The following is a 144,179-nucleotide window of genomic DNA, read 5'->3' as shown; positions in this document are numbered from 1 at the left end:
AATCCGCACCATCAGCTCGGAAGGGATTCCTAGAGAGAGACTATTAGATGTTAGCGAGGTAAATGACAAAACTGGGCAGGGTATGGCAGAAAGTAAAATAGGAACACTGACAAGGAGAGGAATTCCGCTGGATAAACTATCTTTTCAGTCGTATGCCTATGCAAGTGCAATGTCTGGTCAGTTTAATAGAGCCCAGCAGAAAGTATCGGAACTTCTCAGTCGCCGTGTGCCTTATATACCCTGCCAGGCCCACAGAATAAACACCGTGATAAAGCACAGTTGCAATTCATCTCTCTTGATAGCCGAGCTTTTCAATATCCTCGAAGAAATGTATGTGTTCTTCTCTTCATCTACAAAGCGTTTTGCCGCCCTTAAAGAAAAACTCTCTTCAATTGAAAACAGCCTTAATCTCCGAGACTTATCATGGACCCTGTGGACTGCAAGGGCTGAAACCATACAAGCAGTGGTTACTTCGTTTGAATCAATAGTCTCAGCCCTTGACGAAATAAAACGGATGAAGAACGCCGATACGAAGACGAAAGCACAAGCCAGCGGCCTGCTGAAAAGGATTCTCAACTTCGATTTTATTGCCTGCCTCATGTTCATGAAAAATATAATGTACAAGGCCAGGATTGCAATAGAAAAGCTCGAAGAAGAGGAGATGAACATCATTGACGCAATTGAGATGCTAGACGCTACGAAGAAACGTTTTGAAAGAATATCTTGTGAGGAAATGAACAGTTTAATTGACAGTGCACCATATTTTGCCAAAAGGATGGAAGTGGAGCCAGAGGCTGATTTCATCAGACACCATCGTCGGAGACTTGGACCATCTCGTTATGACAGCCGAGCTCAAAGTCAAGCCGATATCTCAATGCATCAGTTTTATAGACAACATTTCAGAATCTTGCTTGACAAGCTGACTACAATGATGGGAGATAATCTCAGAGCTTGCCTTGCCGATTTTCTGCCATTTTGTACCTTACTCTAGCCTCCTTTGAACAAAAGTATCTCAGTTGCAGATATTGAGCAAGCAACAAAGTTTTTCCAAAACCAGGAAAGAGCTCCAGACGCTACTGCTTTTCAAGTAGAGCTTGAAGTTTTGTTCCAGTTTTGCCAAGGCGCTGCTTGCTTCAGAGAAGTCCTTTGTGAAGGACATCGCCGGAACCGTCAGCTTAAGCAAGCCAGTCGTCTTTGCAAATTGGCAGCGACTGCACCTGTTTCAGTTGCAGCTGCCGAAAGAACATTCAGCAAACTCAAGTTTGTGAAGAATTGGCTGAGAACAGCCATGCTTGATTCTCGACTGGATTCCCTCATGTTGTTGGTGAGTGAGAAAGACCTCACCGAAGGTGTAGACTTAAACAAGATTGTTCCGCGTTGGTCCATTTTGAAGAAGAGGCGAATCCAGATTCAAGCTTTTCTTAGCTGTGTATTTGCGCATGTAGTATTCCATTTTTGTCCTTCTTTGTTCCCGTAGATAAGTATAAATGATAAAACACTATTGTCTATGAAGTTTGTAGGTAATGACGAGTCGTAGAATATGATCTACAAGTCGTTTAAATAAAGGTTCTCACCCCCCCCCCTGGCCCGAGTGCTTCGAGCCACCCCTGATCCCAACCGTCTACCATTTTACTAGGCTTAGGCTATAATTGAGAGAGTGAAATTTCTTTTAATTAATAATAGTACGCATCTTTCAAAAGCAGTGGATATAAATTGTGAGTTGATAAAATTAGTAATTTTGATAAATAAAATATAAATAATAAATACATACCAGTGCCATTATTTTCCCATGAATTACGTTCAACTTAATTGTTACATTTGCAGTATTCATGTTGCGGCAGGGGGCGATGAAATCTAAATTTTGGCCCCCCCTCCCTGAGAGCAAACCTAGATCTGGCTCTGCATGATTAGCCAGTAATGTCTCAAAGTTTATTTACTGCAACTTGTCCAGAGAAATCCAACTTGTTTGTTTCCCAACAAAATGAAAATTCAACAGTGGTAGAGGAAGTCCAACTCAAGTGTATAAACCTTCAAGCTGTTGAATCTTCAGTCATTTTAATTTGTTAAAATTCCAATTTTTGTTTTCAATTTTTCATTTACGAAGTGGATATTTGTCTCTTAAAAAGCTTCTGATAAGTTTCTGCTATCGGGTAAGTGCAACTGACTGATTAAAATTCAAGGGTGGTGTGCTTAAACTTGAAATCATTGATTTGAGTCGTGGGAAATGTAAGGGCCTTGTGCGTCAAATTGAAATCATTTATAGGAGTCGTCCCGGCTGACTGGTTAGCGCGCTTGACTTGGGACCCTTTGTCCGAGAGGACAGTTGTTCGAGTCCTCGTTATTTGGTTTGAACGGGGGTCAGTGGCGTGACTCTGTAAGCTCAGCCAGATTCGACTCAACTCTTAAAGGGTATCTGGAGAAAACTAGGGAAGGTAGACAGGAAGGGTATGCGAAAGCACAGGATGGCTGACCCCAACCCCCTATTGTACTTCTTGGCTGTAGGGCCATGGAACGGAGATCAGCACCACCCGGCACCACCCGGTTTGAAAAATCCAATCCCGTATTCTCTACCATTATTCATGAACTCAAATGTACCGTGCCTTTTTGTTCGAACACTGTATGGAAGAAAGTATTTTGAAAAAAGGAAAGTTGCTCAATGAAGTTTTGTTCCTCGATAGTTTTAGGTTATTTAAGATATAGCCCAACACAAATGCAACACTTTGGAAGGTCTTATTTTTGTTTATCCGAAGAACAGTTTACCGGTGGTGGTACATAACTCTAAAATGTCCGACTGTGTTGACGATATTAAGAATCAGATATTAAGTATGACCTTGCTCAGATGTTTTTGCAGGAATATGAGTAGTAGCATTGATATAATGATAGGTACGAGGGTGGTACCCATATAGCTATACCGGTTACAAGCGGGGTGTCTCCCATATAGCTATAACAGTTTCAAGCGGACAGTACTCCCGCCATACAAGCAGACAGTGTAATGACCTGAATCCAACTACCGTGAAAATTCGTGCTCTCTTCAAAGTGCGTGATGATTCCTTTATACTATACTAACTTCCTATCTGTCTGCTACCTTTTAATTGTTAGATGTGATTGACTTATGTTTGACCTTGAATACGGATATAAAAACTCTGACAATTTGTTATCTTCTCAGTTCAGAATTGGCATTTGAAATATAATGATGCATTCAAATAAAAGGAATATTGTCGAATGCTACATGCAAGAAGTAAGTTATTCTTTTATATTCATAGTTGGTAAAGAAATTAATTCTACTAAAATTTATACATACCTTATTTTAGTTAATAGATTGTTATATTTTTTTGAGCCTGGATCTCCAGAAGTCGGTAAAGAACAATATCATAACAAGAAAAAAAAGTATGTAAACACTGTATTTAAATGGCTTGCGAGCTTAGCACTTGAGTTAAATCATACCTATTTTTTATTCCGGACCAAAGATCCCAACATTCGTTCCCCACCGGCCCCACATTCATTCCCCACTGGCCCCACATTCGTTCCCCACCGGCCCAAAGTGCCACAATCGTCCACCCCAATCCCTCCAAGCCCCACCCTCCAACCCCCTCCCTCCAAACCCCTCCCTCCAAACCCCCCCATGCCCCCCCTCAAACCTCCCCCCCTTTTTTTTAACTTTTTTTTTAACTTTTTTTTAAACTTTTTTTTTAACTTTTTTTTTTACTTTTTTTAACTTTTTATTAACTTTTTTTTTTAACTTCTTTTTAACTTTTTTTAAAAAATTTTTTTAACTTTTTTTAAACTTTTTTTCTAACTTTTTTTAACTTTTTTTTAAACTTTTTTTAACTTTTTTTTTACATCTCTTAGTGTCATGAAACACACTTAAAACATTAGAAATTCACATTTAATATTTTCCAACTTCAAAATGGGAATGATATAGATATGTATGTTGTGACTTACTATTAGAAAAATAATGTTTGTAGTGACCAATTTTTTTTTTCTGACAGTTTTTTTTTTTAACTTTTTTTTTACATCTCTAAATCATATCGGAAAAATAGAATAACACTTTTAATTTAAATTTTAAAAACTTATTCTTGTGCATACTATTGATGAGGACTGATGGTTCTTTTTCAAGATTTGTTTCATGAAAAACAAACTTTTTTTTAGGGATTTTCCAGAGCTCCCCCAACCCATAAAGAAGATAAGAAGGGGTGAAGCGACGCCAGTGGTCAGCAGACCGACGGTTATACAACATGGTCGTAGGTCAAATCCATTAATACAATCAACATTAACCGTAAACCACCCAATAGCCAACTAAACAGCTATAACAGCCAGCATCCACAGCAATATGTCACAACCATCCGGACCCATCATACACCAGCCAACTGTCAACTGGTCAATTCCCACATCGAACACTCACAAAAAGATGACACAACCATCCGGACCCATCATAAACCAGCCATATGTCAACTGGTCAACTGCCACACTCAACATGCATGTACCAAGTACATCTACAGGGGGTATGGCTCAACCAGCAAACCTCGAATGGACTGATCATCTCAGTCCTGATACACTCGAGGGTTTGTTGAGTGAGTTCGCACGCAACACCCCCATCATTGAGCAATTTGGTGGAGGAAATGAAATCCCAGTAACTCCCCCTGTCATGCCCAATTTTAATTTAGTTGACTCTGCCTTGCACAATGTATTTGTTTATAGGGCTGAGTTTGAGGATCCATTTAATTCACTAACATCAGGTAGCATCATAACGGTTCCGGTAGACATAGTACACTCCTATGTGGGCAAGATTCGAGCCCTTCTTGAAAGAGTAATTCGGAAGGGTAGTGGGAGGGATGGGATTAAGGCTGCCAATCGCACAAAAAATAAATTATTTCAATGAAAAGGCGGATGAGGTGTATGAGCGTTATTTACGTACTGAAATGCTACCACTTCATCCGGACCTAAATAATTTTGAGGGTGTTTTTATGGAATGGGTTGACAATATAGTAACAAAATTGGAAAATTATACTGAGTTGGGTAGTGGGTCGGTGGTTTTATTTATTGGGAGTTTGGATATTAATGTGGGTAAATTTAAAAAGAATTTTATTTTAAGAGGGGGGAGGGCGGCGGTGGGGGCAAAATATAATGAAGATTTAAAGGGGTGTAATGGTATACAACGATTTTGTTTCGATTCAGGGCTTCAATGCCCCAAATATGCATTTCTTGTGGCAGCTCACAAGCCTCTGCAAGAAGATGCTACTAAGACACTGTTGGACAATTATGCTGTTAATGGGGGTCCAAATTTCCTTAAAGTAGATTTTAATTCTTTAAATGATCAATATCCAGTAACACTTAATGGGATAACTATTTTTGAGCAGGCTAATGCACATTCAAAAATTGGTGTTACTGTGCTACAATATGAAACAGAATTTGAGGGGGGTGACCGTAAAAAGGGAGTTATACTTCCGGTAAGGGCTACGTCCGTTGAATCAGTGGAACATTGGGTTTGGGTTCTTTACAAGCCAGCCAGTGATCCCGATTCAATTGGACATTTTTTTCCAATACCAAAAATAAGTCTGGTTCTGGGGGAGGGTAAAAGGGGACGTAATGGGACATGTTTCTATTTTTCAACATACCTTTCTATTTTCCGATCAGAAGCAAATTTAAACAATCATGAGAAGCCTTGCAAGCGTCACGGATGTCAATCTTTGCAAACAGTTAGCGGTGACAGGGCCATCTTGCGATTTATAAACTTTCAAAATCAAGGAGGCACACTTGTGCCTCTATAAAGAGGCGACCCACCACAATGTTAAGCGATTTCAGGTCCTAGAGGTCGCAGAGAGACGGCGGTAATTGCATTTTGTAGCCCAAGCTCAAACTAAGAAACTTGCAAAATTTCATCCTCCTCCGACTTTATCTTCATGGGGTAAACTGGGCCGGAAGTTTTGACCCTCCCACCACAGCCCCCTTTTAACGTTGTCTGATTGGGCTGAAATTTAGAGGTTAAGTTTTCCTAAGGCCCGGGAGCTTATCCTCGAAATTTCAGCTCAATCCGATCACTCCTTCCCTGTTTTCAAAAAACCAAATATAGCCACTTAAAATTCATTTCTTTTTTTTTTTCTTAGCCACGCCTACAGGCCACAGTTGGCACCGGATCCGGTTGAATGAGGACTCATTCGAAGCAGAATTCGACCTGTTAGGGCCTTTTGATATTTTCAGACCGAAAAAATTATCCCCCGAATTTACATTTACGAAAAACCTCGTTTTCCTATATTAGCCCATGTTAATTTTTCCCTCCACAACCCCCCCTTTAACGTTGTCTGATCGGGCTGAAATTTAGAGGATAAGCTTTCCTGGGGCCTGGAAGCTTATCGTCGAAATTTCAGCTCAATCTGATCACTCCTTCCCTGTTTTCCAAAAACCACATATCAAGATTTTTGGGAATTTGCTTGCGTCGAATATACCTTCTATTTGCTAAACAACAATTACTATTGTGTTTGTATAGTCCAGCGGCTGAGACTTCAGACTTTCATGCGGAAAACTCGGGTTCGATTCATCATCAGAGCAACTTTTTTATATATTTTGAAAAGAAACTCAGTTTCTTTTTTAAATTATTTGAAAAAAATTACGTTTTCTAAAGAGTTAAAGAGGCTGAGTTACAAGGTCGACCCTTAAAACGTACAGGGATTAGGAGGCACAGTTGGGGGGCTGTTAAAGAGGCTGAGTCACAAGTTCGAACCTTAAAACGTACAGGGATTAGGAGGCACCCTGTACGACGTGATTTGAGTATTCAGGAATTAAAAGCCTTAACACAAGAATGTTCAAGAGCGGGGGGTTTGGGGGGCGGCAGCCCCCAACTTTAACTCCTGACACGATCAGCTAACAGTTAGTCAAGCAATAATAAGTAATAAACTGTACAAAAACGTGCAGAAATTATTTGAAAAAAACTACGTTTTCTAAAGAGTTAAAGAGGCTGAGTTACAAGGTCGAACCTTAAAACGTACAGGGATTAGGAGGCACAGTTGGGGGGCTGCCGCCCCCAAACCCCGCTTTCGCAGCCTTTAAATATAAAAAAAATTTCTTTAAACTGAAAGTAAGGAGCGACATTAAAACTTAAAAAGAACAGAAATTATTCCGTATATGAAAGAGGCTGTGCCCTCCTCAACGCCTCGCTCTTTACGATAAAGTTTGACTTTCTCAAAACTATTTTTTTAACCAATAAAAACTTTAGCGTAAAGAGCGTGGCGTTGTGGTGGGCACAGCCTCTGTCCTATACGGAATAATTTCTGTTCTTTTTAAGTTTTAATGTCGCTCCTTACTTTCAGTTTAAAGAAATTTTTTTTTATATTTAAAGGCTGCGAAAGCGGGGTTTGGGGCGGCAGCCCCCAACTGTGCCTCCTAATCCCTGTACGTTTTAAGGTTCGACCTTGTAACTCAGCCTCTTTAACTCTTTTAGAAAACGTAGTTTTTCAAATAATTCACTCCAAAAGAGTAACATGGTAGGCTTAGACTGCGATGCCGCTCTCATAGATGTGTATGATCCATTGAATTCAAATCTTGTTAAAAAACATGAAGTCATTGCAGTCTCTTATGCTCATGCCCAAAGAGACTCGTGTAATTCCATGCAATTGGTAGAGGTAGTTGAGAGATTGGGTTTTGAGGATTTTACGCTCTCGGCCGTGACAGCACTCATTAAAACAGCTAATACATTGATATCACGATTCCAAAATACGCCCTATCCAATGAATCGATCACCAGAGGAAGAGTTGGACATTAAAACTTAAAAAAGATATTGAGTTTGTGAAGGGGATTTCGTTAAGGGTAATGGGAAAGCGGCTCATGGGAAAAGGGATCAGGAAATAAAGGGAGGGTCGGAGACCACGATAATTTGGGCAACCCGATTGTATCGGGATTGTGCAATTTTCTGGGAGTGGCCCATTAATCATGTAATTTAAACGTTAGTCAACAATTGTTTCTACCTGTTTATATACACAATTCCAGCTATGACAAGAAATTTATTTTACCAGCATTGGCACGATTGCAAAGAGTTGGAGTTGTAGATGGCGCATGGGTAGATGGTTCTTTTTCTTATAATATCATACCCAAATTGTCTGAAAAGCTGCTGCTCTTAGAATTCAAATGGCAAATAGTAGATAACGATAAATTGTGCATGAATAAAATCCGTTTTTTAGACTCCTTTAGCTTCTTACCCAAATCCCTAAGACAACTCGTTGAAGTACAGAAAAGTGACGATTTTAATAGTTTCCCCTTCCTTAAGCAACACCTCCTTAAACAGCAGCAGCAACAGGACTTTTCAGACGGTGAAATGTATGATTTATTAACGTATTATTTGAAAAAAACTACGTTTTCTAAAGAGTTAAAGAGGCTGAGTTACAAGGTCGAACCTTAAAACGTACAGGGATTAGGAGGCACAGTTGGGGGGCTGCCGCCCCCAAACCCCCGCTTTCGCAGCCTTTAAATATAAAAAAATTTCTTTAAACTGAAAGTAAGGAGCGACATTAAAACTTAAAACGAACAGAAATTATTCCGTATATGAAAGAGGCTGTGCCCTCCTCAACGCCTCGCTCTTTACGCTAAAGTTTTATTGTTTAAAAAAGAGTTGTGAGAAAGTCAAACTTTAGCGTAAAGAGCGAGGCGTTGAGGAGGGCACAGCCTCTTTCATATACGGAATAATTTCTGTTCGTTTTAAGTTTTAATGTCGCTCCTTACTTTCAGTTTAAAGAAATTTTTTTTTATATTTAAAGGCTGCTAAAGCGGGGGGTTTGGGGGGCGACTGCCCCCCAACTGTGCCTCCTAATCCCTGTACGTTTTAAGGTTCGACCTTGTAACTCAGCCTCTTTAACTCTTTAGAAAACGTAGTTTTTTTCAAATAATTTCTGCACGTTTTTGTACAGTTTATTACTTATTATTGCTTGACTAACTGTTAGCTGATCGTGTCAGGAGTTAAAGTTGGGGGGCGGCCGCCCCCCAAACCACCCGCTCTTGAACATTCTTGTGTTAAGGCTTTTAATTCCTGAATACTCAAATCACGTCGTACAGGGTGCCTCCTAATCCCTGTACGTTTTAAGGTTCGAACTTGTGACTCAGCCTCTTTAACAGCCCCCCAACTGTGCCTCCTAATCCCTGTACGTTTTAAGGGTCGACCTTGTAACTCAGCCTCTTTAACTCTTTAGAAAACGTAATTTTTTTCAAATAATTTAAAAAAGAAACTGAGTTTCTTTTCAAAGTATATTAAAAAGTTGCTTTGATGGTGAATCGAACCCGAGTTTTCCGCATGAAAGTCTGAAGTCTCAGCCGCTGGACTATACAAACACAATAGTAATTGTTGTTTAGCAAATAGAAGGTATTTTCGACGCAAGCAAATTCCCAAAAATCTTGATATGTGGTTTTTGGAAAACAGGGAAGGAGTGATCAGATTGAGCTGAAATTTCGACGATAAGCTCCCAGGCCCCAGGAAAGCTTATCCTCTAAATTTCAGCCCGATCAGACAACGTTAAAGGGGGGTTGTGGAGGGAAAAATTAACATGGGCTAATATAGGAAAACGAGGTTTTTCGTAAATGTAAATTCGGGGGATAATTTTTTCGGTCTGAAAATATCAAAAGGCCCTAACAGGTCGAATTCTGCTTCGAATGAGTCCTCATTCAACCGGATCCGGTGCCAACTGTGGCCTGTAGGCGTGGCTAACAAAAAAAAAAGAGATGAATTTTAAGTGGCTATATTTGGTTTTTTGAAAACAGGGAAGGAGTGATCGGATTGAGCTGAAATTTCGAGGATAAGCTCCCGGGCCCTAGGAAAGCTTAACCTCTAAATTTCAGCCCAATCGGACAACGTTAAAGGGGGGCTGTGGTGGGACGGTCCAAACATCTGGCCCAGTTTACCCCATGAAGATAAAGTCGGAGGAGGATGAAATTTTGCAAGTTTCTTAGTTTGAGCTTGGGCTACAAAATGCAATTACCGCCGTCTCTCTGCGACCTCTAGGACCTGAAATCGCTTAACATTGTGGTGGGTCGCCTCTTTATAGAGGCACAAGTGTGCCTCCTTGATAAGGGCATATATCCGTATGACTACTACAAATCCACCGCGAGGCTTTCTGAGGAAAAATTGCCGTCCATCACCTCATTCTACGATTCACTTTACGAGCGTCAATGCACCACTGCCGACTATGAATTTGCCAAGAGGGTTTGGGCTAAGGGAGGGTGTAAAAATGGGTGGGATTATTGTAGATTATACCTGGCAAGTGATGTATTGACGTTGCTGGATATTGTGTGTAAGAACATGGATAAAATCTATGGGGAATTCGGGTTGGATTTAGGTTATTATTTCTCCACTCCTCATTTGGTGATGGATTTAATTCTTAAAATCAGTAAAGAGGAAATAGGCTTGATCACCAACGTGAATCAGCATCTATTTGTAGAGATATCAATGAGGGGAGGGTATGTTTTTCATGGAGATCGTATCCTTGAAACTGATCCGACTGGACATGACACCGGTGTAAAGTCGGATGCAGTTTTCCTGGATATGAACTCCCTCTATCCGTCGGCAATGTCTCACTACTCTTTGCCGTGTGGAAATTATAAATGGCTTAACGATCCTCGTGCTTCAGATTTCCCCAACATTACCAATGTTGAGGTGAATTGACCGCGGGGATGGTTTTTTGAAATCGATGGTGAAATACCGGTGGAGCATCATGACCCGGTGAAGGATTTTGTTTTCCCGTGCATAAACAGAGCGGTGACTAGGGACTCTTTGAGTCCATACAATATTTCTAAGGTAGATGATGATGGTGTGCACTGGACACCTTCAAAACAAAAAATTATCGCCGACCTTCATCCGAAAGAGAATATCGTTATACATCACGTTCTTTTGCGGTGGATGTTAGCCAACGGTTTCAACGTCACAAGGATACATAGAGCCCTCCAATTTGACCAGAAACCCTATTTGAAAACGTTTATTAACATTTTTGTCAATAAACGTTCCGAAGCGAAAACGAAGGTTGAAAAGGAAATTTTTAAACTCATTTTGAACTCAGCCTTCGGTAAAATGTGTGAGAGTGTACGCAATTGAAGTCGTTGTGACGTTGTGACTGACCCAAAAGAATGTGCTCGAATCGTTGCCGATCCAAACTTTACATCATTCACCATCATAGACTCCAATATGGTCCTCTTAAATAGAAAAAAAAGAAATGTAATTCTAAATAAAAATATTGCAGCTGGCAGCGCAATAACCGAAATATCAAAAAAACTCATGTTGTCATTCTATTACGACGTGTGTAGGCGCCAATGGCCGGGGGAGGGAGAAGTTCAAGTATATTACGGGGATACCGATTCACTTTTGCTAAAAGTTAGAACCCCGAATTTATTGGAAGATTTGGAAAAAGGCGTGCGCATTATCTCTCGAAAAGACTTTACCCAATCCGGACGATTCCATTTACCCGGAGCTAGTGAAGCGACAGGCCCCAAATCAGTTATTAATGTTAAAATCAGAGAGGGGAAGTTACTTGATTGCCAGTGGTGTGCTTGCAGGTCCGAAGGTGTACTGTGTGCAAACACACAACGAGGTAATCAAAAAAGTCTGCAAAGGCGTGCCTAGACACTACGTGAATAAGAATTTCGACATGAATGTATACAGAAACTGTGTGGAAAATAGTATAGTTCCAAGGGTGAAGGTCATGTCGATTCGCTCTTTAAAATTTACAAACCACACAGTTCGAGTTGACAAAATAGCCATGTGTCCCCTGTCGGATAAAGTCTATGTGTGTGCGGATGGTGTGAGGGTGCTACCCCATGGACATTATTTAACTTCTGACCGAGGAGTGTGTCGAGATTATAGACATTGCCTCTGTCGGGAAAAAATCAAATATTAATTGGTTGGGTGGTGCGATTCTTTTTTTTTTTAATAGATTTTTTTTCAACTCAGCAGTGGTTTTTTTTTCATAATTAGGCAGTAGTTTTTTTCCCAACAAAGCATTTTTTTTTATATCAAGGTAGATCCGTAGTTTTTTTCTTCTTTTTTTTTTAAAATAAAAAAATTTTTCAAGTTTTTTTAAAAATTTGTTCTTAATTTTATTTTTGTAAAAATAGTGTGAATTATTGCTTTTCGTACTGTATTTTAACTTGTACAAAATGTGATGTCAACAAGTGAAAAATGTTGTTCTTCATGCTATTGTTGTACAAATAGTGTGTGATATTGCTATTCGTGCTGTATTTTAAGTTGTATAAAATGTGATGATAATAAATGAAATTTATTACTATTGCTATTTATGATGTATTTTAAGTTGTTTTTGTCAATAAATGAAAAAATATGTTTTTGTTGTTCTTGTTATTGAATAACGTACTAGGTAGATCTAAGGGAAAATTATTATTATTATTTATTCATTAGAAAAGTATGGTTAACAGTTAGTTGTAGACCGACTATTCTCAATAGCAGCAGTATATATCAATTTAAAACACCATTCAGATCGCTTCTGTGTGGATCGTCAATGTCAGGTAAAACGTTTAGAATGTTTATTAAAAAGTCAGAGATGAACGAAAAAGGAATTTTCAAAGAAATCGATACTACTAGCAGACTCATAAGACCAATAATTATTGACTGAGTGTTAAAATTAATAGGAAAAAAGTACATTGCATAGAACAAATTTAACTACACAGATATTTCATAGCATCAAAATGATCTTACAACGTTTCACAGAATCGAGAGACTACTATTGCCATCTACCAACCTATAGCTTTAGATGGCAGCACAGTCCCTCAGACACACGGCTATTGTGTGAGAGACATGCAAAAAAATAGATATTGATGACAATACTAAACTAACATAGCCACAAAATTCCATATTATTGCACAGAAATACCAAAACCATAGTTGTAGACCGACTATTCTCAATAGCAGTAGTAAGTATCAATTTAAAACACCATTCAGATCGCTTAGGTGTGGATCGTCAATGTCAGGTAAAACATTTAGAATGTTTGTTAAAAAGTAAGAGATGTATGAAAAAGGAACTTTCAAAGAAATTGATACTACTAGCAGACTCCTAAAAGCATTGATTATTCACTGAGTGTCAAAATTAATAGGAAAAAAGTACCTTTGCATAGAACAAATTCAACTACACAGATATTTCATAGCATTAAAAGGACCTTACAACATTCCACAGAATCAAGAGAGACTACTTTTGCCATATTCCAATCTACAGCTTTAGATGACAGTATAGTCACTCCGACTAACGACTATAGAGAGAGAGAAATGCAAAAAAAACAAAAAAACAATAGACGTTGATGACAATACTAAAATAACTTAACCACAAAATTCCACATTATTGCACAAAAATAGCAAAACCATAGGTTGGGTTAGGTTAGGCTAGCCTACGTACGCATGCGAACGTAGGCTAGCCTAACCTAACCCAACCTATGGTTTTGGTATTTCTGTGCAATAATGTGGGATTTTGTGGTTAAGTTACTTTAGTATTGTCATCAATATCTATTGTCTTTTTTGTTTTGTTTTTTGCATGTCTCTCACACTATAGCCGTGTGTCTGAGGGACTGTGCTGCCATCTAAAGCTATAAAAAAAACTTCTTAGTTGGGAAAAAAACTACTGCTGAGTTGTGAAAAAAAAAACACTGCTGAGTTGAAAAAAAAATCTATTAAAAAAAAGAATCCCACCACCTAACCATTTACTATTTAATTTTTTCACGACCGAGGTGATGTCGATAATCTCGACACACTCCTCGGTCAGAAGTTAAATAATATCCATGGGGTAGCACTTTCACACCATCCGCACACACATAGACTTTACCCGACAGGGGACACATGGCTATTTTGTCAACTCGAACTCTGTGGTTTTTAAATTTTAAAGAGCGAATCGCCATGACCTTCGCCCTTGGAACTATACTATTTTCCACACAGTTTCTGTATACATTCATGTCGAAATTCTTATTCACGTAGTGTCTAGGCACCCCTTGCAGACTTTTTTGATTACCTCGTTGTGTGTTTGCACACAGTACACCTTCGGCCCTGCAAGCACACCACTGGAAATCAAGGCGCTCCCCCTCTCAAATTTTAACACTAATACTTGATTTGGGGCCGGGCGCTTTACTAGCTCTGGATAAATGGAATGGTTCCAATTGGGAAAGTCTTTTCGAGAGATAATGTGCATGCCTTTTTCCAAATCTTCCAATAAATTCGCAGTTCTAACTTTTAGCAACAGTGAATCGGTATCCCCGTAATATACTTGAACTTCTCCCTCCCCAGGCCATTGGCGCCTACACACGTCGTAATAGAATGACAACATGAGTTTTTTGATATTTCGGTTATTGCACTGCCAGCTGCAATATTTGAATTTAGAATTACATTTCTTTTTTTCTATTTAAGAGGACCATATTGGAGTCTATGATGGTGAATGATGTGAAGTTTGGATCGGCAACGATTCGAGCACATTCTTTTGAGTCAGTCACAACGTCACAACGACTTCGATTGAGTACACTCTCACGTATTTTACCGAAGGCTGAGTTCAAAATGAGTTTAAAAATTTCCTTTTCAACCTTCGTTTTCGCTTCGGAACGTTTATTGACAAAAGTGTACAATAAACGTTCTCAAATAGGGTTTCTGGTCAAATTGGAGGGCTCTATGTATCCTTGTGACGTTGAAACCGTTCGCTACCATCCACCGCAAAAGAACGTGATGTACAACGATTTTCTCTTATGGATGAAGGTCGGCGATAAGTTTGTGTTTTGTAGATGTCCAGTGCACACCACCATCCTCTACTTTAGAAATATTGTATGGACTCAAAGAGTCCCTAGTCACCGCTCTGTTTATGCACGGGAAAACAAAATCCTTCACAGGGTCATGATACTCCACGGGTATTTCACCATCGATTTCATAAACCATCCCCGCGGTCCATTCTCCTCAACATTGGCAATGTTGGGGAAATCTGAAGCACGAGGATCGTTAAGCCATTTATAATTTCCACACGGCAAAGAGTAGTGAGACATTGCCGACGGGTAGAGGGAGTTCATACCTGAGAAAACTAAATCAGACTTTACATCGTGCTCTGGTTAAGTCAGATTAGTTTGATACATACTATCTCCAATGAAAGCATACCCTCCCCTTATTGACACTTTTATAACTAGCCATTAATCCACTTTGGGGGTCAAGCTTATTTTTTATTTATTTATTGCAAGAAATAAATCCATCACAAAATGAGGAGTGGAAAAATAATAACCGAAATCCAACCCGAATTCCCCATAGATTTTGTCCGTGTTGTTACAGACAATATCCAACAACTTCAATACATCCCTAGTCAGGAACAATTTAGAATAATCCAGCCCATTTTTAAACCCTCCCTCAGCCCAAACCCACTCAGCAAATTTAACGTTAGCCGTAGTGCTTTGAAGCTCATGGATTGAATCATAGACTTAGAGTATGAACAGTCATTGATCATCAAAAGCCCATGTGTGGGAGTTGTATTAGTCATACTGATGTATGACCTTATACGTTAATAAATCATACATTTCACTGTCTGAAAAGTCCTGCTGTTTAAGGAGGTGTTGCTTAAGGAGGGGGAAACTATTAAAATCGTCACTTTTTTGTACTTCAACGAGTTGTCTTAGGGATTTGGGGAAGAAGCTAAAGGAGTCTAGAAAACGGATCTTATTCACGCACAATTTATCGTTATCTATTATTTGCATTTGAATTCTAAGAGCAGCAGCTTCTCATACGATTTGGGTATGATATTATAAGAAAAAATCCATCTACCCATGCGCCATCTACAACTGCACCTCTCTGTAAACTTGCCAACGCTGGTAATATAAGTTTCATGTCATAGCTGGAATTGTGTATATAAACAGGTAGAAACAATTGTTGACTAACGTTTAAATTACACGATTGATGGGCCACTCCACGAAAATTGCTCAATCCCGATACAATCGGGTTTCCCAAATGATCATTGTCGCAGACCATCCCTTTACCCCCTTTCCCCTTACCCCTTTTCCCCTTTCCCTCTTTCCTATTACCCTCAACAAATTCCCCCTTACAAACCCAACATATTTTTCAGTTTTAATGGTCAACTCGTCATCTGGTGATAGAGTCATTGCACAAGATGTATTTTGCAGCCGTGATATCGATTTATTTGCTGTTTTAATGAGTGCTGTCACGGCTGAGAGCATACAATCCTCACCACCCAATCTCTCAACTACCTCTACCATGTGGATGGAATTACACGAGTCTCTCTGGGCGTGAGCATAAGAGACTAAAATGACCTCATTTTTTTTTATCAAGATTTCAAATCAATGGATCATACACATCTATGAGGGTGGCTTCGCAGTCTAAGGCCACCTTGTCACTCTGTTGGAGTGAGTTTTGAAAGTTCTTAAATCGCAAGATGGCCCTGTCACCGCTAACCGTTTGCACAGATTGACATCCGTGACGCTTGCAATGCTTCATATGATTGTTTAACTTAATTTCTGACCGGAATCTAGAAAGGCATGTTGGACAATAGTAACATGTCCCATTACGTCCCCTTTTACCCTCCCCCAGAATCAGACTTATTTTTGGTATTGGAAAAAAATGTCCAATCGGGATCACTAGCTGGCTTGTAAAGAAGCCAAACCCAATGTTCCACTGATTCAACGGACGGAGCCCTTACTGGAAATATAACCCCCTTTTTACGGTCACCCCCCTCAAATTCTGTTTCATATTATAGCACAGTAACACCAATTTTAAAATGTGCATTAGCCCGCTCAAAAATAGTTGTCCCACGAAGTGTTACTGGATATTGATCATTTAATCAATTAAAATCTACTTTAGGGAAATTTGGGCTCCTGTTAACTATATAGTTGTCAAACAGTGTCTTACTAGGTTCTTTTTGCAGAGGCTTGTGAGCTGCAACAAGAAATGCAGAGTTGAGGCATTGAAGCCCTGAATCAAAACAAAATTGTTGTACACCATTACGCCCCTTTAAATCTTCAATATATTTTGCCCCCACCACCGCCCTCCCACCTCTTAAAATAAAATTCTTTTTAAATTTACCCACATTAGTATCCATAATCCCAATAAATAAAACCACCGACCCACTACCCAACTCAGTATAGCTATCCAATTTTGTTACTATATTGTCAACGCATTCCATAGAAACACCCTCAAAATTATTTAGGTCCGGATGAAGTGGTAGCATTTCAGTACGTAAATAACGCTCATACACCTCATCCGCCTTTTCATTGAAATAATTTATTTTTTGTGCGATGGCAGCCTTAAACCCATCCCTCCCACTACTCTCCCGAATCACTCTTTCAAGAAGGGCTTGAATCTTGCCCACATTGGAGTTCACTATGTCCACCGGATCCAGTAAGATGCTACCTGATGTAATTGAATTAAATGGGTCCTCAAACTCAGCCCTATAAACATACACATTTTGCAAGGCAGAATCAACTAAATTCAAATCGGGCATGACAGTGGGAGTTACGAGGATTTCATTTCCTCCATTAATTTGCTCAATGATGGGGATGTTACGTGCTGTCGAATCCCCCAACTCACTCAACAAACCCTCGAGTGTATCAGGACTGAGATGATCAGTCCATTCGAGGTTTGCTGGTTGAGCCATACCCCCTGTAGATGTACTTGGTACATGCATGTTGAGTGTGGCAGTTGACCAGTTGACATATGGCTGGTTTATGATGGGTCCGGATGGTTGTGTCATCTTGTTGTGAGTGTTAGATGTTGGAATTGACCAGTTGACATTTGGCTGGTGTATGATGGGTCCGGATGGTTGTGTCATATTACTGTGGATGCTGGATGTGATAGCCTGATAGTTGGCTATTGGGCGGTTCACGGTTAATGTTGATGGTATCAATGGATTCGACCTACGACCATGTTGTATAACCGTCGGTCTCCTGACCACTGGCGTCGCTTCCCCTTCTTATATTCTTAACGGGTAGGGGGAGCTCTGGAAAATCCTAAAAAAAAGTTTGTTTTTCATGAAAAAAATCTTGAAAGAGAACCATCAGTCCTCATCAATAGTATGCACAAGAATAAGTTTTTTAAAATTTAAATTAAAAGCATCATTCTATTTTTCTGATATGATTTAGAGATGTAAAAAAAAGTTAAAAAAAAACTGTCAGAAAAAAAAAATTGGTCACTACAAACATTATTTTTCTAATAGTAAAAGTCGCAACACACATATCTATATCATTCCCATTTTGAAGTTGGAAAATATTAAATGTGAATTTCTAATGTTTTAAGTGTGTTTCATGACACTCTAAGAGATGTAAAAAAAAGTTAAAAAATTTTTAAAAAAAAGTTAAAAAAGTTATAAAAAAAAGTTTAAAAAAAGTTTAAAAAAAGTTAAAAAAAAGTTAAAAAAAAGTTTAAAAAAAGCTAAAAAAAAGTTACAAAAAAAGTTAAAAAAAAAGTAAAAAAAAAGTTTAAAAAAAAGTTTTAAAAAAAAGTTTAAAAAAGGTAAAAAAAATAAAGGGTTGGGGGGTTGAGGGGGGGCGTGGGGGGTTTTTTGGAGGTAGGGGGTTGGAGGGAGGCGGTCGGAGGGGGGGTAGGAGGGATGGGGGTGGATTGTTGTGACACTTTGGGCCGGTGGGGCCGGTGGCCCCACGAATGTGGGGCCGGTGGGGAATGAATGTGGGGCCGGTGGGGAACGAATTTGGGGAACTTTGGTCCGGAATAAAAAATAGGTATGATTTAACTCATGTGCTAAGCTCGCAAGCCATTTAAATACAGTGTTTACATACTTTTTTTTCTTGTTTTGATATTGTTCTTTACCGACCTCTGGAGATCCAGGTTCAAAAAATATTTAAAAATCTGTTAACTATAATAAGGTCTGTATAAATTTTAATAGAATTAATTTCTTTACCGACTATGGACATAAAAGAATAACTTACTTCTTGCGTGTAGCTTTCGACAATATTCCTTTTATTTGAATGCATCATTATATTTCAAATGCCATTTCTGAACTGAGAAGATTACAAATTGTCAGAGTTTTTATATCCGTATTCAAGGTCAAACATAAGTCAATCACATCTAACAATTAAAAGGTAGCAGACAGATAGGAAGTTACTATAGTATAAAGGAATCATCACGCACTTTGAACAGAGCACGAATTTTCACGGTAGTTGAATTCCGGTCATTACACTGTCTGCTTGTATGGTGGGAGTACTGTCCGCTTGAAACTGTTATAGCTGTATGGGAGACACCCCGCTTGTAATCGTTATAGCTATATGGGTACCACCCTCGTACCTATCATTATATCAATATTACTAATATGTTAGCCAGTTTCCCTGAACAACTTCAAGGAAAATACAAAAACTAGGTAAATTACGCAGAGAATATAAGAAATCCTTGGGGGGATTATTGGGGGATTATGTCTCCTGCCGGGCGCTGCTCGGCGTAGAGAGTGACGTCTGCCTCCTCCATCCACTTCGGTCCATGGCAAGCGTTTGCACATCGCTCAACCTGATATTTGCCATCGCCAGGAACTCGGACAGGCTGTCAGACCATCGTTTCTTCGGTTGGCCGCGAGGTCACTCCCAATCGGCTTTGACAGGGTCGAAGTCATGGATTGTTTTCGCAGGTATGTGTGGAGGCATTCGAAGTAGGTGTCCGAACCATCGTAGTGTTCGCTCGGCTGCTTGGGTTGAAAACCGAGACTGCTTGGTGAGCTGCAGCAGCTTCTCATTGCTGACAAAGTCGAACCATCGTAGACCTTCGATCCTCCTCAGGCTCTTCGACTGAAAGACATCAATTGCCTTGAGGGTTGCGGCTGAAGCTTGCCACGTCTCAGCTCCATAGAGAATCACAGAGCCAACGAGGGCGTTGAAAATCCGCAGCTTCGTTGTGCGACTGATGTTCGGTTTTCGCCAGAGGTGACAGTTCAGTCTGCCCATGGCAGAAGACGCTTTGGATATTCTCGCTTGTAGTTCAGAAAGAAGTGAGCCATCTGAAGAAATTATGGAGCCCAGGTAGGTGAACCTTTGGACAACTTCGATGCTAGTGGTGCTATCCAGGCTAACTGAAGGATTGGCGGCAGGAGAGGATGGGTCAATGGCCATAATTTTCGTTTTAGTCCAGTTTATCTGCAGTCCTACTTTTGCAGCCTCTTCTTGTAGTATTCGAAGCGCTTCCAGCAACTGCTCCATGGAGTCCGCCAGAATGGCCAAGTCATCGGCAAAATCAGCATCTGTAATGACACGATCTCCAAACTTGAGTCCAAAGCTGAGACGTGAAGTAGTCCTTGTCATAACGTAGTCTATGATGACATTGAAGATATCTGGGGCAACTGCACATCCTTGGCGCACTCCTGTCGTGATTTGGAAGAACGGGCTGCGGCGGCCGTTCACTTGAACACAGCTCTCCGTCCCATGGTGTAGAGCTTTGAAGAGTCTGCTGTATTTCTTAGTGAGGCCTGTCGATTCTAGAATCCGCCAAAGAGCTTCTCGGTCCACTGAGTCGAACGCAGAAATCCTTTAGAAATCCTTGGGAAAATAATAAAATCTCTAGATTTACGGAGGGAAGCCAAAGCTGGTTCCCCCCTACTTATGAGCCTGGATATACTATTGTTAGGTATAAGGTGAGTATCCTGCAAATATTCCAGTGCTTAATATTCCAGAAGGCATCAATTTGAAGTAGGTTATTTGGCATATGCCCTGCCTATCAAGCTTCCATTTTTATATTTTGAATGTTTGTTTAAATGAAAATATTCTATTCTAATAGTATACACAAAACGATTGAGACCAATCGGGCTGAATTTTACCATTATAAATAATATTTTTTCAAAAGCTCTTTCATTCCAGTTATGAGTCATGCCCTTTCCTCCAGAAAAGATTGATACTCTGAACACCTTTGTTTACAGTTTATAGGCGTATGTTAATTCGATACAATTTTTTTGTGCAGAAATATATACGGGCAAATATTTCGCCCGTATATAACAAGGTGTCTTCAGCGTAAAACAAAAAGAAAAAAAAACGAAAAAAAAAACAGAAACTAAAACTAAAATAGACTAACATAAAATATATAATATACAATTATAATGTACAATTATAATATACAATTATAATATATAATATACAATTAGTTACATTTACAATTGAAAGCTACCTTCATCAAACCACGAAAGTAACTGGACGAAAGTCAATAGAAACCCCCGCAAGGTCTTAAGCTCTGAAAGTTCCAGCTCAACCACTTCTGAATTATTGCGTATATGCCTTTTTGACGACAAAGATAAATATAGGATCTGTTTATTTATTTCAACATCATCCTCAACACGCCATGAAATTTTCGACTTACCGTAATGCCTTAGTTGTTCCTGATTTATTGCATATATATCCTATTGACAACCTGCATGCAGATAGTGTCTTTGAGTTAAATTTTACATCACCCTTAACATGCCCGGGAATATTATCAGCAATACTGATGATGAATTCAACGTCCTGGTTAACAAGTATTTATGTGAGGGTATATTCCCTAGTGGCTTGAAAAAAGCCCAAGTCGGCCAAACTTTTAAATGGTGGTCGCTCTGAATCAAGGAAGTATAGACCAGTTTCTTGAGTGCCGAATATCGATTAAAAACGCAAATTGTGTGAAAAAAAAACTATCCAAATTAATCGGGTTTAGAAGAACTCTTATCTCTGTTTTGCTATCCCCATATCGGACAAAGATTTCAAGTTTTAATTCCTTATTATTTTAGAGCCGAAGACTTGGTCGGCTCTTTCGAATTGGATTACCACCTCCACAATTTCCAAATAAATTGGCTTGGCCTGTTACAAAACATCAGAGTGTATTGACTTCTTCCTGTCAATTCCGTAAGATCTAGGTTTTCAACTAGATATCAAATACCGTCAATCTCAGATAAATATATCCTACGTGTAGACTGAGAGACAAGATCCCAACCGAGTTATTTGGACGTAACTAGTATAATTTGAAAAAGAAAATGTTAATTATTATTGACATAAGATTTGATGATCGAGTTTGAGCCCGTTATGTTGTCTTTTTATTGTTGTTTTTGTTCATTTGTCCATGTTGGGGTCCTCTTATTGTCCACTGCTTACCGGGCATTACTTTTTTTTCTTTTTTTCTTCTTCTGGCTTTACATGTTTCACAAGTTGTTTTCTCTCAACTTACTAACATTTTGGGTTCAGGCGAGATTAGTCAACTGAACACATGCTTCACTACCTTACCACTACTGTTACTGAAGACCCTGATCGTAATTTTGAAATTGCCTCAATTTTATTTGGTATTTCTCCAACATTTGAGTTTTATTCGGTCTTTTTATACGATAGAACGGTAGGAGTGAATTTTAAGGTCTCATTTTAGAAAATTTTTTAGGGGTTCCACAGGATTAAGGTCCCATTTTCGGTACAAGTCAGCTATAGAACATAAGCTAGAATAAACTTCACGCCAATCAAAGAAAATCATTTTTTGGGTATGTCACAACGAAACTCTCATGTTTCGCATCATATATATTCTGGCAAAGTCATAGATGTTCAAAATCATCATTACGAAAGAGATAACTCCTATTTATCCTAATCCGATACTATATCAGTCTCCTTCAACCAGGCCCCTAATCCCTAACCTGCATCCATTCAGTAGACTACCGACCTAATGACAGCCACAATTGTCTTTTTTTTCACCCTATAGCTCTGACTGAGCCTTGTAGTGGGTTGCTGCAGCTGATTCCGAATCCTGAGTGCCATAATATCAAGCAGAGATCAATGGCACTGCGGCAATACAGGACAAGCTGATAATTTACTTCCTTGAAATAGTATGGAGTAGTGTTGGGCGATATTAAACAATATTGTTTGGCAATATTAAACAATATATGTATTGTTTAATCTTAATTAAACAACACATCGATATTTTTACTTTCGATTTTTCTGATCGATTTTTTGTCCAGAGGAATTTTAGGGTTTGGTCTTTAGGAACAAAATTCAATGACAAAATTTTCAAATAAAGGGTATTTTGCACATTTTAGTTTAAATTTTAATTGCACATCATCTCAATTTTTAATGAAATCAATAAACTTCCATTAGATGAAACAACATTACAAACTCCTGATTTGGAACTGCTCGGGCTCAGAAAAAAAAAGAAAAATAAACTACTGGCTATTCAAATTAGAAACATGTAAATATTTTCCCCTGAGAATTTGTTCAGCCTTTCAGTGATTAAGTAAAAAAAATCTTTTTTTTTTCAACTGAAAGTAAGGAGCAACATTAAAACTTAAAAGAACAGAAATCTTCCTGTATATAAGGGGGACAACCCCTCATCAATACCTCGCTATTTACGCCAAAGTTTCTTTTTGTTTTTAAAAAATCTCATGACTAATAAAACGACTCTGTGTTTCAAGAGTTCGTCTTAAATAATTGGGTCAAAAAGTTAAAATTAGCGTAAAGAGCGAGGTATTGAGCAGGGGGATCCACCCTCAAACACGGGGTGATTTTTGTTCATTTTAATGTTGCTCCTTACTTTTAGTTGAAAAAATAAGTTTTTTCAATTTAATTTCTGATCGTTTTTCAAATAATACCAGAAGATCCACCTTTTCTCTCCATGGAAAATCTACAAAAGAAAATTTTTGCTTGGAAAAATACTCCTGCGTAAGATCCATCTTCCCCCAGACAATTCCATCCCTGCTGATAATTCCCCATAAAAAACTTCTTGCGTCAACTCCACCTGGAAAATTGTTTTTAACCTTCTTTCGTTTGAAAAAAAAAGACTTGTTTTTCTTTTACTTTTTAATGGTTTTTCAAATTATGCCAGAAATCCTCCCTCTGTGGAAACTTTTTCCTTGAAATTCTCTCCACCCAATGTCTCAATGGAAAGTTTCTACCACGTAAAAGTCCCCCATTGATAATCTCTCCTGCGGAAAATTAACACCCCCACGACAATATCCCCAGACAACTTAACTCCTTTGAAAATTTTACCTGGGCTGTTTCCCCGTATTATCTTCAAATATAAAACTGAAATGGCAAAGAGAAAGTAGGTCAAATAAAATGAATTTCGTATAAGAATTCTGGTAAATTCCCCATGTATAGTTTCCCTTTGAAAGTTCATCCCTTGAAACTTCCATCCTCACGGAAAATTCCCCCCCCCATAGAAAAATAACCCGCCTCAAAAAATGTCTGTTTACTTCCGAATAACAAATACTATATGTAAACACTAGACACCTTTCATAACTTAAAACCCTTTCCCGAGGGATTTGTAGCGCCGTGTCATACGCAGAGGCATGATTACTTGACCTTTCAACTATACTGATCAAAATGGCTATCTCAAAATTCTGATCGGATGACTTTGGGGAAAAGGAGCGTGGGGAGGGGAAATCTAGTTGCCCTCCGATCGTTTTGCTCACAAAATGGGGAGCTAGAACTGTAATTTCGGTTTTATTAAGCCCTCTCCCGATCATATATGACCACTGGGTCGATGCGATCACCCTGGCAAAAAACAGCAAAAAACAATAGAACCAATAAACACGCATTCCCTTATCTTTCTTTTGACAAAATTACAAAATTTCACATTTTTGGACATGGAAGCTAGAAACCCTTGCAGTTTGATTTTCTGATATGCCGAATCTGATGTTGCAATTTTTATTGAGATGCTTTGATATTTAGAGACTCTTAGAGGCGTTCCCACTCTGTCTAAAAACAATTTCTATATATATTTTGACACAAATTGTCTGAGGCTCGTAGCTTTTCATGTGTATATGGAACTTGACGAATTTTATATATCTGAAGTCGGCAGAAAGAGCCAATTCATTTAAAGTATGTATTGTTATCAAAATTCCGTGTTTTAGAGTTTCGGTTGTTATTGGGTCGATTTGCTCCTTACTTACAGATTGTTACCACAAACTATTTGATTAACTGAGCAGGCTTGGAATCCACTTTCAGAAAGTACATGGACAATAATTGTATGTCAAGTTCGTATAGGTATTTCTGAGACCAATATTACAAGACTTCCACTACTTGAGTGGTTCAGTTTTTCTTGAAACTAAGGACTCCCTACTAAAAATCTGTAGAGCCGTGATAGATGCAACTGCTGACGAAACTTGCTTTGCATTGACTAATCAAACTGTCATATGCTCCAGAAAAACTGACTTGATTCTGTAGTGGCTGAATCACAGGGACTTTGACGGCACTTGCATCTGTTGATACAGATTCCAGTAAGGCCCAATCCACGCCTCTTGCTATTTTACTTTCAACTTGGAGATGATTGTCATAGTTAATACAGAATTTCTAGAAACGTGAACTGAAGTATGTCGCAATCGTGACCTGACCTGGAGTTTGATCTGAGCAAGGCCAATAAGCTTGGAACATATTTTATGTAGCCAAGATTTTGGAGTTTCTCAGCAACATTTTAGAGCCCACCCATACTAAACGTAGTATAAGAACAGGCCTTTGTCAACTTATGGATACACCTGTGCATGCTGTGTATCAGCATTTGCAAAACAAATTTCAATGTTGGATATTTTCTGCTGGACGTTCACCGGTAGTTACCGGAAAAAGCCAAAATAATATCGCTTTCGATATCGATATTTATGTTTCGATATTCGATATCGGTATTAGGTGCAATATATCGATACCTAATATCACCCAACACTAGTGCGGAGACCTTTTCACATACCTCATCGGAGATCAATACCACAGCAACATTATAGGACTGTATATTACTTCTTCTACATTTTTGAATTAATGTTGAGACGCTTCTGCATAATCTCATAACGGGAATCAAATTCTGAGCCCTGCAGTATGATGCTACAACTGGGTCCCGTATTACCAAGCTGAGATCAAACCCAGTGGGTCATTATAGGAATAAGCTTAATTTAGACTAGGTTACGTGCGCGCACGTAACCTAGTCTAAATTAACCTTAAAAATGAAATAAAGCTATGTCGACTTTGAATGTCTCTCTCACTATGTATGCTTGCGGCTGTACCAAATGTACTCTATGCTTGCTCTTACATCGGAAGCGGCTTTCCCAGTGTTACTCCGTGGTAGGTTATCGAGGCTACCTAGTTCATTACATGTATTAAATCAGTTATTTTGACCCATTGGAGGGATAAACACGGACATCATATTTAAAAACAAAGTGAAAATGAATTATTCGAGGAAAGTGTGTACATATGATAAAGTCATCGTTGCCTTGAATGCTGACAAAGAGATATATTTTAACTATGAAACATGTAGTAGTGGAGATCTTATTGGGAATATATACCTACGATGTAATGACAGTGTGGAGTTAAATTCCTTTGAAGAACCCGAGAATTTCCATCATGCAAATGGTGGATATGTGAAAGTATCATTTTCAGGGAAGTTAGTACTCAAAAATGCCAACATGAAAATAATAGTTGATGAAGAGGGGCGACTTCTAGCAAATGGTTCTGGTAACTTGTTACCCGTTGATAGATCTTATCGTCATCTTTCCGGTGTTAGCATTCGAATGAAAGCGAAGGGAAATAGAAGACATGCATACTGCTGCACCAATATCATAAATAAAATCTTGTCTATGAGCAAGAACTATCACCTCTGTAAAAATAATGTGATAATAGATAATAAAATCGTTGTCAAAATAAAAAAGGTAATGGGAGACAAAATCACTAATGAATATACAGATAAATTAATGGAGAATAAAGCACAAGTGAACATTATTACAACCAATGATCATATGGTCAATGAATCAAATAATACCAAGGATGAAACGTGTAGTGAACCTGTATGTGACATCCCAGTAAAAATTGTATATGACTCAAAATGGAATAATGATTATTCTACTGGTTATGAACTAAGAGAAGCGAGTAACTCTAGTATCAAGAGAGAACATGATTATTTACTTTATGGAACAGATTCAAAATGTCCAAAGTTGCTTAATAATATTAATAATGTATGATAATGTATGCAACATATTTTTATGTTAATATTCTACATGTTGTTACTTCAATAAAAATATTTTATGCATTACTTTGTTGTACTTCCATTTTTTTAGGATGCGCTAGCATGTCAAACGCTTAGAAGGATTATTAGAAAAGTCAGAGATTTTTTATTTTCTTTGGAAAAAATTAGAGTGGGAATATGACTTTTTTCTTTTCTTTAAAAAAATTCAGAAGAGACATTGAACTTTTTCTTCACTTCGTTGTGAAAAATCAGAATTAAAGTGGAACCTTTTCTCTTCTCCGAAAAAACATTCAGAAGAGAACGAACTTTCTCGTCACTTCTTTGAGAAAATATAGGATTAAAACAGAAATTCTTCTCTTCTTGGAGGAAAAATTCAGAATCGAAGTATAACTTTTTTCTAACTTCTATGAAAAAATTTAGAATTGAACTATAACTTTTTTATTTGAGAAAATTTAGAAGAGAACTTTAACTTTTCTTCATTTCTTCGAGAAAACTCAGAATCAAAAATAGAACCATTTATCTTCAGAAGAGAGAACTTGTACTTTTCTTCACCCCTCTGAGAAAACTCAGAATTAAAGTAGAGCTTTTTCTATCTTCATTGAGAATATACAGAATTCAACTTTAACTTTTTTTCTATCTTCTACGGAAAAATTTAGAACAGAAATTTGAAATTTCTTTCGTATCAGAGAAAATTCAGAATTGAAGTGGAAATTTTTTCTCTTCTTCGGTAAAATTCGGAATTGAGCTAACGTTTTTCTCTTCTTTAAGAATATTCAGAAGAGAACTTGAATATTTTTTGCACTTCTTTGAGAAAACTTAGAATTAAAGTTGAACTCTTTATCTTCATGGTGAATATTCACAATCATAGTATAACTTTTTTCTATCTTTTAGGAGAAATTCAGAACAGAACTTTAAATTGTTTCACCTCTTTGAGAAAAATCAGAACTTAAGTGGAACCTTTTTATTTTCTCTAAAAAAATTAGAATTGATGTTTAACTTATTTTTTTTTTTGAGAAAATTCAGAAGAGAACTTGAACTTTTATTCACTTTATCCACAAAACTCATAATTAAAGTTGAACTTTTTATCTTAAGAAGAGAACTTGAACTTTTCTTCACTTCTTTACGAAAACTCAGAATTAAAGTGGAACTCTTTATCTTCATGGTGAATATTTACAATCATAGTATAACTTTTTCTATCTTTAATAAGAAATTTATAACAGAACTTTAATTTTTTTTTTTACCTCTTTGAAAAAAATCAGAACTGAAGTGGGATCTTTTTATTTTCTTTGAAAAAAATTAGAATTGATCTGTAACTTATTTCCTTTTCATTGAGAAATTCAGAAGAGAACTTAAACTTTTCTTCACTTCGTTAAGAAAATTTATAAATAAAGTGGAACTTTTTATCTTCCAGGAGAATATTCAAATTCGAAGTATAACTTTTTTCTATCTTCTATGGATAAATATAGAATAAAACTTAAATTTTTTCAATTTCTTTGAGAAAATTAAGAACTGAAGTCGAACCTTTTTTATTTTCTTTGGAGAAAATTAAAATTGAAGTGTAACTTTTTTTCTTTGAGAAAATCTTAGAAATAAAGTGGGACTCTTTATCTTCATGGCGAATATTCGCAATCAAAATATAACTTTTTTATACCTTTTACGAGAAATTTAGAACAGAACTTTAAATTTTTTCACCTCTTTGTGAAAAATCAGACAAAAACATTTTATTGTCTATGGAAAAATTAGAATTGATCAGTAACTTTTTTTTGAGTAGTTTCATAAATAAAAAGAGGAAACCTTTTATTTATGAACAAATTAAAATTGATCGTTAACCTTTTTCATTTAGAAATTTTTCAGAAGAGAACTTCAACTTTTCTCTCCTTCATTGAGAAAACTCAGGTTTATGGTGGAACTTTTCATCTTGATGGAGAATATTCACAATCAAAGTATGACTTTTTTCTATCTTCAACAGAAAAATTTTGAACAGAACTTTAAATTTTTTCACCTCTGAGAAAAATCAAAACTGAAGTGGAAGCTTTTTTTATTTTCTTTGGAGAAAATTAGAATTGAACTGTAACTTTTTTCTTTTCATTGAGAAATTTTTAGAAGAGAACTTGAACTTATCGTCCCTTCTTTGAGAAAACTCTGAATTAAAGTGGAACTCTTTATCTTCATGGTGAATATTCGCAATCAAAGTATAATTTTTTTCTATCTTTTACGAGAAATTTAGAACAGAACTTAAGATTTTTTTTAACCTCTTTGAGAAAAATCAGAACTGAAGTGGAATCTTTCTATTTTCTTTGAAAAAAAATTTTCTTCACTTTTCTTCACTTCGTTGAGAAATCTTAGAATTAAAGTGGAACTTTTTATCTTCATGGTAAGCATTTTCAATCAAAGTATAGCTTTTTTCTATCTTCTATGGAAAAATTTAGAACAGAACTTTAAATTTTTTATGTCTTTGAGAAAATTAAGAATTGATCTGTAACTTATTTCTTTTCGTTGAGAAAATTCAGAGAGATAAATAAACTCACATGTATTTTAAACGTTGTTGTTCATATTTCTGAAAACTAAAACCCAACTTTATTTAAAAAAAAATCAAACCCAACTTTATTTTAAAAAAAATCAAATATTATTAATAAAATCGGACGTATTTTAAACGGTGATGTTCGTATTTCTAGTAATTAAAATCCAACTTTTTTTTAAAAAGAATCAAGTATTATTAATAAAATCTGATGTATTTCAAACATGGTTGTTCTTATTTCTGAAAACCAAAATCCTACTTTATTAGAAATTCAAATATTAGTAATAATACCAGATGTATTTTAAACGTGGACGTTTTCATTTCTGAAAAACTAAAACCCAACTTCATTACAAAAAAAAGTCGTAACGTAATGTTGGGAGTGAAAAAAGATAAGCACTTTAACTTGTAAAACAGGTCTAGGAGGAAAAATAAGAAAAGAACTTGATCTGAAATAATATAATAAAGCCTTTTGAAAAGAATTTCTTCGTGTTGGGGTATGCAAAAAAGTCGTAAGGTAATGTTGGGGGTGAAAAAGGATGAGTACTTCAACTTGTAAAACAGGTTTAGGAGGAGAATATTAATAAAGAACTTGTTCTGAAATAATATAAAAAAGCCTTTTGAAAAGTATTGCTTGGTGTTGGTGTATGCAAAAAGTCATACAGTAATGTTGGGAGTGAAAAAAGATGAGTACTTCGACTTGTAAAACAGGTTTAGGAGGAATATTACGGAAAGAACTTGTTCTGAAATAATATAGCAAAGTCTTTTGAAAAGTATTTCTTGGTGTTGGGGGATGCAAAAAGTCGTAAAGTAATGTTGGGAGTGAAAAAAGATTACCAAAACCCTTGAAAATACTAAAAATATAGGTTAAAATGTTGTTATTGTAGCTAGTTTAGAAGGAAGGCTACCAAAACCCTTGAAAATACTAATAATATAGGGTAAAATGTTGCTATTTTGGCTAGTTTAGAATGAGAATGTTCCATCAAGGCTACCAAAACCCTTGAAAATACTAATAATATAGGGTAAAATGTTGCTTTTGTAGTTAGTTTAGTAGGAAGGAGGAAATTTAATGTCCTTGGTAAAAGCCTGGAAGAAATTTAATGACCTTGGTAAAAGCCTGGACGATATTTAATGTCCTTGGTAAAAGCCTGGACGCAATTTAATGTCCTTAGTAAAAGCCTGGACGAGATTTAATGTCCTGGGTAAAAGCCTGGACGAGGTTTAATGTCCTTGGTAAAAGCCTGGACGAGATTTAATGTCCTTGGTAAAAGTCTGAGAAGGAGATTTAATATCCTTGGTAAAGCTCCAGATTTAATATATATATATATATATATATATATATATATATATATATATATATATATATATATATATATATATACTGATATGCAAGTGGGAAACCGGGCGTTTGCTCAATTTAAATATTACAAGATGTGGCCTTGCAAAATTATGCGGGTGATATCTGTCAAAGATGATGGAAGTGATTATGAAGTTTGCCGTTACGGAACTGACGAAATTAAGATAGTAACATCAGAGAATATATGGGCCTACGTAGAGAAATATGAAGAAGCGCTGAGAGATGGCAAAAAAAATGATCAGCGAGCGATAAGGCTGTGTACGGAGGACTCGGAAGGTTTAGCCGGGGATTTATCTGAGTCGGTTAACTTGATGCAGTCAGAAATTTTTAACCTTCGTGACGGCATACAGGATGAAATTCGTAGGAGAGTGGAAGGCCAGTGCAGTAGATTATGGAGTTCTTCGGTGACACAGATTAAGTCAGATTTTCTTGATACTTTTACGCAAGCTGTCTATGAGGCGATTGATCTGCAATTCAAGGGTAAATTTGAACTGATTGAGAAATCACTTGGCGATTTGCGGGCAAGAAATGTTCAAAATTGCGCAAAGCTCCAAAAGCTTGAAACTAAGCTGGATGATATAAAACAGTCTTCTCTTTTGACTAGGTTCATTGTATCTGGGATAGACTCTCCCGTGAGTGATTTGCCTCACCTTGGTGAGAAAGTATTAGCTCGACTTAACAGTGAAATGTGACTAAATCTTGATAATTCCGTTGTCAAGGGTGCAAGGCGTTTGGGAGGTGCCTCGGAAATAAAAATTCTGATTGAACTTACATTTTTTACTGAGGCATCTGCAGTTGAGATCCTGCGCAATCGGAAGAATTTGAAAGGTTCCCGAATCTATGTAAATGAGGCTCTAACCAGGGAAAGGCAAGAAATCTACAAGTTTGCGCGCTATAAGTTTGAATTGAAAAATATACGAACTATACGAGGTGTGGTTTATGTCATGTGGGGTTCGAAAATCATTCCATGTAAAACAATTTCTGAAGTAATTCAGATTCGCACTGTGTCGTATGAGCCTGTCGCTTTAACTAAGATGCGGTGAATTTTTCTTTTCTTTTTTTTGGCTTATGGATCGTTTTCAGTGTTTTCTTGATTCTTGTTTGAAATTAGATCTTATTCTAAATTCAGCTACCGGAAGTGATAAAGATATGCCTTATGCAAATAATCTACCTGAATGTGATTATTCTTCAGGTGACTTTCTATAGGATAAAACAAAAAATTGTGATTTTCCGATCCGATCGTTACATGTAAATGCCCAGGAGTTACAAAGTGCATTCAATCAACTGAAGCTCTTGCTTGCATCTAGTCCTATAGACATTGTTGGAGTTTGCGAAACTTTTTTGTCTGCTAATACACCCCTTACAATGTTAGATCTGCCCGGGATGAATTGTATTTCGCGTACAAGGTGTCAGAATGCGAGAGGAGGTCAGATACTGTATATTCGTCACAGTTCATGTATTATCCAGTATGATCATTCTCTATCTCACCCATTATAAAAACCCGGACAAAGGGTTTTTATGCAGAAACAGGCTAAACAAGCTAAGGCAGAAAGAAGTGGGAGGAGCTTTTTGTTCACGATGACCAGAAATGATCTGCGATAAGCTTACTGCTAATGCAGAAACAGGCTAAACAAGCTAAGGCAGAAAGAAGTGGGAGGAGCTTTTTGTTCACGATGACCAAAAATGATCTGCGATAAGCTTACTGTTATATTCTGTCTACTGTGATATTCGTGATGACTGGTCTTTTAGTATTCTCAGTGATTTGTCTGTATTTGATGAAGGGTTATGTGAGACTATTTTTGTTGAAGTTGTACCTTTGGGCTGTAATCCATTTATTTTCGTGTCTGTTTACCGATCTCCGTCGGGTAACCCAAAAAGATTTTTTGAAGCTTTTGAACCGCTGTTGAAAAATCTGGAAGCGTTGAAAAAACCGGTTATTATTTAGGGTGATTTTAATTTTGATCTTTTGAATCTCGATGTTGGAAATAATAAGGAGTTTTTAACTATGATGTTGTGTTCTAATTTTCTTCCTCTGCCGTATTTCTCTGCCGACAAGAATTACAGCTAATACAGCTACATTATTAGATAATATATTTTTCTCTCCTGTTTTATTTGATGCTGAAAAATCATCAGTAATTATGTCTTATGTGTCGGATCTTTTTCTCATGAGTGTTCTTTTAAAATTTAAATAATAGTAATAAACAACATCGAGATTCAACAATGGATAATTCAAAAAAGCAATATAAATGGATTGATTGTAAAGTTCTACGTCAGTTAATTGTTGGCCACGATTCGAGTTCGGTTTATGGCTCAGATGACGCAAATGCTGCGTTTTCAGATTTTATTGATCAAATGATGCGACTGCGGGATCGGGCTTCTTCAACACGAGTTTCGTATGGAAAGTTTGCGCTGAAATTTGACCCATGGATTACTGAAGGTATTTTGACATCGCTAAAACATAAAAATAGAAAATTTAAGAATTATTTAAAATTACAGACACCTGAGTCGTTTGAAGAATTCAGAGTTTATAGGAATAAGCTAAATTCAATTATCAGACATGAGAAGAGAAAATATTATAAAGAGAAATTTTTGGATTATAAATCGGATATGAGAAAAACCTGGCAATTGATAAATGAAAAGATACGTCCTCACAGTGGTAAAAGTACTAGTGTTAATTGCCTTGTTTTAAATAGAGAACATATTACAGAGCCGAATTAAATTTTAGATACTTTTGGAGAAAGTTTCAGTTGTGTTGGTTCTAGACTTGCATCGACTATGAATATGCGACTTAATTCCTCCTCTGTTTCAGTTTCCGTGCACCATGTAAAATATTCGTTTTCTTTTTCTGAGATTGAGCCTCATGAGATTGAAAAAGTTATTCTGAAGCTTAAACGGATTTTTTCTAAGGACGAATTTGGATTTTCGGCTCAAACCGCAAAGCAAATAGCGTCAAGCAGTTCACCTTTGTTGGCACATATTTTTAATCTATCACTTATGCATGGGGTTTTTCCTGAGCTTTAAAAAAAAGCAAATGTTATAGCATTACCTAAAGCTGGGAGTTCAACTGACCCTTTAGATTATAGAGGCATTTCTCTACTTTCGGTTTTCTGCAAAATTTTGGAAAAACTTGCAAATAGTCAATTACAAAAAGATTTATTTGATAGCAAGATTTTACACACGTCTCAATATGGTTTATAAAAGGAAAGTCAACTGAACTGGCAATTCATGAGCTTTTACTAAATATTAATGATTCACTAGATGATGGTCAACACGTGTTGGTGATTTTTCTTGATGTCGCCAAGGCGTTTGACACCGTAAATCATCCGTTGCTTCTTTTTAATCTCAAGTCTTATGGGTTTTCAACACAAGCTGTTAAATTTTTTGCATCTTACCTTTCTGGGAGACGACTAGGTGTGTTGATAAGTCTCGTGATCTCTGTTCTGAAACTTTTTTGATTAATTGCAGAGTGCTTCAGGGCTCTGTCCTTCGGCCTATCCTACTCCTTCCTTTTACAAAACACTTGCCTGAAGTTTTGCCTTTTTATAAAATTATAATGTTTGCTGATGTTGTAGAAATTTTTACTCCTCACCAGGACTTATCAGTTCTTTTCCAGAACCTTGAAAGTACGTTACTAACTGTATCTGATTTGTATTCAAGGAATTTACTAGCTCTTAATGAAAAAAATGCCAATACATGTTATTTTCGTGAACTGGATCAGTAGTGTCAGATACCTTCTCTCTTTTCTTGAATGGTCTTGAATTAAAAAGGGTAGATTAATTCAAATATCTTGGGATCATTTTAGATGAAAATTTGTCGTTTCATAAATATGCAAAAAACACTGTCGTTAAAGATTGCCCGAAATATTGGCATGCTAACTCGTCTTCGTCATTTCTTTCCTAAAGCCATTCTAAAATCTATTTATTATTCTTTCGTCCACCCATATTTTCTCTCTTGCATTTTGGTTTGGGCATCTACCTTTTTGTCTGTTTTCAAATCTCTCCAAATACTTCAGAATACTTCAGTAGAAATACTTCAGTTCAAATACTTCAGTAGAAGTGATAGTTACTAGGGGTGGATTGTCACTAGTGATAAATCACTAGGGATGGCAACCCTGAACGAAAGGGGATTTTTGGGGAACCATTTTTTTTCTAGAAGACAGGTTTTGGGAAAATCCCCAAAAAATCAGGGGAAGTGGAAGCACTGGTAATTTCAGACAAGATTTGCCAACAAATTTTACTAGGCCATGAAAACTGCCAAGTAGCATTGCTACTTTGCTACCCCACTTTTTGCACGGCGGATCTCGAGAAACGATATCCACCTTCTTATAAAAACTTCAAAAGACTTCATAAAGACTTTAAAAGGGTTTACAGTGTTATAAAGAGGGTTTACGATGTTCGAAAGAGCATCACATATAATATAGAGCTCCAAAAACCCCCTGAAAAGAAAAAGATTACTTCATGGAAAACTAAAAAAATTCTGAAACAACAGACTAACATTTAAATGCATCGTTGTACTTGAAGTATTTTGATACTTTTTAACAGGCATGAGCTCATGGTTTTTTCAAATGAGGATTCTTTTTAATGTTGATTGCAGATCTTCAGTTAGACACCTATATGGAATTTTCTCTTCAGGAATTTTCTCTTTGGACCAACTTCATTTAATTCCTATCTCTAGTATTTGTCACGATTATCAATATAGTAATTTACCTGGAAATTTCTCCGGAATTTTTCCAACTAATTCTCAATTTCATAATTATCCTACTACGCATCGTTCAGACTTTTCGTGCGAAATCCATCCGACATCGAGAGCGGGATTCAGCATCCGTCACACTGGCCCAAAAATCTGGAACTCAATTCCAGCATCAGTTCGAGAATGCAGCAACAAGCGACATTTTCCAAGACTGGTGAAGACATATCTTATGACATACTAAGCATTTTGTTCATTCGGGTTTTCTTTTTCGTTGTTGTAGAATTTAGTTAGAAAATGGCTGTTTATTTTCGTTGGCAATATTTTCAGCGCTAAAGGATGCCACCAGGCATGTGCGCTGTTTTGTGACATTTATTTATGTATGTGTTATAAATAAAAATATTCTACTCTACTCAATGCACATTCATTTGTATTATTTCAGTAAAGTACCAAATATATTTCGGTCTTTGTATTGTAAAGGGGTTTTGAGCGAAAATCACGTTAACTTCTGTTTGTTTTGAGTTTAAATCAGTTATTCATTAGCACTTATTTTCGTTTTGAGTTTCGCTTATTTATCAATGGTGACTTATGGCAGTTTCACGATTGGTAGATTATTTGACTTGATCTTTCCTCATTTTTGGTTTACTGGAGTTCTTTACTTCTCTTTGAAAAACTTATTTTGTGGAAAGTTTTTTTAATTAATTTCTGTTCGTTTTATATTGATATAGTCTTTTCAGGGAAAAAGAAAATAATTCTCTAAATCTTTCTTTTTTCTTTTAAGACTTTATAGCTTGGCATAATATTTGTATGCTGGAGAAAAATTTTCAGCAATTTTTAACAAAATACACCCTTTTAAAAAATTAGACACAAATAGTAGTGTTTAATTTAGTTTCATAACTCCTCTAGCGGACCTGAAATGGAAAACTTGATACCATTCGCAAAAAAATCTGTTTACATTCTTTGATAGCTTGGATACACTTACGCTATTTTAATTTGGTTAAATTTTAAGAGCAGAAATAGCCCCGAAAGTTTGAACATAATACCCTCTGTCGTTCTTGGGATACCGCTGATATGCTTTGTTGGAAATTAGCATTAACACGGTGCATTTTGATTTAATCTTAAGGCAACATTTAGTTTTTAAACATAATAGTCAAATAGGAGGGTGGGCTTGGGAGGAGGACTAGTTGCCTTCCAATCACTTTCGACTATTAGCCCCTTCTATTTTCAATCGAATGAGCCCTTTTCGAAGTTCCTAAGACCACTCCTTCGATACGAAGTGCCCTGTTCTAAACAAAAAAAAAAGAAAATAATAATAAAACATTGTACCCACATCAATGTTTACTATAAAAATGTCAAGCCGTCCAATAACTTTCGACTATTAAAAAGGGCACTAGTCCTTTCAATTTCCAATCGACTGAGCCCTTTTTGAGTTTCTACGACAACCCTTTCTATAAGCACCTTATATGCCCCAAGGATATAAATTACAACCCTTGCCCTGAGGTCTGTGACGGGGTTGTCATCCTCAATGACCTAATTTCCAGAACTTTCAACAATGTTGAACAAAATGGCTATCTTAAAATTTTCATTTGATGGGTTTGGGGAGATGGTGGGCATGAGAAGGGCGTTAGTTACTCTGAAATCACTTTCAACTATTAAAAAAGGCACTAGCCCTTTTATTTTCCAATCGAAAGAGCCCATTTGAAGTTTCTATGACAACGCTTTCAATAAAAACCTTATATGCCCCCAGGACATAACTTACAACCCTTGCCCTGAGGGCTGGGGGGGCTGTCATCCTCAGACCTAATTTCCAAAACTTTTTACTACGTTGAACAAAATGGCTATCTCAAAATTTTCATTGGATGTGTTTGGGGAAATGGTGGGCGTGAGAGGAGGGTTAGTTGCCTTCCTATCACTTCCGACTATTAAAAAGGGCACTAGCCCTTTCAATTTCCAATCGAATGAGCCCTTTTTGAAGTTTTTACGACAACGCTTTCTATAATGACCTTATATGCCCCAGTGCATAATTTACAACCTTTGACCTGAGGGCTGTGAGGGGGCTTTCATCCTCAAGGACCTAATTTCTAGAACTTTTAAATACGTTGAACAAAATGGCTATCTAAAAATTTCAATTGGATGTTTTTGAATAAAAGGTGGGCGTAGAGGGGGGTTAACTGCCCTTAATTTACATTCGACTATTAATAAGGGTACTAGCCCTTTGAACTTCCAATTGAATGAGCACTTTTTCAAGTTTCTACGACAAAACTTTCAATAAAACCTTATATGCCTCCAGGGTATAACTTACAACCCTTATCCTAAGTGCTGGGGGGGGGGAGAAGTTTCATCCTCAAAGATATAATTTCCGGGCCTTTCAACTACTTTGACCAAAATGGCCATCTCAAAATTTTGACTGGATGTATTTGGATAAATGGCGGGCGTGGAAGGGGTGTTAGTTGCCTTCAAATCACTTTCAATTATTAAAAAGGGCACTAGCCATTTCAATTTATAATCAAATTAGAGCTTTTTGAGGTTTCAATTACATCACTTTCTCTAAAAAAAACCTTGTATGCCCCCTGGGCATAACTGACAGCCCTTGCCTTGAGGGCTGTTGTCATCCTCAAGGACCTAATTTCCAGAACTTTGAACTACGTTGAAAAGAATGGCTGAGCGAAATTTCTAAGAGGGGGTTTAGTAGCCCTCCAATCACTTTCGACTATTAAAAAGGGCACTGCCCCTTGGAATTTCCAATCGAAGGAGCTTTTTTGAATTTTCTATGACAACCATTTCTATAAAAACCTTATATGCCCCCAGGGCATAACTTACAACCCTTGCCCTGAGGGCTGTAGGGGAGTGTCCTCCTCAAAACTATAATTTCTATATGGAAATCAACTACGCTCATCAAAATGGCTATCTCAGAATTTTGATTGGACTTGCTTGGGGAAATGGTGGGCGTAAAAGAGGTGTTAGTTGCCTTCCAAACACTTTTGACTATTCAAAAAGGCACAAGCCACTCCAATTTCCAATCCAATGAGCCTTTTTTAAAGTTTCTACTACAACTCCTTCGATACGAAGTGCCAAGAACCAAGAACCAAAAAAAAAACATTGTGCCAACATCGTTCTTTACTTAGGCAGCGCTATTGCGCTGCCTATGACTATCGGTAGCTGAATTGGAAAAGGAACTTCAGTATATTATTGAATCCATGGAATAAAATATATACAACGATCAATTAAGCCAGTCGGAAGCAAAATAAGACTATTTTTAGTTTTAAAATTAAAACATATATGACTTTTTGCGTTCAGAGATACAAATTCACGAAAATAAAGGGGGAGGGACAATTCCGTTGTTTAAAAATAATAGCTAAAAATACCAAAATTAGACATTTCCTCATCAGCTAGCGGCAGTTGCCACACACAGGTTTCTAGTGATCGTTATTGGGTTTTCACCGCCACGGTTTTCTGAGTGTTTATTATTATTATTATTATTTTAAATTAATATCAGCTATTGATAAATTATCGGCGGTTATGAAAAATTAAGAAAAAAAACGGGTTTTAATTTTAATAAAGCAGTGAATAAATAACAACAAAATAAACACTTAAGTAAAAAAAAAAACACTCCGAATATTTCGGCGTGTTTTTAAAATGTTCTTTTAAAAAAAAATAACTTGCATCGAAATACAACAAACTAAACACACGAAGAGAGAGAAAAACAAAAGAAAAGAAATATAAATAAATAAGTCCGAATCAAACTCACATATTAAATAACACTTCCATGCACTGGCGTATTTAACGGAATAAACAAAAGCGAATGTCTATAATGGTACCATTCATCTCCTCACAATCAATGTATAAATGGAAATCTATAAAAAAAAATGAATAATATATTTATACTTGAGCAAAACATTAAAGGTCACCTAACCCCTGGCCTATAACCCCTAATTAAATTTCCGTATATACATTGATTGCGAGGAGACGCAAAACCAATTATTTATATTTATTTTGTTTTTCTCTCTCTTCGTGTGTTTAGTTTGTTGTATTTCGATGTATGTTATTTTCTTAAAAAGAACATTTTTTCTTCTTTTTTTCCGTTCAGAAAGGCTCCCGGACGTGGGGCCGAAATATTCGGAGTGTTTTTTTTTTTTTAATTAAGTGTTTATTCTGTTCTTATTTATTCACTGCTTTATTAAAATTAAAACCCGTTTTTATTGCTTAATTTTTCGTAAATGGAAAAGCAGTGTGGTCTAAGAAATTATTTATCGTCGGTTATCAGCTAGCGGTGGTTGCCATCTACAGGTATGTAGTAGTTGCTGGCGAATTTTCACTGGCACTATCTTTTGAGCACTTTTTTTAACGGTAAATTATTGTTGGTTATCATCTAGCGGTGTGCCACACGCAGGTTTTTAGCTGTCGCTGGTGGGTTTTCACATACACTGTTTTCTGAGCGTTTATTATTATTATCATTATTTTAAATTAATATCAGCTATCGATATTTTGTCGTTGGTTATGAGCTTGCGGTGGATACCATCTACAGGGCTGTAGCGGTCGCTGCTGTGTTTTCACTGGCACTATCTTCTGAGTTTTCTTTTTTTAACTGTGGCCACTATGACTGCTACTACTTGAGACTGCGACTGTGATTACTTGCGACTGCAACGGCTACGACTTTTGACTATGACCGCAACTACTTGCGACTGTGATTGCAACTACTTACGATTGCGACTGTGACTGCTTGCGACTAAGGCTACTTGCAACTGTAGCTGAAACTGCTTACGACTGCAACTACTTGTGACTACGACTGTGGCTTCTTTTGACTGCGACTTTGACCACTTCTGACTGTGACTGTGAATATTATTACTACTGCTATTGCGACTATATGTGACTGCAACGGCGACTAAAACCGATTACTTGCGAATGTAACAACATGCGACTGTGACTACTGGCGACTGCTAACTTTTACAGAATTGAACTAAATCCAACTGCAGTATGTGCATTCACGTTGTCAAAAGAGCGTATCTACAACATTTCAGCAACGGATGAGGGTTTCAAATTGAAACTTGCAGGGAATGTTGACCTAAAGCAAAAGACACTGCGCAACCAGGTTTCAAAAGAGCGCATCTACAATATCTCAGCAACTTCTATGGGTATTAAGTTGAAACTTTCAGAGAATTTGAAGAGGGATCTCGAACTAAATCAAAAGGCACTGTGTGTCATAGAAATTACAATACTAACCAAGTTAATGCACTTTTTGCCTTCTAAAGACTAGTATGTCATTTGCGCCTTACTTATGAATTTTTGGTTAAATTTTGGCCATAAGTCAAGGAGGCACACTTGTGCCTCTATAAAGAGGCGACCCACCACAATGTTAAGCGATTTCAGGTCCTAGAGGTCGCAGAGAGACGGCGGTAATTGCATTTTGTAGCCCAAGCTCAAACTAAGAAACTTGCAAAATTTCATCCTCCTCCGACTTTATCTTCATGGGGTAAACTGGGCCGGAAGTTTGGACCCTCCCACCACAGCCCCCCTTAACGTTGTCCGATTGGGCTGAAATTTAGAGGTTAAGCTTTCCTAGGGCCCGGGAGCTTATCCTCGAAATTTCAGCTCAATCCGATCACTCCTTCCCTGTTTTCAAAAACCAAATATAGCCACTTAAAATTCATCTCTTTTTTTTTTTTGTTAGCCACGCCTACAGGCCACAGTTGGCAACGGATCCGGTTGAATGAGGACTCATTCGAAGCAGAATTCGACCTGTTAGGGCCTTTTGATATTTTCAGACCGAAAAAATTATCCCCCGAATTTACATTTACGAAAAACCTCGTTTTCCTATATTAGCCCATGTTAATTTTTCCCTCCACAACCCCCCTTTAACGTTGTCTGATCGGGCTGAAATTTAGAGGATAAGCTTTCCTGGGGCCTGGGAGCTTATCGTCGAAATTTCAGCTCAATCTGATCACTCCTTCCCTGTTTTCCAAAAACCACATATCAAGATTTTTGGGAATTTGCTTGCGTCGAAAATACCTTCTATTTGCTAAACAACAATTACTATTGTGTTTGTATAGTCCAGCGGCTGAGACTTCAGACTTTCAAGCGGAAAACTCGGGTTCGATTCACCATCAGAGCAACTTTTTTATATACTTTGAAAAGAAACTCAGTTTCTTTTTTAAATTATTTGAAAAAAATTACGTTTTCTAAAGAGTTAAAGAGGCTGAGTTACAAGGTCGACCCTTAAAACGTACAGGGATTAGGAGGCACAGTTGGGGGGCTGTTAAAGAGGCTGAGTCACAAGTTCGAACCTTAAAACGTACAGGGATTAGGAGGCACCCTGTACGACGTGATTTGAGTATTCAGGAATTAAAAGCCTTAACATAAGAATGTTCAAGAGCGGGGGGTTTGGGGGCGGCAGCCCCCCAACTTTAACTCCTGACACGATCAGCTAACAGTTAGTCAAGCAATAATAAGTAATAAACTGTACAAAAACGTGCAGAAATTATTTGAAAAAACTACGTTTTCTAAAGAGTTAAAGAGGCTGAGTTACAAGGTCGAACCTAAAACGTACAGGGATTAGAGGCACAGTTGAGCTGCCGCCCCCAAACTTCCGCTTTCGCAGCCTTTAAATATAAAAAAATTTCTTTAAACTGAAAGTAAGGAGCGACATTAAAACTTAAAACGAACAGAAATTATTCCGTATATGAAAGAGGCTGTGCCCTCCTCAACGCCTCGCTCTTTACGCTAAAGTTTGACTTTCTCACAACTCTTTTTGAAACAATAAAAACTTTAGCGTAAAGAGCGAGGCGTTGAGGAGGGCACAGCCTCTTTCATATACGGAATAATTTCTGTTCGTTTTAAGTTTTAATGTCGCTCCTTACTTTCAGTTTAAAGAAATTTTTTTTTTATATTTAAAGGCTGCGAAAGCGGGGGTTTGGGGGCGGCAGCCCCCCAACTGTGCCTCCTAATCCCTGTACGTTTTAAGGTTCTACCTTGTAACTCAGCCTCTTTAACTCTTTAAAAAACGTAGTTTTTTTCAAATAATCAGTATAAAGAATAAGAAATTTTGAGTCACGATATCTTTCTATGAAGATTCCAGCTGTTTTTTTTTTTGTTTTTTTTTTTTTTTTTTATTTTTTTTTTTGTGACCAAAATTTTATGCACACGTAAACCTTGAAGAAATATATATATATATATATATATATATAATATATATATATATATATATATATATATATATATATATATATATATATATATATATATATATATATATATATATATATATATATATATATATATATATATATATATATATATATATATATATATATATATATATATATATATATATACATATATATATATATATATATATATATATATATATATATATATATATATATATATATATATATATATATATATATATATATATATATATATAAAATATGAATATAATATAAAATATAATATAATATATAATACCAAAATTTACTAACGAGTTGAATCCAAGTCTATTTGCAATAAGGGTTTAGCTAGAGTCCAGAACTAGATCCCTTAAAATGCGTTTGATTTTTTCTTAGTTAAGCTACCGAATAAAAAATTATGATCGACGTATCATTAACCAAAAAGAATATCATTTTTATCTTCGAAATTACGACAGCAAATTACGCCGTTAACTTGGTGGCATTATTTAAATCAGATTTAGAGCAGGTATGAATTAGTTATTATCATTGATCCCAATATTCTTATTCAGTTTTTTCATGACCCACTTTCTGATAAATGAGTTGAATAAAATAAGTTGTTATTTTATTTATTTTATTTATTTATTTATTACCCGTCAAAAAAAGGTACAAAAGACGGAGTATCACTAAAAGAGAAAAAAACACACACAAAAATAAATTACAACACATTACACATAATCGAACAAATTACAAAGACGAGAAACAAAAACTCAATTATACACTGCACTGCAGGTATGTAAGAAATTTTACTTTTTAAACTCCCAAGTACTGAAGAAACATAAGCAATATGATTGATATCTTTAATTAAACTAACCTAACTTACAGCAAAATACTTGATAATTTCAAGTCATATTCAATAGACTCAATCAACTAGTCTAAATATGATACGAGACGGTAAAAAGACTAAATATGATAAGAGATGTGCAAATAAAATTAAATGGACAGGGATTTACTGCCTTAGCAAACGGTACCAAGGGTGGGAAGAGACTTTCTCGTTGTACCGTTTAATTCGCTCAATTATAGCTAACGTCGGGTCCGCAATTTTAAAATTTTTAAAAAGGCGCGAATCTCTTGTCCACGGCGGGAGCCACAACAAGAACTTCGCATACTTAAAAAACGTGGATCTGAGCTTTCTTTTCTCTGGCTCGGGAAAAATTCTCCAAAACGGGCTTATATACAGGAAATGGGGAAGGGATACTGCGTTATAAAGTCGATCCAAAATTAAATGGTTGAACTCGATTTTAAATGCGACTACTCTACTGTACGCAAATGTCAGGCGTCTAATAAGATGATCAATGAGAAGAGAGCGGGTAGTTTTTAAATCCTTTCCAATTGGTAAGCCCAGGTCAATAATTTTCAAGACAGGGGCTACAGACAGTTCTCCAAAACTCAGAGACGAGACCTCTTCTTGGCGCCAGTTGAACAGACGAATATCCGACTTCTGTGGGTTAAATCCAAGACCAATGCGACTGTAATTTGATTGTAGTGTGGAGAAGGTGGTCTCTGTACCTGCGACTGTGCGGCTGGTGTTCAGAATGTCATCGGCGTAAGCTATCATTGTAACGTCTATGCCACGAGCTATGCATGTTGTCTCGATAGTAGGCTGTGGTTCAATAATATAATTATTAAAGGCACAAGAAGATGTGACTGATCCTTGTCGAGCACCCTTTTTACTAGGACCACAGGATTCCCTTGATGGTATAATAGCTCGTTTAGTGCATGTTAAGTGAAGGCTTAACTATGTCCAGGAAATAGGAGCTCAGTCAACAGCTGGTCGCACTTGTATTTAATGGGTAGTGCAATGCCCTGCTGTAAATTTCTTTTTTTTATACCCAGAATGAGTTGGTCATGGAGAAGTGAGTCGTAGGTACGGCAGACGTCATGTAGACCTATAACAATGGACTCTTTTGATTCATTAGCGTCAATCAAGACTGAAACTAAAGCAGAAAAGTCGTGATCACAACCAAAAACCTTCTGGTACCCAAATTGGGAAGGGGGAGCTTAGCATTTTTCCTTGAATTTATTAATGAATGAAAGTTCGAAGACTTTGCCAAACGTTTGTGCCACTGTGATTGGTCTAAACGAAGCGCATTCCGAAGTACTTTTTCCTTTCTTCAGGACTGGCCTAATTGACCCAGTACAGAATGCCGCTGGTACGAGTTCAGTGGTGAAGATCATCTGAAAGAGAAGAGTTAGGTGTCCCGTGAAAGTTAGGATGCACTGACTAAGGTAAATGGCGGATACACGGTCAATACCAGCCGATTTCTTCTTTTTTAACCTTCGGACCGCAGACACAACCTGTGATTGGGTAACTATAAAATCTCTATCTGGAATTGATGAGAGGAGGGATGAAAGCTTCTCTTGAACATAAATTTTAATATTATGTTTTGTGGTTGAAAACTCACCGAGGAAATAGTTTATCAATGCTAAAGATGGAATATCTAACTCGAGATCCGGTGACTCTTTCTTATGAAACTTTTTCTATAACAAATTAGGATTTTTAATGACTTTTTCAGAAAGCTCTGATTTCAACTGCACACGGTGACGAGCAAGTTCCTTCCCAAACCTACGCTTAGATGCAACTCTAATTTCTTTAACTACTCCTGAGTGTGGTCTACCATATTCTTTCCATGTCCCGTACCAGAAGGTAGCTCGGTCCCAGGCTAATTGTAGCAAAGGTTTAGAAGACCATCCCTTTTCTTGAGTTTTTGTCTGGCACGAGACCTGGATACTCCCTGAGTTTCTGCAAACAGAAGAGCATGGGTCAGTTCGGCGTAATAAATATTAAGACGTAGCCGCACATCTCTTTCATCACGATGAGATAATTTCATAAGTAGGTCAAACGGTACGCGAATTTTTGACAGAACAAGATCACAAGAATCTTGAAACTTTTCTTTATCAATTTTACGACAAACCGGAACGTTATGCCACCTCTGAGGGAATATTGACGAATTATTCAAAGCAGGATACGAGGCAGGCCTACTGATAATGCACTGAATTGGGAAATGATCCGAAGTAAAACTATTTGGAAGGACAAACGCATTAAGTACTGGCAAAGAACTAATACTAACACTATGGTCTAGATTGGACGTAGAACAAGATTGGTGGATACGCGAAACGTTCTGGTTCTTCCGGTGAATAGTAAAACGGTTATCAAGTATCCCTAATAGAATGCAACAACGACTATTTTGGGCCCTAATATCAACTTCTAAATTACAGTTAAAGTCACCCACTATTATGCACTCAAGGGACTCGCGTTCAGCTTTTTTAAGGCAGCGGGCTAGTTTGGCAGCACTTATAGCAAAAGCACTATCAGATTCGTCGTCACGGTAATCAGTTGGAAGGTACACGTTTATAACTAGCAGGTTATTTAGTCTAATTGCAAGACAGTTGGCAGTGTTATCGCTTGCCTTGCACGTGAGACGATTTCTAACCAACGTGACAATTCCGCGAGATGGATGGCCCCGTGGAGATGAACGGGATGTAGGGATGGAATACGCAAAGTAGGACGACCAGAGATATAGCAGGCTTAGGCCAGCATCTGTGGTGAAAAGTTCCTGCAGGCACATCACATTATATTTATTCACAAACTGCTCAACCACAAGTGACTGATCGGAAAAATTTCCGTTTATATTCCTAGAAATTAGTGAAATGTTAGAGATTTCGTTATTCCTCATGTTAATGAGTTGCCTTTTGCTGGTTTTTTGGACACTTTACGCTATAGCTGGTAGGACCCGCTTTCTTGCAGGAAACTCAATACATAGCACGAGTATACTTTTCTGTATCGTTCTTTATGGAGACGTGGTCCGACGAGCCACATCTGGTGCAGACAGGACTATTGGAACACTCGGCAGCTAAGTGACCCTGATTGCGGCATGAGTAGCAATGCCGGGGTAAGAAAAGAAACTCTTCAATGGGCAGTTTTTCCTAATAGATCTTCACAGAGTCCTTAAGAAATTTATCCAAATCCGATCGACAGCTAAAAAATACATTGAACATAAGGGAAATGCGAAGCAGTTAAGACTGCCTAGTTCTGGGAATCAGCACAGTTAGCTCATCCGCCGATACGTCAGAGGGGACTCATTTCACTACACCAATATAGTTAGGGCTCTTTAATGCAGCAGAGATCTGCGGCTGGTTGGTCTTGATTGACTCAACAATGGTTTCAGCTGTGTTTTTCGAGCGAACCACTAGTTTCCAATCCGATTTGACTCTCCGTAATTCAGATATATCACTAGTATCTGCACATGCTGAATCTATGAATCTCTTTCTAGCACGTGGGATATCAAGCAAATCGGGCATATTTTTCAGAACGATTAAATAAAGAGGTTTATCAGGCTGGTTTGAAGCGCTTGGCCATTCAATGGGTATGTTGGCATTAATAGCAAAATGGTTCTTAATAATTCGAGACAATTCATTCACCTTAATAGCAACGGTTGCTGCAGTAGCTTCACTAGTAGTTGGGACTGAGCAGAGAGAATCAATAACAAAGGTCAGCAATTTGGTCTTCTTGGCGTGAGCTTGGTGAATCCATCAGCAAATTTCTGTAAAATTCTCTTCATCTTTTGCGTGAATTTTACAGCTTGTTGTAAACTGCATTAGTTTATGGAGCGATTCTTTGGCTTTCAGAATTTCTTCTGGTGTGAAAAATCCGACGCCTGTATCAATTATTCCCTCCAGTTTTTCTCCTCTTTCCATACTACGGCAAACAAACAAAAAATTAATAAGAAGATATAAAAATACAATTTCCTCGCGACACGCGGGATTGAACTTGCCACCCCTCGATCAGGACGCACAGCTTTATCAACTGCGTCATCGCAAGGTATTATGGACAATAATTCTTTTATAACTTTATTAATTTACTTTAATCAGTAAAATGTTAATGGCTTATGTACATAGTTTAACTAGGATGAAAGTGAATACGTAACATGATACCCTTTTTTTGTCCTTTTTGTAATTTAATAATTTTTTCTGGAGAAAATTAAATTTTGAGTCCCAAACAGTTCGCAGCAACCAAAAGTTTAAAAACATATTCCTAGCAAAAAATGTTTAGTGAGAAAAAATAGCAATTTATAGCCGATTAGAAATGGCAATGAGTACTCTCAATATTGCAATGCAATTATGGAAACAAATTTGCAGAAATTTTAGGGCGCCAGAACCCCATCAATAATGACGTCAGGTTGACTGTGACGTCAGTTTTGTTTTTTTCGATTTTGTTTAATGAAAATCCGAAAATGCTACTGAGTTTTTTGTTTTTCTTTTAATGAAGATATGAAGTACATTTTGAAGTTTAGGAAAGATCATTTTATTTTTTATTGTGCTCAATGGAAACATGAAAAAAAAATATTTTATTAGCTTTTCTGGGGAAACGATTGTTTACTAGCATCTCTGCCTGTCGTTCGAGTCAAATTTTATCTTCTATTCAATCGCATACCTCTGATCGAAGACGTGATTAATTTTTTTGCGTCAGAATTCTAGACTTTCACTATTTAAAAATTTAGGCTCAAATCGCTTCAACAGTCGATCGGTTTTGATGACTATTAAAAAAAATGAAGCATAGTATGTTCACCACCAGTATTTCCCAGTAATTTAACGTGTTAAGAAATTTGCTGAGCAGACGTGGACATCAAAAGATTTTAACTCATTTTCCTAGATGGCGGCAAAACCTGTGATTTCTTACCAAGTTGTGTCGTCCAGTTGGCTGGGTATAAAAAAGAAAGGGGCTTGTAAGTCTTCCAATTAAAAATAGTATGTTTTTATATTGGCCAAATTCTGGAAGAATTTGTTTTAAAATTGACCAATGGTTATAACCTGAGCTAAACATTTTTTTTTTACCTCTTGTTCAGCAACACTTGCTGTATAGGGAAAAAAGAAATGAGGTGTAGGCAGTATTCAGGGCAGTGGATTTGATCATATCCACTTGCGGGAGCAGCTTAGCGCAGCGGAAGATGCGTTGGGCGTATACCCGGAGATGGATGGATCGAAACCTCATCGAACCTCACTAAGCTGGAGGCAGAGTGCTTTTTGGTTAGGTTTCGATTCATCGATCACTGAAGCTGCTCTTGATAACATTTATATATACAATTATCAAAAAGGAAAGTCGCTTTCTTTTCCTTGGTGCATCAGTGTCTCTGGACTAGAGCTTGATTTTTACTGTAAGACTTTGTTACAACTTAGTTCGTTCTTTACTGTGAGCCAAGGGACAGGAAGTTTCATATATGGGGCTTTCGGACAAGGTGGTTCTAATGGTGTACTTTTTGTTTTGATCGGACTCAGTTTTTAGGAGTTATGGGTTTTTACATTTCTTAACATTGGACGTCATCGTCTCTTACTAAGTTGCTAGCTACCGCTGCAACCCGGATTAATCGGATTAATCACGGATTTTATAACGTTCCAAGTCTTGCCAGGGTTACCTTCTGCTTTTCTAAAACGATCGCTCAGAAAATCTACTTTAGCTTTACGGAGCAGGCTTTTCAACTTATTACGATATGCTTTATAAATATTCATATTACAACAACATTACTTAACACTGATTTCTTATATAAAATTTAAAGAATCCCAATTTGTACTGAGCTATATTGGTCCTTTATGTAATGTTCGTGGAAAACTAGAAAGGGGTCCCTCAGTCACAAGTTTGAACTCATATTTTCCTTATTAAGGGTTAAAATCTACTGGCAGGCAGCCAACAATGGGGCAAAACACATTTTGTCCATGGTTTTTCCCTATTTTGCTCTCTTTCCTTTGTTTTCCTTAATATTACTTTATACATGGGCGTAGGCAGCATCTTGTGTAGAGGGGGCAGCCGCTTCTGTGATGGAGGGGGGAGGGATCTTACTAATACTTCCCGAGGTCCTTTGAATATAGGTCCTTAGAAAGTACTCATTCTATATTTCACTAAAACTCGGCCTTTAAATTTTTCCATGTTCTAATTTTCCTGCAACAGTATAACATAAGAGACCCACTATCCTACTTCCAATTTCCAGAAAACATAAACACCACAAAAGCGATTTGACACAAATCACATTATGGTTAGATAACAGCTGCTTCTAAGAATTCAACTCAAAAGTTTACAGTTGGGCAAAATTAAATATCAAAATTGGTATAGGGGAGACCGGCCCACGTTTAGCCAAAGCAAACAGTTTCAATACAAAAACCTATGGGGCTTCTGGTGGATTATAAAAGTTCTGACAGATTGCAGTGTATGTTTTTAAAAAGTCTGACCTTAATTAATACTTCTACCAAAAATATCAGATTAGATCAGGTTTTATGGTGATTAACTCTGGAATTTTATTCAATTTTGTCTGAAGGCCTATGCTTAATTACGAATACTAGAAAACTCGCATTGTAAACTCACATTGCATTCTCTTATTATTTGCCTGTTTTTGGCAGCTTCCGAGACGGGCCATCTTCACCAGTTTGCTGTTAGTATTTTTTCATCCTGTGGGATAGTGAACTCCCATGTTCGGCCACAATACCCAGGGTAAAGTCGGCATGCCGTACCAAGGTGTCCAAAAGTGGGTTGTGCTTGTAAAAGCTTCGTAAACAGCATATTTAAAGGTTGAAGGCAAGCTTAAAACCCCAAACTGTGTTATTTCTGGCGTTGTTTAATCCTATCAGAACAGTAGGTGAACTTAAGTTCTATTTTTTCCTGTTAAGTTTCATTCCAGATAAAATGATTAAAAGTAAAACAGAAGAGAAAAGAAAGAAAGGTGGCTGTGATCCGGAAGAAAATAAAATAGCAGTTTCTTCTGTCTTATTCTACAAGAAGTTAGTTGAACTCTCTGGAAGTATCATGGGTGTCCCTAGAGGAACGCTGCAAGACTACATAAAAAAAAAAGTTGAGAAGCTGAATATCCCTCTAAAAAGTCTGGACCTAAGTTTCCTTACACCCTGTTAAAACACATGATAAATATTTACAGAGGAACAAAAAAAGACTAAAAACTTACTTGAAAACGATAGCTGATATGCTTTCGACTATATTCCCCTAGAAGCGTGTAAATTTGCATACACTTATGCCATTATTAAGAGCATAAAAGTGCCGGATAACGGAACTGCAAATGCAGTGGAGACAGTGGAGGAATTACAGGTAAAGATTGGTACCGTGGTTTTATGGATTGCCTTAAAACTCTATCAGTTAGAACGCCAATAAGTACAAGCCTATGACGGACAACTGCTTTCAACTGTCACAGTGTAGGATCTTTCTTTAACAACCTGGATTGAGGCCTATATAAACGCATGTTCAGACCACAAGACATTTGAAGTTTTGACGAATCAGGTCTGAAAAAATCCACAAGCCTGGTAAAATCATTGCACAGCGAGGTCCGAAGTAAGTAGGGAAGGTCACGTCAGCAGAAAGAGGTCAGTTGACCACGATTTGTGCTGGTGTTAATGTGTTGGGAACACACTCCCTCCTCTAATTTCCCCACAAAAACATTGTGCGGAAATTTTACTCAGGGGAGCTGTACCAGGAACCATTACGATCAGCCCAGAAAATACTTCTGGCTGGATAACTGCCTCTCATTCTTTGCTTAACTTGCAGCATTTTATCAATCAAGTCAAACCCAAAAAATCAACAGGAAAGAAAAATGACGAAGTCAGAAGTGATCATTGACACCTCTATGAAAGAATGAATTAATGCTAGGATAAAAGTTGTATTTGACAAAAAACCTTAGTCCTGAAACTGAAGAAAGTCAAAAAAGTGAAACGACTAAAAAGCAAAAGGCGTGTCTCTGGCAACAAGAGTTACAGTTAGAGTGACGATTCTGACGTAGATGACCCTGTATGCAACAACTCTTCAGGCCCCAGCATAGACATTGAAGACAAGCCCCCTACCAGTAACTTCTAATTTGACACTGAGAAAGTCAAGGCTGGTGATTACATTCTGATTGAGCAGAAGAGCAAGAAAGGGAATTCTGTTCACAACACTATCATTATCAAAAAGTAGCAACGGAAGAACTTAAGGTCTACTTTTGGAAAGAGACTGGAGCAAGACGCTTTGCGCTAACTGACGAGATGGAGAGTGTCTTAAAAACAGAAGTTGAAATCAAACTGCTACCACTGGAAGGTAGAACACCAAGATTAGCGGAGCGACTTACTTTTGGTGTTGATCAGTCAATGTATAGTTTGAAATTCATAGTCGTTAGTTTTTTTTTAGTCTTAATGAAATTCATTTTGTATTTTTTTTTATATACTGATCATATTCTTTCTTAATCTTATAGCGGAAAACAAGCTTTAATGTTCCCCTGGTCACTTTTCTGTTTTTCTTTTGTCTGGTGGCCAAACGTAAGCCACAGACGACCGAACCGGTGCCGGGGTGGCCCAGGTTTGGCACTCTTGACCACTTGAATAGAGAGGCATCCAAGTGGAAAAATGGCGGAGTATTTCTAATTGTCTTTTTCAAGGATGGTATTGAATGAGTTACTTTTGCTTTGGCATGCTCAGCAACTTCTTATCGCTTGAATCAATTCATGGAGAATTAAACAAGTCAAAATCAGCCGATCGTGGGCCAGTCTCCTATCTATATATCAGACCGAAAATCAATATTGAAGATCGAAACGTAAATGTTGATATCGCAAACGATATTTGGAAATTTCTGTTTATTTCCAGCTTTTTTAACCATCTACCAGCCAACAAAAAATTCCAACACACGAAAAGTTCTCGCTAATATCTATCGTAAATTTGAAGTTCTAGGGGGAGCAGTTGCCCCCCCCCTCTGCCCCACTTCCCTACTCCCATGACTTTATAGTCTCAAATTTCCAGGGGGGCCATGCCCACCCCCTGTCCCCCTTACCGGCGCCTATGTCTCCATATGCAAAATTGAATTAACAAAGAAAAAGTAAGACATATTAAAATAATTTCGTAAAGGAATTTTGCACTCAGAAATTTTGCAAGCAGAAAATTCCTCCCTCACGCCAAAACAACTCTGTAAACTACCCAATAACAAATAATATGCGTAACCAATGAGAAAATTTTATAATATAATGGTCTTTCCCCGTGGGCTTTGGGGGGTCATGTTATTTCCAAAGCATAGTTTTGGGACTTTTTAACTATGCTAAACAAAATGGCTATCTCGAAATTTCGATCAGATGATTATGGAAAAAGGGCCTGGGAGGAGGGCTAATTGCCCTAGAATCTTTTTGGTCACTTAAAAACTCGGACTTTTAATTTCAGTTCAATTGAGCTCACTCCGGATGTTTTAGAACCATTCTTGTAAACTATGCAAAATTCCACATTTTTGCAGATAGGAGCTTCAAACCTCTACAATAGGGTTCTCTGATACGCTGATATTGTTATTTGTATTAAGATTCTATGACTTTTTGGGGTTGTTTTCCCCTTATTTCGAAAATCCGAAAAATTTTCTAAGCCTTTACTGAGTAATACGACAGAATAAGGTGAGTGCCTTTTTTCAGTAGTAAAAAAGACTGTGTCACAGCAAAGTGACGAGAAAGCTGTCGAGTGAAAATTCTGAGACTGTCAATTGATTTTAAATTAAAAGAAAGACCTATGGTCAAATTCCCCTTGTGTGGAAAACATTTCCCATAAATTGCCCCTAACAGGAGTTCCCCCACAGAAAATTTTTCCCAGTGACAATTTTTCCCGAGGGAAATCCCACCACACAAAAATTTCCCAGAGAATTCCAACCCTGCTGAGAATTCCCCCGGGAAAATTCCCATAGCGCATTTCCACATGTAAAATGGGTTCACCAACATGAAAGTAAGACAAATAAAACGAATTTTTGTTTGTGAGTTCTGTGAAATTCCCTCCATGTAAAATTTCCCGTAGAAAGTTTAACCCCAGAAACTTGTATCCTAATGGAAAATTTTCTTTGTAGAAAACCTATCCACAGAAAATCCCCCCCCCCCCTGAAGAATTTCGGTACACTTCCCAATAACAAATACTGCATGTAAACACAGTAAAAATTTCATAACTTGTGGCCCTTCCTCCGGGGGCTCTGGGTCAGGGGTGGATCATTCCATCCATTAAAACAGAGTCATTGGACCTTTCAACTACACTGAACAAAATGGCTACCTCAAAATTTTGATCAAACGACTTTAGGGAAAAAAAGGGTGTGGGAGGGTGCCTAGTTGGCCTCCAATTTCTTCGGTTACATAAAAAGGGCACTAGAACTTTTCATCTCAGTTGAAATGAGCCTTTTCCCCAATTTTCTAGGACTATTGGTTCAATAAAATCACCTCTGGGAGGAATAAAGGGGGGGGGAAAGGTTTGACACGCATCCGCAATCTTTCCCCTGGCCCAAAAGAAACAAAATTCCAAATTTTAAAAAATTCCACATTTTTAAAGATGGGAGCATGAAAACTCTACATTTGGGCTCTCCATTTTGCTGAATCTGATGTTGCAATTTTCAATAAGATTCGTTGACTGTTTGGGGTTGTTTTCCCCCATTTTCGAAAATAAAGCAAAATTTATAAGGATTGTAAATTTTGGTTGGTGACATTGAACTTAATAAATGTTATATGTGTGGAAACAGCATAAAAAGCCAATATCTATTGTTACAAAAAATTAGACCGAAATAGGTTAACACTTTTTTTTCAATTTGCTGTTATGCTTCAATGGTTTTCCCCTGTTCTGCTGTCTTTTCTTTGTTTTCCTCAAAATTAGTATTAAGTCCCTGATTTTCCAGAGGCCTAGCCCCCTTGCCACGCCCTTTTTGTGGGCACCCTTGTGGCGACTAATGACTTTAAACAAGTATTTGCTATTAAAACTTGAAACTTTAAAAATACTAAGCACCAGGAATTCCTACTGCCCCATTCTAGGCCGGGAGGGGAAACGGGTCAAACCCTCTTCCCTGAATACTGCCTTGACCTCATTTCTTTGTTCCCTAAACTCCAAGTGTTGCTGAACAAGAGGTCGAAAAAAAAAAAAATGTCGAGCTCAGGTTATAACCAGAGGTCAATTTTAAAACAAATTCTTCCAAAATTTGGCAAATATAAAAACATACTATTTTTGATTGGAAGACTTACAAACCCCTTTCTTTTTTTATACCCAGCCAACTGAACGACACAACTTGGTAACAAATCACAGGTTTTGCCGCCATCTAAGAAAATGAGTGAAAATCTTTTGATTTTGAAAACGTCTGCTCAACAAATTCCTTAACACGTTAAATTACTGGGAAATACTGGTGGTGAACATAGTACGCTTCATTTTTTTTTTTAAACAATGCACCAGGACACACCTGAGAAAATGGTTTCCGCGATGGTTTTTCCGCGGGGAATATAGGGGGTTAGAGACCCTTAAAAAATATCGGATTCGATAATACGTTTCAATATTCGATATCGATATTTGGTTCGATATATCGATATCAAATGTCACCCAACACTAGCTCAGACGCTTTTTGCAGAAATATGTTAGCCATTTTCCCTGAACAACTTCAAGGAAAATACAAAAACTAGGTAAATTATACAGAGAATATAAGAAATCCTTGGGAAAATAATAAAATCTCTAGATTTACGGAGGGAAGCCAAAGCTGGGTCCCCCCTACTTATAAGCCTGGATGCAATATTGTTAGGTATAAGGTGAATGTGCAAATATTCCAGTGCTTAATATTCCAGAAGGCATCAATTTGAAGTAGGATATTTGGCATATGCCCTGCCTATCAAGCTTCCATATTTTATATTTTGAATGTTTGTTTAAATGAAAATATTCTATTCTAATAGTATACACAACACGACTGAGACCAATCAGGCTGAATCAAAAGCTCATTCATTCCAGTTATGAGTCATGCCCTTTCCTCCAGAAAAGATTGATACTTTTGTTTACACTTTATTGGCGTATGTTAATTCGATACAAAATTTTTTTGCAAAATATATTTTTTGCGTTATATACGGGCGAATATTTCGTCCGTATATAACAAGGTGTCTTCAGCGTAAAAAAAAAACAAACTAGAAACTAAAAGTAAAAAAATATATAAACTAAAATAGATTAACATAGAATATATAATATACAGTTGCTTACATTTATAATTTGCAGCTACCTTCATCAAACCACGAAAGTAACTGGATGAAAGTCAGTAGAAAATCCACGTAGGGTTTTATGCTCTGTAAGTTCCAGCTTAACCATTCCTGCAATATTGCGTATATGCCTTCTTGACAACAAAGATAAATATAAGGTCTGTTTATTTATTTCAACATCATCCTCAACATGCCCTGAAAGTTTCGACTTAATGCCTTAGCTGTTCCTGATTTATTGCATATATATCCTATTGACAACCTGCATGCATATGGTGTCTTTGTGTTAAATTTTAAATCGCCCTTAACATGCCCAGGAATATTATCAACATTATCGATGATGAATCCAATGTCTTTAATAAGTATTTATGTGAGGGTATATTCCCTAGTGGCTTGAAAAAAGCCCAAGTCGGCAAAATTTTTAAATGGTGGTCGCTCTGAATCAAGCAAGTATAGACCAGTTTCTTGAGTGCCAATTTTTATTGGAAGTATTTAAAAGTTGTTTTCTCTCAACTTACTAACATTTTGGGTTCAGGCGAGATCAGTCAACTGAACACATGCTTCACTGCCTTACCACTACTGTTACTGATGATCCTGATCGTAATTTTGAAATTGCCTCAATTTTAATTGATATTTCTACAACATTTGAGTTTTATTCGGTCTTTTTTATACGGTAGAACGGTAGGAGTGAATTTTAAGGTCTCACTTTCTAAATTTTGTAGGGTTTCCACAGGATTCAGGTCCCATTTTCGGCATAAGTCAGTTATAGAACATAAACTATGATAAGCTTCACGCCAATCAAAGAAAATCATTTTTTGGGTATGTCACAACGAAATTCCCATGTTTCAAATCATTTATTCTGGGAGTCATAGGTTTGCAAAAAGATAAGGAAGAAAGATATCAATCGTTTTTATCCTAATAATAGACTACAATTATCTGTCAAAAAGGCCTCTAATCCCTAACCTGCATCCATTCAGTAGACTACCGACCTAATGACAGCCACAATTGTCTTTTTTTGCGCCGTATAGCTCTGACTGAGCCTTGTAGTGGGTTGCTGCAGCTGATTCCGAATCCCGAGTGCCATAATACCAAGCAGAGATCAATCCCACTGCGGCAATTCAGGACAAGCTGAAAATTTCTTCCTTAAATTAGTATGGAGTAGTGTTGGGCGATATCTTAATTAAAAGATATATCGAGATTTGATAAAGCAATTTCGATATTTCCGATCAATTTTTTGTCCAGAGGAATTTTAGGGTTTGAACTTTAGGAACAAAATTCAATGACAAAATTTGCAAATAAAGGGTATTTTGCACGAGTATTTTAGTTTAAATTTTAATTGCACATCATCTCAACTTATTTGTCTTGTCCCACTTTTTCTACCTCGTATGCACTTTCAGATGCAACAGAGTTTGTGCGTGTTAATCTGGACAAGGGCTTGTGTGTTTCGGGTCTATTTCTTGACTTTTCAAAGGCCTTTGATATGGTTGACCACTCTGTTCTTTTGTCTAAGCTACCTTTATTTGGAGTGCATGGAGTCCCACTAGAATGGTTAGTCTTATCTGTCAGGAAGATCTCATTATGTTTCGGTCAATGCTACTTCTTTCACTACTTTGCCTATATTGAAGAGTGTCCCACAGGGCTCTGTGCTTGGATCAATTTTGTTTTTAATTTACATTAATGATCTTGTTGATGGTCTTCATCCCCTTGTGCACCCTATTCTTTTTGCCGACGACAAGTAACTTTTTAATTGCTGCAGTGAACCTGCCATCTGCCACTTCCTTAGCTCAAGGTCTTCTTGATAAAGTAAAAGTTTGGTGCTGGTCAAATGGTTCTTCCTTAAATTAGTGTAGAGTAGTGTTGGGCGATATCTTAATTAAAAGATATATCGATATTTTTACTTTCGATATTCGATATAGCAATTTCGATATTTCCGATCAATTTTTTGTCCAGAGGAATTTTAGGGTTTGAACTTTAGGAACAAAATTCAATGACAAAATTTGCAAATAAAGGGTATTTTGCAGATTTTAGTTTAAATTTTAATTGCACATCATCTCAATTTTTAATGAAATCAATAAACTTCCATTAGATGAAACAACATTACAAAACCCTGATTTGGAACTGCTCGGGCTCAGAAAAAAAAAGAAAAATAAACTACTGACTATTCAAATTAGAAACATGTCAATATTTTCCCCTGAGAATTGGTTCAGCCTTTCAGTGATTAAGTAAAAAAAATCGTTTTTTTCAACTGAAAGTAAGGAGCAACATTAAAACTTAAAAGAACAGAAATCCTCCCGTATATAAGGGGGACAACCCCTCCTCAATACCTCGCTCTTTACGCCAAAATTTCTTTTTATATATTAAAAATCTCCTGACTCTATTAAAACGACTCTGTGTTTCAAGAGTTGTTCTTAAATAATTGGGACAAAAAGATAAAATTAGCGAAGAGCGAGGTATTGAGGAGGGGGATCCACCCTCAAACACGGGGTGATTTTTGTTAATTTTAATGTTGCTCCTTACTTTTAGTTGAAAAAATAAGTTTTTTCAATTTAATTTCTGATCGTTTTTCAAATAATACCAGAAGATCCACCTTTTCTCTCCATGGAAAATCTACAAAAGAAAATTTTTCCTTGGAAAAACTCTCCTGCGTAAGACCCCCCAGACAATTCCATCCCTGCTGAAAATTCCCCATAAAAAATTTTCTTGCGTCAACTCCGCCTGGAAAATTGTTTTTAACCTACTTTCGTTTGAAAAAGAATTGTTTTTCTTTTTAATTTTTAATGGTTTTTCAAATTGTGCCAGAAATCCTCTCTCCGTGGAAAATGTTTTCCTTGAAATTCTCTCCACCCAATATCTCAATGGAAAGTTTCTCCCACGTAAAATTCCCCCCATTGAGAATCTCTCCTGCGGAAAATTACCACCCCTACGAAAATATCCCCAGACAACCTTACTTACCTGGGCTATTTCCCCGGATTATCTTCAAATATAAAATTAAAATCGCAAAGAGAAAGTAGGTCAAATAAAATGAATTTTGTATAAGAATTCTGGTAAATTCCCCCGTGTATAGTTTCCCCTTGAAAGTTCATCCCTGGAAACTTCCATCCTCATAGAAACCCCCCCCCCCCCATAGAAAAATAACCCGCCCCAAAAAATGTCTTTTTACTTCCGAATAACAAATACTATATGTAAACACTAGATAAATTTCACAACTTAAAACCCTTTCCCGAGGGATTTGCAGGGTCGTGTCATCCCCAGAGACATGATTACTTTACCTTTCAACTATACTGATCAAAATGGCTATCTCAAAATGTTGATCGGATGACTTGGGGAAAAAGGAGCGTGGGGAGGGGAAATCTAGTTGCCCTCCAATCGTTTTGGTCCCAAAATGGGGAGCTAGAACTGTAATTTCGGTTTGAGCAAGCCCTCTCCCGATCTTATGACCACTAGGTCGATGCGATCACTCTGACAAAAAAGGAGAAAAAAACAAAAAAAAAAAACAGAACCAATTAACACGCATTCGTCATATTTCTTCTGGCAAAAATTACAAAATTTCACATTTTTGCACATGGAAGCTAGAAGTCCTTGCAGTAGGATTTTCTGATATGCCGTATCTGATGTTGCAATTTTTATTAGGATGCTTTGACATTTAGAGACTCTTAGAGGCGTTCCCACTCTGTCTAAAAACAATTTCTGTATAAATTTTCATACAAATTTTCTGAGGCTCATAGCTTTTGAAGGGTATATGGAACTTGATGAATATTATATATCTGACGTCGGCAGAAAGAGCCAATTCATTTAATGTATCTATTGCTATCAAAATTCCGTGTTTTAGAGTTTCGTTTGTTATTGGGCCGAGTTGCTCCTTACTTACATATTGCTACCACAAACTATTTGATTAACTGATCAGGCTTGGAGTAAACTTTCAGAAAGGACATTGGTGGCGGACATGGACACTAATTTTACGTCAAGTTCATATAGGTATTTCTGAGACGAAGACTTCCACGACCTGAGTGGATCAGTTTTCTTGGAACTAAAGACTCCCTACTGAAAATCTGTAGAGCCGTGAAAGATGCAGTTGCTGACGAAGCTTGCTTTGCATTGACTACTGAAACTCCATCATGTGCTCTCAAAAAACTGGCTTGATTCTGTAGTGGTTGAATCACAGGGACTATGACGGCACTTGCGTCTGTTGATACTGATTCCAATAAGGCCAAATCCACGTCTCTTGCTATTTTACTTTCAACTTGGAGATGATTGTCAGTTAATAAACAATTTCTAGAAACGTGAATTAAAGTATGTCACAATCGTGACCTGACCTGGAGTGTGATCTGAGCAGGGTCTATAAGCTTAGAATATATTTTATGTAGCCAAGGCTTTTGAAGTTTCTCAAAAACATTTTAGAATTCACCCACACTAAGCGTAGTTTAAGAACAGGCCTTTGTCAACTTATGGATACACCTGTGCTTGCTGTGTATCAGCATATATGAGTCAGTGGATTGAATACATTATTCTTCTTCTCGGCCATTTGTGAAACAAATTTATGTTGGATATTTTCTGCTGGACGTTCACCGGTGGATACCAGAAAAAGCCGAAATAGTATCGTTTTCGATATTTGGTGCAATATATCCATATATTGCTTCTGACTGTATATTACTTCTTCCACTTTTTTTAATTAATGTTGAGACGCTTCTGCATATTCTCATAACAGGAATCAAATTCTGAGCCCTGCAGTACGATGCTACAACTGGGTCCCATATTACCAAGTTGAGATCAAGCCCAGTGGACCATTATAGGACTAAGCTGAATAGTAAACTGATGGTGAAAATTCTCTGTATGGACAAGTCAATCACATAATCCTAGACCGTTGCTGGCTTCATTTAACTTAATAATGTCTGAATTAAGAATAAAATGAAAACTAAACCTAATTTTCCAGATAGAATCCGATAGAAGAAATTCATATAAATCTTTTATGATTCCAGAGCATCGAGGATTTGTAACCTTTCTTTTTCTTAGACTATCGGTAGCTGAATTGGGGAAGGAACTTCAGTATATTATTGAATCCCTGGAATAAAAGAGATAGAACGATCAATTAAGCCATTCGGAAGCCAAATAAGACAATTTTTAGTTTTAAAATCTAAAATGTATGACTTGTTGCGTTCAGAGGCAGAAATTCATGAAAATGAAGGGGGGGGGGGCAATTCCGTTGTTTAAAAATAATCACTGAAAATACCAAAATAAGACATTTCCAATGAAAATAGTAATAGAAAAATTACAAAATATAAGGAGAGGATGCCCCCTCCCTCCACAACTGAGGCGCCTGGTTATATTACTTAAAATATAAATTTTATCACCCTCTCATGAGAAAAACAAAAACAAAACAACTATTTAAAAGTTAATTTTCTACTAACCCATTCTTCCAAAAAAATATTCCTGCCTATTTTTCATATAATGGTTGTACAATGCAAGTAAAGCAAGCAATAAATTTTTTTTTCTATTTTTCTCCTACGAACTTTATACTTCGGTAGTCTATTAGTCTAAACGAATCAGTTGTAATGAAACACTGGAAAATAAAGGAGGACACCCCTTCGTTTATAACCCTTGAACTACTTCAAAAGACCTTTAACCTCTATGAAACCCTCAACAAGCGTCAACACAAGTAATGTTCCGGAGCATAATTGATTTATTATTTAAGAATCGGACACAAAATGATCTCCATTGATTCCTTAATAAACCTATTCCAGAAATATAGAAACAACATCGGAATCTTGCAGACATTAAACCGCTCGCCCACAAAAAAATTCAGGAGTTTGAATTATTGGATTACAATTTGTCCAAATATTGGTCGAGGGCTGGTACACCTTCCTTAAGGCCCTTGCGCTTACGTGTGTCCTGAAATAAAAAAAATATTTATGTTATTTTAGAAGGTAATTTTTAAAACATTACAAACAAATGAATGAGGAAAAAACTAATAAGAAAACAAGACCAAAAAATGAAATAATCAGAAAAATTACCTTCCGATTGTCTCAGAAAAATTATCTAACCGAAAAGAATAAGAAACTTAAATAGTTGGTCTTCGGCGATTTGGAATTGAAAAAAAAAATTGATTAAAAAGCTACTAAGAGTGAAAGTAGTAAGTACTACCAAGAGCAAAAAAAAGTAGTAAATAATACATTAAACTTCAGCAAAAAACGAAATGTTTACTGAAAATTTCATTAAAAAAGAACTACTAGGCGTATAGCATCTGACAACTTCATGAAAAATTAGAAAACATTAAAGAGCTAACAAGCGGGGTCAGGCAACGATATCACTCAAATGTGACGTCTTACCATAAAAAAGGAACTTTTCAAAGGCGCAAGTATTATATCCTCTTGTATATGAAGATGCAGTTTTGGTGAAAAATTGCATTTACTTTCAATATTAACTTTAGAAAATAATAACAAGCACTTAAGATTTAAGAATTCAAATAAATCCTTACACAAGACGTTACAGTCCCCACTAACGTGGACAAAAGAAAAGGGACAAGTTCTTCCCATGCAAGTGATTTTCCTTATTGCTCAAGATAGGGTGCGGGGGGTGGATTGTTTTAGGAAATTTTTCGAAATTCCCATGAATTTGTTTTTGAAATGAACATTTACTAATAAGATTAGCCAAAGTAGCAGTTATCATCTTGAACCAGCTTCAAGTGGCGATTCTTACTCATTTGACACTTCTTTCTTTTTTTAAATGAAGAATTAAATTTTCGGTACTATGGGCTAAAGTTCGTTCTTTACTAGGTTGCTTATGATGACGTAACCATGATTCAGATATAATGCTGTAATAAACCACAAAATTCACGAGATATTCCAAAATCAACCACGTATAGATTACAAAATCAATCCTATATGCCTCCAACATGAATTTCGTTTTCCTTCAGGCGTCCATTTCGCATGTCAGCTTTAAATATTTTCACACAAAGACAATTGTAAAAGAAATTCTTACTGGAAAGATGGGAGCATACAGTTACCTTAATTCGTGCATATGGTACTGATTTTAAAACAAAAAATTCATAGGTTATCCGTATTCCAACTCCATCCTGATGTTCTAGATCGATTATTCCCAACTATTCATAATTTGCTTAATAAAGACTTGATACTCGAATAATATATATATACCCTCCTGAAACCTGGTGTCCATGTCTGTGGACACACCCATAAAATATTTTTTGTGCAAAGACCTCGCTATCTAGCAAAGGTTTCGTTATTTCAACGTGCTTTTTGGACCTGAAATGCCATCTGTGATTTTTTTTTCAAAGTTTCTGCGACTTTTAGTGGTGTTTTAACAATCTAGAAAAAGTTAAAATAAGGAGTGAAAAAAGCAAAGGTAAGAAAAAAAAGAAGAGAAAGTGGTGAGAACGAGTTCTGAGAAAAATCAGGTGTACTCTCTTGATTGTAGACAGTGCCTAGCTAGTTTTAAAAGCAGTTAGTTTGATAAGTGCCATGTTTTGGAACTTAAAAACCTCCATGTCCACGTCTGTGGCCAGGCGGTTCCAATCGAGTAAAAAGCTAGGGTTGATTTTTCGTAGTTCAAATCTCGATTCTAATGGGGACAGCAGAGGCCAATGATTGTTTTATTTACTAAATTGGCAACAGCCTAGCTGCCACTCACCCATAAGAAATAGCCACCCCCGTATACTGTCCCCACCCACCCCCATCCTGTCTCCCATACCCTTTTCTACCTTACGTTATTAAAAACTTGTATTGCATTCTTTACAAATAAAATCAACCAAAATCACAACCCGTAAGTCTGCTAAGAATTAAACTATTTTGTATATATTATTTTTTCACTGTTGAATATTTGTTTATTCTATTTGTTTACCTTTTTATCTTTTTATATTATGATATTAAAAATATTTTATAGTTATGACCTATATTTATGACTTTTGTATTTTCTGACTTTTACCTGTCGTGTTTTCGTTACAGTGATAACTATGTGTTGTTATTGTATTATTTTTTTTTTACTAAGAAATGCAAATTCGGTCCACTAGGGTTTGTGATAGTTCTTTTGCCAATCACCAGACGAGCTTTTTGCATGAACTACAACTATCAGTTGGCCCACCACAAAAGCTTGAATGTAACTCCAGACGAGCTGAAAATTTTTGTTGGCATTGTCATCCTGATGGGGAACCTCAAGTTTCCTCGGATCCGCATGTACTGGTCTGGGAAGACCAGTACATGCGCAAAAGATGACTCGAGACAGATTCTTCACAATCCGGTCGAACCTGAAGTTCGTTGTTGATTCAGAAATCTAAGACGAAAAAAACAAAACAAAACAAAAATAGGCTTTGGAAGGTGCAGCCGATCCTTGACAACTTCAGGAATATCTGTCTCCAGCTGCCACGTGACAGGATCTGTTCAATTGACGAACAGTTGATACCCTTCCAGGGTATGTCGACTCTCAAGCAATATGTCCCTAACAAGCCCAATCCGGTTGAATTAAAGAATTTTGTCACAATGTAGACTAGAAGCTACTCTTATCCGAGAAACTTTTCTGGATCCTCATGCCAGCTAGCTGACCTAAATTACTTCGCAAAAGCATATACATTAGCCCATTGCTCCTTAAATTACAATAATCTACATGCCTAGACATCCCCCTTAATGCACTCAACTTAATACCCAAATAAACATTCTTCTTTAACCTCTAACATCGTGCCTCCAAAATTAAAAGGAACCTCAGAATCAACACCCCCTTTGCTCCTAAATACTAATACTACTAACTTCTTAGCGTTCAATTCTAACCCCTTCTTTTCTAAATTATTTTTATTATATCTAATCGCTTCTGAGGATAAATCTCTACTATCCGCCACTAGAGCTATGTCATCCGCAAATAACATATATGGTAGTCTAAACCAATCCGAAGATACATAAGGGGCCTCATTACTTTTCATAAACCTATCTAAATCATTAACAAACAAGGAGAAAAGCTTAGGAGATAATGTACATCCTTGTTTCACACCCACATGAGACATAACCAGCCTAGAAAAAATTTCCATAACCTTCACAACAAATTTCCCCCTCCGGTACCTAACTACTGTTATCGCTACAAAATAAGAAGACAGGCTTATTTCTAAGAGATTGTCAATTAACAACCTTCTATTTACCGAGTCAAAAGCACTTTTCAGGTCTAAAAAACATAAATCCGCTAAAAAGTGTTGAAAAAATCAACATAAAGGAAAAAATAAATACATGCTAATAGAGCAAGAAAGGCAAGGCCGTATCCAGGGGGGGAGTTTACCCGGTTTGACCCCCCCCCGAAATTTTTGACAGAGTCGTAAATTAGTAAAACCTTAGTAAAAAAATAAAACTAGTCGAAAACCGAGTCGAAAATTAGTACCCCCCCCCCCCCGAACAAAAATTCTGGATCCGCTCTTGAAGAAAGGAAGTAATTAAGAGCAGGCAGCGGAAAAAAGGCAACACGAACTTGCCGAAAGTTTGCAAGTTTAGAAAATAAAAACTGGCGAAAGTTAAACGTCTCCAATAACAACGGAAAATGTTTGTGGTAACAGAAAAAAACATTAAAGCTTACAAAAATATTCCAGGTAATTTTTATGGGTGAACTGTACGATTTATGGATTTATGTATCTATTTTTGGAATTGAAGGTTTTATGGAACATAAAAGTGATCTAAGGGAGGGGTCAGTTTCCATAATAATAATAATAATAAAAAAAACTGTAATATTTGGATTATTAGGCAAAATAACAGTGATGTTTTCAATTTATCGTAAATCGACAGGTAATAGTAACTTCAGAACTACTTCCTTTAAATTTTTTTTATGCTCCCTTTCCTATTTGATGAGGTTTTGCTCTTCCTTTGGCCCTAGATGGATTGCTAAAAATCAAGAGTGTGTACACTGCCATCATCCTTCATCTAACACATTTGAAGTGTTCTTCTCATGTATGAACATTCCTTGAAATATACTTTCTAAGTTAATCCATCCTTTTCTTACAGAAAAAAGAGTTAAACCGGGAATAAAAAGATAAATTATAGAAATCGAACTGAAAATCAGTTAAGAACCCCCCCCCCCCCATATCACGCACACATACATTAAAAATTCAGAAATTAATTTAGAATTCTAGTTTATCCCGTTTTTGACCCCAACCCACACCCTCAAGACGCTGACTCCATACGCGTGAATAAAATTCATCACTAAAAAGACATAGAGGTATGGAGATGGAGTCGTTGGGGGAGGGTCAAGAAGCAACATCCAAACTATGTCGGAAAAGCCGTCAAAAAGCGAAAATATTATTGAAAGGGAAAGAAGATTTCCAATTAAAACATTTTTATAAACACAATCAGAGCAAAATTGTGAAAAATGAATCTCCGATTTCCCCAGAAAAATACGGCTGTGCAAGTTTCCAAGTAATCAATTTAAAATATAAGATTTCATGTTCACTGTGCTTGGTACCCTTAAAGTTAAAATAAATTAAAAATGAGGATTTTTAACTGTCTGGGTACCTCCATTTAAGTTCACAGATGGCAAGAAAGCACTGCATTAGAATTGATAATATTGTTATACAAACAAAAACTTACGAAAACAACGGTGGCAGGTTTGCTTCCAGGTTCCAATGGGTCACCAGGAAGAATCTGCCAATGATCGAATACACACTGGGGGAAAGCTTGGCCACCAGTGTTGGATCTCAAATCAGCAGTAAATCCAAATGATTCATTTACGGGCAAGTATGCCTACAAATAAGAAAGGATGAAATAGGATAAAGCAAAAAAAACAAAAAAAAAACAATTCAACATGGATTTATAAAAGATCAGTCACACCAGCTTAAAGAGAATCGCCAAGAATCTCTGCTTCCTCTGAGAGGGTTCTCCCATCTCTGGGTCTCAAAGATCAACAGAGCTACGACTTGCTGGAAGTTTCATCATCTGATAATAATTACTAATTAAAATAATAGATTAGCCTAGCATAGCATTTGGCATACTGAATCAAAGCAAGAAAATTACTCAAAGACCTGGTTGTAACCCAAGTAATATAGGTTAAGGAAAGTTTTTTGAAGTGGAACTTTATCAGAAGATAGCACTTCTTTAACACATGCTTTTTAGAATTCTAAACGTGAGGTTAGTCCGCCTGGGAAGCTCTGAATTCAGACATGTGGAGCAGATAACATACCTGGGACACCTAATTGGCTCATCACTGAAGGATACTCGTTGGCTGCTAGTAGTTCATATTCTGCGCCGTTTTTGGCACTGCAAAGTCAATTGAAAGAAGCCGATTTTATGTTAAAAATTAGATACCCCCAATCAAGTTGTGATGCGAAGAAATACTGGCATATTAAGGCTAAGTGTAAAAGTAGGGCTTTATGGGAATATCGTAAATTTTTATACGGGCCAGTATGTTATAAAATATGTAATTTGATTTTAAAAAAAACAAAGTCAAATCTATAAGAAATAATTTAATTTATCCCTAAGACCTATATAATAAAGTTGTAATGGAGCGATATTACTTATGAACGCAAGTACTGATCATTGATCGAATTTCAATAAAATCCCCACACTAGCATCTGCTTAATCCAATATTTCAGCCCCAACTTATAAGTAAATGATTGCGGCAAGTACAGCTACCCTTAAGCCAAAATAAATTAATATCTCGACCCCATTTTATCACCATCTAGCAATTCCACATCGTCACTTTAGCGTAATGAGTTCGTTACAATTTTCGCACTTGCCAAAAATGACCAAAAATAAAGTCAAGTAATCCAACAAGGGTAAAACTGCCACTAACCGCTCAATAAATAAATGAAATTCAAAACAAACAGAAACTTTAACATGAGTAGGGCTGAAGAAAATGGCTATCTTACAATTTTGATTGGATGGGTTTGGGGAAATGACTTGCGTGGGGGGGGGGGGGCTTTTAGCCCTCCAATCCCTTTTGACTATTAACAAAGGGCAATAGCCCTCTCAATTTCCAATCGAATGAGCTATTTTTGAAGTTTCAACAACAACTATTTCTATACGAAGTTGCCCTGGTCTAAAAAAAAAAAATTGCACAAATAGTTCTTTACATAGGAAGGCAGCGCAGCGCTGCCTATATTAGTCGGAAGCCGTTAGCTAATGAGTTCCCGAATGGAACATTGACTGGGCATTGTGGATCAGGAGTAACAAATTGTTATTGATCACATTGCACTGATGATCCTGATACGGTATCTGCCCTGGATTCTTCGCAAAATAACCCTGGTAAAGCAACTTGAACCGGTACGGGTTTAGCACCTTGTCAGTTAAATTCCGTTAAATATCTGCCCTGGATTCTTCGCAAAATAACCCTGGTAAAGCAACTTGAACCGGTACGGGTTTAGCACCTTTTCAGTTAAATTCCGTTAAATATCTGCCCTGGATTCTTCGCAAAATAACCCTGGTAAAGCAACTTGAACCGGTACGTGTTTAGCACCTTTTCAGTTAAATTCCGTTAAATATCTGCCCTGGATTCTTCGCAAAATAACCCTGGTAAAGCAACTTGAACCGGTACGGGTTTAGCACCTTTTCAGTTAAATTCCGTTAAATATCTGCCCTGGATTCTTCGCAAAATAACCCTGGTAAAGCAACTTGAACCGATACCGGTTTAGCACCTTTTCAGTTAAATTCCGTAAAGCTAAACTATTTGACAGTCTTTAAACACCTAATTAAAGTTCTTATAATGTATGCTATTCAAATAAATACTTTATCAATTGTACCTTGACTACGAACATGGGCGTGCCAGCAACCTGGTTTTCTTCAATAACATGTCCTCTTCTTCTATTCAACACACCGTAGATACCACCGACTGCGTTTTCGGGACACTGAATCTCACAGAGGTAAACTGGCTCCATAAGTCTAGGACAAGCAGTAAGCTGACACGCGTAGAGACAACGTCTAGCAGTTGGAATGATCTGACCACCGCCTCTATGCAACAAAAAAGTTCATTAGGTATCATCGTTTCTTGAAGGATGCATGAGTAAATAGAAGAACACTCATGGTATGATCGGGTATACCAAGACACTTCATCCTTAACTTTTCCCGAGATTTAAATGACGTCAGAAGTTAGGGAGATTTGTATTTGAAACTATTTTAAGTTTCCTTATGACGGAAAGGCAGGTCGGTTTTCGTCGTCACGAGCTAATATGTCGTGAAATGATTTTCATGAATAATTCTTTTAACTTGCCTAATTCACTGCTAAATAATTCACTTAGTTACTGTCATCTAACGAGCAAATTTATATAATATCTACCGAAAAAAATGCTCATTTAGCAATGCTGAACATTTTTTCTCTCTTTACAACAGGTATGGACAAGTAGGAAAACATTCATGGCACGTTTGATTATACCAACTACCAATCCGGTAAGCTCGATTACACATCCTTGGCGTTTGACGAGACAGCTCGATTACTACTTGAAACGGTTTGGTCTAGTTGTTGGACAAGTTATCCCCGCTAGCCTCAGAAAAGGAGTAACGCCACACGTAAACAATAATAGAGGAAGGTGTGAAGAAGGCCCCTTCACCGATTTATGTGTAAACTGGATAAAGAAACCACAAATAACGTTATATTAGGTACTTCTGTACTAAACGGACTCTTTTAATATACTGCAATGGAAACCAGTCACGAAATAGACCAAGACGCGTGATGAAAAACAGGTTTACGCTGGCTTGTGGAATATAAACAAAGGGTTTCTCACTCAGGAACTATATTTAAACTGTTGTTTTTTGGGGTTTAGGGGGGGGGGAGGTACCTAGGTTAGGTTACGTAAGATAAGATAAGATATTTATTTCAAAAAATGACTATCACAAGCCCCGAAGGGCCGAATTCGCATTTCGGGGTCATATAAAAAAAAAAAGACATAGAAATAGCACAACAACTAAAAAACTGGCTAAACAAGGCCAAAAACAACAATATCAGAAAGGCAAAGCCATTCATTAGTCTAAAAAACAAAAAGTGTCAAATGTAAGAAAGTTAAAAAGGCACAAATTAAAACAAAACAAAATAAAAAATTGAAATAAAAATAATTTTAAAAAGGTTTAAAAGAGAGTATATAAAAAGGGGCGGGAATGGAAGAGCAAAACGGACACCAGCATGGTTATCACCAGTACAAAAAAAAAAAAAAAAAAAAAAAAAAAACTAGTGGTTTATTTTATCAGTAATGAAGGGGACAAAGGTTTTTTCATATCTGGAGGTTAAAGAACGGATGGGGGACAAGATAGGGATGGGTTCAGAAACAGTACGTGGCAGGCGGTGTCTGGATAGTGAGTGTCTTTTGGGAAAAATGTTTTCTGTGCAAGTGTTTATTATTGCTTTTTTCGCGAAACAGAGGCACAGCATTCCTCTGCTGTGCTCAAGATTTTTCAGCTTGGCCTTTTTTAGAAGAAGTGAATCTGGTACAAAAGTTTCTTTAAAAATTATTCTTAGGGCTCTTTTTTGAATAGATTCAATTTTATCTGATTCATTACGGGAGATGCCAGGATGCCAAACTGGACAAGCATATTCGAGATGCGGGCAGGCAAAGGAAGTGTAAATCCTTAAGGAATGGGATGGGGGGACATCCTGGCATTTTAAATTTATTCAAGAGCTTAAGGAGAGACATGGACGCATTAGCTCTACGGACAATTTCTTTCACGTGGATATCCCACTTTAAATAAGAGGAAATTGCAATCCCAAGTAATTTAAAAGAAGACACAAAAATATCTGGGGGGATAGTGTCAAGGAATGCGGAAATAGATTTCAAGAAATGTATCGTCATTAAATTTGACTTAGTGGAATTTACTTTCATATTTAGGTTCTTAGCTTCATCCGAAGCTAAGTATTTAATATATGGTATGCTTTGCCGCCCCCCCCCCCAAAGTGCAAATATATAGCCCAAACTTGTTTCTAAACTATTATATATTCATCCTGTTTTATTTTATTTCATTAGCGTTAACGAAACTAGCAGTATATAAAAGAGTCCGTTTAGTACAGGAGTACCCATATTTGAAAACAATTGTTTTTCTAAGATAATGTTTGATGAGACTGATACTTTAACAAGCAAAATAAGTAATAAACAAAAATCTTGAGGCTGATTGTAAGGAGAATAGGACTGTTCATGATTTGAAGGGTATGGTAGACTCTGAAAAAAAAACAAAAAAAAAAACATGAAACCTGTTTAAATACCAGTAACAAGGCAGCACTTAATTGTTTGCGAGTAGGGTAAGGGTGTAGGAAGAGGCTCCTTTTAGACGTGTACAGAAGAGATAAAGAAAGAATATATAAATAACAAGTTAGGACGATTCTTTACCTGTGAATGGCATCAGTGTGAAGGGTCACATCATAAATGTTGAATCTAACACCACGCAAGTTCTCGTCACAGAGAACGCCTTCCTTGGTTGCCCACTGGAACCCAGCCACAACTGAATCTATTAGACGAATAAAAATAATCATACTTTGTATGAAATATAAACATTAGCAGAGTAGAAAGCAGAAAATCTGACAGTACAAAACTAAACTTGTAAATGATTTTAAATAAATTTATTTGAAGTACTTTCTATACATATATTTTAAACCTCGGGAATTTCAATAAATATTTCAATCAAAATTGGCATTACTCAATAACTCAGTTATTAAGGTATTTGCTCCCTCACAGGCAAACTATTTTCGACAGGCCCGTATTTCGTAATGTTTTACACTACTTCAATTGAGCTTTCTTTACGAGTATTTTCCTCTTTTCATGAAATTTATTCCTTAACATTTCATTCTATTTTTTTCTCATATCTTACAACATTTCTGCATAAGCTACCATGGTTTTCTGGGGGGAGGGGCAGTAGAAATGTCCATATTAATTATTCAATCAAAGAATAATTCCATATTTAATTTTCAATGAATAACTACCATGGTTTTCTAAATCCCCCCACTAAAACACGAGTACTTGTCCAATAAGAGTCATACCTACTCCCAACATTTACCCGTGCCATTTAGACATTTTTGCCTCTCAATTACTCGGACTATCTGTCTTGGCTTTTTCCTACAATTATCCATGTCTTGATGCCTACTGTAAAATCGACCCCCCCCCCCCGGGGAGGTGAGGGTGATAAGTGGAATGTGTTCTATTCAAAGACCGTATTACTTGACAATTGGCATAATTAATTTGTTCGCTGGATTCTAGAAGATATATCCTAGTGATCAAGATACACCTGCTGGGTCTGCTAAAATTAATCTTGCACAGCTGCAAAAGCGAAAAACCACGTAAGTGGTAGCCCACTGATCGACAGTGCTCTAGAATTTCTAAATCCCTTATAAAAAAAAATCTGACAAACAGCTGACGCTGGAAGGCGAATGTGGTGGTAGCCTATCATTTAAAGATTATGTTACTTTCAAAATTTGCACAAGAAGATTTCTGACTCCCTCTGATAAAAAAAAAACAAAAAAACCTCACGTTTTGACCAACACAAAAACTAGTTTAGGATTAAAAAGGAGGACAGGGGGATAAGAAAATACAGTGACCAATCATTTACAGATCATATTACCAACTGAATTCATCTTACGAATTTGTGAAGGAGTTAACCGTGCTTCCCGAATTCACTTAATAAGATCATCTCTGATTCCCTCTAGTCAAAATACAAACGATCTGACCGATACTGGTTTCAAATTTCTGAATCGCTTATGCTAAAAAAAGATCTTATAAAAAGCCGTCGCTAAGACAATGGGGGAGGGGCAATGAGAATGTATTAAAAGTTCCTTCAAAGATCCTGACTTGGCGAATTCACGTAATTAATTTGTTCGCTAGATTCTAGAAGATACATCTTAAGGATCAAGATACACCTGCTGGGTCTGCTAATTTTAATTTTGAACTGCTGCAAAATCGAGAAACCATGTAGATGGCAGCCCATTGATCGACAGTGCTCACGAGTTCTAATTTTATTAGAATTGAAAATGATCGTATGAATAGTTCGGGGGGAGGGGAGTGGTGGGTGTGCTAACTAATCAATGGGAGGTTATACTACTCCACAGATAAATCAATTTTGATGTATTTTCCAAAGTTTTTATTGTACTATCATTCTGTACCCCCACTATCAATATCCTGGATACGGCCTTGAGTGAAGTAGACCACTCAAGTACATTATACTATTGCCCCCCCCCCTGAAATTTTTGTCCAACTCGTAAAAACGCAACAAATATGCATTGAAACAAATTTTGAAGTTTTCTCAAGTTTTTTATTGTAACACCCCCCCCCCCCCCAACCCCCAACAAAATCCTGGATACAACCTTGAGTGAAGTACACGTGATTAATATTAATGTCTACCTAGTTACCTAGTTACAAGGATAATTTTAAGATGAATACCAATTTATCTTTATATGTGAGCAATGATTGTGTATGTATGTATGTTCTCGAAAACAGCTCCATATTTTTTTCGATCTCGAGATATTCTCGCATAAAAAACGATCTATATAGGTCATTAGTCTGAGAAAAACCGTTAAGAGCCTTAATTTTTTCTTCTCAAATGATGTCATGTACTATGTTAGTACATCATATAAGCAAAGACACAAACGTTTAGAAAAAAGCGGTGGCGTGTCAAAAATGAAAATAGAAAGACGCGCGGTTAGAGGTCATGTGACACCGAGCATGTGAGCAAGTTAAAAATAAAAAGCAAAGACACACGTGGTTAGAAGACATGCGACACAGAACATGTGAACGAGTCAATGAAAATCAACCTGAACAGCAAGAATCAAAACGTGTGATGATTGAAAATGATAGCGATGATGATTGGGTTTGGGATTTTGACATGGATAAGGTTTTGACATTTGGGATTTTGACATGGATCCATATCAAACATACCTTTGAAAAACAAAAATATGGACTAGATAAATTGTTGGAAGAAAAATAAGTTTTTGTCCCACTAACCTGAACAATATTGTCTGCGTTTAGAAGACGAGCGATAGTGAGAATCCATATATATATATATATATATATATATATATATAATATGAAGCCTGCCGCGTGCCGGGGCCCAGTGGTGAAACCTCCGGGTTCCCAGCATATATATATATATATATATATATATATATATATATATATATATATATATATATATATATATATCATTGTAAAAAAATCCACAACTTAGTTTCTTAGTTTTCCTATAGTATAATCATTTTTTTTGTATGTATAAATCATAAAATTTAGTTTTTTGGTCATCTTTTATTTTAAATCCACTACTATATGTGATATATATCTTATAATGAAGCTGTCATATGACAACGATTTCTCTAAATAAAGATATCCCATAAAAGTGCAGACGTCCTACCAAGGAACTGAGCTTACATCTGGTTCAAAAACTTACTTAGAAAACCTTCTGAATACTTCATACCGCATCATTTATAATGAATTGTTAGCTAGAATCTAGAAGATATATCTAAGGTCAAGATAAACCTGCTGGGTCTGCTAAGATTAATCTCGCACTGCTGCAAAAGCGAAAAACCACGTAAGTGGTAGCCCACTGATCGACAGTGCTCTGGAATTTCTAAAGCCTCTAAAGTTAAATAAAAATCCAATGAATAGTCCAGGGGGAGGGGGATTAGGATGTTTTAACCAATCATTTAAAGATTATCACTCAGCGAATCAACACATTGATGGGACCCCCGATCCATTTCATCGGCAGTTATTTTATTTGAATTTGATTACTAGATGACTTCCAGAAATCAGTTTAGTCATTTGCGCAGTGAAAACGCAGTCCACATGCTGGGTGGACTACGATTTATCTTGCACTGCCACAATGGTCTGCGTAGCACAGGTACGGATCTCCTCATTCTCTGCCTTTGGCCGATAGTACAATGAGTAGCTGGCGCAAATCGATTTGCACTGCTGCAACAGCGAGAAACCATGTAAATAGTAGCCCATTGATCGGTAGTGCTCATGAGTTTCTGATTTTGTTAGAATTAACAATGCTATTATGAACAGTGCGGGGGGAGGGGAGTGGTGGCTGTATTAACCAACCATTAAGAGGTTATATTACTCCACGGATAAACAAATTTTCATGTATTTTCTTAAGGTTTTTATTGTACCCCCCCCCCCGCCTCTATCAATATCCTGGATACGACCTTAAGTAGAGTATACCACTCAAGTAAATTATACTACTTCCCCACACCGAAAATTTTATCAGACTCCTGAAAACGTAGCAAATATGCACGAGTTTTCGTAAGTTTTTTATTGTAACCCCCCCCCCCCCGCCCGACCGGAAACAAAATCCTGGATACAACCTTTATTGGAGTACACGTGATTAATATTATTGTTTGCCTAGTTGCATACAGCGTATCAGATGACAAGTTGCCAGATAAGCGCGTGTTGCTATCTTGTATGATAACCCGGGGAGGTTAGTTTGAAGCGGATAAGACAGATAAGGGATTATCCGAATAGTGATCAAGATGCACCTGCTGGGTCTGTTGAGGTCGATCTTACACTGCAACGAAGGTGTCGAAAAACCACGTAGGTGTTAGCCTTTTGATCAACACTGATCGTGAGTTTCAAAGCCCAAGTTTTAAAAAAGATCTTATAACAAATAAAATAACCTGAAATATATTAAAACAAAGGATAATTTTAAAGTGAATACCAATATATATATATATATATATACATATATATATAGAACCCAGAACCGATTTTCTAATTTTTACGCAATTTTTGATCATTTTTTTCTGTGCGGCCATTTTTAAGCTTTAGTTTTGGTCATCTTCAATTTTAAATCCACTACTACCTGTAATATACAGGGTTTGTCCGGGAAGTAATAGGACTGAGTTGATTAAAAACTTTCAAAATTGGCTCCTCCTGCGTCAATGCAGCGCTGCCAGCGCGATTTCCAGGCATTGAAGAAATCTTGGTATGCATTCTCCGGAATAGCCTAGAGAGCCGCAGTGCATGCTGCTTGGATCCCCTCTGTCGCCTCAAAATACTTGCCTTCCATCGGCCTTTTCAGGCGAGGAAACAAAAAAGTCCGGGGGCCACATCTGGGCTGTAGGGCGGCTGCGGAAGCGTTGGGATGGTAACTGTAGCTGTTCCTTGGCCAGGTAGCTGTTCACGAGAAAGGCGGTGTGAGCGGGGGCGCTGTCTTGGTGCAACTTCCGGTCGGCTGCAATGTCTTATCGGACCGGATTGACCCTTGTTTGAGTCTCTTGAGCACTTACACAGAAAACTTGGCATTGACGGTTTGTCAAGGAGGAACAAATTCTTTAGTGGACAATGCCTTTGATGTCAAATAAAGACAATGAGCATCGTTTTCACTTTGGATTTGCTCATTCTTGCCTTTTTTGGGCGAGGAGACACCGATGTGTGCCACTCGGAAGATTGTCTCTTTGTCTCGGGATCATACTCAAAGATCCAGCACTCGTCACCTGTGATTACGTTACGCAAAAATTGGGGGTCACTTTCACAGATGTTCAAATTTTCTTGGCACACTTCCACTCGCCGCAATTTCTGTTCGTCAGCGAGGACTTTTGGGACCATCTTAGCGCACACCTTGCGCATGTTCAAATGTACCGTCAAAATGTCATGAACGACAGATTTTGGTAAATTTAACATTTGGGCAAATAAACGAATGTTTAGTTGACGGTCTGAGTTCAAAAGTTTGCGCACACGAGTCACACTGTCGGTTTTGTCAAAGTCGAAGGTCTTCCAGCGCTGTCTGCATCGTCGACCTCTTCCCGGCCCTCCCGAAAGGCCCGGTGCCACCGAAACACCACTTCTTGTTAAAGCAACATCAGGGCAAGCCTGCTTGATCATATCAAACGTCTCTGTCGCAAATTTACCGAGTTTTACACAGAATTTAATCGCGTACCTCTGCTCTAACGAACGCCGAATTTCTGGCATGCACCATTCATAGAAAAACGCCATGCCCAAATGCCTGTCCTGACTCTCCAGGTGCTCGGAGACAACTGACCAGCAGCTCGTTTGTTAGCTAGGAAAGACCTCTACCGAATCCAGTCGGAGCGCGCACACTCCGAAGTACAGGCCATTTTTAAGCTTTAGTTTTGGTCATCTTCAATTTTAAATCCACTACTACCTGTGATACATATCTTATAATACAGCTGTCATATGGCGATTTCTCTAAATAAAGATATCCCATAAAAGTGCAGACGTCCTACCAAGGAACTGAGCTTGCATTGACAGTCATACCTAGAGGTCAACAAACTAGAAGATTTTTTACAGCCCCTGCTCCCCCATAGATGAAGATGATCTAGTTCAAAAAACTTAGTTAGAAAACTTTCTGAATGCTTCATAAAGCATCATTTATAATGAATTGTTAGCTAGAATCTAGAAGATATATCTCAGGTCAAGATACACCTGCTGGGTCTGCTAAGATTAATCTCGCACTGCTGCAAAAGCGAAAAACCACGTAAGTGGTAGCCCACTGATCGACAGTGCTCTGGAATTTCTGAAATCCCTAGAGTTAACTAAAAATCTTATTAATAGTCCAAGGGGATGGGATGTGATTAGAGTATCACACATAGAATTAAAACATTGATGGGGCCTCCCGCTTCCCTTTATCATATTTATTTTTATTTTAATCTGATTACTAGAAAACGACTCTTCTAGTAATCAGCGTAGTCATTTGCGTAGTGAAAACGTAGTCAATATGTTGAGTGGACTACGATTTATTTTGCACTGCCACAATGGTCTGCGTAGTGCGGATACAAATCTCCTGATTCTCTGCCTTTGGTCGGGAGTACAATGAGGGGCTGGGGCAAATCGTCCAACGCTTCCGGTGACTTTCCCCCAGGCACCCATTTGGAGCTGGGTCGAGTCTGGCTGAGATAACAATGTCGCAACAATGACCCCAGTTTCAAACCAAATAATCAGCGACATCGTGACTCCAATCCCAGCCCTTGGATTAAACTATCTAGTGTAATGCCAAAAACAAAGAGGCAAAACACTTTCAAGATTTCGACATTTGCGATGATAGTTCATTGAGCGGTGATTGAATCTAAACGAGGCTTTAAAACTTTCCCCTTTGAATCAGTTACCGCTTTTCCTGAGAACTATTAAGTAGGAAGATGTTTACTAGGCCTTCTGTTAAAGCAACTCAGAAAACGTTCTTTTAGGACAATCCCTCCTGGAAGGTCATTCAACATGGAAACAGTGAGTCAAAGAAAACACTCTGTAGGGTATTCCTGGCAGATTTCCCTACTGAACACAGTTGTGACGAGTAGCCATGTGAAAAATTACAGATGACTTCAACCGGGTATAAGCTCCTCAACAGCTCCTCTAATAGAGGATAGTGCATCAATTTAGGAAGCACCACGTCAATATATTCCCTATTAGTCAAGCCACTTGTTGCGACACATCTAGGCAAAAGTTCATTTTTTAAATGTAAAGATACTAAACTAATCCATATTCAAGAATAAAAATGTTTGTCCTCTTCAGACATACGAGACGTAAGAGATTAATGTGTATTTCAAGTAATTTTTTTTACTTTCGAAAAGCCATGTCGCGATCGCCACCAACATCATCTATTTTACCTGTTCTTTTTCTAAATATTAGTAATATTACCCAAAATAATTTTTTTCCGACTATTATAAAACCGAATAAAACCTACTTACCCTTAATTTCATTAAGGTACTGGACACCTTTAGTACAATCCATAAGAAGATTGGGTCCAGTGGTGTCAGGACCAAAACACCAGATCTTTCTTGCTTCAGTAATGTCATATTCATACTTATCAGCAAGGTAGCGACCACGGATCTTAAAGTCGTCACGTGGATTGACCTCACCTTAAAACAAAATTTAATCAGCATCAAAGTGATCAAAAGATAAAGTGATCAAAAATTAAAGTTCTGCTGCAACATCAGAAAAGATTAAGCCATTGTGAATCATTTTTTCACAAAAAGTTCAGTTTCTCAGTCTCATCATTATACCTGACTCGTTGATAAAAAAAGATACACAATTCCACCCTACCACATACACCCCTTCCCTCCAGAAAACCTAAATGTTTCAACTCAATCCCCTGTCATAAGATAAAACAGGATGGACACGTTAAACAAAATTTGTCCACCTTTTAATGAAACCTGGCTGTATAATAACATAATAATATACCCTTGCTTGGCTTGATGCATTAAATCCAAAGAAAACGTACTCTGTTCGGCGATAATCGAAAAACATATCGGAGATCCATGTTAGAATTTTGCGTCTTTGGAGACATCGCAGCTACCCGATGTATAATCTCACGTGATCCGGCTCTCAGTTACCGGAATTATCAATTACTTAAAGCAAGATCGAGCAAATGAGAGAATAACTCCCCTAGTGTTGTAATCTTATTTTGCTTTTTTATTTCTATTGTGGAAATATCAAATACAAAACATGTCTTCTATCTCTTGAGATTCCCCCCGAGATGTGGCAATTAAAGCTTATTGAGCATACAACATTTACATTTAACATCTTGGCATTCTTTCCATCTCTGGGGTTTTCTAAGAAAATCCATGTTAAAAATAATAATTCTCCCCCCCCGCCCCCGGTAAACACTCCCCGTGGAAAATAAGGCTTCCAAATTTGAGAATTTTATTTTTTGAATTTCCGTGGGGGGAAGGAGTTTTGTGATACTTGTGTATTATGCGCCACTCACTCAAGTTGACGCTGTGAAAAAACTCGAGAACAAACCGGCTTCTTCGTTAGTTTCTTTCAGCTTAGCGCGAGACAAGACACCAAGTGACAGAATATATGGGAAATAATCATGTTGGAAGATGGTATGCCAGTAGAATTCATAGAACTGTTGAAGGCCTACTACAAGCATTGCAAATCGACAGTAAGAATGCTGGGCGATGAAACTGAGCCCTTCAATGTCGAAAGTGGTGTAAAACAGGGGTGCATATTGTCCCCTGTTTTGTTTAACAACTGTATAGACTGGATTCTAGATAGAGTGCACTCACGAGTCTTGATGGTGTTGTTATGGGATTGGGCATTAACTTGTCTGACCTGGACTACGCGAATGACATCGACGCTCTTGCTGCTGATCCAGCAACTGCCCAAGCAATTTTAAATGAAATAGCACATTTCTCTCAGCTACTGGGTATGAAAATCAACATGGCCAAAACTAAAGGCATGGACCTAAACATATAGTCGGATTATGAGCTTGTGCTATACGGACAAGAATTGGAAAAATTTAACAGCTTTACCTATATTGGTTCAATAATAGACTATCGCGGAGGCTGTGACCTTGACATACAGAACAGAATCAACAAAGCCCAAGCCATCTTCTCACAACTCCGCCGCCATCTGTGGATCCAGCGGGAGATCAGCATGAAGTCAAAACTTTCTGTCTATAATGCGACTGTTAGATTTGTTCTCTTCTGTGCAGCAAAGACTTGACCACTGAAGGCGCTTCATCTCCCTAATTTGGAAGTCTTTGACTACCGCTGTCTACAAAAAATCCTGAGGATTCGATACTCCGATAGAATCTCAAATGTTGATGTGCGCCACCGCCGTTGTGACATCGAACCCGCCGCCATGATTGTAAAACAGAGAAGACTAAGTTGGCTTGGTCATGTCCTTAGAAGACCCAATGACCGCATCATAAAGCAAGTGCTTCTAGCTGTTCCATTGTCAGATTAGCGCAGGCGACCTGGTGGTCAATTGAAGAATTGGTGGACAACTGCCAAAAACACCCTCAACCCCATTTGTGAATTTTGAAAGTTTGGCAGAAATTGGGACAGCTGCTTGCTCCGTTTTGCTGAAGAGCTGGCACAAGATCACGACAAATGGAAGTCAATCATACGTAGTCTTCTAGATGCCAGGTGAGGCGTCCGCGTCTGGTCCCGCAACAAGTACAAGTAAATGTGATGTTTCATTTTAAGTTGTTGTTTTTTTCAATGACCGATCTTCATTAAGATGACGTACTATTATTAGGTTAATGTAGTGTTTATGAGTATTATGATGATCGCTGATCTAAGTTTATGTTGTATTTGTGCCTTTCATTTATGTTGTTTTACTGTGTTCATCTGTGTCATCTCTGTTATACTGTGGCCGTATATTTGGCTTTAAAACACAATCTATCTATCTAATATGAAGAATAATTGTACCACAGATATTTTGCATGCAGACCCGCTGCACTTTACCCCCCCCCCCCCTTCTGATGTGCAAATCTACAGCCCAAATTTATTTCTTAAGTAACGAAGAAACTAACGAAAAAACGCGTTTGTTCTCGAATTTTACACAGCGTAAACTTGAGTGAGTGACGCATAATACCCAAGTACCAAAATTCCTTCCCCCACGGAGATTATAAAAACAAAACTCAAATAAAATTCTCAAATTTGGAAAGCCTAATTTTCGACGGGGGGGGGGGGGGTATTTTCCGGGGGGGGGGGTAACCACCGGGGTGGTAAACGACTAGAGCCCTTCAAGTATTTTTTTTTTTATAATAATAAATGAATATATTTTTTTTGCAACCATTATGCTTTAAACAAGCAAAATATTTAAACATGCATACACTATTATATTTGTAGACACTAATTTGTATGTTGTCTATTTGAACTTTTCCATGTCTTCTGCTATTGGTTGAACATTGCGGATTTCCTTGAAAAAGTTAAAAAAAGCTCACAACAATAAAGTCAACAAAGTTATGCGAGGAAAACGGTTTATTAACTTAGAGGACAGCTTATCAACTTTATTGACGCCGTGGGAGCCCCGCACTAGGCATACCAACTCTCTAAACATGAGAATATAGACTCGCTTAAATCTGCATAAGGTTAATTATTATCCTTCAGTTAATACAGTGTGTCTTAAATCTACCCACAAAAGCTGTAAAATCGAAAGAATGGCAAGTAATTTATACAATTAGTTTTATATTAAATATTTATACAATTGTCATCATTTAATACAGTTTTTAAATGTCATCATTTAATACAATTGTCATCATATAATTTCAGTTAATACAGTGTGTCTTAAATCTACCCACAAAAGCTGTAAAATCGACAGAATGGCAAGTAATTTATACAATTAGTTTTATATTAAGTATTTATACAATTGTCATCATTGTCAGTATTTATACAATAAATATATTAAGTATTTATACAATTGTCAGTATTTATACAATTAATATATTAAGTATTTATACAATTGTCAGTATTTATACAATAAATATATTAAGTATTTATACAATTGTCATCATTGTCAGTATTTATACAATTAATATATTAAGTATTTATACAATTGTCATCATTGTCAGTATTTATACAATTAATATATTAAGTATTTATACAATTGTCATCATTGTCAGTATTTATACAATTGTCAGTATTTATACAATTAATATATTAAGTATTTATACAATTGTCATCATTGTCAGTATTTATACAATTGTCAGTATTTATACAATTAATATATTAAGTATTTATACAATTGTCATCATTGTCAGTATTTATACAATTGTCAGTACTTATACAATTAATATATTAAGTATTTATACAATTGTCATCATTGTCAGTATTTATACAATTAATATATTAAGTATTTATACAATTGTCATCATTGTCAGTATTTATACAATTAATATATTAAGTATTTATACAATTGTCATCCCCCCTCCCATACTCTAAAATTGTATATTCTGTGGATTAAAAGGTAGAAACACATAAAAACAAATACAAAAAGGGAACATAAAAAGTCTGTCAAAAATGAGTTAGGCATCGATTCCACTAAAATTAGACATGCCCGATCGATTAACTTAATCAGAATGCTTTTCCTTTGTTTGCTCGTTTGCTTTGTTTGCTTGTTTCCTTTGTTGCTCGTATCCTTTTTTGTTTTCGAGACTTCCTCAATTTCATAATCCACTCCAAAGAAGTATAACTAAATTTCGACCAATTTTACAGGCCAAAAACTGTTTAGCGCATGAAACTTCCACAGCCACAAAGATTGTCATATAAGGCCCACCTTGAGATGAACAGAAGGCATGACTGGAGTTCAAGAGGGACATGGAGATATATTTTCCTAAAACTTATGGAGATATATTCTCCTTTTTGCTTTTCCTTAACATTTTAGAATGTCCCTATTACCACAACTCAACTGTTTTTGAGAGCTTACTTTGAAGGAATTCCAGCTTTAATGTAATATCAGGGACAAGCAATATTTTAACAAGAACCCGGTTTATCGTCCAAGATGGAAGAAACCACAGAAATTAAATATTTTTTAAATAAATAATCTGGATGCTTTTAGAATTCTTTAAGAAGGGGAAAAAATTCCTGAAGCCAAAAGAATTGAATGATCACAGAAAGTTGACAGGAGTTTGGCCAGCGCACGTCTGTTAAAACTTCCCTCAATTAGTGAACAATTTTATTAGTAATTTTAACAATAAATTGCTTCGATGGCAACTATAAATTAGAAATAATTAATTAGAATTAGTTAACAATTCTGTTTAAACAATTTTTGTTTTAATTACTTTATAAATTTAAAATAATTACAGATTATAAAAAAAAGCAATTTAATATCACATAAGAAGAAATTAGCATTCGGAATTGGTTGACTCACTATTCTCGAAATCTATAGCTTACGTTTAATAACCTCCTTTTAAGACTGAGGGGGGGGGGGGCAGCTATCCACCATGCCCAGGCCTAGAACCGAAACTAGCGCATGCTTGAAATACTTAATAATGTGAATTGAATGTGATAATTAGTTTCAAATTATTGCAAAGGAAGTCAAACATACCTTTGTCAATGTCTTCAGGCAAGCCCTCGGGCATAGGTACAGCTCTCATAAATAGACGATTATGCTTGTTTGGAGACTTACTCAAGCACATTTGATTACTTTCCTCAGCCACTGTCTCTCTATAGGACACAACTGGGTCGGATTTCTTAATAGGAATGCAGGCGTGATCTTCTTCTAAATCTTTTAAACAAATTTCCAGATGGAGCTCACCAGCACCTAAAATTGAAGAAAAGCGATTAGACAAAGATAGTAGAAGAAGAAGAACAAGTGAACAGACAAATTCAACTATCAGACATCCAGCAAAGATGTCACCATGTCTCCCTGAACAACGTGGAGGGTTCTCCCATTTCTGGGTCCACGCTGGTTACAGGGATATGACATGCTGAAAAAATTCATCATTCAATAATAAATTTATCTATGAACGCACTGAAACGCCAGATGGCATTGGCAATTTATTCATTGACAAAAGCGCCAGTTTCCACTCTAATTGCTACCGACACTAATTGATATGACTCAAAAGTCTTTTGCCTCCCTCCTAACGATGTTTTCCACGCCCATAATAACATATTACACACCACATATTCAAGATATTTATACTCTTCCATTCATATAGTTAATTTATCGGAACATAAGGCAGCATTATTTATTACCTAAACCATTTTTGGAATACCACCCAAAGCTATCCCACCAGCCCCCGTTTTGGCTTTAGACCATCTACATGACAATGAAGAGATAGAATACAATTGAATAGTGAACTTTTCTACTAACAAACCGAGATTTTTGGAACCGCGCAACAGCAGCATTTATAAACCTGGCAACAATACAGCAAAAGCCAAAAACTAAACTCAAAATCAAATTTTTTTATAACGTAGTTGTCGATTTAAATATGTAGATTATGAACTAACAACCACAATTATCAGTAAAAAGGTTTCCGGTTACAATCTAATTTGTCATCGCAAAGAGCTTAAGATGTTATTTCTAAATCATTTATAAATTATCATTTCCCACTTGTCCTTGAACAGTAAGTCTTTATTTTCCTGTATGGGTGATTGGTTGCAGAATGCTCCAAATTAAATCTCTCAAATTTTAATTGCTAATTTCAACTTACCCGCAATAATATGCTCTCCTGACTCTTCCATAATACACTGCACCATAGGATCTGATTTGGCTAAACGTTTAAGTCCTTCCACGAGTTTTGGCAAATCGCCTGGATTCTTCGGCTCAACAGCCACACGCACGACTGGAGATACGCTAAATTTCATCACTCTCATGTTATGTGCATCCTTGAACGTGGTAATCGTTCCTGTTTTGACCAAAAACTGGTCAACACCAACCAAACCACAAATGTTACCTAAAAACAACACTAGGATTATTTCCCATTTATACAATAAGTACATTGAACGAAAACCATTCTACACATTTCAGCCAATGTAATTTTCTATCACTGTTTTATAAGTACAGGTCTGTGTATTATCATCATAATAACATATGAATTCATCGTTTTTAAAAATCTTTCGAAAACTGAGCGTTCACTGGAACTAAGTGAGCGGACCGTTATGCAATCTCAGTTCTTCAAGTGCCTCGACATCTACTCTAAGAAAATGCGTTCTTTCAGAGCCAAGTTGTTGCGTGTGCTCAAAATAAAATAAGAGCGGGTTATAGCAAAGCGATTAGTTGGATACAAATAATATTTTGCTTAGGTATGCAGTAGTCGTGCCCATCTTTATACTTCTGATCTTTGTGGGAGGTTATTTCTATTTCTCACTGGAGGAGGTTAGTTTTTACTTGATATGCCGCTGCATTCGTCCAATACATAGGCTTTTTGCGCGTTACAGGCTATTTGATCCGAGTATTAAACTATCTATTAATATTTAATAAAACACATTTAAGGTCCTCAACATACTCCAGGACAATCTTCTAATTCAGCTAATAAAAGTATATTTTGCTCATTGTCAGCTGGTGTATTAAGTTGTCGTTGCGTATTCTTTTCAATACTCCCCTTTTTCCATTTAGTAAGTGGACAAAAATAAGCAGATAGGTCTGTATATATATATATATATATATATATATATATATATATATATATATATATATATATATATATATATATATATATATATATATATATATATATATATATATATATATATATATATATATATATATATGTTGGGGTTCCACCCCTGTTTCTTTTCCTTTCAGATAAATGACCTGTTTTCGTTTTCTTAATTACATTTGCTTGCTAATTACGTTGCTAAGTTAGAGGTGTCGCAATAGGTAGACTTTGAACCAAGTTCTATTTTTGTACTTCCTGGTTTGGGAGTCATTGAGAGATAAATCTAAGAGGTAGAATTGGGTTTGAATGGGGATGTAGCTGATTGGCTGGGCCAAGCGAAAGTCCACCCCTACGAACAGTGCTGTAAAGATTATTATTATTTTTTAGTCTGCGTTTAGACCCCGTTCGGGGAGATATGTTTATGTGGGATTATTGTGACCCTTTTGGAAGAAAACAAGTAAGGTCTTTTCTACAAACTGTGTACTAGTTTCCGTATCCCAGGCAGGGTAAGAATAGAGCTACGAGGTACCGTCATTATTATATTGACGGGGAGGTTTGTTACCTCCAAGGAGAGAGTGAAGAGATTTTCTAGCCGTAACCCAAGGCGGGTACATTTGGCTTTAGAAAGTGGCCATTTGACCACTTGATCGCGTTATCATACCCTGGGACAGAGTATACTGTAAATCGGGTAGTACCAAACCCGATATTTGCAGAATCGGTGTGGTAGACACGGGTATAGCATTATAATTTGGGGCCGGGGTTTCCCCTCCAATAAGTGGTGACACCCGTATATTACCACGCCACTGGTGTTGTGGCCTACCGGTATAACACTGGTGGCTAAACTCCACGAACATTGGTAGCAGCAAGTGGACCGTTGGAGTAAGCGCGGGAATCCCACTAACATTTGGGCCGACAAGGGCTTCCCCCTTCGAGTAAGTGGCATGGCAACTTTTTGCGCCATTTTTGCATCAATAAGTGGCGACATCCGTACTTACACCCCAATAAGTGGTGCCAGCGGTATAAATCAACCCAATAAGTGATGCCAGTGGTATAAGTACACCCCAATAAGTGGTGGCAGCAAGAAACGGAGCTATCAACAGCACTGATAGTAAAAGAATTTCGCGTTTTAGAAAAGATTAGTTAATTTATCCTACATAGTGAGAGTAGACTATTGTGGTGACATATACAGAGAAAATAAAGAAATACGGAATCAATTAAAAGAATTATAAAGATCTATTATTGGCTGTGCCTTGTGAGATCATAATTGCAAAATTTACGAATCAATATATGGCGCAACTAATTAGTATTCAAAAATATAAGGCTAAAATTGCTGCGTGTCAAAACAATTTTTCGCGAGAGACCGGAAGTTAAATGGATAAAAGAATTTTCATTTAGACTGAAGAGGTAATTTGAAGTTAACGAAATTCTGAAATTATGTCGGACAGAGATGAGATTAACTCAATATCGAGAAGGGCGAGTGAAGCCCATAGAAAAAGTAGGAAAATGGAAAGAAAGGCTAATATGGAGGCCTTAGAGAGAGAGTTCCGAGAATATAAGAAAAAAATGCAGGCTGAGAAAGATGAAATTAGAAAGAATAGAAAAAGAGGAAGAGAAGGCTAGAGTAGCCTATAAAGAAAGAGACAATACGTATATAGAACGAACGGATTCAGAAAATGAATTAAGAAGAAATAATCGCAGACGAAAACACAGTAGTCCGAGTAGTAGGAGCAGGGTTGAATCAAGATCCAGCCGGGGCTCGCGTAAAAATACCCAAATAGATGTGAAACAACAACTATTAAATTTCATGAAGAAAGAAAGAGATAAAGATAGACAAGAAAGAGAACGAAAGGAAGAGGCTGATAGGATAGCCAGAGAAAAAAAGGAAGAGACTGATAGGATAGCTAGAGAAAAAAAGGAAGAGGCTCATAGGATAGCCAGAGAAAAAAAGGAGGAGGCAGACAGAGAGGAAAGAAAATACATAATGGAAATGATTGCAAGGGGAAATTCCCAAGAGCCTCAGAAATGATCCACAATAAAGATAATGCAGGCACTAAATCTTCAACCAATGAAAGAAAATGAAGATATACATTTATACATATACAATTTTGAAAAAACGGCGGAATTAAGCGGGTTACCGAGAGAAAATTGGGTGACAAGAATACAGCCCCTCCTTAACTACAAAGCACAAATTGCATATAAAGCATTACCAATGGAGTACTCAAAAGATTTTGAGACTAAAACAAGCCATTTTTAAAAAGTTTCAACTCTCCCCCGAAAACTTTCAAAGGAGATTTAGAAGCGAAAGAAAACGAGACAACGAAACTTATAAAGAATTCGGGTACAAATTGAAAGATGTGTTTAAAATGGCTAGAGTTAGAAAACTATAGAATGTTAGAAGACCCGGAAGAAATAAAAGAAAAGATAAAGAAAATAACAGATAAAACAGTAATGGAACAATTTTTAGAAAATACCCACAGAGAATTGAAAATATATTTGAAAGAGAAGAACCAAAAAACAAGCGAAAAAACAAGCGAATGGCGGAAATGGCAAATAGGTGGACCGAAATAAGAGAGGAAGTTGAGAAGACAGACATATTTCAATATAAAGAGTATAACAAAAATAGGCACTATAACACAGCGCAAGTAGAATTAACTTGCTATAACTGTATTACCACAGGGCATTTTGCAAGAAACTGCCCCAGTGAACATGACCAAAAACCAAATAAAACGGAAGCCTGGGCCATGACCCATAATAAGAAAGAAAATTACGCATTTGCAGAATCACATAAAATATACGGAAAGTTGAACGGAGAATTAGTCGAAATGGCAATTGATTCCTGCAATGACCAAACTTATGTGCGAACTGGCCTAATTAATAGAACGGAGATAGACCATAAAAATAAGATTACAACATTATGTTATTATGGAGACAAGCATCCATGCCCGTCTGCTTGGGTAAGAATAGAAATTGCAAAGAAGGACGGTACGGTCCAGAGAAAAACGAAAAAAGTAGGCTTAGTACCTACGCTAGCAGTGGATGTTTTAGTAGGAGGAGACTTTGGAGGTATCGAAAATCTCCTATCGTTAAAAGCGATTTCTTTAGCAGTGGGAAAATTACAAAATTACACTATGACGGGAGAATATGCTACTTCATTGACAAGGCGGGGAGGTGGACCGGCCCATAAAACAAATTGGGAGGCTACGCCGCCCTGTCGGAAAAATGAAAAACCTGATACTCGTGTTCAAAATGTTGATAATCCACAAAAATGGGATGCGGAAGTAAACAGACCACATAATATTGAAAATAAGACGCGCAAAAATTATTTTTCTGGAAAATTTCCAGAAGACGGAAAAATTGAGAACACCTTTAACGAGTGCGAGACGCCGAAAAAAATTTGCCAAAATGAAACACTGATACTACCAGAGAATGAGGAGACGAAATTTATTGTACGCGCTTTTCCTCGGAAAGTTCGAGAAATTTTAGTAGAATATGAAAAACCAAATGTCAGAGTTCAATTCCCATTTGATAACGAACTATTTGAATAAAGAAGACTAAAGGAGAGAAAAGAAATATTAAACGTAGCTACAATGAAGTAATGCAGTCAAAGATGGTGGACACTGGAGTCCAAATTAGATATAACGATGATTTATTATTTTGCGCGAATAACAAAATTGAGAAAAGTAGAGATTAAAAGAGGAATGCAAAAAAGAGACAAAATTTGGAGATTCAGCCTGCAGCGGCTAAAAATAAAAAAATGTTGGATGGTCTGTGCCTTGAAAACATAGATAATAGGGAGAAAACTAAAACGTTGGATGGGCTGTGCCTTGAAAACATAAATAATAAGGGGGAAAAAGAGGTCAAAGACCCATGGGGAATAAAACAAGATAGTTAAAAAATAGAGATGAAGGACCTACAAAGGGTTGGGGGAAAGTTGGGAGATATGGAATGTCGAGTCGGATTGGAAAAATTTGGGAGGGAATCTGATATTGGTCTGATCAACTCAAAAGAGGGTTTGTTCCTTTTTGAGGGGGAGGAATCCCTTGGGGAATATCCCCTCCGGGAAGACGTGAGAGATAGCCCTTTTTCTCAATTCACAACTGGCGGACAAGTTGTGATCCCTTTACCGAGATTTTGCCTCTCTGATCTGGAGTCTTTGGGGGATACTCTTCCCCGATATTGCAGAACCCGATATTTGCAGAACCGGTGTGGTAGACACGGGCATAGCATTTTAATTTGGGGCCGGGGTTTCCCCTCCAATAAGTGGTGACACCCGTATATTACCACGCCACTGGTGTTGTGGCCTACCGGTATAACACTGGTGGCTAAACTCCACGAACATAGGTAGCAGCAAGTGGACCGTTGGAGTAAGCGCGGGAATCCCACTAACATTTGGGCTGACAAGGGCTTCCCCCTTCGAGTAAGTGGCATGGCAACCTTTTTGCGCCATTTTTGCATCAATAAGTGGCGACACCCGTACTTACACCCCAATAAGTGGTGCCAGCGGTATAAATAAACACCCAATAAGTGATGCCAGCGGTATAAATACACCCCAATAAGTGGTGGCAGCAAGAAACGGAGCTATCAACAGCACTGATAGTAAAAGAATTTCGCGTTTTCGAAGAGACTAGTTGAGTTAGCCTACATAGTGATAGTAGCGGTATAAATAAATACCCAACAAGTAGTGCCAGCGGTAAAAATACACCCCAATAATATATATATATATATATATATATATATATATATATATATATATATATATATATATATATATATATATATATATATATGTTCGTGGTATTTAGCCACAAGTGATATACCGGTAGGCCACAACACCACTTGCGTGGTAATATACGGGTGTCACCACTTATTGGAGGAGAAAGCTCTGGCCCCAAATTATACTGTGATGCCATGTCTATCACACCGGTTCTGCAAATATCGGGTTTGGTACTACCCGATTTACAGTATACCCTGTCCCAGGGTATGATAACGCGATCAAGTGGTCAAATGGCCACTTTCTAAAGCCAAATGTACCCGCCTTGGGTTATCTCTAACTCTCTCTTTGGAGGTAACAAACCTCCTTGTCAATATAATGACGGTACCTCGTAGCTCTATTCCTACCCTGCCTGGGTTACGGAAACTAGTACACAGTTTGTAGAAAATACCTTACTTGTATTCTTCCAAAAAGATCACAATAATACCACATAAATATATCTCCCCGAACGGGGTCTAAACGCAGACTAAATCAAAATAATATTTTGTAAACAACTGTTCTTATGGGTGGACCTTCACTTGGCCCAACCAATCATCTCCATCCCCATTCAAACCGAATTCTACTCTCTTAGCTTTATCTTTCAATGACTCCAAACCAGGAAGTACAAAAATAGAACTTACTTCAAAGCTTACTTATTGCGACGCCACTAACTTAGCAACGAGAATTTAACCTGTCTTTTGAAATTATACGTACTATGAGCAAATGTAATTAAGAAAACGAAAATAGGTCATTTATCTGAAAGGAAAAGAAACAGGGGTGGACCCTCAATAATATATATATATATATATATATATATATATATATATATATATATATATATATATATATATATATATATATATATATATACTTATTTTAACTTAAATTATTAAAATCACAACAGAATTCGTTCTGCATGCTGTTGGAACCCACTTCCAGTGTTGTCATTTTATTCGTTAAAGTCTTTTGGTTATTATGCAACATTTTCCAACTTTTGTTACTAATGCAAGTTTTAAAATTTTTGTCAAGTCTTTTCAATACTTTTTTCGCCCGTTAATGCGTCTTTACACAGAGAAACGGTCCCGAAATATATAATTTTGTTCTTTTTGTTGGAAAACTTTGTAACCTTTATTTTATTCTACTTTCGTAGCATCTAATTATTTCTTCTTTCTTTGAAGAAGGGTCCAGAAATACCTGAAAGCTGACTGTTTTCAAACTCGAAATAAAATATTTGTCCCCTTTTTAGATTTCAAATTTATACCAATATTTAGTAGAGGGATTTTTCAAATATCTGGACATAAGAGTGGATGAGTGGGGAGTCGCTGCGAGCTGTTTATAAATATAGCGACTATATAAAAAAATATATGCAAGATTAAAGCAAGATTAAATTCCTCAGCGAAATCGCACTCCAGTTTTTACACAAAATTTCCTAAATCTTTCCTTCCTCAGGATAATTCAGGGAAGTAACCTTAAATTTTAAGACTACGAAGCTGGATCAATGGTATTTAAATTAAATTATTTATTTAGCCTATGCTGCAGAAGCCTCTTGGTTAGTAATCTAATTACTCTAATAACCTCACATTTAAGGTTTTAATAAATTGATCTTAATAAAAGCATTTAAAAATGTAACAATGCAAATTATAAGTGGTCTCTATATAAAAAGTTTTGAAATTGACCACTAGAGTAGGAACTGACAAAATAGCGGTGTAGATATGCGAAATTGTAATGCCCCTTCTTTACTTTAAAATAGGATATGCGATTGGGGCAAAAAGTATCTATATGTCAGTTTTGCGTTAACGGGATTCTCTCTCTGAACAAATTTGTATGACCTCTGAATTTTTGGATCGTTTTGGAAATTTTGGGAAAAAAGGTTCACGGTTGTAGCTGTTTTGAATATGAAAACGGAAGCTAAAACGTGATCCTAATCAATCAGACATTCAAGAATGACTTGGGTTCTTGGGATAGCGTCTGCCAACCTGGACATTATTGGATACAAATATAATAAAGTAAGCTAGTATAGATTTCGGAAATATAACTTATATATTTGAAATCAGCATTAAAATCTGATTCTTTTGATGTATCTATTGGTATCAAAATTCCAATTTTCTACAGTGAAGGATTGAAATTTGCCATGCTTGTTGACTTGGGTCTTGTGTCATGCGTAAAAAATTTTGAACCCAAAACTGAAAAACTCGGATTAGCACAATAATTCACGCGTTTCGGTATTGAAGAATATCATAATGTAGAAAATGGAAATCTAACTTTAAAATATATTTAAAAGGTGGGATTATTTACATCATAGTTAAAACACCTTTTAGAACTTGGTCGTTAATAGCAAAGAAATTGGTCATCTTGTGTTCAAAATCCCCTTTTCGCGTCCCAACCTTTCTGCCCTAAAATATTTAGCAAAGTAAAAAAGAACAATGTAGAAGAATTTTTTTCCAACTTTTTCCTGCCACCCAAAATAGCAACTACTTTGGACCACTACTTTATATCACCAACGGTTGGCAACACTACTTAGTACACCAATAAATATGAAACTTGCTGCTACAAAACGATAAACCTGGAATAGAACTGCCCCCCCCTAGACCTTCAAATTTACATTAGATATGGCTGAAAAAAAAACAGTTGATAAAACTCCATCACACTATCGACTGCCCCCCCCCTTAGACAATATGCTGCCTACGCCCATGGGCCATGGACTATATGCACCTATGATAATGGTGCATATGATAAGATGTATAAGATGATAAGATATTCATATGATAAGATGTATAAGATGATAAGATATTCATATGATAAGATGTATAAGATGATAAGATATTCATATGATAAGATGTAAGAGAATCGAATATGTTGCCACCAAGTGAGAAGACAAGGTATTTCAAAACAATGACGAAATTTTCCGACGAATGACGAAGATTCGACGAATGATGAAGTTTTCCTCGGAAAACTCGAAAATATGGAAAAGATGGTTGACAATCGAGTTAAAAAACTACTTAACTTTAAGCGGAAGCTCAAGCAAGAATTTAACCACGTAAGTGTGTATGATTTAAATTATTATTTGTATTTTATGATTATGCCTATAAACCGAGTGCTGTACCATTCTCTCCTTTAATGCATAAAAGTTATTGTACTATACCAAATCTCTCTACAACGTTAGTTTAGTCTCTCGGGTCCAAGATAATTAGTAGGCCAAATTCTAAGGACACGCTGCCGAAGTTTACTTACCTTAGGACCCTAATTATACCACCTATAAAGGGCGTAATAAGGTACAAACCACAACCTACGTTATACCAGCTGGTAACAGCTGGGAGGTAACTATAGCCTTACTTTACCAAAGCTTAAACTCACTTTACTACATTACAAAAACAAAACAAATGTTCACTTCCCTATTCAGGCCAACCCTATTTAAGAGGAAAGACCGAAACTTAAAAAGTGAAATTATGCTATACCATCGCTGTCAACCCGTGATTCATAAGAATTCAAAGGCTAATTTGCAATGGACGCTCCCTATAAAAAAACAATAGATAATGTGGAGGACGTGGTGGGAGGGGGTGGGGTCTCAAACTCGACGAAAATGAATTTACATGCAACTAATTCTATATTTCTTCTCAGGGGATCTTTTGGATCTACCTCACGCAAGGAAGAAAAAAGACCACTCACCATCCTCCCCTAGTTTGGCAGCTCATGATCAAAAATACCCCGCATGTCAACTAGCATGAACTTATTTTAAAAAATATTCTCACAAATGACCCAGTGGGCTCGGCGATAACCATAGGGATGAAACTTGCCATGCAACACCATAGAGGAGGCTTGAGGCGAGGAGAGCATAAAATACGTTCTTCATTGCCCCCACTCAAACCCCTTCATTCCGCTGTTTGGTACAACACTGAGCTTTAGTGCTCTATGTCAAATAGTCCACCCCTTAATACCTCTAAAAAAATATTAAGAAAGAACCAGAAGAAGCAAGGTGGTTGCTAATATAAAAAGTAAACCCAGCTGTGATACAATAAAACCTTTACTGAAATTTCATTTGATTTAAATTCAAGTTATTTATAGTTTTATGGAATACACTATATGGAATAAAATTATGGACTAAATTATGGAATACAAAAAAGAAATTATCTAAGAATCGAATGAAGTTCGAACATAAAAAGTAAACCCAGTTAGGATACTATAAATTGTTAATGCAATAAAACCTTCACCGAAATCTCATTATATATTAACGAGTTATTTATAATTGTAGTGACTAAATTATTTGTTAACCTCCCTATTCAGGCCAACCCTATTTAAGAGGAAAGACCAAGCTGAAAAAGTAAAAATACGTTATACCATTGCTGTCAAAACCCGTGATTCATAAGGATTCACAAGCTTATTTGCAATGAATAAACAATCTATATATAAATATATATAGATATTTCTGTCATATATACATTACTAGAGTTCATCCGATCACCAAGAAACCTTGGGAAGCTGTTGAGTATACTCTTGGGTGACTTTAGGTATAAAGTTATGTAAGACCCCCCCCCCCCCAAGGCCCTCTTAATACTCTTCGCACAAACTGAAATACGAGACTCTGATTACATATACTTGACAGTACTTTCCAGTCACATTATTCACACTTTCCTGATATCATATATCCATGAATGTCTGAAGGCTAAGTTAATAATCCTAACCTAATTTTTCGTATAATTTTATTTAAAAACCCGAACGTTGCTTCACATATTGGGAAAATTTCGAAGGGGAAATTGTTGGAGGGAAATTTCCAAGAAGAATTTTACCTTGGGAAAGGGGAGGATTTTCCTTGACAGGGGGGGGGGGGGCAACAACCAGAATCCCTTATATATACGAAGGGGACAAAGAGGAGTGTTAAAATTTCCTTTAGCCACCTCTGATTAGATCTTATTACTAGAACAGGAAAGGATTGTTTTAGTTAACTTCAAAACGAGCCCTCAAATTAAACACATCGTAAAACAACCAAAGAAAACAACGAATCTATGTTCCGTGGGAAGAAAAAGAAGGAAGAATCAAACTAATATACTACAAGACGTCCTTGGTGTTTAGAAAGAAAGAATCTAAACCATAACCACTTGGAAAAAACGATAGAATATAAAACGAAAAGACTAAAGGAAAAAATCAAACCAATACAAACTATAGCTAGTCCATGAAGAAAGGAATGAAGCTTTGTCTAAATCTTTATTGTTTAAATCCTTTCTTTCTCCACGTGAAGACACCATGTTGTAAACAGGCAGAATATTCGTTTGATTGTCTCTTATTACGCTTGGTCTCAAGGCCAAAGTTTGACTGTTAGGTCAATTCGGCTTCAGATATGTTACATCGCAAAAAGTTATGCAAAAACTGCCTTCGCATGTATAAATACAAATATACCTCAGATAGGATTTGTTATTGTGAAAAGTATAATTACCGCATGGAACATCCTCAATTGCCTCCACGTATCTGCCCATCATCAAAATTGTCCTTTGAATAGTCTTTTCATACAAGTCTTCTTTTTTTCCTGGGGTGTAGTTGGGTCCCATAATCCTCACCTTCTGCCCGGTGGCAACCCTTCCAGAGAAAACACGACCAAAAGCATAAAAGCGGCCTTTGTCAGATGTCGGTACCATCTTTGACACGTACATCATCAATGGGCCTTCAGCGTCACAATTCTAAAAGATAAATGTTGCAGATAAAATATTAAGAAAAAAAAAAAAAAAAAAAAAAAAAAAAAAAAAAAAAATCTAATACTCCTTAAAATCTATTAGTCCAGTAAATCTACGGAAAAAATCGACGATCTGGGACAAAATTGCAATATAAAGGATTTTTATGTCGCTTTGTAGAGAAAAAAATTCTGTACAACATACCAAAAGTCCTCAAGAATCCCCTTGTCGGAACAGGGTGAAAACGGGGGGCAAGGGAAAAATCCAGGAGAAAACTCGAAAATCTACGACCGGTAGTTTTTGATAATGAGAATGGTGTTCTGGATGCTCTTGGGTCCAAATAGATCGAATATGTGTTTTTTATTGCTGTGTAATAAGTTGTTCCCCCGTTTCCCCACTTACAGGTGGAAAGAGGGGGTAAATAACGAGCCTGTACAGTAGTCTGCAAGACTTGTTTTCTGGGGTCTCCCAGTATGAGAAGAATGAATATGTCACTTTGATCGCTCTGTCATTAGCCTTTCTCCCCATTTTCCAGCTACTAGGGAAAAAAAGGGGAAATCAAGATATCCTCTAAAGGGAAAAGATAGTCAGACGGCTATACATAATTTGGAAAGGAGACAAGGTCTATCAACTCGGTTTTAAAACCCTCTAACACAGTTTTGACGAGAGTTTAATATCCTATTCCCTGGTGCATCTCTTTTCCTGTTTGCTGGAGATTCACTACCTACTGGTAGGTTCAATCCACAGTTTATAGAATTAGCAGTATGATCATTCCCTATCTCACCCATTATAAAAACCCGGACCAAGGTGCGAGTGCTCCAGAGAACGTTTTTGCAGATATAAACATAAGCGGCATCAGATCTTTCCACGGGTAGACAAGTCAGATTTCTCTTGGACGCGAAACTTGGCTTCAACGTTGGAAGACTAATTTTGAAGACACTAATTTTAAATTAATTTATTCCAATACATACATGAAAATCGGTAATTAGTAGTGCAATGTTATTATTAGATGTTTTTAGGAATTAAAAATAGGTTTCGAAGTCTCAAGTTGGTTTCAAAGGCATTTTGAGAAAGTTTCTGTCAAAATACGTGTTCCAGGGTAATTGGACCGCTGATGGCAGATCAAATGAGAGGAGCTGTTTGTACGCGCCGATATATATATATATATATATATATATATATATATATATATATATATATATATATATATATATATATATATATATATATATATATATATATATATATATATAAAATTAGTTCAGATGTTTATAGGAATTACAAGTAGGTTTCGAAGTCTCGAGTTGGTTTCAAAGGCATTTTGAGAAAGTTTCTGCCAAAATACGTGTTCCAGGGTAATTGGACCGCTGATGGCAGATCAAATGAGAGGAGCTGTTTTTACGCGCCGATATATATATATATATATATATATATATATATATATATATATATATATATATATATATATATATATACACTACGAAAAATTTACAAAAAAAAGTTTTTTTTAAAGAAAAGTAAAGGCCATATTAAACTTAAGATCAGTAGAAATAAAAATTTTTGAAAGTTCCCTAAGAATTTTACGAAAAACAATTTTACGAAAAACAGACGTTTGGTATTTTCTTGGATAGGGCTATTATGGCAACTTTTACCACAGCAACCAATAATTAGAACCCAAGTCCTAAAATTGGTCTCAATCAGAAGCCCTTATCGCTATCTAAATACAATAAGCGCAAAAATTTTCAAACAGAGATGTTTATTCTTTAAAGTTCAGGAAAGGTCTGCCCATTTCATACGAAAACATTGATTGAAAACGAAAGTAGTCTTATCTAGAAAATAAATATCGTAGAAAATAAACATCACGACGTGAAAAAATAAAAAGATAAACCATCCAGTGGCGGATCCAGAGGGGTCCACTGTATGTAAATAATAGATTAAGTCATAATTTGTATATAAATTAAGTCATACCTGTGAGATGGGACACTTGCAAACCACTTGGCTGGCTCACCAAGTTTTTTTTCTGCTTTTTCGCAATTACGAATAATGCACTTTGTAACCATTTCTCATTGATTGACGAAAACACACTAACCCGCTAATGCAGAAATAAGTGAGAGGAGCTTTTTGTTCGCACCGAGAATGAAGACCAGAAATGATCTGCGATAAACTTACTGGATAATTCTATAAACTGTGGTTCAATCGGTCAAGCAATAATGCAGGCTTGCCGTCCCCAATCTTTGCTCGCTCCTTTACAAGTATACCTTGGAGTCCAGCAACACCAGCAATCTGGTTCACATTTTCTCATCGACCAGCTGAATAGGCTAGGTTCTTCTACTTCCTACTCTGAAGTGCTTCGATTCGAGCGTTCTGCCGCAGTAACTCACGGTACAGAATTTCCAGGAATGACTTCTAAAATTTTTATCCAGTTCATTGGCGACAATGTCGACCACAACATTTGCACTATCGATGGAAAAGGTACTTTTCAAGGAATAGGCATGCTAGCTGCTGCCACTCCAAGGCTAACCAAATTTCCAATTATATTCCCAAAAGCAATTGTGAATCTTGAAATACTCCAGCAGGTTGGACAAGTGCCTTTCTTCTTCTATAGCAGAAGCAAACAGGAGAATAGTCTTTTGTACAAACCCATCCCAACCATCACCTTCGACGACAAGATCGATGGCATTGACCTATTTTAGCATGCAAGCTGGATAAACGAAACGAAACGGTTCGAATGGAGTGGATGCCAGCAATTCACCATGGGTCATACAAAGGCGCTTCGTCGATTGTTTTTCTGCCTATGATCGACTATAATCCCTCCTATCTATCTTCTGTATACACGACCTTACGTTTCATCTCCGATAAAGCACGCCAGCACGGATACACCATTAAGCATATCCTTAGCGGTAAGGCTGTTTCAAGAGCAATGAGAGCGCTCGAGGTAATAGATTCAGCATTGCAGATCATTTTCTTTTGCAAATCGTATGGTTTCAACTGCACAGACGACATAGGCGCGAGTCATCCAGACTTTGCAGAAGCTTCGGCAATATGTATAGCTCTGCTGAACGAGGAAGTAACCCTTGAAGACACATCCAACGCAGACGTAGTGCGTAGAATCCAAAGCCGAATGATGGAGTTTCAAGACGTGCTGCAGAACAACAGGACTGCAAAAATATGGCTTCAGCATTCAGAAATGTTCGGATTGCTTAAGAAGGCCATCAGGGAAGAACGGATCAGAAACTGGGTACAGTATCTTCAAACACTCTGAGATGCTCCCTTACTTTGCAGCTGCAGGCCACAACCTGTATACGAAATCGGTGAGAATATTTCTTCAGTAAATGGAAGAGCTGAAAGAAAGTAACCAGAAGCTGTATAGAGACGTCGCGGATTGGATGTTTGTCAAACAGTTGGTGGTAACGAACTGTAAGTAAGGAGCGACCCGGCTCAATGGTAACCGAAACTGTAGAAAAGGGAATTTTGATACCAATAGATACATCAAAAGAATCACATTTTAATGCTGATTTCAAATATAGAAGTTTCATCAAGTTTAGTCTTACCTATCAAAAGTTACGCGCCTGAGAAAATTTGGCTGATTTTCGAAAAAAGGGGGAAAGACCCCCCAAAAGTTATAGAAACCTTAATGAAAATCACACCATCATATTCATCGTATCAGAGAACCCTACTGCAGAGGTTTCAAGTTCCTATCTACAAAAATGTGGAATTTTGCATTTTTTGCCAGAAGAAAGATCATGGATGCGGTTTATTTGGGGTTTTTTTCCAGGGGTGATCGTATCGACCTAGTGGTCCTAGAATATCGTGGGAGGGCTAATTCGAACAGAAATTATAAGTTCTAGTGCCCTTTTTAAGCGACCGAAAAAAACAGAGGGCAACTAGGCCCCCTCCCACGCTCATCGTTTTCCCAAAGTCATCCGATCAAAATTCTGAGATAGCCATTTTGTTCAGCATGGTCGAAAATATGATAACTATGTCTTTTAGAATGACTTAATCCACCGAAGTCCCCGGGGGGAGGGCTGAAAGTTATGAACATTACCCAATGTTAACATATAGTATTGGTTATTGGGAAGTATACAGACGTTTTCAGGGGGATTTTTTCTAGTAGTGGGGGGGGGGAGTGGGTCGGGGGTTATATGTGAGGATCTTTCCATGAAGGAAGTTTTCATGGGGGAAGGGACATTGCTATGAAGGGCGCAGGATTTCCCAGCATTATTTAAAAAAAGATCAGAAATTATATATATAAAAAAACAAGGTTTTCAACTGAAAGTAAGGAGCAACATCAAAACTTAAAACGACAGAAAACATTACGTATAGGATTGGGTTCACCCCCAAGTCAATACCTCGCTCTTTAAGCCAAAGATTATTTAGTACTTTCATAAGAGCTATTTATTCTAATTAACGGCATTTGTGATTAAGGGGCCAATCTTAAAGAATTGGAACAAAATTCGAACTTTAGCGTAAAGAGCAAGGTATTGACTAGGGGACAAACCCTCTAATATACGTATTAAAAATATAGGAATATAGAAGTTCGTTACGTAAGTTAATTCGTAAGTTACGTATATTTATTACCAATAAAAACCTTCGTAAATAAAATTAAACAGGTTTCGAGAAAGCCATTTAACCAAATAAGAGTAAAATTAATATTTAAATTTCGTTTTAATTATTCATGTACGGTGAGCCAAAATCAAAAACCTGCATTAATTCAAAAACGTTCAAAAATTAAATAAAAAAAACAAGCTTTTTAAACTGAAAGCAAGAAACAAACTTAAAACGAACAGAAATTATTCCGTATATGAAAGGGGCTGTCCCCTCCTCAACGCCAAGCTCTTTACGCTAAAGTTTGACTTTCTCACAACTCTTATTTTTTTTTAAACAATGAAAAACTTTTGCGTAAAGAGTGAGGCGTTGAGGGGACAGTCCCTTTCATATACGGAATAATTTCTGTTCGTTTTAAGTTTGAACGTCGTTCCTTACTTTCAGTTAAAAAAAACTTGTTTTTTTATTTAATCATTTTAAGAAGCGGTAGATTTTGGGCTGGGCTCTCTCCCGACTTAGTAATTGAGCAAGTACTGATGAGGTCGCTGAAAATAAGCACGGGGCTCACGAGAGGAAAAGAAATGAGTGAGACGCAAAGGTTGATCTGGACAATGTCAATGCCAGTGCAAGTTAACATTAATGAGGTTATGCTGTCACTCACCGGCGTTGAGTACGTGTCATCTGACCATCACGTTTCTGCAAGACCAGCTAGGATAGAAAGAGATAGAAAGGACGTAAAGGCTTTAGTGCTTTTATACGTAGTCCTGTCCGTGCGACAACTGCACTCAATTGCGCAATAGATCGAATGATATGACAGCTGCAAGGGATATCAACGCGGATGCAGCAAGGGCGATAGGAAGAGAAATTATGGAGTCAATGGACGACGCCGATCGCTACATATTCAAGCGCAAAAGCAAAGTGATTACGATTGCCTATGAAGGTAACACTTCCGAAGCTGACGTTGAAGACATGCAAATTGACGCAAGTCTTCTGTTCCGATGTGTTGCAGCAGCGGCAACAACAGTCTGAGGGGATATGGAAGAAACACTCAGATTCCAACTCTCCCACTATCCTACTGCCCTTTTCCAATCGTCAAGCCTGCCGCGACAGCCAGATAAAGTGGAGCTAGCGAAAGCTATTTGAAAATTAGCAAAGGCAGAACCTGTGAACGTCCTATCAAAAGAATCGGAAAAATAGGTGATTGATGGTGGATGGCCACTCCAGCATATTCCGTGGAAAACAGGAGACACTTTCGAATAGATTTGCAACCGATACGTTCTATCGTGACACAGAAGTATTCAAATACTTCCGTCGTCTTTGATGGTTACACTTCAAGTCCGTCTACCAAAGATATCACCTAGCTTTTACACTGAGTTTGAATCTGCAAAGGTAGGAGTACTTATTGCGGAATCCCAACAATAAGCAGAACCTTGTTCGAACTATTGATAGGAAGCTTGCCCAAGCTGGCCTCACTGTCCTTCATGCAGAGAGAGATGCGGAAGTTCTGATTGCATTATCTGGTGTTAATGCGACAAATGAAAGGGTAACCGTAGTAGTTGGAAACGACACTGATTTACTGATAATTCTCCTCCATCACCTACCTCCGGAAGCCAGGGATCCCTACGTCAAAACCAGTACCAATTCGAGAGCGCTTTCAACTAAATATTGGCACATCAACTTTATCAAAAGATTGCTGGAACAGGTTTGTCACTCTATTCTTTTTGACCACGCTTTTCTTGGTTGCGACACGACGCCCCGTTTGTTCGGCATAGGAAAGCAGGCTGTACTGCCATTCCCGAAAAGCCATCAAGAATTTAGGAATAAATGTAAAGTATTCCTTAATCCAAGCTCTACGAAGGAAGAAATCAGCAAGCAGGTGAAAATATTTTGCTGTTTCTACAAGGCTAAGAAAGGGGAGGGTCTCAGCAAAGCTAAGTACAGGGTTTTTCTTAAAAAACTGAACAGCTCAAAGAAATCAACTGTTGTGAACCCAGAGAGACTTTCACCAACTTCATCGGCTGTGAAATTACATTCTTATATTCTTCTATCAGGTAATGGAATTGCGTAATACTGCGTCAGAACTCGACCCGAAAGACTGGGGTTGGTGATTACGTGACGGACGCCTCACTCCGATCATGACAGACATCGGACCTACTCCGCCTCATCTGCTAAATGTGATTCGCGCCCTGTTTGTTCGGCATAGGAAAGCAGGCTGTACTGCCATTCCCGAAAAGTCATCAAGAATTTAGGAATAAATGTTTAAGTATTCCTTAATTCACGCTCTACGAAGGAAGAAGTCCAGCAAGCCGGTGAAAATATTTTGCTGTTTCTACAAGGCTAAGAAAGGGGAGGGTCTCAGCAAAGCTAGGTACAGGGTTTTTCTTAAAAAACTGAACAGCTCAAAGAAATCAACTGTTGTGAACCCAGAGAGACTTTCACCAACTTCATCGGCTGTGAAATTACATTCTTATAGAGTCTTCTTCAGGTAATGGAATGGGGTAATACTGTGTCAGAACTCGACCCAAAAGACTGGGATTGGCGATTACGTGACGGACGCCTCACTCCGATCATGACAGACATCGGACCTACTCCGCCTCACCTGCTAAATGTGATTCGTTGCAGCTGCATGCGTTCCAAAAGTGACAGTTCACACTGTAGTTCCCAAAAAAATGGATTGCCCTGCACACTTGATTGCAAAGACTGCCAAGGGATTGCGTATTCCAATAAAGATGTTTTTTTTTTATAACGATGAAGAAGACGATGCTGAGTACAAATCCTTGATCTTATCCTTTTTAATTCAATCAAAACCGTAATTATATTTTGTTGTGATTACCGAAGTTACCTGATTGATTTTTTATTTTTACATTTAGTTCTGTTTAATGTTTCTACTATGTTGTCGAATTAAATCTGCCCGCGTATTCCGAAGGCCCGATGCATTGTCTCCTCTACTGTGAAAACACTGCAGAAAAGCAAGATACGAAGCTAATACCATGTTTTTTGAAATCATCGAGTCAAAAAACCTCAGGGGCAACATTTTGACCAGCCATATCGCTCAACTCTCGAGGATACTGTTCCCTCCCCCCTTTCTCGCTAAAGGAAGAAGTCGAACCAAGTCCAGTGATTAAACAGTATAACTTTCTTTTTTCGAGTTCTCCGCGAAGAAAAAGAGCAGACGTGAAATTCGAGCGCACAATAAATCTGCTCCTGAATTTTTCCATTTCCCGGATTTTGGGGGACTTTTGATATGTTGTACAGATTTTCTCTACAAGATGGCGTAAAAATCTTTTATATTGCAATTTTGTCCCAGTTTCGTAGATTTACTGGACTATATCCTTATGAATGACAAGGGCGGTTGTATTATTACGAATCAGACTTATTATGAATTCGTTTTGATATAGTATTTTTAGATCACTTCAATACTATAGGCTGAAGAACCAAGGACAGTGGGAATGAAAACTGATTGAATTCTAAGTGGTAACTTGCATGACCATGTATATCTTAGAAAATTAGGAAAAATCACGACATTCAACTTTTATAATAATAAAAAAATCTATGCATAGTTATGCAGTTTGTGGTAGTATCAGCAATAAAATAAGAGACACGTAGGCGAAAAATCTTCAAAAAAACGGCTAATTATTTTTTGAAAAAAAAAAAAAAAAAAAAAAAAAAAAAAAAAAACTGAAAGTAAGGAGCAACATCAAAACTTAAAACGAACAGAAATTATTACGTATATGATTGGGTTGGCCCCCTAGTCATTAACTCGCTCTTTACGCTAAAGTTAAAGAATTGGAACAAAATTTGAACTTTAGCGTAAAGAGCGAGGTAACGACTAGGGGGCGAACTCCCTAATATAAGTCATAAAAATATACGAGTATGTAAGTTCGTTACGTAAGTTACGTCAGAACAAAATTTCAAAAATGCCGTTTAGCCAAAAAAAAAAAAGGTAAAATTAATATGAAAATTTTGTTTTAATTACTCATATATGGTGAGCCAACATCAAAGCTGCATTAATTCAAAAACGATCAGAAATTAAATTTTAAAAAAACAAGTTTTCTTAACTGAAAGTAAGGAGCGACATTAAAACTTAAAACGAACAGAAATTATTCCGTATATGAAAGGGACTGTCCCATCCTCAACGCCTAGCTCTTTACGCTAAGTTTGACTCTGTCTCCCAACTTTATTTTTAAAACAATAAAAAAAAATTTCCGTAAAGAGCGAAGCGTTGAGGAGACAGCCCCTTTCATATAACGAATAATTTCTGTTCGTTTTAAGTTTTAATGTCGCTCCTTACTTTCAGTAAAAAACAAAAACAAAAAAAACTTGTTTTTAACATTTAATTAAATATAAAAAACAACAATGCAAACACCCAAGCAATACCCAAGAGTATTGATTGGCTTACTTGATTTTTGCAGCAATACGGAACAAAATTCACCCATGCTAGTTTAGAAGGTATCAACACAAGTCCGAGTCACAAGTCCGAGAAAAAGTAAGTATAAGGATTTCCACTTAACACTTTTGTCATAAGTTTGAATTGAGGAGCCTTCCTCGAACAAGACAGCGGTAAAGGTCGAAGCTCAAAAGCCTACTAAAGGGAAAACAACCTTCATTGTAGCATCTGGAATGAACTGGAGGCCCATGGAGAGTCAACCAGGAAATTAAAACGCAGAAAATAATCTAGCAAGCATTAAAATTGATTTATCCCAGAATCGGGATGAAACAGAGTGCAGCCTGCAAGGTAGTCGAGTTTAAAAATATATTTTCCTATTATATTTCAATTATATTCATTTCAAGGATAATTTTCTAAGCAAGAGCCTTTAGCTAGGGCTATTATTGTCACAGAAACCAATATTGCCAACTGATGTCAAGAAGTTGCCCCCCCCCCAACGGATAATACTATAATTTAGCAACGTCACTTACCAACGCCCCCATAAAATCAGTTTTAGTAATAGCGAGAAGTTGTTCCACTCGTGACCCGAATGCGGTCCCAACTTTATTCTTTTATCCGAAATGATTTTTATGCCTGTGTATTTTAATTTATGAATTTATTTCGTGCCTGGGTTTCAGTTGTGTGTGAACAGAAGACAGAATTATACCCATATGGATAAATTCAAATAAAACATAGATAGAATGATTCAACATTCCATTGTGGAGATGAAGCTATCAAAATGTTAACAGCGCCTCATCGAGTCCTTAACGAGAAGGCTTGAAGGAAACCACTCTTTGAGATTGACCAGAAGGCCGTATAGATACAATGTTCTATAAAGTACAAATTATAGCTTGTAGCATATGTAATAAACGACGCAAAGGCAGCCAAGAAATAAAGAAAGCAAAATTACATAATATTCACCCTTATACACATTTGCAATTCAAAATGTCGAAAAAAACACAACAACAATTAATTTAAACATGTATACACCGGAGGCAAAGGAAGGAACTGTCTTACATTCCCCCCCCCCCCACAAAAAAAAGAAAAGACAGTTCTCCATTTGATAAAGTATATTTCACGTCAACTTCTAATTAAATGTTTTTCTTTTATTTTAATACACATGTTAAATATATATTTTAATACACATGTTTAAATATTTATTTTAATACATTTATTTAAAATAAATATTATTTTAATACATTTAATATTTATTTACTTTAATAATATTTATTTAGTTAAATATTTATTTTAATACACATTTTAAATATTCGCATCCGTCCTTAAACAATCATACATCCTACAATTAACAGTTAATCCAAAAACAACAACACACATTTCTGCAAAATTCGGTCAACAAATTTATCTTCGTCAAATATTTGCATTTATACACACAGAAAACGACAAAAACCAGCAAACTGAACAATTTTTTTTTCAACATTCATTATCAACAAACTAATATTATAAAGAACCAAAGCCAAGAAACCGAATCAATTAATTTCGGTTTCTTATAACATTTATCAATTAATTGAAAAATAATTATCAATTAATTTAACTACGTATTAATTTCACACCTGGGTTTTGATAAATAGAACAATACTGACAATTTATGTTTTGAAATCATAAAAATGTAGAAGCCTTAGCCCCAGTCTTTCATGGATCAGCTTGAAGGAGATCTATTGTTTCGCGCTTTATCTAATTTATTTGGGATCAGGGGGTCATAGATATACCCCTATTTAACAGAGTATAAATTGTAACATTCTGAATGAGCTGCAAGTCTAGTGAGAGACAACCAGGAAATATAGAATGTCAAATATTATCTAGCAAGCACGTAACAATTACCTATCCTAGAGCCGGGATGGAACTGTGTGCGGCTTGCACCACTTGTGGATGGCTAAATGTCTCCTTAGGTGAACCACTCTATGAACTTCCAAGATCCTCTACCATCAGTGGCTACAAATTGCAGAATTCAAAACTCGAGTAACATAGAATTAAACCTGTATTTAACCAAGGCTTGTAAGACATGAGATGCCATATCTCCAACCATTATATTACTACTAATGAAAACTCAATGCAGCACCAAGGCAACAGGCCAACATAGCCAACAGGCCAACTCGAGTAACATAGAATTAAACGTGTATTTAACCAAGGCTTGTAAAACATGAGATGCCATATCTCCAACCATTATATTACTACTAATGAAAACTCAATGCAGCACCAAGGCAACAGGCCAACATAGCTTCACACGCTCCTCACCGCCCCTATCTATTTAATTCTTCATTCTTTACCCCCTCCCAAAAAGTTTTAATTTCCTTTAAACCCTCCCTTATTAACTCTTTCCATCCTGTTCCGAAATGACCATCTCCTCCCTTGACCCCAGATGGATTGACGATCTTTAGAATCAACTATCTTGGACAATCCATTCGTACATAATTCCTCTGGATAATATTTAATAGATCTTCCTCTGCCTTTTCAAAACACACAAGCATCACAACTATACTTGACCACTGTCATTACCCTAGCTTAAAATATTACTATCTTGGTTCAAAACCTTATCTGCTTATTCTTTCAAATATTTTCAACCGTAAAAAAAACACTAAGTTCTTACATCCTGAATTGTCAAAACTTCCAAAATTTCAACCATTCTTGGAAATATTCCTATTTGGATTACTTAGATCATCTGCACACTCCTACGTCTCGGAGTTTTACCTTTCCATTTGACTCTATAATTTCCTATTGCCTTTGCCATGTTTCCTTGAAAAAAGATCAGCAATGTCATCTAGTGTTGAACTTTTCTTTACATTTTTTTTTAAACACACGCACTTGTTTTTTTTATGCAAAAGCTTACATCAGCCACTAATTACTAAACTCATTTTTTACAAAAAAAAAAAAAAAAAAAAAAAATGCCGAGAAACTTCAAATGCTAGATGGCTTTAGTAATAAGACGTCCATGGCGATTGCGTTGCTAGATTACTAGTTTATGTTCTTATTTGTTACACATATTCTTGGAGCCACATCCTCGTATGCTTACCTTAACAGCCGTAGCAGCTTCATCATCAAGTGGGCCCTCATAAAGCATTTCCATTCGGTACTTCTGCGCTGTGACGGGCGACGGCAGATGAATGGCTATCATCTGAAGTAGAGCATCACCAGCGGGGAGCCACTGACGAACGACCACCTTCAATAATGCCTTGCCTTCTTTTTCTCTATCATCAACTGCCAATTTAATGTTGAGCTTTTTCAGTAGAGCTTCTACCTCATCTTTCTTGTGTCCCATTATAGTCCGGAAGATCTAAAAGGTAATAAAGACAAGGATCAGTTATCTAAAACTGGCCATGAGTCTGGTCAATGCATGTGAGATCGTTCAGCTAAGTACATCTTTCACTAGCATTAAGAACAGGTCTGTGTTATCATCATTATAAGTTAATTTAACTTTCGAAGCGTTTAGAGAACCGATGAAAACAAATTAAAAATTTTTTTTGCTCCCATAAAACATACTTTGCCTCTCAGTCATTACACCCACCTTAGATCTATTCATACTCTATATATATTTTTTTATATTTTCTTTTCGTTACTTCAAAATTATGCCGTTCTCATAGTTGTGCGACTTTATATCCACGTTGAGCCGCATAATATAACGTTATAAATATTACGTAATATAAGTTATATAGTTATACGATAAGTATTACGTTAATTGATATATACAATATCAAATACAAATACTGCGAAATTACGAAATACTCAAAAATTTTAAGCAGAAAATTACTTTGCTGCCTTTCCGATGTATTTTCACTACAAATTGATTTCTCGGTTTGTCCTAATTTTTAAAGTATGTACGGCTGTGTATTTCACTTAACCAAACTAAACAATCACATTCCGTTTTCACTGTCCTTTCACTGGTACTTCAAGAAGTTAAAAATAATTAGTACATTCCCTATCTTTCAACAAATACGCAACATATAACTAAATTGGGTATAAGTTTACAACAGGACTTGATTTGACAATAAAGTTTTTAAATTTCTCAAGTTCCGGAAGGTTATTATACTTGTAAATACATTAGCCTAAGTACATTTATAAATAAAATCTGAGAACCAAATTTACAACTTCCCCCCCCCACCCCCCGAAAAGAGGAAAAACGCATAAACAGGTGAGTACACACTTTTATTGATTATTTTCTTGGGGGAGTGGGGAGGAGGGGTTATTACAATAAAGAAAACACAAAAATAGAAAAATCACTGGGAATGTATATGAAATTATAGAGTAAACCCTAAACAATTCAAGATTCTGCAAGAGCATAGGTAAACAGACACCTACCCCATCGTATGTAGTACCTGTACTGAAATATACAATATCAAATAAAATACAAATACTGGAGAATTATCAATCAAATAGCCGATGGTGATGTAGGATATTGCCTTCCCCCTTCCATGGTTTTCTGTCAAAAACTTACCCTTACCCCTCTATAAAATTTGGTTGTATTCATTTATTTATGATGTATAAATAACATTAACTATAATTACCCAGGTGGTAATACATATCTTTAATTCTAGTGTTGCATGTTACCGCAAAGATTATCGGGAATGGAGACAGGCACTAGGGTCTAATTTGGGGAATTTGTTCTTTTTTAGCCTACCCTGAACTGCTACATATTAAAACGTGGGCTTACCAAATAAAAGATTATAAATAAAAATAATAAAATAATAATAATATATCTAAATTATTTATAAAAAAGTATGCAAATTCGAATAAAAATAAAATTAAAAGAAAAGGAAGAATAAGAAAACAACGACAACAATCAACAGGTGGTGTAAAGCACCCCCCCCCCTTTTAGAGATATTAAATGAAAGTTTTTTTCCCCCAAAAGAATGTAAAGAGCGACGCTAAAACTTAAACAAGCAGATATTACCCTTTTCAGATTCGTAATACCATTCCATTGCGAAACATAAATGATCAGTGTCTAGGGGATTAGTGAAACAAGAACTTTGTATAATTATAGCAGACTTAACGCTATTTCATTATGAGACTAGGCGTAAAAAAACGCCAAAATGGGTTAAGTCCTATATAAAGGCGAAAAATCATAGCATCGTAAAATCGTATTAATGGGCCAACAGAGAATGGCCAAACTTCCGCTTATTTACCACAATATAGCTATAAGTAAACGGAGCCCTCACTGGAAACTGACAAAATAGTAGCTACCGCGCCTCAGGTATTTACCGTCCAATGGGAACGCCCAGATAAACGTTGGCATGCCTAAGTTCACGAAGTGTTTTCAGAACTTGCTGACACCGTGTTTTCGTATTTTCATTGAAAACAAACAAACAAAAAACAACTAAACTTTCCTCCCCTCCAGATTTTTGAAAAGTTCCATTTTCTCCCCTCCCCTTCCCATTGCCACGGCATGTTGGTAGCGACACTGACTCTTTTTGTCCAGTGGTTTGTTTTTTGACACATCTACAATACTTTCTTTGAATTTTATTTGATTATTCTTAAGTTAAATTTTTTTATTGAATTTTATTTGATTATTATTAGTTAAAATTTTTTTTATTGAATTTTTATTGATTATTTTTAGTTATATTGAATTTTATTTGATTATTTTTAGTTAAATTTTTTATTGATTATTTTTAGTTAAAATTTTTTATTGAATTTTATTTGATTATTTTTAGTTAAATTTTTTTTATTGAATTTTATTTGATTGTCTCTCCGTGCAATAAATAAGTCTTCAGTATTTTTTTTTATTCAGTGATTCTTTTTTACATTATTGTAAAAACAAGACCCTTTCATGGGTCATTTGTTAGCTCAGTTTACTTACAAAATAGAGACTAAAAAAGGGTGCATACCATGAAAATGGGGTCTAAAACATACATGTTGAATGACCTTTTGTTGTCAGGGTTCTTTTGAGAGCTCCACTTCTTTGTACTTGGATTAAAAAAGTTCTCTCCCCAGAGACGACTCATCAGCTTGTTAACGTCAATCTTAAATTTATCCGAATACTTTTCAGCAAATTGCTTGAGTGTGAACGCCCAGCCATGGAGACCTACAAGGGACGTAATTAATACAACACATTCCAAAAATGTTTACTATTCTTAGTCTATTCACGGTCCTGTACTTTTTACCAGTTCTATCATGGGTGTAGGCTACATTACGGGATTAGATTAGAACTGACACCTCCCGTGCTTTTTAAAGACCAGAATATAGCTTGAATTTTTAGAGATATATGGTTCTATTTCTGATGACATCGAAAAAAAAAAAAAACAAAAAACAAAACAACAACAACAAAACCATCAAAACTAAGATTACTGGAAAAAACAACAAATTTATATGGATTGAACGTCTAACATATTCTATATTGATTCCTGAAAGTATTAATTACTTTGGATTTGTTAAAGTTACTGAAGAGAAAACACATAAGCCATTTAAACATTTACCTCTCAATTACTTGGACTATCTGTCTTGGCTTTTCTCTTTCTACAATAAGCCATGGTCTTGGTGCAACCTATTGCAAAATACTTGATAACTTCAATTCAATTCAACGTTTTTTTAGTCTGATGGCTACATTACGGTTAGATAACAGCTTCTTGTTCCAAGAGTTCAATTCAAAAGTTTAAAGTCGGGCGATATTAAACATCAAATTCAATATTAAATATCGAAATGTAAAATCAAGATTGAATATTGAAACGTAAATACTGATATCTAAAACGATGTTTGAAATTTTTGTTTATTTCCAGCTGTTTCAACCACCTACGGTGTACATGCAACAGAAAAATTCCTACATACAAAAAGTTCTCGTTAATGTCCATTGCAAATTTGAAGTCCTATATGGGGGGGGGGGGGCAGCTTCTTTTTGGATTGGATAACAAAAAAATTTAATTAAATAAGATAACACAACAAATAATGATAAAATAATAGTAATGAAAAATACTTATAATCACTGAAAATTTAGTTCTGAAACACAACCAAAATCTTACATGAGCATTGCGAACACAAATCTTTTCAGTGTCCGAGATTAGAGGAACAGTTAGTATTATTCATAAAATTACAATTAGCTAGCTCAGAGGCAATTATTATGATAATTTTTAGGAGAGAAAATGAATTTACAGCAGAATAAAAAAGATCAAGTTTTCTATCTTAAAATAAGCCATTTCTTTGCTACCCACTCAACCCCCCTAAAACAAACAAAATTTACCATTATAACTGCTTCATCAATAGTATGTGAAGAGCTACTTAGAAAAATTCAGTTAGAGTATACCTTGTAACACCGTAAAGGATGAGGTTCACTGGTTCAATCCCTCGTGTCGCAAGGAACTGTGTTCTTGTTTCATCCTTAATGATAATTTTTCGTTAAGTGATTCTTATTCTAATACCTGTTTCTATCTGGCTCAACATGGTTTTTTTTTCAGGTAACTAAATAAAAACAAATTTTCTCCACAACAACTTTAGATAATTATTTTAAAGATATTATAAATATACAGACGGCTCAAGAATCAGGTTCTCCTAAAGAAACATATAGTATAAAACACACCATTTGTCTGTCTGTCAATTTGCTAAGCATCCTAAAAAAGTAGAGAAATTGGTATGAGGTTTTGTCAAAATGTTTTACATCTGAGTGTAAAAAGTAGGGTACAAAACCGTGCTGTGCGAGGTCATGGTCTGTTAGAGGTAGCCTATATGCAAACCTTTTATCATCAGAACTAAATAGCAGAGCGTTTGATGGCAATGACATGCTACCAGAACCCCTTGAAAAGACAAAACAAGCGTACGAGTCACTCCTTGAAGGAGATACCCTCAACGAAGCGCAGGCGTCCGAAGCAGCAGAACTTATCTATGGAAAAGTTCATAGTGGAAAAGAACGATAATCCGAATTCAGAACTGTCCGTCTTAGGTTTCAGTATCTGGACCAACTCAGAGTCTTGAGAAAGAACCTGAGAGCACTACAAAGTGGCAACCTTGACCTTTATCTACAGTTGTGTTAGAAATACTTCAGTAAGTCTATTTGGCTAAACACAAAATCTATTTGGTTGTTCGTGCAGTCAATTTTTCAGTTGAAAAAACTGCTTTTGACCTAATATTTGGCAATACAGTACTTTATTTGATAATGATCCTTTAGCCACAAGAATCAATCAAATAATGATCTGTGTATTTACACCCCCCCCAATTGCACGACGATGAAAAATGTTACTGGGGTACAGACTGAATTCCTGACGTCGAATTCGGATTCGTCATGCTTGATAGGAAATGACTATTGAAACTCAAAAATATTCATAAACAAAAAAAAATCGATTTTCTACCTTCAAGGGCAAATCTGGGACAGCTGTGTGAGGGGGGTTCGGCTGAATTTTTTTTTGTGAAATTAAGCTGATTTTTCTGAGCATTTTGTAAAAAAAAAAAAAAAAAAAAAGAAGAAGAAGAAAAAACAAAAACACAATTTTCTGAGCTCAAACCATATTTTTCCTCCACTATAAGGCTATTTTGTAAAAAAGTAATGGAAGCTGAAATCTTAAGGCCCATCGACACAAAACAAAATCGCCCTATCTCGTCCTTTGTTAACGTTTTTAGTTTGTTTAGCCAAAACAATTTAGAATTGAGTGTTGGTGGTCTTGATAAAATAGATTGATAATAGATTCGGATGAACTAAAAGCCGACTTTCGCAGAATTTCCCGAGAATCTTAGAAAATCATTTTAATTTCCTTCAGTTTGAGGCTGATGAGACTTCCATCCTCAGAAAGTAGGATTTTGTTTTTTCTATTAATCAGAACATGATTTTCTAACATAAGTTCAGGAATCAGCAGTCCCTAAGAATGTTCTAGCCTACCTGCTCGACAAATACTAAAAATCAGTTCAAAGGAATTATCATTTGGCAATCTTGCTGCTTTGGGAGTTCCCGTGTTGTCACACGCCTTGATTGACAGACTTGCCAAGAAAGGGGAAGTAAAATTAAACTGCATTATAGAAACAGTTGGATACAATATATATATATATATATATATATATATATATATATATATATATATATATATATATATATATATATATATATATATATATATATATATATATACATATATATATATATTTTCTTCTTATTAAGTTAGCCTCGTCAACACGGTTGCCCCCCTGGCCTGGAAGAATTTACTAAATCTGAGGGGAGAAATTTACTAAATCGCATCTGTTTTTACTAAATGCTCAAAAATTTTTTTTTTGCAAAAACTATTCCATATTTTAAATGTTATTTCAGCAACAGCAATAATTGTAAAGTTACCTGAACCGAAGCCAACAGATCCTTTGCTGGGATCTACACTAATAGGACCCATTGGACCTTCATCATCAGCATAAGTGGCGATAATCACGTTGACGTTTTCAACAATTCTAGAAAACGTTTGGTACAATTCTTCCTGTTCTAACTGCAGTTCAAGAAGGGCACGGTCCATTTTGTTCATGAACAGAACTGGCTTAATTCGCTCAGCAATAGCTTGTCTTAGTACTGTTTCGGTTTGAACGCACACACCTGTTAAAAATACAAGTCTTTAGTAGGATGTAGAGAAATATAAATGTATGGCAATGTACAAACACAGAGCACATTTGTGTAGTAATAATAAAAAGATAACTTTCAAAATTTTGAGACAGCCATTTTGTTCAGCGTAGTTGCTTTCCAGATAGAAAATATCTTTTTGAGGAGGATACTCCCCCACAACCCTCGGGGCAAGGGTTTTAAGTTATGTCTTGAGGGCATATAACATCAATGTTGACACAATGTACAGTTTATTTTTTTTTTTCTTTAAAGCAGGGCACTTCATATAGAAGGGGTCGTCGTAAAGACTTCAAAAGGTGTTCCTTCGATTGGAAATCGAGAGTTCTAGTGCCCTTTTCAATAGTCGAAAGTGATTGGAGGGCAACTAGCCCCCCCCTCACGCCCATTTGTACTCCAAACCCATCCAATCAAAATTTCGAGATAGCCATTTTGTTCAGCGTAGTGGATTCCCAGATAAAAAATGTGTTTCTGAGGAGAATACTCCATCACAACCGTCAGGGAAAGGGTGATAAGTTATGCCCTGGGGGCATATAAGGTTTTATAGAAGGCGTTGTCGTAGAATCTTCAAAACAGGCTCATTCGATTGGAAATTCAAAGGGCTAGGTCCCTTTTTAATAGTAGAAAGTGATTGGAGGGCAACTAGCCCCCTCCCCACGCCCATCATTCCCCAAACACATCCAATCAAAATTGTGAGATAGCCATTTTGTTCAGCGTAGTTGATTTCCTGATAGAAAATAAGTTTTTGAGGAGGACACTCCCCCAAAACCGTCAGGGTAAGGGTTTTAAGTTATGCCCTGGGGGCATACACGGTTTTTATAGAAGGTGTTGTCGTAGAAACTTCAAAAAAGGCTCATTCGATTGGAAATTCAAAGGGCTAGGGCCCTTTTTTATAGTCGAAAGTGATTGGAGGGCAACTAGCCCCCCGCCCCTACACCCATCGTTCCCCCAAACATATTCAATCAAAATTTTGAGATAGCCATTTTGTTCAACGTATCTGATTTCCAGATAGAAAATATCTTTTTGAGGAGGACACTCCCCCAAAACCGTTGGGGAAAGGGTTTTAAGTTATGCCCTGAGGGCATATAAGATCAATGTTGACACAATGTAGTTTATTTTTTTTTTAAAGCAGGGCACTTCATATAGAAGGGGTCGTCGTAGAGACTTCAAAAGGTGTTCCTTCGATTGGAAATCGAGAGTTCTAGTGCCCTTTTCAATAGTCGAAAGTGATTGGAGGGCAACTATCCCCCCCCTCACGCCAATCATTCCCCCAAACACATCCAATCAAAATTTTGAGATAGCCATTTTGTTCAGCGTAGGCTAGTTGATTTCCAGATAGAAAATATGTTTTTTAGGAGGACACTCCCCCACAACCCTCAGGGCAAGGGTTTTAAGTTATGCCCTGGGGGCATATAAGGTTTTTATAAGAAGGTGTTGTCGTAGAAACTTCAAAACAGGCTCATTCGATTGGAAATTCAAAGGGCTAGTTCCCTTCTTAATAGTCGAAAGTGATTGGAGCGGAACTAGCCCCTCCCCCACACCCAACAAAACCCCAAAAACAACCAAACAAAATTTTGAGGTAGACAATTTTTTCAGCGTAGTTGATTTACAGATAGAAAATATGTTTCTAAGGAGGACACTCCCCGAAAACCCTAGGGAAAGTTTTTATAGAAGGCGTTGTCGTTGAAACTTCAAAAGGGGCTCATTTGATTGGAAATTCTAAGGGCTAGTGCCTTTTTCAATAGTCGAAAGTGATTGGAGGGCAACTAGTCCCCCCCCACGTCCATCATTCACCCAAACACACACAATCAAAATTTTGAGATAGCCATTTTGTTTAGCGTAGGCTAGTTAATTTCCAGATAGAAAATATATTTTTGAGAAGGACACTCCCCCAAAACCCTCAGGGAAAGGGTTTCAAGTTATGCCCTGGGGGCATATAAGGTTTTTTATAGAAAGCGCTGTCGTAGGAACTTCAAAAAGGCTAATACGATTGGAAATTCAAAGGGCTAGTGCCCTTTTTAATTGTCGAAAGTGATTGGAGGGCAACTAGCCCCCCCACACCCATCATTCCCCCAAACACATCCAATCAAAATTCTGAGATAGCTATTTTGTTCAGCGTAGTTGATCTACAGATAGAAAATATATTATTGAGGAGGATACTCCGCCACTGCTCTAAGGGCAAGGGTTTTAAGCTATGCCGTGGGGGACTAAGGTTTTATAGAAGGCGTTGTCGTAGAAACTTCAGAAAAGGGCTCATTCGATTTGAAATTCGAAGGGCTAGTGCCATTTTTAATAGTCGAAAGTGATCAGTAATATTTTTTGTTGTTGTTGTTGTTTAGACCAGGGCACTTCGTATCGAAGGAGTTGTCGTGGTAACTTAGAAAGGGGCTCATTCGATTGAAAATAGAAAGGGCTGATGCCCTTTTTAATAGTCGAAAGTGGTTGGACGGGAACTAATCCCCTTCCACTCCCACCCTCCCATTTGCCCATTATGTTTAAAAACTATATGTTGCCTTAAGATTAAATCAAAATGCACTGTGATAATGCTAATTCCCAATAAGGCAACTCAGCAGTATCCCAAGAACGACTGAGGGTATTATGTTCAAACTTTCGAGACTACTTCTGCTCTTAAAATTTAACCAAATCAAAATAGTGCAAGTGTATCCAAGCTATCAAAGAAAGTAAACAGATTTTTTTGCGAATGGTACCAACTTTTCCAATTCAGGTCAACTAGAAGAGGTATGAAACTAAGTTAAACAGTACTATCTGTGTCCAGATTTTTAAAAGGGTTTATGTTGTTAAAAATTGCTGAAAATTTTTCTCCAGCATACAAATAGCAGGCCAAACTATAAAGTCTTAAGAAAAACAAAAAGATTTAAAGTATTATTTTCTTTTTCCCTGAAAAGACTATGTCAATATATAAAACAAACAGAAATTAGTTAAAAAAAACTTTCCACAAAATAAGTTTTTCAAAGAAAAGTAAAGAACTCCATTAAACCAAAAATGAACAAAAATAAAATCAAATAATCTACCAAGCTCGAAACTACCACAAATCAGCATCGATAAATAAATGAAACCCAAAACGAACAGAAATTACAATAAATAACAGAGTCAAACTCAAAACGAGCAGAAATTAACATAAGTTGGGCGCAAAACCAATATACCTTCCTAAGGCCAGAACAAAATTTGCACTTTACTGAAAAAATACAAATGAATGTGCATTGTCAGTTTAATATACATATACTGATATTTAGTAATCAAAACGTTAAAATTATTTGATTTATTAAAGTTATAGAAGTAAAAACAATTATTTTTTTCAGTGAAGTGCAAATTTTGTTCTGGCCTTGGGAAGGCATAGGGGTTTTGGCGCATTTAGTTCTTGAAGTACCCGTTCTTCAATATAAGAACACATTCTAGTAAAAGCAACATCAAATCAAAAAGTAGAACAATAAATTTCCAAGCGTCAGTCAGTAACTAGTTGTATAAAAACTAGTATCCCGTTAGGATTATATAATAAAACAAATGGACCATGCTCAAATTAACAACTATTATAAGAGTCTTTAGGGTAGCGGCTGTTTGTAATGAATTTTGGAGGCGGAGGGCTGTGGCGCATTTAGGATTTCTGTTCAAAGGGGGCTCATCAGCCAAAAGCTACCACATATCATCATCAGCCAAAGCCCCCCTTTTTTTTAGTTTATTTAGTACTCTGCTAGCTAAAAAAAAGATAAAATAATGAGTTCCATTAACCAAATTGAAGATCTCAAATCTTTCTAATCCTTGAATCAGATACAAACCAACATAAGCACTGTAAATAATTCCTACAATTTAATCCATCTGGATTTCCTTCCTAAGTCGCTAAAAAAAATCGTCAGTATCTACCTTGATAATGCAATTGAGACATGTGTGCAAGAACAGTCCTCCTGCCCGCTCCTGTCTTATTTCGGAGGCATATTTTAAGCTGCTTTAGCATGCTAAATTAACGTTGTGCAGAGGTCGTGACAACAGTGAGAAAAAATAAAGAGTGAATGCACAGTTGGAAAAAAGCAGTTGTTGCACGCATCAAAAATTTCGGAAACTTTATTGGGATGACAAGACTCGCCTATAGACCTCCATTTGGCTTGCCAGACAGTTAGCTCCGCTAAGAGGGCTAGTCTCAGAGAAACAGATCTGCCTATATTTTTGCACCTGTCACAACCTCGGCAAACACAGTATACAACAATAAAATGAGGGAAGAAAAAATGGATATAAAATACTGCAGCTCGGTGGTTAAGACATTTCATATCGAGTTCCTCCCATTGTTGCTTGAGGTATGGAGAAAAGACAAAGTCTTTGTAAAAAAAAGTGAAGTGTGAAGAGGAGAATCACCAACGCAGGCACCTTCGTGTTGAGGTGGATGTCCCAACACTTCCAGCTGCCTGGACTGCTTTTCTATAAAAAGAAGGAAAATCTGCTTCCTTTAGCTCTTTCAATACTGACTTTTGGAGATTAAGATGTTCACAGTAGGTAAGTAAATCTAAATTTTCCTTCTGCAGAGAAACAAAAGTTCCGAGCAGAATGGAACTAACTTTTTTACAAGAATCAGAGGGAAAATGAAGCTAAAGAAGGTACTGGCTGCTACTAGAGCTGGCTTTTGCCATCAGACTTGAACCGGATGTCCACAAATCTCTTCAGTACTCCAACAACAATAGAAAAAAAAAATTCAGAAGCGACAATACTATCATGCCTTTCAATCCCCCATGTCACAAAAGGAAGTTTTTATGTATGTGGCAGACCAGAAGCTAATGGCTCAGTCTATTTGTGGGAATGAGAAAGTGTCCATATAATATTTGAATTAAATCCAGTCTAGATACCTTCGCCAGGGCAGGTTTTAAAGAATGCGAAGCACAATGCATGTAAATAGCAAAGTGAGTACTGCTTTCATACCTCTGCTTGAGCACTCTTGTAAAAATTGGACTCACTACTACCTTCTTCAAAACCAATTCCAACTAGCTTGTTTATGTCTAATTCAAATTCTAAGCTGAGTCTGATAATGTACTTTGTAAACCCTATGTCAGTCGAGCCATTTATAGAGTCAAAACACAAAATAAAAACTTTCTTCTATTTGATGATCTTCATAAGAACAGACAACAAAAATAAGCCATTCTTTTGTAGTTACATCACTCATCTCATAACACTTCGCACTTTTTGCTCCAAAATAACATTGCAGACATTATCAATGATATCATTCTACGCAAGAGCAGATACATATTTCTCGTTTTTAGCAGATGATTTGAAATGCTCCCATAATTTGTGTTTCCGCAATCTATTACCAACCACAACAACCCTCTGAATACCCCATCATTTTCAACATTTTTTGTAAGATCACTTTTATTCACGAAGACCTCTCAGGGCTAGTTCACGACAGACACATATATAGCCTGGTCAATTGGTCTTAACATTTCCCGGTTTTTAATCCTTTTCTCGTGGCCATGCAAACTCAATAGCTGGTCAATTGGAATATTTTTTCCTTCTTGTATTTTGATAAACATCATAGATTTTTGTACCACAGTAACATGATACCTTCTTTCATCATGACAATTGAAGTAAACAAGAGAATCTTTAAGGTGGCTTTGAAACTAAACTTCATTATATTGGTCTCAGATTCTGGAAATAGGAAGCAGTGTTTACAGAATACACCTTTTTGTCAAGGGCTGAACAAAAAACATGAATATTTTGGAGCCTTCGAAAACGACAACGTTTTGCCACTATACCCTTGATATTCCATTGAACTATTTCAGGAAATTTGTTTAGTCCTTTCCTGGTTTCCAGTGGCTACACATACAAGTCCAACTTTCGAGCATCAAAGATCTGGTCAATACCATCAAAGGACTCCAAGCCAATATCAAGCAAGGTGATTATGGGTGCAATGACTGAGATGTCTTCTAAATGCTGATCTATTCCATAAAAAGGGTTATTAATGCTTTGGCTTAGAAGTTATTCTAATGTCTTAGGCAAGTTCACTTGGTAATTATGGGTGCAGTGACTGAGGTGTCTTCTCAATGTTAGTTTATTTCATGAAAGGGATTATTAATGCTTTGGCTTAGAAGTTATTCTAATGCCGAAGGCAAGTTCACTTGAAAAGTTAGTTCACTTGGTAATTATGGATGCAGATAATTAGGTGTCTTCTGAATGTTGGTTTATTTCATGAAGGATTATTAATGCTTGGCTTAGAAGTTATTCTAATGTCTTAGGCAAATCAACTTGGTTGGTTTAATTAACAAAATTTGAACTAAAACATTTTAATTTTTTTTTTTTTTTGATTGAAACACAAAATAGACGATATTTCAATCCTATCACCAATAGATGTTTTGCGTGGCTCTGATAATCAACAATATCCTCGTTTTTGTTCAAAATGGCCATAGACCTTTTTCGAACGCACGAGTTTGACACTTATTTTAGACCATTACCAAAAAAACCTAATTCATTTTCTTACATTTTATTAAAACTTAACTGTATTTCAGTCTTAATTTCCGAGATGGGTTTTCAATTCTTGTAACTTTCAAGGCTGCATAATATTTCTTCGTGTTCCATATTTTATTTAATTCTTACGCTAATTCTAAGAGGAGATAGGAGAATTGAACACCGTTCTCAGCCCTCATGAAAGAGGACTACTTTCAAAAAATGTACCAAGGCATCAAAAAATAGAAGAAAAAAAAACTAAGGTTGCCCAACAATCTGTTCTTCCATACCTTGAACAAACCTCTTCTCTTATTCAACAATAATTTTATGAGACATATTGTTGGTTAAAATTAGTAACAATTGTGCAAGGTGTTCTTTTTCAATTGGACTTTACAAGATCAGAAAGTTGGTAATTACAAAGCAGCATAACTCTAATTCTAGTACCCATCTCCATTTCATCCCATCTTTTGAAAAAAAAAAAAAAAAAACTCCCCTTTTAGTGTTTTGAATTTGAGGAAAGAAGACCGATTATACAATATATTTATTTCTTAAAACTACTAAGTAAATATAAGTAACTACTAAGTAAATGTACCACTTAGTTACTACTTAATAGTAAATGTACAACTAAGTTACTACTAAGTAAATGCAAAAAAAAAAAAAAATACTTCGTTGTGCAGCATAGCCTCTGTAATAGTTACAGATTTACGGCGGCCACTTAATAACTACAAAAATTTTTAAGAATTTCCTGACTTTTCTGAGGTATTAAAGAAAATTAGTATATTATTATGGTTGGATTTAAAATTAAACTATTGTGAAGGTTTTCAAGTTGGCCAACATAGTCAACAAAAATTGTAGACCGTACAATCCATACAAAACTGATTGGGACAATCAGGTGTCAAAGCAATGCTCGAATAAGTTAATCTAGTTTCCTTCGGAATATCCAATCTTTCTCCAGCATTTAAATGGATGAAAAAAGGAAAATGTTTCATAAGGTGCAATATATAAAATCATTCATTAATAATCCCTTTGACTGGAACAGTTTTGCCAGGAATGAGATTAGCCAAGTACATTCAACCTTTGCATCAACAATTGGAACAGCAGAAATCAAAGCACATAATAAGCTAGAAGCAAGGCTTTAGAAAAAATGACAAAGACCAAGTATAGTTTTGTTCCGCCATTAAGATACCTGTCAATATATATTGCGTTTTCTTCACACATCCATTCGAGTATACAACAAAAATTCAAAACAGGTGCTGAGGGCAGAAATAAATTCTTCAAAAATATCTTTGGGAATTTCGGGAGGGGGTGGCTAGGCCCCCTAAATAAGCCACTGGTTGGGGAGGGGGCTAAAAAAGGTTATTAAAACATAAAATTAATCTCATTCAAGAAAGTAACCGTAAATAGAGCCAAAATCCCTAGACCTAACTATAAAGCCACAAGATAAAAAACAACAACAACAAAAAAACAGGAGTATTAGGAGCTAATAATGGAAAAAGGGCATTGGGCTTTTCTCAGGGTTTATCTAACCAAATATACTATATCGAGTTATCATACATGCTTCATTTATATATGAAAACAAGTCCTATTGGAGCCCTAGTCTAACGTTATAAAACATAAACTTGAAGCTGCATATTCAAACATGGCCTTTCAAATCAAACATTTGTCTTAAGAAGAAAGCTAAAAGCCGTAGTTAGGAGTGGTATTTTTTAGTAGTAATCATAGTAGTAGAAATTTGAAGTACCAAGGACATTAAAATAACCCATCATGGTTCTATTAACACTTTAAAACCTCAATTTTTCAAGATGTTCTTTTAGAAGTTTCACAATTTATGTTGGTAACACATATCGCAGTATTGCAGCTGGGTGACCATGAAAATAAATATGCAAAATTCGTTAGTTATTAAACTTGACAACACTTTTTGTCTAAAAATTCAAACAACAATCTCTTGATTCCAAAACACAACACCTTCAAAGAAAAAAAAATGCCTTCTCAAACCGTTTGTTGATTTTTTTTTTTGTTTAGCTTTTGCTAGATTTTCACTCAGTTCTTTTGTTTTAATTTGTCCCTCCCCTACTGCAAAAAAAAAAAAAAAAAAAAAAAAAAAAAAAAAAAAAAAGCAGCATAACTGGACACAGATGTCTTTTCATTATAAAATTGCCATCAATGATTTTCCTTATTATTTAAGATGCATATGGTTAGGTAAGTTTCCACTGAACTAATCTGAACAATCAAATTTAATTTTTATTGTCTGTGGTACTTTGACAAACCAACAGCACCATGTTCAAGAATTTCACTGTCCTTAGCCCTTCAAAGGGATAAGAACTGCGCCATTATAGGAGACTTGAGGCTTATCAAGGAGGCACACTTGAGCCTCTTTAAAGAGGCGCCATCACAATGTGATGTGATGGGTCATCACATTGTGATGACCCATCACAATGTTAAGCGATTTCCGGTCCTAGCGGTCGCAGAGCGACGGCGGTGATCGCATTTTGTAGCCTAAGCTCAAACTAAGAAACATGCAAAATTTCACTCCCTCCGACATTTTCTTCATGGGAGAAAGTGGGCCGGAAGTTTCGACCGGTCCACCACAGCCCCCCTTTAACGTTGTCCGATCGGGCTGAAATTAAAAGGATAAGGTTTCCGAGGACCTGAGACCTTATCCTCACAAGTTTCAGCTCAATCCCACCACTCATCCCTTGCTTTCCAAAAACCAAATATAGCCACTTAATGTTAATCAAATTATTTTTTTTTATCAGCCACGCCTACAGTCCACAGTTGGCAACGGATCCAGGTGAATGAGGACTCATTCGAAGCTGAATTCGACCTGTTAGGGCCTTTTGATATTTTCAGACCGAAAAAATTATCCCTCGAATTTACATTTACGAAAAATCTCGTTTTCCCATAAGAGCCCATGTTAACTTTTGAAATTCCTAAAAGCATAGTATTATTAAATTAGATCAAAATAGTCCTCTTAACCTGACAAAACCGACTGCAAGCTTCCAAACATTCCAGCTCTTTCCCAGAAGTTTTTTTTTGTCGAAAAACGAAAATCTTACTTTGTATTTCCGTGCATCGAAAATGGATTGCAGAGACTAAAAATAATTTAACAAGAGACTCTGATAGTACAGTGTTCACTATTCCTGTCTGTCATGCGGAAGACCCGGGTTCGATTCCCCGTCAGAGTAAATTTTTTATATATTGAATTTAAAGTAGTATCTCTTAAATTTAAAGTTTAAAAAAGAAACTCAGTTTCTTTTTAAATCCAATCTATTAAATCCTTCGGCTCAACAGGCGTCTCCAGAAGAATATCACAGTCGGCCTTCAGCTTACAGGTAAGTCTCCACTGCTTTGATAACATGGCGTATACCCGCATGCTCAAAGAAAAGTTGAAAAAAGAAAATCTTACTGTGCATTTGAATTGAGCATTCAGGAATTAAAAGCCTTAACACAAGAATCTTCAAAAGCGGGGGGTTTGGGGGCGGTAACCCCCAACTTTAACTCCTGGCATGATCAGCTAACAGTTAGTCAAGCAATAATACGTATGTACTAAACTGTACAAAAACGTGCAGAAATTATTTGAAAAAAACTACGTTTTCTAAAGAGTTAAAGAGGCTGAGTCACAAGTTCGAACCTTAAAACGTACAGGGATTGAGGTACGTTTGGGGGGCTGCCGCCCCCCACAACCCCCGCTTTTTCCCTTGCAAAGAAATGCTTTGCAACACGAACGAAGTCGCTCGAATTTTTTACCGTAAGAACATCCTATTGCATCTCTTTGATTAGAAACAATACTGAGCCTGTTTGCTGGATTTTTTACAAGAGATTTTTCCCTATCCGATAAAAGGATATAATGTGATGAACTTAACAATTTTGAACAGAAAAAACAGGGAACCGAAGAATGGATCAGCATAAACAAGCTGTTTAGGTTCAGTCTCATCTATTTTTCCATCATACATAATCACACTGAATACATAACTATACCTGACACAGACAAGTTCGTAGTTATAACTGTAACAGACTGAGTTGTCATTGCCAAATTCTCTGAAGATTTAAAAAAATGCCATTGTAACAGTTTCATTTGTGTTTGTACGACCAACTGATTGCAGGCTGTACGTTTTAAGGTTCGAACTTGTGACTCAGCCTCTTTAACTCTTTAGAAAACGTAGTTTTTTTCAAATAATTCATGGATGTAAACATCTTCATTCCAATTGCTTTTCTGTGGCTAACTTTACAAGAATAAACATAAAAGTATAGTCCAAGATACAATCATTTACCCCAAGGCTTACCTGAAACATCGATCATATTTGCTTCTTTCAACAGACTAAAGGAGTCTTTTTGTTATACAGTCCAGAGCAGGTACATTATTTGCCAAGCAATGTTACTGTTTATTTTACAGCGTTGAGATAAAATGGAGGCATTGTGGTAGATATTTTAGTCTCTAGTACTGACAGGGTATAAAAATTTATTTCCAACTGCTTGTTCCTGGCTTGATACATGAGTTTCATTGAAAATACAAAGAAAATATTGCACAAGAAGCATTATATACTTTAAGGCTTATCTAAAATAGTAGTCACATTTGCTTCTTTCAACAACAGCGGACAAAAAGTAGTTTATTACCTGATACACAATCAACGACAACAAGTGCACCATCTGTAACTCGAAGTGCAGCAGTAACTTCTGATGAGAAATCTACATGACCTGGAGAGTCAATCAAGTTGATCAAGAAACCTTTTGCTCCTATCTCTCTCTGTGTCTCTTGAGTAATGAATACTGTGTCTTTATCCTCAAGTTCAAAATACATGCTGATGGCAGTTGATTTGATGGTAATACATCTTTCTTGTTCATCTTTACGGGTGTCAGTAAATCGAGTTTCGCCTGCCTTTGAGCCAGCTATGATACCAGCCTTGCCCACAAGAGAATCAGTCAGGGTTGATTTTCCATGATCTACATGGGCAATGACAGACATGTTGCGGATATTCCGCTTATGGTCCATCATGCCCCTGATCTCATCAACTGTAAAATTCACCTAAAAATAGAAGAAAAATGAAAATTGCATGTAACCCGATTTTTTCTGTTAGTACTAATTTATTTTATTACTATCATTTGTCAATAAAGGAGGGAAGATTTCTAATAATAGGTCCAAAAGAAAAAACTTATTAAAATTAAAGAAAAGCAGCCTAAATTTTCCCATTTACATTTCAGATATCACTGAAAATAAATTCTACTACAATTTATACCAAGAATCATCCCCCTAAATAATCTAGAGAATGGTAATTAAATATACATCCAATAAAGAATTTGACCCCTACCCCCAAATGGACCAACTTTGGGTGAGGAGTAGGAAGCAACATCTTGACAATGCTACTTTCATAAATCTGTCTTTAGATTGAAACCAGTTAGAACATGTTGGCATAAAATAAGTAAAAGAAACTGAATAAAATGCCCCCCCCCCCGCCACAAGAGAAAAAAACCTATCAAAGTTAACTCAACTTTGTCATTAGGTAGTATTTAGTAAGAGATGGTATTTTTTTACAATTAGTTATTTGTCATGTTATTACAAATACTGTAACTAGATGGTACTACCAAGTATTAAACATATAACACAACATACAAATTACTTCATATACTATTAAGCAGGCAATTATTGTTTACCAAAATATTGCAAAGGCAAATGAATTAGGAGGCAAGAAACTAAAATAGTACTCAAACGAATTACTTTTTGAACAGTTTGTGGTAACAAACTGTAAGTAAGGAGCAACCCGCCTCAATAGTAACCGAAACTAAAAAAACGGAATTCTGATACCAATAGAGACATCAAAAGAATAAGATTTCTATGCTGATTTCAAATATATAAGTTTTACCAAGTTTAGTCTTACGCCTCAAAATTTATGCGAGAAAAGTTACCACAGAAAATTTGCTTAATTTTCAAAAAAAGGGGGAAAAACACCCCAAACATCATAGAGTCGTAATGAACATAACACAACCATATTAAGCATATCAGAGAAGCCTTTTATAGATGTTTCAAGCTCCTATCTGCAAAAATGTGGAATTTTGTTTTTTTTTTACAGAAGAAAGATCACAGATGAAGGTATACATTTTTTTTTTGCTTCTCCAGGGGTGATCATATCAATCCAGTAGTCCTAGAATATCGCAAGAAGGCTCATTCAAAGGGAAATTATAAGTTCTAGAGCAGTTTTTAAGTGACCAAAAAAATTGGAGGGCAACTTGGCTCCCTCCCACACTCATTTTTTTCCCCGAAGTCACCCAATCAAAATTTAGAGATAGTCATTTTGTTCAGCATAGTCGGAAATCTAATTAATATGTCTTTGGGGATGACTTAATCCCCCACAGTTCCCTGGGGAAGGCCTGCAAGTTATAAACTTTGCCCATTGTTTACATATAGTATTGGTTATTGGGAAGTACACAGCCGTTTTCAGGAGGATTTTTTTTCTGTTGGGGTGTCAGAGTCGGAGTAGGGGTTATGGGAGAGGATGTTTACATGGAGGATGTTTCCTTGGGGGAAGGAATATTTCTATGAAGATTCCTTTCCCAGCATTATTTAAAAAACGATCCGAAATTAAATAAAAAAAACAAGTTTTTTTCAACTGAAAGTAAGGAGCAACATTAAAACTTAAAACGAACAGAAATTATTACGTATATGAAGGGGTTCACCCCCTAGTCAATACCTCGCTCTTTACACTAAAGCATTTTAGTACTTTCAAAAGAGCTATCTATTCTAATAAACTGGCCTTTGTGATTCAGGGGTTGGTGATTTGAACAAAATTCGAAGTTTAGCGTAAAGAGCAAGGAATTGACAAGGGGTCAAACTCCCTAATATATGTAATAAAAATATACCAATATAGAAATTCGTTACGTAAGTTAATTCGTAAGTTACGTCAGAACAAAATTTCGAGAAAGCTATTTCGCCAAAAAAAGGAAAATTAATATGCGAATTTTGTTTTAATTATTCATGTACGGTAAGCCAAAATCAAAGGTGCGTTAATTCAAAAACGTTCAAAAATTAAATTTAAAAAAACGAGTTTTTTTAGCTGAAAGCAAGGAGCAACATTAAAACTTAAAACAAACAGAAATTATTTCGTATATGAAAGGGGCTGGCCCCTCCTCAACGCCTCGCACTTTATGCTAAAGTTTGACTCTGTCTCACAACTTTATTTTTTTATACAATAAAAAACTTTAGCACAAAGAGCAAGACGTTGAGGGGACAGTCCCTTTCATATACGGAATAATTTCAGTTTGTTTCAAGTTTTAATGTCGCTCCTTACTTTCAGTTAAAAAAACTTGTTTTTTATTATTTAATCACTTTAAGAGGCTAAGTTCATCTATAGCACCAAAATAGGCAGTACATAAAAAATGTTTTGTTGAGCCTACAGAGATTATGCAACTATCCTAAGAACTGAACCTTGGGTGGCCAAATTGTATAAAGAAATTTTTAGTTTTTTACAAGACAAACAAGAAAATGGTAGTTTTGTATGGGGAATATTCCCTAGGGAACTAGAGATTCTCTGGAATCCACGAATGGAGTTCTATTCATTACTTTCCCTTCAACTTCTCAATTTTATGTAGAGAATTTTCTGAAAATCATATATGAAATTATTTCTCACAATTCTGCATGTACAGTGTTAGAAGGAGTATTGTCCAGGGGAGCTTTCCAACAGGGAAGGAATTGCCATAGGAAGAAATTTCCATGGGTAGGGAGGATTTCCGGGAGATATTTTCCATAGAGAAGAAAATTTCTTCCAGGAAATTTTTTCCATAAGAGGGGCAGGGATTTTTAGCAAGGAATGAAATGTATAGCCAACACGAGCCTTTTCAAGGACTGTATAAAAATCACCCCTAAGAGGTGGGGGTGATTTGCTACAGAAAGAAATTTTGAGCAGGGAAATTTTCTCATCTTTTTTACAGAATTGGGATAGAACATCAAACTTTAACATACAAACAGAGAAATGAGGAAGGGAATGCCCCTATGTCATTAATGGTTTGGTTACTTGTATGATATACCCACTATTGCTCAAGTTGTTCATGCACTGACACACTGTAAATTGGTTTCTTTCACCTTAGCCTGAGAAAAGACAAAGAGAAGTGACAGAATAGTTGGAAAATATTTAGTTAGGGCTATATATTTCCATATTAGGGGAGGCGGGGTAAAAGTATTTGGACAGTGTAAAGTTAGAAAACAATTCTTACTTTGTAATATACAACTTAATTGTAGCTAACTCATTTTGCATGTAGACCCACTATACTTTACCCCCCCCCCTAATGTGCAAATATATTGCCGAAATTTGTTTCTTTAGTATTTTATTTTTATCATACAGGTACCATGTTTTTTTCAATTTAATACTTTAAAGATTCACTGAATTCATTTTAAGTTTTATTGCAGTAAAATGCTATATTATGCCAAAAATATTTATATCCCTTATATTTTTGGCATATCAAAATTAACATTAAGCTCCTAGATGAAAATCTTATCTCGAAGGACTGTGTCACTTAAAATCACCAAATTTGGTAAAGATATGGTAATATTACAGCATCAAAAATATGAATGATTTATACACATATACTAAAAACAGATGTATATTGTAACAAATTAAAAACTTTCTACAAAAAATACACTTATAATCTCAAATTGTAAATAAGATTATACCCTTACAAATAACAGGTCAATAGGGACAAATCCTTCAATTAGGCAGAGAAAACAATAAACAAAATCACTAAGTCAAGGTTTAAGACATACTTTTTAAACCTAGAAAAGATAGAAACTTAGAACAGTGGTTCTTCTATCTGTGAGAGAAATCTGACAAAAGTTAAGAAGATGTAATATTAGTAGAGGACAGTGGGACACAAATTAGTGTTGGTACAAACACTTCAAACTAATTCCTTGGAAATTTAATTTTCCACTTTTTAAACACAAGTGTGCTAAAATCAAGAAAAATGCTATGTCTTTCATGAAAATTCTTTTTTTTATTATTGACAAAATAAAACTATGTGGCTTGGGCATTACTTCCCAAAAATGCTCTTGAGAAAATTAAATATTGCATAGATTTGTTTACCAGCACAAATGGTAGAGGTGGGGAGCATCCTGAGTGCTGTCAGGAAATTTACCAGGAAGGCAGAGGAATGTTTTACCACAACTTGTTGTTGTTGTAGATGCTTAAACAGAAATACTGAGTTGTATATCAATTTTTATAGAATACAGTTTCTAGTACTGAAGGCAATCCTTGATAAAATTTTCAATCAATAGAAACAAAGTCCTTTTAGACAGAAAACACTTTCCATTGCATAGTCATTGAGCCATGACAGTCACATGATGTCATGGTATCACATAGATAATAATACATATTAATTACCCAGTAGTTCTTTTGAAAGTCACATTTTAAACCAGCCTGATCACCTTTGGTGACATAAACTGGGCACTAAAACTTTTAATTTTGATTCACATGAGCCCACTCCTGATGTTCTAGAACCATATGTTTGGTACAATCACCCATGGAGAAAAAAACATCAATAATCTTTGACCTGAAAAAAAAACACAACACTCCAGATTTTTGGAGATACAAGCTTGAAACCTAGACACTACGGTTCTAGGGTATACTGAATTTAATGCTGTAGTTTTTCATAACATGAATTGAGTTTTAGAGAAGTTTTTCCCCTTGTTGAAAATCAGACAAATTTCCTCAGAATTATAGCTTATGACAGATAAAATTAAACTTGATGAAATTAATTTATTTAAAATCAGCAAAATAATCTCAATCTTTTGTTGTATTAATTTTCATCAAAATTCTTTTTCCAGAGTTTTGGTTACTATTGCCCTATTTGCATCATTTTTTTAATAAGGGGCAGAACATTAGGATTACATCAGAGGTGAGCCTAACTAAGGATTTAGAAGTAAAAGCAAAGCAGCAATAAAGCAGAACAACAGCACTGCATCAGAGGTAGCTTTACAAAGCCTAGAAGATGAAATACCTTTCGCTGATATTTTGCTTGGGTAAGATTATACCACTGATTTTTACAAGTTGTCCTACATATAATAAAATGTTTAAATGTTTGGACCAACTAGTGCCTCCTTCAAGTCAATACTTGACAAAGAATGGAACAACAAGCCATGAAATATAAATTCATCTCTCTCAGCTGCCAACTAATGCAACATCACTGGGCCCATATCACAGTGACATTCCAAATTACCATCATTGACACAGAGTAGAACAGAGTAGCTCCAAAGTGCAAATTAAGGTATTGGATCTACAGTCCAACTTTGGGCTTGTGAAGGTATTTCCAAATTTCTATTGTTGCCTCTTCCCTAATTGGATCTTCTCTGCTACCTAGTGAGGTCTTGTACTACAGGAATGTTTCATCATGCTCAAGTCTCACTTGAGAAAATTGTTTGATTTTGACTCTCTAAGAACAGTCTTACAGCTTTGGTATGCTTCCTGATTTTTTCAATCAGATTGCACAGGTCTTCAAAGTTCAGAATATCTCTATTTTGAAGCCTGGGCTCTATGGATCCATGAACAGAGTCTACAGCCACATGGATGTGACCCTCAGTAGCGTATCCAGGGGGGGCCGAGCGCCCCCCCCCCGAAATTTCTTTTCTTCTTTTTTTTAAGTGCCAATATAGTAAGTTCAAAAATATTCACGCTTTTAAGTTATTTGCAACACCTGTTCTTTTTTTCATTTCTTGTTAAATGGCTATCCATTTCTCCAGCAAGCTTGTATCATTATTCTATCATCAAACGTGCAATCGCCTCCTGTAATCAAACAAGATTTCAAGGAATTTTTTTCATTATTTAACCCCCGCAGCTATAAGCACTAGCTTCTCTGCAATGAATGAATTGCAATAAGGAATTGGACTAAGAGGCGATAGTTCATTCAAAGTTTCAAACACTGCTATAATTCCAGTGTAAGCTAAGCATTGAAACGGAAAGTCACGTGAGAGGAAAGAAAGAAAATTACCTTAAATTGCATGTCCAGCAAGATAAGGTGGTGTTGAGCCTCCTGTAGAAATCTTGCTGGTGGTGCTTCAAGGTTATGATTTGACATCCCAGTTCAGCCTCCATTCGGTGTTGGCCCAGTCTTTATCAACTCCTTTCTTGAAGGCATCTAGAGTTTTAGATTGGATGGTGGCTTCGGATAGGCTGTTCCAGAGTGGGACGGAACGGACTGAGAAGAACTGTTGGCGCTCTTGCTTCATGCAACACAGGGCCTGCAGCTTCTTGGTGTGTCCTCTTGTGGTAGTTGAGAAGGACAGGGAAAAGACATGACTTAATAGGTCATTTTCTAGCAACTGACGAGTTACTATTACATCTCTTTTCTTATGGTATACTAAGGTAAGGAGTTTGAGTAAGGTGAGATGTTCCTTGTAAGATTTGTCTTGGAATGCAGAGATATACTTAGTTGCTCTTCTTTGGACACTCTCAAGTACTTTCACATCCATCTTATAGTATGGAGAGGCTAGGGTCATGCCAAATTCCAGGTGAGGACGGACCATGGCTTTGTACAGTTTCATAATCACTTCTGACTTCCTGGTGGTAAATTTTCTCATTATGAGGCCAAGGGCTTGGTTTGCTTTTGCAACTCGAGATCGTGTGTGGCAGTGAAACTTCAGCTCATTGTCAACAATAACCGCCAGGTCCTTCTCCTCACTGACTGTCTCAAGCTGGGCCTCTCCTATGTGATATGCAAGTTTTGGATTATTCCGTCCAAGATGTAGAACTTTGCATTTTAAGGCATTGAACTGTAGACACCAATCCGATGACCATCTACATAGTCTGTCCAGATCTTCTTGCATAGTTGACAGATTTAGGTTATTCTGGGCCAGTCCTAGGAGCTTGCAGTTGTCAGCATATAGCATCAAAGGATTCTTCAGGTTTGTTGTACAGTTACTTATATACATCCTGACAAGCCTAATTAGTTCTTGTAGTCAGATACTAATATGAAACTTGTGCTTTACTTGAAGAGCGGTTTCTTGGGTTTTCTGTTTGCGGAAATCTCACTGGCTCTGCAGTAGCAGAACAAATCATCAGCGGATGCATTGCACTTGGCTTAAAAATGGAGAAATTTATGGGGGTTGGTTTTGATGGGGCCAGCAACATGTCAGGCTGCTATTCTGGTGCACAGGCAGAAATTAGGAAAATAAAAATCTGCATGTGATCTACACCCACTGTGCATTGCACAGCTTAAATTTGGCTTTATATAAAACTAGTAGGGTAGGACTTGTTAGGTCAACCTTTGCTACTATACAGCAGATTATATCATTTTTTATCATCTTCACCAAAAAGAACAAATATGTTTGTAGAAGCAGTTGCTGTCATTTGTCCCAATAGTCCTGTGAGGAAGCTTGTGAAGTTGTGGAAAACGAGATGGGTGGAGCATCATGATTGCATTTTAGTCTTCTTCTTCCTCTACTAGATTTTCTCCTTCTTTCCTTTTCTTGTTAATTAATTAAAAAAAACTTTCCCACCAAATAAGTTTTTCAAAGAAAAGTAAAGAACCCTATTAAACCAAAAATGAGTAAAAATAAAATAATCAACCAAGTGGGAAACTACCACAAATCAGCATCAATAAATAACTTTTAAAGGATGTCTTTGTATTGTGCGATTATTTCCGTACTTGAGGAAATAGTTGGTAGCATACAGTGCAATACGGAAGTTATTTCAAAAGCGAATGCATTGGTTTCAGCAGCAACCAAACTTAGTTTTATGTTCATGATGGCTATGCTAGACTTTGTAAGTGCCATAATGCTCTGTCTCTAAGGTGCTGTAAGCCGAAGATTTAGACTTAGTTGAGTGCTGTCAGCCTATTAAGCTATGTTCTGATACTTTACTGCAGTCAAAACAAAATAATTTTGAAACAATTTTTCAGAAAGCCTACAAGCTTGCACAAGAGTTAAATGTGGCTCTGGCTGTTTCAAGGTCTATCCGCCAAAAGTCCATCAACAAAAATGAGTCCATCAAGGTTTTTTATTGTGAGTCATTGTTCAAACCCTACTTTGCTTCACTTATTGAAGAACTTGATCAAAGATTTTTGCGCCATCAGGAGGCATCTTTCAAAATCGGAAGGCTTTCGCCAGGGAACAGCAAGTCATTAAATATTAATGAATTTGTGAATGCTGTTGCTGTTTACGAGGGATTTCACGGGGGTAGATGTGCGCTAAAATGTGAGTTAGTCCTTTGGAAACAGAAGTGGCTCAGAATGTCTGGAAACCATCAACTGTTGCTTTGACTCTTGCATCATGCAGTGCAAAATTTTTCCCATGCATTCAAAGGCTTTTGACAATTTTTCAGACATTAACAGTGACTACCGCTTCTGCTGAGAGGAGCTTTAGCTGTCTTAAGCAATTCAAAACCTATCTGTAGAGCTCAACGGGTGAGAAGCGTCTGAATGGACTAGCTCACATGACCCTGAACCACAATATCCAGGTTGATGCTGACCAAGTTTTTGATCAATTTGCAGCCAAAAAAGATTTGCAGCCAAAAAAGACCAGTGGCTGTTACTGTGAGAGGTTAGGTTGTCTTTCATTGCTCGTTTCTCTAAGTGCAGTTGATTCTGTGTTTTAAACTTTAATTGTGCTTCATCCTCTGTAAACAATGTTAATATCAATACATTTCTTGCTTTCATGGCTGCTATATTAGGTAGACTGAGGCCCCCACCTCTCCGAAACCAAATTCTGGGCAATTGTCTTTGATATAATATTATTTTTTACTTATTAGGTTCTCTAAAACAAGGGTCCCATAGGCAAATATAAGGAATAATGCACTTCTTTTTTTTATATTTTCTAAATTCTGCCACTTTGTGGCAGTTCCAAAACATCTGCTCGCCCAAAATAGAAACTCTCACTGCTTCTAACTTTTTTTTTAATTCTGACTTTGTTGGCAAAATTTCGTCATCCATTCTCAAACAAAAACAGTATACAACTAGAAATACTCATGACAAGTATGTACTTTGCATTTCTTTACCTAGCTACCCCCCCTCCATACTCCCCGCCTGAAACCTTGCACTATAATAGATAATTTTCTTGCTCACATGACTGCTATAAAAAGGTACTGACAGGCCCCCCCTGAAATAAAATCCTGGATATGCCACTGGTGAACCTTCACTAAATATCTAATGACATTTTGGTCAGGACAACCTTCTAAATTCACAAGCATCATGACTCTTTGTAAAGCACCCAGTTTTATTCTGTGCACCTTACCAGCATGGAACTGCAAAAAATTGCTTCACATCACAGTTCATCCTGACAAACTTGTGACAGAAGCTACCAATATCAGGAGCATCACATCCTTCCAAAGCCTCATTCCACAAGACATAATTGGGATTTGCCTTTTAGCTTCAAATGGGGTGAAAGTTTCATTAAAACAGACAAGGCACAACAAAAAGGCTTCTTTTTCTGCTATGCATGATTGACAACAAAAGTATCATCAATATATCAATAGTATAAGCCTGGGTACTTTTCATTTAGCTGGTACCCACATCATATATTGTAGGGAAGATGCTAAAGGAAACTAGTCAAACAGATATTTGTCAATAGAGAATTGGATTGCAAACTGTAGTTTGTCACTGCATTTACAATATTTAAACTATTGTTTTTGGGGGGTTTTAAAGGTACCTAGGTTTGTTTAGGTTACGTATTTAATATATGCTATGCTTTACCCCACACCTTCTAATGTCCAAATATATTGCCCAAATTTGTTTCTAAACTACTATATTTTCATCATATTTTATTTCATTAGTATTAAGCAAACTTGACTTCTCATGTGGGTACCAGCTATAGAAAAGTACCTAAGCCTGTCTCCATTGTGCTTTGGTCTTTTTTAATTTTTTGTCTCACAACCTCAACTAGAGCTCTGTATTTTGCAGTCTTCCTTTTCTGCACTGGATGCATGATTTTGCTTAACCTTGTCAAAAACAAAATATCACAGCTGTCACTCCAAGGTAAACAGAGGGGTATATACAGAGCTGTGATGCAGCTAAAGAGTCCAAAGGTTGAACCTCTTTTGTCATCTATGCTTGAATAGAAGCATATATGTCAGATCCATGTTTTTACTTGAAGAATCCAAGTAGTGGATTGTACAAGGGTATTCTTACATATACCATGGAATGTATCTCTGAGCTGAATTCAGTGGTATATCTAACTTTTAAAGTTATTTTTTCATTTACATGTGCATTTTTTTTTCTATGGACAGCTGTGTAGCTTCCAATATTTTAATCTTAGTTTGCAGACTTATCTTCTGATTCCTCTAAAAAAATGTCACCTGTGAAAAGAAAAACCCTGGGCCTTGGCTATTCTACTGTCAACATTTTACTCTAAACTTATTCCTAGCCTTAGCAACTTAGTTTTCTTAACATTAATTTCAAACCTATTCTAGCACCTAGAACTCACAAAACATCTAAAAGTTCATCCATTTTGCTCAAACTTTTATCTGAGAGCTTAAACCATAAGCATACTCTAAGTCCAGAAAAATTTGATTCATGAATGGTAATTATGATTTTTCTTTGTCTTAAGAGTAAAATGTTTAAAAACTTATTGAAAGAGGAACAAACCCCTCAAAAATAACATCATTTTTGTGGGGTTTTAGACTCTTTCTAAAATATTCTATAAATGTATTTTCTTGAAAGCATTTTAGTATTAAGACTAAGGAAAATAATGATTATCATTCCTGAGTCAACTGCACATAGTTTTTTCTTAATAGATAATTATGTTTTAAATCTTTTGACAATTATGGACCATTTAACCTTATGGGACCCCATTAAGAGCTCAGAATGGAATTTGTCCCAGAAACGATTTTTGAACTATGCAAGAGCATAAAAAAGGTACCAAGTGATAGATTCACTTTCATCCTAGCTAAATTACATTGATAACTGCAAATTTACCTAGCCAAGACTCCACACCAAATATCTATAGGCCATCTTCTTGAATGAGAACTTGCTGAATAGATTGAAGAATAAAAACAAGGATATCTATTCTTCTTTTGGACATTGAAAACTAGGGTCAGCTCTCTTCTAGACATTAAGGCATTGATTGGTCTGCTGGTATTTCCAAAGAATTGGAGATATTTTTTTTCGTTTTTCATATGTGCTGAGATAGGTGAGATGTGGGGATTCTAGATTCTTGATAATTTTGAATGAGGTATGATGACTATCTACCATAATGTTACTACTAGTACTCTTGAGGTGGTCAGAAATTGGTAGAACTGTGAGTTGGAACTGAAGCATTAGGATCTTTGATTATTGGTTTATTTTCTACTGTAGACAAAAAGGCATAACAAAGATATTAAGCCAGAGCATTAAAGACCAAAGGGGTTGGGGTGAAGTTTGATGGTTCACCTTAAAGAATAATATTAGCAAGTATTATAGAATGTTTTAAAGTAGTTTTCAGAGCTTAATAGTATTTCCTTTTAGTGGGTGGGACTGCAACAATGATAAACTGATTAATGCAATGGGGGGGGGGGTTATTGGTCCACCTTAAAGAATAATGTTAGGCAGTATTTTTGAATGTTCTCAACTAGTTTTAGAGTTTTTTAATGTTTCCTTCTGGAGAGTGGAAATGCAGGGAAATTTGCACATATCTGCATAATTTAGCCAAGAATAAAGGGAATACTTCCCCTACCTCAACTAACTACCTTAATTAACACTTAGGAGCAAATCAAAATGCTTTCTTTTATGCTCTTTTACAATTCAATATTCACTTCTTTGACAATTTCCATTTTGAGCCCTTAAACAGGTCTAAACAGCCAAATAAACCAAAAGTTTCAAAATTTGTCTATAAAATGTTGGTTGGTTTGATTGGTTAAAATTCATTTGTGGCCAAAATGATTATTATGTTTGGAAAGAGCATAAAAAAGACATTGAATGCAATGTTTACTTTACTTGTAATTCAATAACACTATATAAAGATAATATAACAGTAAGTTCACCACACATGATTTCTGATTCTTCATTCTCAGTGCATACCAACAGCTCCTCCCACTTACTCTTTCATTAGTGAGTTAGTAATGTTAGTATGTGTTTATCAGTCACTGAAAAATGGCTTGAAATTGTATTATTTGTACTTGCAAAAGCAGAAAGAAACTTGGTGAGCCGGTGAAGTGGTTTACAACTGTCCCATCCCACAGGTATGACTTAATTTATATACAAATTATGACTTAATCTATTATTTATATACAGTGGACTTAGCTGACTGGCCTATGTAGGATTTCTAAAAAGGGGGTGGGGGGTTGATGAAATTTGTGAAAAGAAGGAAATTTCTAGTGTTAACTTCTAATCAATACTGCAACAGGGAAATAGCCAAAATTTCATAGTGGAGAGGGATCCAAAAGGTGTTGGAAGTATTTGAAATTTTCCACAAAATTGTTTACCACAAAGGGGCAACCTAACAGTTTTAGCACAGATTATCTATTAGGTTTCACAATAGTCTGTGGTTTTAAATAGTAAAATTGTGCCATGGAGCATCAAAACTTCAGCTGCAAGTCTACATTCATGCCCACCATGTAATTTTCCTTTGAGAAAAAATTGATAAAACTTTGGAACTGAAATATCAATGCAAAGCGCCAAATTTCATAATCAAATGTCATCATGTTATGGCATTGTTCAAATAAAACTTATTTTTAACTTGATTTTTGTTGTAAATTCATTCTTTGTTTTTCTTTCTATTCTTAAACCAATGTTATATATACCTTTTGCATTATTACAGCCCACTGTAAATACATTTATATGAATTTATATGTAGTGTTACAGCCATACCAATTATTCTCCTTTCCTTTTTGAGTCTTTAATAATAATTTCTGGTTGTTTTGAGTTTGAGTTATTGTAGGCTTCTATTTCTACTGATCTTAAGTTTAATATGGCCCTTACTTTTCTTTAAAAAAAACTATCTTTTTTGTAGTAGCCTATATATATATATATATATATATATATATATATATATATATATATATATATATATAAAAACAGCTCCTCTCATTTGATCTGCCATCAGCAGTCCAATTACCCTGGAACACATATTTTGGCAAACTTTCTCAAAATGCCTTTGAAACCAACTTGAGACTTCAAAACCTACTTGTAATTCCTAAAAACATCTGAACTAATTTCATATTTATATATATATATATATATATATATATATATATATATATATATATATATATATATATATATATATATATATTTATTTTGACACATACAAACAGCTCCTCTCATTTGATCTGCCATCAGTGGTCTAATTACCCTGGAACATGTATTTGCAGAAACTTTCTCAAAATGCCTTTGAAACCAACTCAAGACTTTGAAACCTATATGCAATTCCTAATAAGATTGCACTACTAATTACCAATTTTCATATATGTATTGGAATAAATTAATTTTAAATTAGTTTCTTAAAAATTTAGTGTTACAACATTGAAGCCAAGTTTTGTATTCAAGAGAAATCTGATTTGTTCTACCCTTGAAAAGATCTGATGTTGCTTATGATTTTACATTCTCAGGAGCACTTGCACCTTGGTCTGGGTTTTATAATGGGTGAGATAGGGAATGTGCATACTGTCTATTATTTATACACAGTGGTCAATAATATGAGCTGCAAAAAGTACACTGGTGGAATTGTCATAATTGAACTCTAAATAAGACACTTACAGGCCCAACCTTGAAAAACAAGGAGAATAACTTTTTAGCATGGGTAGTATCACTGCTCTTCATACCTTTTTACAAAAGGGTTGTTTCATGCCTTGTTCAAAAGCTATTTTTTTTACATCTGGGCTAATTTGTCAGCATTTGAGGTTTCATCAGGGGTTAAAAATGGATTTTTCCCTAGAGGCAAGGCCATTACTGAATTTGGAAAGTACAGAATAAAAAGCATCAAGTGATCTATTCACTTTCTTTCTAGCTAAATTTCTTGAATGTGCATAAAATTACTGAATGCAGAACTACTACCAAAAACAACCTCAAAAGGAACACATTTATTTGCCAAAAAGAAAAGAAAATCATGTTAGCTTGGGAAATAGTATGTTTAAAATCAAAACCTTTCTTAAAGATGAAACTTTCAGGGATGGGTCTACAGGCTAAAGTATGTCACAGGAAGGTATTTTGAAGTGCCTACCTCCACTCCTTCTTCCTCTAGAGGGTCCTGAAATTTGCCTACATGACAGGTGTATTTCAATACCTATTAAAATTATGACAGAACAATATTTCACCTTAATTTTCAGTTATCATTTTCTTTTTCTCTGGCTTTAGTTCTGAAAATGCAATTCCTGTGATTTGAGTAGAATTTTAAGCCATATCAATGTATTTTTTTCAAAATTTAGGAAAGGTATTTGCATATCTTTAAAACTTTATAAATTGGGATTGATCAAAGTTGTGAAGCTGGAAAAAAAATTTGTTGTACTTCATTTAAGCAGAAGAACTATTTTGCAAGGTTTCACTTTAATAGCACACATATTTTTAGAGGTTATCAAAGGTCAGGACCCTCTAGACAGAGGAGGAAGGGAGGTAGGTACTTCCAAATACCTTCCCAGGACATACTTTAACCTTTAGACCCATCCCTGAAAGTTTCATTTTCCTAACCTAACCCCTTTCCAAGATAGTCAAAAGGGTCAATATCTATGAAATCATATTATTGAGTTAGGACTAAAGTGAATACACCATTTGATGCCTTTTTTTATGCTGATTATGAATATAATAACCATTTCTATCAGAAATGAGTTTCAGCCCCCCTATATAGGCTAATTCAGGGTTAGGTTAGGTATAGCCTATATAGGGGGGGGGGCTGAAATTCATTTCTGATAGAAATTCTTATTATATTTTTAATCAGCATAAAAAAAGGCATTGACTGGTGAATTCACTTTATTCCTAACTGAATAATATGATTTCGTAGATATTGACCATCAAAAGTAGCTTAAGTAGAATTTTACCCACTTTATAACACAAATTGTTTAAAGGTCATAAAAATTCACTGCCCTCTAAAGGGAAGAGTGGAGGTAAGTACTTCAAACACCTTCCAAGGACATAATTTAGTAGACCAATCCCTTAAAGTTTCATTTTCCTGGCCTAACCCCCCTCAAAGCCTAGCAAAAATAGCTATAATAGAATTTTATAGACTGGGAAATTCTACCACTTTATCAACCCTAGAGCAGAAAAGATACAAGCTTGGGGATACCTTAAGAGATAAAATATACTACTGGCCTACTACTAGCAACTTGCAACAGCAGCAAACCACCTGAGGCAAACACAGCTATGCACACTCCTCCATCCCACTCTATTCAAAGCGTCGCTCTTTACATCCTCTTGGGAATTTACCAATTTCTCTTTCTTTATGACAATTGGCTTAGACTAGGGAAAGATTTATAGGCTACTGGAATGGACTATTTTAGGAATACTGGTAGTCTAGGTATTAGTATACAGGTATATCATATCAAAATACACTTACATCATTTATAAGAGAACTTCACTTTACTTTAACCCCAATCCCCCTAATGTGCAAATAGATAGCCTAAACAAATGTTTCAGAGGCTTTTTCTAATTTCTTGTTAAACAATATTGATTCAATCCTGGCTAATAAGTTGAAACAAAAGAATGATTAATACCAAAATACATGGTGAGCACATATATGAGTAAAGCTTATACACTAAAGGGAGGGAGGGTAAAGCAAAGTGCTTTTACAATCAATCTTAGTTGGTATTTTTGATTTGTAAAGTTGTTTAGTATTTCCTTATCAACAGCCCAAAATGCTCACTGATACCATAGCCTAGATCAGGGGCTGTTTAGCAAAAAAAAAATTCGAGAAGTTATGTAATATTCCTAGGCTAAGATCTATTCCTTACGCAGAGGAATTTCTTGACTAGAAAGGTTTCAGGGCGTTAATAGAAGCCCCAGTAAAAAAAAAAGGCAAGATGTACAGGATTGTAGACTAGGCTGAAAGTGATATCTTAAATAGGTTAAATCAGAAAAAGCTGAGCAGGACGCTTAGCGACACACTGATATTGCAATACTCCCTTTGGACATTTTCTTAAGTCTTAGTAAGTCGTTAAACAAATATTAGTTAAGTCATTGATGAACTTACCATTTTGATGGATTTGGATAACTTTTTATCCTAAATTTTTTCGGGAAGATCTTCAACCCGCAGAAATAAAGTGATGTGTAACGGCGAAAGTTGCTGTTGTGCTCTCATTATCTTTTGCAAGAAATACTAGAATACCGTTATGCTTCTAGATAGCGCTGTTTAAGTTACCTTAAACAAAATAATCATTATGTAATTATTTTCAGTTTTAAAACAACAGCAAAGTATATTGTATTGAAAAGATGATTCTCTTTTATCTGAATCTTAAAGATTGAGCTACCTAGCAAGCTAAAACAATGCTGCTAGAATTTCCTTCATTTCCACTACAATAATCAATATTTTGTGTATATTTTAGTAATTTACACTCGGACTTGAACAAAATTTATCTAAAGTTTCCATCCCATACGTTATTTATGAATAACTAAAATATTATTTTTGATCCAAAATATTGCATTTACACATTAGATAGAATCAACAACACGCAATATTTTAACATACAACTTTCCATTCAGAATACGGACACCTAAAATATTATAAAGACCATTGAAAGTAATTTTATGCGGCCTTCCTGGAAATTTCGCTTGTGGAAAAAATATAATTGATTTAATTATTATTTATTGGAAACTCGTCTTCATGCAACAAAAATTACGGAGCACTGCAAAAAAAAAAGAAAAGAGAGCAGTATGCTTTGTAGGGCGAAATACAATTCAATAAATACAAAAATAAAGAAGATCACGGGCACTTGTACCAAAAAGGAAGAAGAAGAGCTTCTTTCAAATTCTTTTCAGAAATTTCAAAGGAATTGTTCAATTAGAAAAATATTGAGTTTAGTAAAATAGAGTCTTTGATGTCGACCAAGTCTTAACTGCATTCACAGCAAAAGGTTCTGAGTTGAATTATTTTGATCTTAGAATATGTTTTTCCCAAATCCCGTGTTGTAACTGGAATTGACAATGACCTTCAAGAAAAAGAAAAATGCTGAAATATTTTTGAAAATTTAATACAAAAAGACGAAAAACTATGCTGGATTTGTTTCGAGAGTATCACTTTGTTTATTAGAAAAGTGGTAAGGGTCTAGCCACTACGGTTTAATCGGTTTAATAGAAAGTTTATAGTTCAGGCTAGATTGATGAATGTGACCTTTCATTTAAAAAAAAGTTGAATATAATTCTTATCTGGGGCCAGAAAAGTGATTTTGGCTTGCTAATGAGCCAAAGCGTACAGTGTTTGAGCTAAAATATGGTTTAATCAGTTATATTACAGAAAATAATCTGAAGTTGTACCAACAAGTCTCGTTTCTTTGAGCCATTGTTCCAATTTTGTTTCGAAAGTTTCTCCTTAGTACTCAAACTGGTTGGCTCCAGTAATTGAAAAAAAATAATCTAGAAGTGCTTAAGACGTTTGACTTGGAGACGTTGACGTGGAACCTTTGTGATAATATTTTCTTAGAATAATAAAAACAAAAGCTTAGAAGTTCAAAATAGGAAAGTTTTATCACGAGGTCGTAACTGCTGGCATCTATTTTTACTATCCATTTCAATTTATGGTATCTTTTGAGTTTATTATCTAATTTTCTGCCTTTGAGACTGAGACAAAAGAATGGTATGACGCGTGTCCACTAGATTTAAATACCCATTCCGTTGTTAAACAAATTGGAGCATAAACTTTGCTCCATTTTTAGCTTAGACTTTTTCTTCCAGTCTGATCAATAGTTCTTGAGGATGTGATCAAACTATACAATTTGAGTTTTAATGCTCGTTTTTGTGAATTCGTTTGTGTGATACGTTTGTGTGAATTCGTTTGTGTGATACGAAATTCGTTTGTGTGATACGAAATTCGTTTGTGTGATACACCTTTTGAAAATTTCCTGGGGTTGACTCCAAATCCCAACTCCAATGACTCCAAAGTTGTGTCAACTCCAAATCCCATTTTCAGCGTTTGAGATGGTGACTGCCAATCAGTACCGTATTTATCTCCCAAAATATAAAAGATTAATCACTGCTCAAAACATTGGAGGCTGCCTTCTATTTCTTCTTAACTAATACTTTTCGAAAGTTGGGTATGGCAAGAAAATCAGACTTTGAATCAAGACGAAAAGAATTTGTTTTGCAGACAAATTCTGAGGAATGGTGTGATACATGTCTACTGGATTTAAATAGAAATTTCATTGCTAAAAAAATTGGAACTTGGAGCAAAGGCTCCAAGAAATTAGAACCTTTGCTCCTTTATAGTATTAAAAAGTTGGCCCACGACAAAAAAACAAAAACTTTTGAACCAAGACATTTAGTTTTTTCTTCAAGCTGATCAAAAGGTCTTGAGAAGCTGCCCAAGTACATAAATTGAGTTTTTTTTTTCTAAGAAATTCATTTGTGTGATACGCCGTCTATAAAATTTCAAGGGATTGAAAATTTTGAACCAAGACGAATAGAATTTGTTTTTCAATGTTGGACTAAGTTC

At 36.4% G+C, this 144,179-nt stretch overlaps 2 protein-coding genes across 2 annotated transcripts in view; one reads left to right on the top strand and one right to left on the bottom strand.

The window, feature by feature from the left end:
• Positions 1–1,477, top strand: part of LOC148954701 (zinc finger MYM-type protein 1-like) — a 1,617-nt gene extending 140 nt beyond the window's left edge. The window contains exons 1-2 of the mRNA XM_089086466.1: positions 1–977; positions 1,023–1,477. The exon at positions 1–977 is cut by the window's left edge and continues 140 nt beyond it. Of these exons, the coding sequence (XP_088942592.1) occupies positions 1–977; positions 1,023–1,477 (1,432 nt within the window). The remainder of the gene's footprint in view (positions 978–1,022) is intronic.
• A 59,793-nt stretch (positions 1,478–61,270) lies between these two features.
• eEF2 (eukaryotic translation elongation factor 2) lies at positions 61,271–141,826 on the bottom strand. Its single transcript, XM_089086701.1, has 13 exons — positions 141,726–141,826; positions 125,279–125,687; positions 113,960–114,205; positions 110,541–110,737; positions 107,735–107,995; positions 95,504–95,744; positions 84,378–84,620; positions 83,270–83,485; positions 78,178–78,348; positions 70,889–71,006; positions 68,321–68,528; positions 66,174–66,326; positions 61,271–61,497 (listed from the first exon to the last, which is right to left on the bottom strand). Exons 1-13 carry the CDS (start codon positions 141,726–141,728, stop codon positions 61,429–61,431), a joined length of 2,535 nt encoding a protein of 844 aa, XP_088942827.1. The 5' UTR covers positions 141,729–141,826; the 3' UTR covers positions 61,271–61,428.
• Positions 141,827–144,179: the final 2,353 nt, after the last annotated feature.

This window comes from Artemia sp. Qi Xiang Cuo, chromosome 3 (assembly GCF_049724085.1).
Source record: "Artemia sp. Qi Xiang Cuo chromosome 3, ASM4972408v1, whole genome shotgun sequence".
Lineage (NCBI taxonomy): Eukaryota > Metazoa > Arthropoda > Branchiopoda > Anostraca > Artemiidae > Artemia > Artemia sp. Qi Xiang Cuo.
Note: the sequence above shows the minus strand (reverse complement) of the source record. Positions and strands in the feature narration are given on the sequence as shown.

Excerpts from the sequence above, each read along its gene's own strand:
- eEF2 (XM_089086701.1), bottom strand. Across the intron at positions 110,738-113,959 it reads ATCTGTTGGCTTCGGTTCAG|GTCTCCATGGCTGGGCGTTC; the intron begins GTAACTTTACAA and ends CGTCCCTTGTAG. Across the intron at positions 71,007-78,177 it reads GTACCTTAATGAAATTAAGG|ATTCAGTTGTGGCTGGGTTC; the intron begins GTAAGTAGGTTT and ends TTCGTCTAATAG.